The 144,179-nt window shown below is 42.2% G+C and overlaps 1 long non-coding RNA gene, 1 other non-coding gene and 3 pseudogenes across 2 annotated transcripts; 3 read left to right on the forward strand and 2 right to left on the reverse strand.

The window, feature by feature from the left end:
• The first annotated feature begins 6,243 nt into the window (after window positions 1-6,243).
• LOC134760847 (uncharacterized) lies at window positions 6,244-14,042 on the forward strand. The gene is made up of 3 exons (XR_010138850.1): window positions 6,244-6,416; window positions 13,622-13,689; window positions 13,883-14,042. It is a non-coding gene; the product is annotated as an uncharacterized LOC134760847 (long non-coding RNA).
• A 17,807-nt stretch (window positions 14,043-31,849) lies between these two features.
• Window positions 31,850-56,700, forward strand: LOC112128527 (lysine-specific demethylase PHF2-like; annotated as a pseudogene).
• Window positions 56,701-60,786: 4,086 nt separating this feature from the next.
• Window positions 60,787-60,890, forward strand: LOC134760874 (U6 spliceosomal RNA). The gene has a single exon (XR_010138911.1). It is a non-coding gene; the product is annotated as a U6 spliceosomal RNA (small nuclear RNA).
• An 11,843-nt stretch (window positions 60,891-72,733) lies between these two features.
• Window positions 72,734-87,335, reverse strand: LOC129052412 (C-terminal-binding protein 2-like; annotated as a pseudogene).
• LOC100461768 (keratin, type I cytoskeletal 18-like) lies at window positions 78,093-87,108 on the reverse strand (annotated as a pseudogene).
• Window positions 87,336-144,179: the final 56,844 nt, after the last annotated feature.

Here is a 144,179-nt window from a genome sequence, read left to right on the forward strand (position 1 = left end):
TGCCACAATAAACATACGTGTGCATGTGTCTTTATAGCAGCATGATTTATAGTCCTTTGGGTATATACCCAGTAATGGGATGGCTGGGTCAAATGGAATTTCTAGTTCTAGATCCCTGAGGAATCGCCACACTGACTTCCACAATGGTTGAACTAGTTTACAGTCCCACCAACAGCGTAAAAGTGTTCCTATTTCTCCACATCCTCCCCAGCACCTGTTGTTTCCTGACTTTTTAATGATTGCCATTCTAACTGGTGTGAGATGGTATCTCATTGTGGTTTTGATTTGCATTTCTCTGATGGCCAGTGATGATGAGCATTTTTTCATGTGTCTTTTGGCTGCATAAATGTCTTCTTTTGAGAAGTGTCTGTTCATGTCCTTTGCCCACTTTTTGATGGGGTTGTTTGTTTTTTTCTTGTAAATTTGTTGGAGTTCATTGTAGATTCTGGATATTAGCCCTTTGTCAGATGAGTAGGTTGTGAAAATTTTCTCCCATTTTGTAGGTTGCCTGTTCACTCTGATGGTAGTTTCTTTTGCTGTGCAGAAGCTCTTTAGTTTAATGAGATCCCATTTGTCAATTTTGGCTTTTGTTGCCATTGCTTTTGGTGTTTTAGACATGAAGTCCTTGACCATGCCTATGTCCTGAATAGTAATGCCTAGGTTTTCTTCCAGGGTTTTTATGGTTTTAGGTCTAACATATAAGTCTTTAATCCATCTTGAATTAATTTTTGTATAAGGTGTAAGGAAGGAATCCAGTTTCAGCTTTGTACATATGGCTAGCCAGTTTTCCAAGCACCATTTATTAAAAAGGGAATCCTTTCCCCATTGCTTGTTTTTCTCAGGTTTGTCAAAGATCAGATAGTTGTAGATATGTGGTGTTTTTTCTGAGGACTCTGTTCTGTTCCATTGATCCATATCTCTGTTTTGGTACCAGTACCATGCTGTTTTGGTTACTGTAGCCTTGTAGTATAGTTTGAAGTCAGGTAGCGTGATGCCTCCAGCTTTGTTCTTTTGGCTTAGGGTTGACTTGGCGATGTGGGCTCTTTTTTGATTCCATATGAACTTTAAAGTAGTTTTTTCCAATTCTGTGAAGAAAGTCATTGGTAGCTTGATGGGGATGGCACTGAATCTATAAATTACCTTGGGCAGTATGGCCATTTTCACGATATTGATTCTTCCTACCCATGAGCATGGAATGTTCTTCCATTTGTTTGTATCCTCTTTTATTTCATTGAGCAGTGGTTTGTAGTTCTCCTTGAAGAAGTCCTTCATGTCCCTTGTAAGTTGGATTCCTAAGTATTTTATTCTCTTTGAAGCAATTGTGAATGGGAGTTCACTCATGATTTGGCTCTCTGTTTGTCTGTTATTGGTATATAAGAATGCTTGTGATTTTTGTACATTGATTTTGTATCCTGAGACTTTGCTGAAATTGCTTATCAGCTTAAGGAGATTTTGGGCTGAGACAATGGGGTTTTCTAGATATACAATCATGTTGTCTGCAAACAGGGACAATGTGATTTCCTCTTTTCCTAATTGAATACCCTTTATTTCCTTCTCCTGCCTAATTGCCCTGGCCAGAACTTCCAACACTCTGTTGAATAGGAGTGGTGAGAGAGGGCATCCCTGTCTTGCGCCAGTTTTCAAAGGGAATGCTTCCAGTTTTTGCCCATTCAATATGATATTGGCTGTGGGTTTGTCATAGATAGCTCCTATTATTTTGAGACACGTCCCATCAATACCTAATTTCTTGAGAATTTTTAGCATGAAGGGTTGTTGAATTTTGTCAAAGGCCTTTTCTGCATCTATTGAGATAATCATGTGGTTTTTGTCTTTGGTTCTGTTTATATGCTGGATTACATTTATTGATTTGCATTTATTGAACCAGCCTTGCATCCCAGGGATGAAACCCACTTGATCATGGTGGATAAACTTTTTGATGTGCTGCTGGATTCCGTTTGCCAGTATTTTATTGAGGATTTTTGCATCAGTGTTCATCAAGGATATTGGTCTAAAATAGTCTTTTTTTGTTGTGTCTCTGCCAGGCTTTGGTATCAGGATGATGCTGGCCTCATAAAATGAGTTAGGGAGGATCCCCTCTTTTTCTATTGATTGGAATAGTTTCAGAAGGAATGGTACCAGCTCCTCCTTGTACCTCTGGTAGAATTCGGCTGTGAATCCATCTGGTCCTGGACTCTTTTTGGTTGGTAAGCTATTGATTATTGCCACAATCTCAGCTCCTGTTATTGGTCTATTCAGAGATTCAACTTCTTCCTGGTTTAGTCTTGGGAGAGTGTATGTGTCGAGGAATTTATCCATTTCTTCTAGATTTTCTAGTTTATTTGCGTAGAGGTGTTTGTAGTATTCTCTGATGGTAGTTTGTATTTCTGTGGGATTGGTGGTGATATCCCCTTTATCATTTTTTATTGTGTCTGTTTGATTCTTCTCTCTTTTTTTCTTTATTAGTCTTGCTAGCGGTCTATCAATTTTGTTGATCCTTTCAAAAAACCAGCTCCGGGATTCATTAATTTTTTGAAGGTTTTTTTTCATCTCTATTTCCTTCAGTGCTGCTCTGATTTTAGTTATTTCTTGCCTTCTGCTAGCTTTTGAATGTGTTTGCTCTTGCTTTTCTAGTTCTTTTAATTGTGATGTTAGGGTGTCAATTTTGGATCTTTCCTGCTTTCTCTTGTGGGCATTTAGTGCTATAAATTTCCCTCTACACACTGCTTTGAATGTGTCCCAGAGATTCTGGTACATTGTGTCTTTGTTCTCATTGGTTTCAAAGAGCATCTTTATTTCTGCCTTCATTTCGTTATGTACCCAATAGTCATTCAGGAGCAGGTTGTCCAGTTTCCATGTAGTTGAGCGGTTTTGAGTGAGTTTCTTAATCCTGAGTTCTAGTTTGATTGCACTGTGGTCTGAGAGACAGTTTGTTATAATTTCTGTTCTTTTACATTTGCTGAGGAGAGCTTTACTTCCAACTATGTGGTCAATTTTGGAATAGGTGTGGTGTGCCGCTGAAAAAAATGTATATTCTGTTGATTTCGGGTGGACTGCCTCCTCAAGTGGGTCCCTGACCCCTGTCCCCTGAGCAGCCTGACTGGGAGGCACCCCCCAGTAGGGGCAGACTGACACCTCACACAGCTGGGTACTCCTCTGAGACAAAACTTCCAGAGGAACGATCAGACAGCAGCATTTGCAGATCATGAAAACCTGCGGTTCTGCAGACACCGCTGCTGATATCCAGGCAAACAGGGTCTGGAGTGGACCTCTAGCAAACTCCAACAGACCTGCAGCTGAGGTTCTGTCTGTTAGAAGAAAAACTAACAAACAGAAAGGACATCCACACCAAAATCCCATCTGTACAACACCATCATCAAAGACCAAAAGTAGTTAAAACCACAAAGATGGGGAAAACACAGAGCAGAAAAACTGGAAACTCTAAAAAGCAGAGCACCTCTCCTCCTCCAAAGGAACACAGTTCCTCATCAGCAACTGAACAAAGCTGGATGGAGGATGACTTTCATGGGTTGAGAGAAGAAGGCTTCAGACGATCAAACCACTCTGAGCTACAGGAAGAAATTCAAACCAAAGGCAAAGAAGTTGAAAACTTTGAAAAAACTTTAGACAAATGTATAACTAGAATAACCAATACAGAGAAGTGCTTAAAGGAGCAGATGGAGCTGAAAGCCAAGGCTCGAGAACTATGTGAAGAATGCAGAAGCCTCAGGAGCTGATGCAACCAACTGGAAGAAAGGGTATCAGTGATGGAAGATGAAATGAATGAAATGAAGTGAGAAGGGAAGTTTAGAGAAAAAAGAATAAAAAGAAATTTAACAAAGCCTCCAAGAAATATGGGACTATGTGAAAAGACCAAATCTGTGTCTGATTGGTGTACCTGAATATGACGGGGAGAGTGGAACCAAGTTGTAAAACACTCTGCAGGATATTATCCAGGAGAACTTCCCCAATCTAGCAAGGCAGGCCAACATTCAGATTCAGGAAATACAGAGAACACCACAAAGATACTCCTCGAGAAGAGCAACTCCAAGACACATAATTCTCAGATTCACCAAAGTTGAAATGAAGGAAAAAATGTTAAGGGCAGCCAGAGAGAAAGGTCAGGTTACCCTCAAAGGGAAGCCCATCAGGCTAACAGCGGATCTCTCGGCAGAAACCCTACAAGCCAGAAGAGAGTGGGGGCCAATATTCAACATTCTTAAAGAAAAGAATTTTCAACCCAGAATTTCATATCCAGCCAAACTAAGCTTCGTAAGTGAAGGAGAAATAAAATCCTTTACAGACAAGCAAATGCTGAGAGATTTTGTCACCACCAGGCCTGCCCTAAAAGAGCTCCTGAAGGAAGCACTAAACATGGAAAGGCACAACCAGTACCAGCCACTGCAAAATCATGCTAAAATGTAAAGACCATCGAGACTAGGAAGAAACTGCATCAACTAACGAGCAAAATAACCAGCTAACATCTTAATGACAGGATCAAATTCACACATAACAATATTAACTTTAAGTGTAAATGGACTAAACGCTCCAATTAAAAGACAGACTGGCAAATTGGATAAAGACTCAAGACCCATCAGTGTGCTTTATTCATGAAACCCATCTCACGTGCAGAGACACACATAGGCTCAAAATAAAAGGATGGAGGAAGATCTACCAAGCAAAAGGAAAACAAAAAAAGGCAGGGGTTACAATCCTAGTCTCTGATAAAACAGACTTTAAACCAACCAAGATCAAAAGAGACAAAGAAGGCCATTACATAATGGTAAAGGGATCAATTCAACAAGAAGAGCTAACTATCCTAACTATATATGCACCCAATATAGGAGCACGCAGATTCAAAAAGCAAGTCCTGAGTGACCTACAAAGAGACTTAGACTCCCATACAATAATAATGGGAGACTTTAACACCCCACTGTCAACATTAGACAGATCAACGAGACAGAAAGTTAACAAGGATACCCAGGAATTGAACTCAGCTCTGCACCAAGCGGACCTAATAGACATCTACAGAACTCTCCACCCCAAATCAACAGAATATGCATTTTTTGGATATTAGTTCTTGATTGAAGATACTATTCCTAATATGTTCTGCATTCTGTGGGTCGCTCTCTTATTCTCCTAAGGGTGATATTTGTTGGACAGATATTCTCATTTGTAATATTATACATTTTATCTCCTTTTTCTTACCACAGAATAGAATTTTCTCCAGGATATTTAAATGAAGAAAGCAGCATTCTCCAGTGGATGAAGGTGTTTGAGCAGAGGGAGGTGGTAATGTCAGGACCTTGGAGGACACAGGTGTCACCTGATCCTCAGGGATGTGTAAGAATCTGGGAACGGTGGGGAGGCTGCAGGAGTTTTGGGTGGGACAATCATGGAAGCTTTCTAAAGCCGTGTTGTGGACTTCCTTCCTGAAGTCCACAGAGAGCTGAAGTTTTGAGCAAGGGCTGTCAAGACCAGAGCTGGGGTTAGGAATATTAATTCAACAGCAGATGCCTGATGGGGTGAAGTGGAGTCAGAGAGAGCCCAGCCTGGAAAGACTTGGGGCAGCCTCATAGAGAGGGCTTAGCATTCTTTCTCCCCAAAGGGATATAGCCTGGGGATGGGGTGTGGAGATGCATTCATGGATGATGCATCTTTAAGGATAATGCCACAGCCCTCTCTAGCCTGACTCAGTCTAGAGCTGTCTTTCTGCCCTTATGTAAAAGCTCATGGAACAAGCAGATGAGTCAGAGGTTCACAGGGCAATCCTTCATCCACCAGTACTCTGAGAGCATTGGAGTAGATGGGGCAAGCGTGCCAAACTCCTCTCGCTGATATCTAAACATCCCAAAACCCAGATAGGGACATGGAAATCATACATTTTATTTTGAAATATATTCTCACTCTTCTAAAAATATTTAAGGTGACTAACAAAATAATAACAAGAACATCTCTACTGTTTCCTTAGGTCAGACACCATACTGGTCATTATGGTAGGAGATACACTTGGAGCTGTGCACAGAGAGGATGCCAAAAGCAGAGGCATGTGATGGAGAATAATGCAGGAGCTCAAAGAGCCTGCGGTAGGGGTTGTACGTGTCCACTTGGCTAGGATGTACCACCCAGTTACTCAATCCAACACTAATAAGTGTTGCTCTGAAGGGATTTTGTAGATTGGGCTAACGTCTACTATCAGTTAACTTCAGATAAGGAGATTATCTTCAATAATCTGAATAGGCCCCATTTGATCAGTTAGAAGGCCTAAAGAGTGGAATTGAGGTTTCTCTGAGGAAGAAGAAATTCTTCCCCAAGACTGCAGCATCATCAGCTCCTGCCTGAGCACTTGCAGCCTGCTGACCTGCCCTGAAGATTTCAGAATTTGCCAACCCCACAATTTCATGAGCAGATTCCTTAAAGTAAGTCTTTTTTTTTTTATTTCCGTCTCTATCCCTATGTCTCTCTCTCTCTCCCTCTACCTCTGCTTCTACCTCTTTATCTCCATCTTCATCACCATTTCTATCATCTCAGTCTCCATCTGTATCTCTAAGTGTGCAGCCATATCTCTGTCTACATATCTTGTTGGTCCTGTTTCTCTGGAGACCGCAAATGAGTACTTAAAGCCAAAGTCAGTGGGAGCAGTGGACAATGAGGACCAGCTCTCTGACCTTAGTGTCTTCTGTAGTTCCTCTCTCTTATTCTGCTGTAGCTACAAAGACCCTCTTTCTAGTCTTCAAACATTCCAAGCATGTTATAGCTGCCAGACCTTGGCACTTGTTCCCTTCACCCTGAGGGCTCTTCCTCACAGCCTGAGCATCCACTTCATATAGAGGTCTGCATAGAAGCCACCTCAGGGAGAAGTTTTCCCTGATGGCTCTAACCTACAATATCCATCACCATCATCCTGTCTTTACTCAGATAGTTTTCTTCCCAGTGCTTATCACTTCTGGATAGTAGATAGCTTTTATTTATTTATTTGTTTATTTATTTATAAATAAATAACTGGAGTGCAGTGGCATTTTCTTGGCTCACCGCAACCTCCATCTCCCGGGTTCAAGTAATTTTCCTGCCTCAGAATCCTGAGTAGCTAGGATTGTAGATGAGTGCCACCATGCCCAGCTAATTTATTTATCTATCTATTTATTTATTTATTTTTATTTTACTTTAAGTTCTAGGGTACATGTGCACAACGTGAAGGTTTGTTACATATGTATACATGTGCCATGATGGTGTGCTGCACCCATTAAGTCATCATTTACATTAGGTATATCTCCTAATGCTATCCCTCCCCCCTACTCCTACCTCACCACTGGCCCCAGTGTGTGATGTTCCCCTTCCTGTGTCCATTTGTTCTCATTGTTCAGTTCCCACCTATGAGTGAGAACATGCAGTGTTGGTTTTCTGTCCTTGCGATAGTTTGCTCAGAATGATGGCTTCCAGCTTCATCCGTGTCCCTACACAGGACATGAACTCATCATTTTTTATGGCTGCATAGTATTCCACGGTGTATATGTGCCACATTTTCTTAATCCAGTCTATCATTGATGGACATTTGGGTTGGTTCCAAGTCTTTGCTATTGTGAATAGTGCCACAATAAACATATGAGTACATGTGTCTTTATAGCAGCATGATTTATAATCCTTTGGGTATATACCCAGTAATGGGATGGCTGGGTCAAATGGTATTTCTAGTTTTTCTAGTTCTAGATCCTTGAGGAATTGCCACATTGTCTTCCACAATGGTTGAACTAGTTTACAGTCCCACCAACAGCATAAAAGTGTTCCTATTTCTCCACATCCTCTCCAGCATCTGTTGTTTCCTGACTTCTAAATGATTGCCATTCTAACTGGTGTGAGATGGTATCTCACTGTGGTTTTGATTTGCATTTCTCTGATGGCCAGTGATGATGAGCATTTTTTCATGTGTCTGTTGGCTGCATGAATGTCTTCTTTAGAGAAGTGTCTGCTCATATCCTTTGTTCACTTTTGGTGGGGTTGTTTGATTTTTTTCTTGTAAATTTGTTTAAGTTATTTGTAGATTCTGGATATTAGCCCTTTGTCAGATGGGTAGATTGTAAAAATTTTCTCCCATACTGTAGGTTGCCTGTTCACTCTGATGGTAGTTTCTTTTGCTGTGCAGAAGCTCTTTAGCTTAATTAGATACCATTTGTCTATATTGGCTTTTGTTGCCATTGCTTTTGGTGTTTTAGTCATGAAGTACTTGTCCCTGCCTGTGTCCTGAATGTTATTATCTAAGTTTTCATCTAGGGTTTTTATGATTTATGTCTAACATTTAAGTCTTTAATCCATCTTGAATTAATTTTTGTATAAGGTGTAAGGAACGGATCCAGTTTCAGCTTTCTACATATGGCAAGCCAGTTTCCCCAGCACCATTTATTAAATAGGGAATCCTTTCCCCATTTCTTGTTTTTGTCAGGTTTATCAAAGATCAGATGGTTGTAGAAGTGTAGTATTATTCTGAGGGCTCTATTCTGTTCCATTGGTCTAGATCTCTGTTTTGATACCAGTACCATGCTGTTTTGGTTACTGTAGCCTTGTAGTATAGTTTGAAGTCAGGTAGTGTGATGCCTCCAGCTTTTTTCTTTTGGCCTAGGATTGTCTTGGAAATGCAGGCTCTTTTTTGGTTCTATATGAACTTTAAAGTAGTTTTTTCCAATTCTGTGAAGAAAGTCATTGGTAGCTTCATGGGGATGGCAATGAAGCTATAAATTACCTTGGGCAGTATGGCCATTTTCACGATAGTGATTCTTCCTATCCATGAGCATGGAATGTTTTTACATTTGTTTGTGTCCTCTTTTATTTCATTGAGCAGTGGTTTGTAGTTCTTCTTGAAGAGGTCCTTCACATCTTTTGTAAGTTGGATTCCTAGGTATTTTATTCTCTTTGAAGCAGTTGTGAATGGGAGTTCACTCATGATTTGGCTCTCTGTTTGTCTGTTCTTCGTGTTTAAGAATGCTTGTGATTTTTTCACATTGATTTTGTGTCCTGAGACTTTGCTGAAGTTGCTTATCAGCTTAAGGAGATTTTGGGCCAAGTCAGTGGGGTTTTCTAAATATATAGTCATGTCATCTGCAAACAGGGACAATTTGACTTACTCTTTTCCTAATTGAATATCCTTTATTTCTTTCTCTTGCCTGATTGCCCTGGCCAGAACGTCCAACACATGTTGAATAGGAGTGGTGAGAGAGGGCATCCCTGTCTTGTGCCAGTTTTCAAAGGGAATACTTCCAGGTTTTGCCCATTCAGTATGATATTGGCTGTGAGTTTGTCATAAATAGCTCTTATTATTTTGAGATACATCACATCAATACTTGTTTATTGAAAATTTTAAGCATGAAATGCTGTTGAATTTCGTTGAAGGCCTTTTCCGCATCTATTGAGATAATCATGTGGATTTTGTCTTTGGTTCTGTTTATATGATGCATTATGTATATTTATTTGTGCATGTTGAACCAGACTTGCATCCCAGGGATGAAGCAAACTTGATCGTATTGGATAAGCTTTTGATGTGCTACTGGATTCCGTTTACCAGTATTTTATTGAGGAGTTTTGCATCGATGTTCATCAGGGATATTGGTCTAAAATCCTTCTTTTTTGTTGTGTCTCTGCCGGGCTTTGATATCAGGATGATGCTGGCCTCATAAAATGAGTTAGGGAGGATTCCCTCTTTTTCTGTTGATTGGAATAGTTTCAGAAGGAATAGTATCAGCTTCTCTTTATACCTCAGGTAGAATTCGGCTGTGTATCTGTCCTGTCCTGGACTTTTTTTTGGTTGGTAGGTTATTATTTATTGCCTCAATTTTAGAGCCTGTAATTGGTCTATTCAGGGATTCAACTTCTTCCTGGTTTAGTCTTGGGAGGGTGTATGTCTCCAGGAATTTATCCATTTCTTCTAGATTTTCTAGTTTATTTGCACAGAGGTGTTTATAGTATTCTCTGATGGCAGTTTGTATTTCTGTGGGATCGCTGGTGATATCCCCTTTATCATTTTTTATTGCATCTATTTGATTCTGCTCTGTTTTCTTTTGTGTTAGTCTTGCTAGCGGTCTATCAATTTTGTTGATCTTTTCTAAAAACCAGCTCCTGGATTCATTGATTTTTTTGAAGGGGTTTTTGTGTCTCTGTCTCCTTCAGTTCTGCTCAGATCTTACTTATTTCTTGCCTTCTACTAGCTTTTGAATGTGTTTGCTCTTGCTTCTCTAGTTCTTTTAATTGTGATGTTAGGTTGTCAATTTTAGATATTTCCTGCTTTCTCTTGTGGGCATTTAGTGCTATAAATTTCCCTCTACACACTGCTTTAAATGTGTCCCAGAGATTCTGGTATGTTGTGTCTTTGTTCTCATTGGTTCAAAGATCATCTTTATTTCTGCCTTCATTTCATTATATACCCAGTAGTCCTTCAGGAGCAGGTTCAGTTTCCATGTAGTTGAGTGTTTTGAGTGAGTTTCTTAATCCTGAGTTCTAATTTGATTGCACTGTGGTCTGAGAGACAGTTTGGTATAATTTCTCTTCTTTCTCATTTGCTGAGGAGTGCATTACTTCCAACTGTGTGGTCAGTTTTTGAATAAGTGCGATGTGGTGCTGAAAAGAACGTATATTCTGTTGATTTGGGGTGGAGTGTTCTGTAGATGTCTATTACGTGTGCTTGGTGCAGAGCTGAATTCAATTCCTGGATATCCTTGTTAACTTTCTGTCTCATTGATCTGTCTAATGTTGACAGTGCAGTGTTAAAAGTCTCCTATTATTATTGTATGGGAGTCTAAGTCTCTTTGTAGGTCACTAAGGACTTGCTTTATGAATCTGGGTGCTCCTGTATTGGGTGCATATATATTTAGGATAGTTAGGTCTTCTTGTTAAATTGATACCTTTACCATTATGTAATGGCTTTCTTTGTTTCTTTTGATCTTTGTTGGTTTAAAGTCTGTTTTATCAGAGACTATGATTGCAACTCCTGCTTTTTTTTGTTTTCCATTTGCTTGGTAGATCTTCCTCCATCCCTTTATTTTGAGCCTATGTGTGTCTCTGCACATGAGATGGGTCTCCTGAATACAGCACACTGACGGGTCTTGACTCTTTATCCAGTTTGCCAGTCTGTGTCTTTTAATTGGAGCATTTAGCCCATTTACATTTAAGGTTAATTTTGTTATGTGTGAAGTTGATCCTGTCATTATGATGTTAGCTGGTTATTTTGCACATTAGTTGATGCAGTTTCTTCCTAGCATCGATGATGTTTACAATTTGGCATGTTTTTGCAGTGGCTGGTACCAGTTGTTCCTTTCCATGTTTAGTGCTTCCTTCAGGAGCTCTTGTAAGGCAGGCCTGGTGGTGACAAAATCTCTCAGCATTTTCTTGTCTGTAAAGGATTTTATTTCTCCTTCACTTATGAAGCTTAGTTTGGCTGGATATGAAATTCTGGATTGAAAATTCTTTTCTTTAAGCATGTTGAATATTGGCCCCCACTCTCTTCTGGCTTGTAAAGTTTGTGCTCAGAGATCCGCTGTTAGTCTGATGGGCTTCCCTTTGTGGGTAACCGGACCTTTCTCTCTGGCTACCCTTAACATTTTTTCCTTCATTTCAACTTCGGTGAATCTGAGAATTATGTGTCTTGGAGTTGCTCGTCTTGAGGAGTATCTTTGTGGCATTCTCTGTATTTCCTGAATTTGCATGTTGGCCTGCCTTGCTAGGTTGGGGACGTTCTCCTGGATAATATCCTGAAGAATGTTTTCCAACTTGGTTCCATTCTCCCCGTCACTTTCAGGTACACCAGTCAGATGTACATTTGGTCTTTTCACATAGTCCCATATTTCTTGGAGGCTTTGTTCATTTCTTTTTACTCTTTTTTCTCTAAATTTCTCTTCTCAATCCATTTCATTCATTTGATCTTCAATCACTGATACCCTTTCTTCCACTTGATCGAATCGGCTACTGAAGCTTGTGCATGCGTCATGTAGTTCTCGTGCCATGGTTTTCAGCTCCAACAGGTCGTTTAAGATCTTCTTTACACTGTTTATTCTAGTTAGCCTTTCATCTAGTGTTTTTCAAAGTTTTTGGCTTCTTTGCAATGGGTTTGAACATTGTCCTTTAGCTCAGAGAAGTTTGTTATTACCAGTGGTCTGAAGCCTACTTCTGTCAACTCGTCAAAGTCATTCTCTGTCCAGCTTTGTTCTGTTGCTGGTGAGGAGCTGCATTCCTTTGGAGGAGAAGAGGCACTCTGATGTTTAGAATTTTGAGCTTTTCTGCTCTGGTTTCTCCCTATCTTTGTGGTTTTATATATACCTTTGGTCTTTAATGATGGTGATGTACAGATTGTGTTTTGGTGTGGATGCCCTTTCTGTTTGTTAGTTTTCCTTCCAACAGTCAGGACCCTCAGCTGCAGGTCTGTTGGAGTTCACTGTAGGTCCATTCCAGACCTTGTTTGCCTGGGTATCAGCAGCGGAGGCTGCAGAACAGCCAATATTGCAGAATGGAAAATGTTGCTGCCTGATCCTTCCTCTGGAAGCTTTGTCTCAGAGGGGCACCCGGCTGTATGAGGTGTCAGTCGGCCCCTACTGGGAAGTGTCACCCAGTTAGGCTACTCGGGGGTCAGGGACCCACTTGAGGAGGCAGTCTGTCCGTTCTCAGATCTCAGACTCCATGCTGGGAGAACCACTACTCTCTTCAAAGCTGTCACACAGGGACGTTTAAGTCTGCAGAAGTTTCTGCTGCCTTTTGTTTGGCTATGCCCTACCCCCAGAGGTGGAGTCTACAGAGGCAGGCAGCCCTCTTTGAACTACAGTGGGCTCCACCCAGTTTGAGCTTCCTGGCTGCTTTGTTTACCTATTCAACCTCAGCAATGGTGGACCCCCCTTCTCCAGCCTCATTGACACCTTGCAGTTCAATTTCAGACTGCTGTGCTAGCAGTGAATGTGGCTCTGTGGGCATAGGACCCTCCGAGCCAGGCACAGGCTATAATGTCCTGGTGTGCCATTTGCTAAGACCATTGGAAAAGCACAGTATTAGGGTGGGAGCGTCCTGATTTTCTAGGTACCATCTGTCGCGGCTACCCTTGGCTAGAAAAGGGAATTCCCTGACCCCTTGCACTTCCTGGGTGAGGCAATGCCTTGCCCTGCTTCGGCTCACACTCTATGGGCTGAACCCACTGTCCAACAAGCCCCAGTGAGATGAACCCAGTACCTCAGTTGGAAATGCAGAAATCACCCATCTTCTGCGTTGCTCATGCTGGGAGCTGTAGACTGGAGCTGTTCCTATTCAGCCCAATTTTTGTATTTTCAGTAGAGACGGGGTTTCTCTATTTTGGCCAGGCTGGTCTTGAGCTCCTGACCTCAGGTGATCCCCCTACCTCGGCCTCCGAAAGTGCTGGTATTACAGGTGTGACCCACTGCACCACACCGTAGGTTTGTTTTAATTGTCTGTCTTGCTCACTGGAATAGGAGCTTCAGAAGAGCAGAGATATACTTTTTATCTCTTATGTCCTAGACCTTAGCACAGTGCCTAGCACAGAGTGGGCACTCAGTAGGTCCCAAATTATGGTTGATTTTGATTGGTGGGCTAAGTAATTTTAAGGAGTTGAAACCAGATTAACCAACTGATATCCTCCTGACAGTCATGGACACCTGGAGAGATGCCTTGGAGGGAACTTGCAAAGAGACACCAGCAAGAAACAACTCTGAGGTACCTGACAATTTTTCCTTATCTCTGATCCACCTTGCCTGGCTATGTTGTGCATAAAGACAGTCTTATGACACCTCTCATAAAAGCAACCCTAGCCTCTTGATCACTCAGCAATTTGGGGGAGGAAAATCAGACATTGAAAATGAAAGTTCACAGTGGTAATATATGATATCAGATCCATCATTCTTTACAGCAATGTGGACAATGGCCTTTAGGAAGAAGCAGTGCATCTGAAAGATAGGCAGTTTAGACATGTCTTGAGAGAGAAGAATTACCCATCTCACCCTCATCCCCCCACATCCCCAACCTGATCCCAAGGAGTGGCAGAATTACAAAGAAATCAAACACAGGGCAGATTCAGCAGAGATTCAGGGCTTTGGTGATAATAACAAGATGAAGTTCCAGTCTACCAGGTATCAGCATATGCTCAGTCTGGGCAAGGGCGTGGCTGCTCATTAGACAGGACTTGGTGGGATATGGGAGGACTTACTTGCCTCCAATAGCTCTCAATAATTTGTCCAGGGTGCTGAATTGGGACCATGCAGGCCTAATTAGTGTTGACAAGTAGCAGTCACAGGTGATGGCTCTTACCCTTGGCTTCTGTGCAAGAGTGAGTTTATTTTGGATTGATGAAACTGGAGTGGGAGTAGATATCTAGAAATTATAAACATAAGCTTACAAGGGCCAGTTGATAACATAAGCAAGTGAAGCAAGTTATAAAGCAATAGGGAGTAGTGGGGATTGTGGTTAACCTGAAGGTGCATCCACCACCTAAAGCGGGAAGCTATCACTGAAGTTTCAGCTGTTTGAGGCCAAGTGGGAGTGTGAGACTGGTGTTTCCAATTGGAATTTATGGGAGGAGTTAAAAACCTCTTTTATGTGGGGTCTCTAGATTTTAAATATTGGCAGCTAATTTTAAAATGTTCTAGACTAACCCCTTATCTTAAGATGGGGAGTTGAAGGCCAGTCCAGAAAGGAGACGAGACTTGCTCAAAGCAGCTCAGCAGCTTTGCCACAAGGTAGGGATTGTAATTTCATTGCCTGACTCCTAGTTTAGTGCTCTTTCCTTTTCACTTCAGCTTGCTTTCCTCTTTAACAAAAGTCTTTCCTCTCTGATCCCTGGGCCCAGAAAAGACAGGGGAAGGAAGAAATTGGCTGGGTTGGGGGATGTCTAAACAAACGAGTCCTAAATTTTACAAGAGCACAAGATAAACACAATTGTTTTAGCTCAGCAAAGTTCTGGGTTTAGGGTACAGAAGCTGGGGAATGAGGATATCAGGATTGGAGAAGCAGGGGTGCTTTGCAGAGATGTGTGCTCCTCTTGGACCATCTGCAGAGTTCTGGGACATCCCTTGTGGAGCACCTCTGAGCTCTGAGCCAAATGCGTCCCCTTTTTCTTTTATCCTAACCAAGTTTCACAAGAACAGATCCTGTGGCCCCTTACTTAAACCACTGTAGTAGCAAACTCTCCTTGTAGGAGTTCTCTGGACCAGAATAATCAGGCAGACCATGGAGAAAAATCCATCAAGATATATCTGATATAGCCACCTACCATACCTCAATCCCATCCTCCTTCTTCTCCCTGGCTTAGACTCCCTGAGCTGTCATCCTCCAAAGCTGGGTGAATCTTTCTCCTTCAGCAATACTGTTTGCGTTAGACAAATCAACAATGTCATCTCAAAAGAGACCAAATAGGGGATAAGAGGCCTCATGGGATTTATCAGTTACTGTCTAAGACCATATTTCTTTGGGAAGTGATTGTTTCACAGAATCTAACATTTCATAGTTTTAGATTACTTCCAACCAGGACAGCCTACAAGATAGCAGTACAATCAGAGGAGGATTGGGCAATGTAATTATAGTATGGAAATGATGTTGATCACTCAAGCACAGTGTAGACTTTGAATCTAAAATCTTGCTCTGTCTTCCCACCCCCTGTTTTCCATGGCTCCCACTTGAAGCTGTAGCCACCACACCAAGGAAACCTGGATGTAAGCTCACTCTTACTTGGAAGCTGGAGGGTGGTCAAATCCCTGTGTAGGGTGTAATGAGGAGTGGGCCAAGTGATCAGGACCAAGTGGGGACTGAGCAGTTGGGGCTAACAGGAAGACCTGAGTTCTCAGGGGTAACCCATTGCCCTAGTTTATGACGGTGACAATTTCCCAAATACTTAATTTCCCAAGCATATATATATATCCTAATTCTTGTTACATATTAACAAAACTATGTATATGTATATATGTGTATGTAGTGTATGTATATATATACCTTCCTTCCTCCCATCTCCCTTCATTTCTCTCACTCATCCTTTCTTTCTTTCATCCATTCATCTATCCATCATCCATCCATTATTAAATACTCTTACCATTTTCCTTCCTTTTCTCCTTCCTTCATTTGTTCCTTCCTTCCTTCCTTTCTTCTTTCCTCCCTTGCATCCTTGATTCATTTCACCCATCCATTCATCTAGACATCATTCACTCATCTGTTATTAAATCTTTTCTTCCTCCCTTTCTCCCACACGTCCTTGATTTCTTTCATCCATCCATTCATCCATTCATCGATACATTATCTACCCTTTGTTATTAAATCTTTCCTTCCTTCCTTCCTTCTTTCCTTCCTTCCTTCCTTCTTTCCTTCTTTCCTCCCTTCCTTCCTCCCTCCCTCCCTCTCTCCCTCCTTTTCATCCATTTATTTATTGAGCACCATCTCCACATCAGGCAATATGTAAGGCTTTTCAGAATACAGAGGTGAATTATTTCAACTACACATTGAGCATATGCTACGTGCATACATACCTATACCTAGCATCCAGGTATAGAAAAACTCATTATTCATATTATTCATCAAATATTTGTGGATGATTGACAAATTTTTTGGACTTAGTACTGCTCATCAAACCCATTTCCACTTTTACTTGAGCACACAGTTAAGCTACATTTTCCAGCCTTCCCTGCAGTGAGGTTTGACCAAGTGACTGAGTTCTAGCCAAAAGAATGTGAGCAGAAGTGATGTGGGGTAGTTCCTGGCCTGGCCATAAAATATTCCTGCTTTTTCCACAACTTTCCAGCTAGGTTTCAACACCAAGGATGACCCTGGAAGGCCACTTGTTGAAACTGGCAGAGCCATCAGGAGCCTGGGTTCTTGAATGAACCAGTGGAGCAGAGCCCCTCCTTCCCTCCCCCATCTTCTGCTGCCCTGAACCTGCATTGCATCATCAGGTAAGTAAGGTAAACCTGCACTAATTGAGTTGAATAAACATGGGGGTTGTCAATTGCAATAGTTAGATAAACTCTATACCAGGTGCAGGGGGAATGGACACTAATGCAAACCCTTTTTTGTCACCTACTATGGTCCAGGCAGCATAGTGAGTGGCCAGAATATGAGGCACAGTTCACTCATTCAAACAATTAACTCTACTAGGCTGTGGGGCTGTAGAGATAGATTCATAACAATTAATTGGTCATTTCCACAAACACTGATTAGGTAATTAGTATGCCCCAGTCTTGGAGTTAAACTTTGAGGACACAAAGAATAATCCATTCAAACATGGGTTAAGTTTACTACTACATGCTTGACACTGGGTTAAGTATTAGGGAATCAAAGATAAACATAACTCCTCTACTCAACGGGTTCACCATTTGGTGGAAGAGCCACATCATGTCCTGGTGTTGCAAGTATAGAAAGTGTTCAAATAGAACTTTTCATGAGATTCCATGGCGACCCAAGAAATTATCTCTGCTTGAGGCTGAGGGAGAAGAGGAGGGAGCAGAGAAGACTGCAATAAATGGTGGTTTTAGATCCAAGCTTTGAAGGATGATGTAAGTTTTCTAGGCAGAGAATAGGTGGAAGGGAAATCCAGGTAGAGGACACAGCATGAGCAAAGGGGGTGTGTCCCAGGATCAATGAAGAGTTCTGTGTGTTTGGAGCTCAGGGACAGGTGCCAAGGACAGAAGCAGGTGAACAGGGTGGCAGCCTGACTCTATGGCAGATGCTCTCCTCTTTCTCCCTGCAGGGTTTGTGTGATTGGACTCAGCAGGGATAAGAGGCTGAGATTAATTCCACCCTGGACTGAGGCGGGAGTAGACATTCTGTCTGATGCCTCTCCCACTGAGCAGGGACTGTTGTTCATTTTAAAAATGATACCTTAATGAGGAACCTCATGATGTCATCCTGCTAATATTATCCTCATTTTATGAATGAGCAAACTGATGAGCAGAGAGGTAAATTACTCATTCAGATGACACAGCTGTTTGACCCCAGGTTGGCACTTAAGCCTCCAAGTGAGATTGCATTTATAATGTGCTTGTGGCCCTTGCAAAATAGAAAAGGGTTTTCCAGATCAAACAATGATGCAAAGGCTCTGAAAATTTCGGGGTGAATGACTATATTTGGCAGAGGCCAAGGAGCTTCCCTTTCCAAACACTAATCAGAACTAGTTCCACCTGGCACTCGTGTGTACGTGTGTGTTCATGCACACATACATGCGCCTGTATGTGTGCATGCATGTGTGTGTGTGTATGTGTAGTGTAGTGAGGGGTGTAAAGGTGGGAGAGTCCTAGCTGAGCCAGGTAGAGCCTGCGCTGTGCTAGGAAGGAATAAATCTCTCCCTGAGCCAACATTAATACAAGCTTGGCAGGTTCTGGGCAGGCCTCCAGTTGATTATGCTAATGGATGCTGGGGAGGAAAAGATTAAGCTGCCAGAGTGGGGTGTGAATGCACATTACACAGGGTGACCACACACAGACCCACACAGCCACACACCAACCCACACAGCAACACACAGACCCACATACCTACACAGCCCCCCACACCCACACAGCATACACTGACCCACATGGCCTTACCAAGGTGATGAGAGTCTGGAACACTCTCCCTATAGACTGACCGCAAATTGGATTTCCTATCAACTCTTGTACTTGGAGCCACAGCTGAGGGTATTTGAAGAACACACTTGATGGGGGCTCACAGAGCCATTTCCCTAATTTGGGGCAGCCCAATCTGTAGAGTTATAAATTGTTGCTTTTTACAAGGTTACTTCGCTGGATGGGTTTTGTGCAGCTTTGAAAATCAGATTTATTCCTAACAGAGCTTTCCTCTGGGGCTGTTGTTCCGTTACTGTTTTTATTATGTATTTATATGGGTGTGACATGGTGGGGGGAGGAGAAATGTCATGTGTGTGTGTGCGTGTGTGTGTGTGTGTGTGAGAGAGAGAGAGAGAGAGAGAGAGACCATGGAAGCTGGTTGGCCCCCTCTAAAGCATTTGTATGAAGTCCCTTCCAGAAATGTGTTTACGTGTTTACGTGACACACTGTCTCAGATCCAGCAAGGCAAAGGCTGCTTTTCGGCATACGTTATCAATTCCAAAATGTATAATAAATACACATTTCACAAAAGCAATGTGTGTTTTAAAATATAATATGTGCAAGCAATCTTATAAATCACTAGGCTTGATGCTAGCGAGCTGGAGAGGCTTCTGGGGCAATGGTGATGTGCATGTGTGTGTGTTTTTAATAATGTCAACATATTCATAATCTGTTTGAAAAACAACAGCCAAAAACCCCTTCTACCTGCCAACTTTACAGTACATATTTACCCAGAACCTGCTGTATCCTAGACTCCCAGGCAAATAACAAGGGGCTTCATCTCAAAAAAAAAAAAAAAGAAAGAAAATGAAAGAAAGGAAGAAAGTATAAATATGAATAAGATGTGAAAGCTCCACCCATCTCAGGATATGTTTCCCAGATGGACTTGACCAGCTGATGTCGAGACCAGCTCGGTCGGGGAGACCCTAACCCAGCGGCGTTAGAGGAATTAAAGACACACACACAGAAACATAGAGGTGTGAAGTGGGAAATCAGGGGTCTCACAGCCCTCAGAGCTGAGAACCTTGAACAGAGATTTACCTACATATTTATTAACAACAAGCCAGTCGTTAGCATTGTTTCTATAGATTTTAGTTTAACTAAAAGTATCCCTTATGGGAAACAAAGGGATTGGGGGGGGAAATAAATGGATGGGTTGGGCTGGTTATCTGCAGCAGGAGCATGTGCTTAAGGCACAGATGGCTCATGCTGTTGTTTGTGGTTTAAGAACACCTTTAAGCGGTTTTCCACCTTGGGTGGGCCAGGTGTTCCTTGCCCTCATTCCAGTAAACCCACAACCTTCCAGTGTGGGCGTCATGGCCATCACGAACATGTCACAGAGCTGCAGAGATTTTGTTTATGGCCAGTTTTGGGGCCAGTTTATGGCCAGATTTTGGGGGGCCTGTTCCCAACAAGCTGAGGCTTCAGATGTCAAAAAGTATGCATTTTGTGGTCTTCATGCAGAGGTTTCTGTAATAATATTGCACGAGGCAGAGCCATGGACTGTAAGAGAGGGAGGGCTTCATCAGATCCCCATGCTGACACACCCCGTGGAGCCTCATGCTGTCATGGTGTGTTAAGGCCTCAATGTCAACCTAGAGTATAATTTTTTTGCACTTTGTCAGCTGGTGATACCCTTTGGATTTTTTTCATGCCCACTTTTAGTATTGAATGGTTTAATGTCACTCTTCTGGTATAGGTAGTAACGGTCACAGTGGGATTTCTGACTCACAGTTACCCTTTACTGGATCCCTTAATCTCTTCAAGTAGTTACGTGGGCCTCATCACCTTGTAGGTATGGCCTCACAGAGCATCAGTATTCTAACCCTAACCCAGGGTTGTCTATCTCTCCCGTCACCTCACCAAAACTAGCAAAGACAACCAGCATTTCTCAAGTGTTGCCACCAAGTTTTCAACATAAAAATGAGACCAGTGCCCAGATGATGTAAAGTATATTTATAAAGAAGAATTCTCTTACAAAGTACCTAGTGCAGCCTGGGCAACAAAGTGAGACCCCCATCTCTACAAGAAGAAAAATTAAAAAAAAAATTAGCCAGGTGCGGTGGTGCATGCCTGTAGTCTCAGCTCCTTGGGAGGTGGAGACAGGAGGATCCCTTGAGCACAGGGGTTTGAGGTTACAGTGAGCTGATCACACCAGTACACTCCAGCCTGAGCAACAGAGAGAGACCCTGTCTTCAAAACAAAAACAAAAATAACAAATACTGGATAAAAAGAATATATGCCTATATTTAGGTGAAAGGATACTCATATAAGCGTTGGTCATAATATTGAAAAAATAGAAGCAAATTAAATTCCCAAAAAGGAGAGATTATTTAAATGAGTTATGGTACATCTGTGCAGTGGAATACTATGCAACCATTGAAAAAAAAAAAAGAAAACATTTAGAGACTTAGAAAATGTTTCATGATACATTAGTAAGTACAAAAAGCTGTTATAAATCAGGCCAATTTGAGAGTACTTTGTAGTCTGTTATGTTTGTTATTGCTATCGTGAATTACTTATGGAAGACTGCAAAGTGCAACATATTCAATATGAGTTTAATGTTTTAGCATATAATACACTTCATATATAGGTTTATATTTGGAAGAATATGTCTAGAAATGTTAACGTTTGTCATCTTGGGAGAGGGGATTCAGGATCATATTTATTTTCTTTGCCTATTTGCATTTGTTTCTGCAGTGAATAAAAACTGTTTTGTTTTCTTTTAAATTAGAGGGGTTTTCTTTGAGAAAGGGTCTCATTCTGTTGTCCAGGCTGGAGTGCAGTGGCACAATCATAGCTCACTATAAACTCAAATTCCTGGGCTCAAATGATTCTCCTGCCTCTGGCCTTTAAGTAGCTAGGACTACAGGCATGCAGCACCATGCCTGGCTAGTTTTTGTTTGTTTGTTTATTTGTTTTTTTTTACTTTTAGTAGAGACAAGGTCTCACTATGATGCCAAGGCTGGTAATAAGAATTTTAAAATGTGTTTTTAAAGGATTTTAGTGTCCTAGGAAAGTAAGATAACATTTAAATGTTTAGGTCTACCATGTGCATAAAAGAAATCAGACAGTAGAAGAAAATACTAAGTCAGCAGGTGTCATTACAACTTGCTTGTGACCTCTTACTCCTTTAGGGAACTTTCACTGGTGGACGTCCATGTTTTCTCATTCTCTGGGTGCCCCATTAGTTGGTAGTCACCCCAGTAGCAGACCTGGAGAGTTGCAGGATGAAGCTGGTATCAGATTCCAACCTTTTTGTTCTTTTATACAGACAACCAGAAATGGGTAACAGCCAGAACAGAACAAAATGACCCTTTCCCCTTGGTCTTGAAGTAATTGTAAGTGAAGGAAAGGGCTCAATGCATGTTCTTGGGAATGGTCATCATCCTCTTTTTTCTCTACTGGCCCACCCAGGACCTTATACCTGATTGTCATAATATCAGTAAGTGGAATGACCTCAGAAAATAATACCAGAAAGAGGGTGAGAATAACATTGATAAATGCAAATAGTTGCCTGAAAGCAGGTGTCAGGAAAGTTTTATTGGAACACAGTAACACATATTAGTTTACCTATTGTCTGTGGCTGCTTTTGGATGATAGTGGCAATTGAGGAATTGAGAGTTTAGTCAGGAGCTCACAAACCCCCAGTATAGACTATCTTGATGTTTTATTATAGATCTGTTTATTTGTTGTCTGACTTCTGTGTCTGAAATGTAATATCCATGAGGGCAGAAACATGGTGTCCCTAACAGGCCTTTCCTTAGTATTAAGAATAGTGCCTGACACATAGTAGGCACTCAATAAATCAATATTGAATGAATAAAACTGAACACAAAAATGACAAGTGAAGAACTTAATCATAACTTAAGCAAACAGAAGCCAGGGAAAGGAAGACAATTTAATGCAACTGCACCATGTTGCTAAGGAATGAAATAACATATATATTTTTAAAGGAAATCAAAGATTATAAAATAGTGAAATGAGAATTAGAGATTTCAAAGTGAAAGAGAGAAACTGTGGGCTAAAACAAAACCACCATGGAACTGACAGATAAATTAGAACAGCAGTGATTGAAATACGATTAGCTAAACTAAAATTCTGACATAAAGGCTTAATTTAATCATGGTGAGTGCAGAGAATAAAAGACAAAGCAATAAGAGACAATGTAATCAGTAATGGAGGACAGTCAAAAAGTGATCAATGTAAAGACAATTGATGTTCCTGAAGTTAGAGAACCCACCAATGAAGAAACCTGTTAAAGATAGAATAGCCAAAAGATATGAGATAACAACATTACAGGTAATTAGTGATAGATTCACAGAGAAACACTGACCTTACGCTATATTCTGGTTAAATTTTTTAACCTTGATAACAAAGAAAAATTGTTTAGATTTCTAGACAGAAAGTGCAAATCACCAGCAAAGGATCACCGTCCTTTTAGGATGAAGATTAGATAACCTCTTGGCTTTGTCAAACCAATGTTTACTGGTTGACAAGGAAGTAAAGGCTACTTAGGACTTGGTAAAAGAAATGCAACTGTGGAATGATGGGAAAATACGAAAGGAAAAGTTTGTTAATTTTGCAAGAAAATATCTGGAAAAATAAAAGACGCACACAAATGGACACGCACACACAATCTGCGGACTTCAGAAGTTTTCTTTAGAATTGCAATTCATTTTTTTTTTCTTTTTCATGTAATGTGTCATTTTGGCATATCTGCCAGATTGCTTTGAGGTAGCTTTGTGCTGTGAGTCTTAATGAATTCTCATTTGGTTTTTCCTAAAGTTGGCTTCCCCATGTCTGGCCCCAAATCAGGCCGAGTAATCAGGTATGCTGCCTCTGCAACTCCCTGATGATGTGTATATTCTCTGATTAGTGTATTCCACAAGCCTTTTGTTGTTGTTGTTGTTTTTCTTAAACCACTTAATTAAGGTATGATTGACATATAAAAAGTTGTACATATTTAATGTATACATCTTGATCAGTTTGGGGATAAACATCCATGAAGCCGTCACCACCATCAAGGTTATAAACATACCTGTCACATCTCAAAGTTTCCTCCCACCCCCTTTATTGTGATTGTTGTTGTTTTTCTTAAACCACTTAATTAAGGTATGATTGACATATAAAAAGTTGTACATATTTAATGTATACATCTTGATCAGTTTGGGGATAAACATCCATGAAACCGTCACCACCATCAAGGTTATAAACATACTTGTCACATCTCAAAGTTTCCTCCCACCCCCTTTATTGTGATTGTTTTTGTTTTGATAAGAGAACTTAACAGAAGATCTACCCTCTTAGCAATTTTAATTACACAGTACAGTATGGTTAGCTATAGGCACTATGATGAAACTTTGTACCTGTAACCATCACTTTCAAATCTCCCCCTTCCCCCAGACCCTGGCAACCACCATGCTACTCTCTGCTTCACTATTTTAGATTTCACATATAAGTAAAATCATACAGTGTTTGTCTACCTGTATCTGGCTTATTTCACTTAACATAATGTCCTTTGGGTTCATCCATGTTGTCACAAATGGCAGGGTTTCCCTTTTTTGGGGGCTGAATAATATTCCATTGTGTGTATACCCCACAATTTCTTCATTCGTTCATTTATCAATCAACATGTAGGTTGTTTCCATATGTTGGCTGTTGAGAATGCTGCACTAAACATGAGAGTACAAATATCTCTTCAGCATACTGATTTCAGTTCCTTTTGATATATACCCAATAGTGGGATTGCTGGACCACATGGCGGTTTTATGTTTAATTTTTTGAGGAACCTGTATACTATTTTCTATAATGGCTGTAACAATTTATATTCCCACCAGTAATATACAAAGTTTTCCTTTTTTCCACATCATCACCAACAGTTATCTTTTTTAAAAAATATGAGCCACCCTCATTGTGGATTTGGTTTGCATTTCCCTGATGATTAGTGATGGTAAGCACATTTTCCTATGTCTGTCAGTCATTTGTATGTCTCCTTTGGAGAAATGTCTCTTTAGGTCCTTTGCCCATTTTTTCATTCAGGTTATTTGTGGGTTTTTCTGCTGTTCAGTTGTATGAGTCTTTTAGGAATTTTGGATATTAAACTCTTACCAGATAATATGGTTTGCAAATATTTTCTCCCATTCTATAGGTTATCTTTTTATTTTATTGATTGTTTACTATACAGAATTCTGCATTTTAGTTTGATATAGTCCCACTTGTTTATTTTTGCTTGGTGTTGTATCCAGTATCAAGGATATTTTTCCCTATGTTCCCTTCTAAGAGTTTTATGGTTTCAAGTCTTACATTTAAGTTTTTAATCCATTTTGAGTTGATTTTTGGATATGGTGTACAACAGCTGTCCAATTTCATTCTTTTGTGTGTGGATATCCTGTTTACCCAACATCATTTATTGAAGAGACTGTCATTTTCCCACTGTGTATTCTTTGTACCCTTATTGAAATTTTGTTGACCATATATGATGGGTTAATTTCTGGGCTCTCTATTCTGTTCCATTGTTCCATGTAGCTGTTTTTCACTAGCCTTTCTACCATGCATAGTTGTTATCACAGACTACAAAAACATCTTAGGTATTTTTAAATTTATTGCAGTGTCTTATTTGTGGAGCTAGTGATTGCTTCATTGGCTCTGTTGCAGGACTCTGTTCTGAGAGAAGCAGGATTAATATTTCATGCAACCTCCCTGAAGCTGCAGCTGCTATATGTCCTGATGTCTTCAGCCTGTTTTACTTGAGAGATGGGTTCTAGTGCTTGCCAAGCTTCTAAGTACAAAGAATAATACCATTATTGAAAATGTCCAAAACCACATGAATGAAAAGATCTGATTGCCTTTACAATGCCGTATAAGACATGAGACACGTACAGACAAAACAATCATTCAGGGCTGGGTGCATTGGCTCATGCCTGTAATCCCAGCACTTTGGGAGGCCCAGGTGGGCAGATCACTTGGGGTCAGGAATTCAACACCAGCCTGGTCAACATGGTGAAACCCCATCTCTGTTTTAAATAAATACAAAAATTGGGCTGTGCGTGGTGGCTCAGGCCTGTAATCCCAGCACTCTGGGAGGCTGAGAGGGCCAGATCACTTGAGGTCAGGAGTTCATGAGCAGCTTGGCCAACATGGTGAAATCATCTCTACTAAAAATACAAAAACTGGCTGGGCGCAGTGATTCATGCCTGTAATTCCAGCTACTCTGAAGGCTGAGGCAGGAGAATCCCTTGAACCTGGGAGGCAGAGGTTGCAATGAGCCGAGATAGCAGCATTGCACTCCAGCCCAGGTGACAGAGGGAGACTCTGTCTCAAATAAAATAAAAATAAATACATACATAAGTAAATAAATGATTAGCTTGGCATGGTGGTGCATGCCTTTAATCCCAGCTTTTCAGGGGGCTGAGGCACGAGAATTTCTTGAACCTAGGAGGCAGAGCTTGCAGTGAGTTAAGGCTGTGCCACTGCACTCCAGCCTGGGCGACAGAGTGAGACTGTCTCAAAAAAAGAAAAGAAAAATAAAAGAGTCACTCAGTACCGACACCTTTGAGAGTCCACTAGCAGTTTACACTGGATTCCTCATTACCTTTGTCTTCAAATTATTTTCTCAATATAAAAGACACAATCTTTCATTGAATATGAGCTCATTCTTTTTTTCTTTATAACCATAACAGAGTATATCACTTTCAGATCCCTAATATGTGATAAAATGTAAAAACATTGTATACTTCTGACTCCTAGTAAAATAAAATACCCAATAAGCTTATTTAAGACACATATATTCATCTTTTGGATACTTGGTAACAAAAACCTGATCACTATCTAGGAGTCAGTTTTCTGAAAACTTCTTGGAGGGAAAACCCAATACCTTGATGAGTTCATTGGGGTCAAAACTTCTGTCCTTAAAATTTGTGCAAGAGGAATTATAATAACTCTAAGGTGAGTGAAAAAATCTGTAAGATGATTAGCATCATAATTTGTAAAGATTATGAAAGGAATGTGTAGACAGGAAGTTGAAGATGGTAAAGGAAGTTGTATTACACTCAACTGAGAAGTATGGGATGCCCCCCGCTTAGTGGTAGAAAAAAACAGAAGACAGGTGAAAATTATTTGAAACTGTCCTCTAAGAAATCAATCACAACTTTCTTACTCCACTGTTATGATCACTTTACCAAAAACATGCATGCTGGGATGGACTAACTATTTTTTACTGAGACTATAATGCTAAAGTTGCTTAATAAGAGATTTGCTACAACAATAACAAAAACCTTATTTTAACCTAGTAGAGTATCAAGATCCATATTTTTATAATTATTTATTTCAAGAAGCTTCTTCCTTGGGTTTAAATGAGCATTTACCAAATTAATGGAATAGAATACAGTACCCAAGAATGTTCCCTTTTGGACACAGAAATTTAAAGAGTCTGATATGGTTCAGATCTGTGTCCCCACCAAATCTCATGTCAAATTTTAATCCCCAGTTTTCGAGGTGAGGCCTGGTGAGAGGTGATTGGATCATGGGGGCAGATAGTCCCCTTGGTAATGTCATTGCAATAGTAAGTGAATTCTTGAGAAATCTGATTGTTTAAAAGTGTGCTGAACCTCCCCTCACTCTCTCTTTCTTCTGCTCCTGACATGTAAGAGGCCTTGCTTCCCACTTTGCCTTCCACCATGATTGGAAGCTTCCTGAGGCCTTCACAGAAGCCAAAGCCTCTCTACTTCCTGTACAGCCTGCAGAGTCATGAGCCAATTAAACCTCTTTTCTTTACAAATTGCTCAGTCTCAGGTATTTCTTTATAGCAATGCGAGAATGGACTAATATAGAGACATTTTCCTTTCCACTCTAAGCAAGGCAGATGAATTCAAAGATGAGTGAATCAGAAAATCATCAGTGAAGGCTTTTTGGGCTTTATTAGGCACGTTGGTGACCTACAGACAGAAATGCTTACATTGGGTGACAACTACAAAGCTAACAAAGTCATGAGAATTCAATTTATCTACAATTTAGGGCATTATTCTCCTCTGTAAATGGTAGCTTCTAAGAATAAACGGTATTATACTTTTGGATTTTAATAAAGATTTCATTTACCTGCTAAGAAAGACAAATGGGAGGACACCTAGAGCTAAAATCCAGAGAGCCTGGTCCTGCTCTGGGGTTCTCGAGACACAGTGCTGCTCTTGAGAATGATTTGTGGGTTGGTATTCAGTAAATCCGGGGTGACTTTCAATTCATTCCAAAAATTAAATATTTTCATTCAATAGAAAACAAGAACATCAACATGCAGTTTGTCAGTCCTGAGATTTGTTGTGAGTGTTTTGTGAGTTAACGTAGCAAGTGTTTGTCAAGCCCTTAGCAAGTTCTTTTGAGAACATTTTTAAAAGTGTGACACGTAATTCCTCATCGTAGGTATCTTACCAGTATGTTTAATGAAAATAATTCAGAATTCCCCAAAAATGCATGATGTAAATCAACCAGTTTCTCAGTTTCTATAGAATCTCTCCTTTAGAAAACTTGGCACTTTGTAAATCTCTGACCTGTTCTGATGGGCAGAAATTCCTCCTAAACCTTGGAAGGTAGAAAGGAACATGGCAGAAAATAGTTTTAAGGATGTCACAGTTTCTGAAATGGCCTTGACTTAGCCCGTATGATGTTTGTCCCATCCCAAAAGCATCCTTTCCCCTCATGTAATTGAAGATTTCTCACATTCATGGAAAATTTGACATTTATCTTAAGTGGTTCCCCTGTGAGAATATGAAAGTATTTTCTACCTTTGAAAAAAATAAAAAAAACCACACAGAAATATGAAAAGATTACTTCACATTTAAGACCCCAAACACCATTTCACTGTGTATATTAAAAATTGTCTTCTACACTTTAAATACATACACTAAAAAAGAAAATATTTTTAAAAGAACCAAAGAAATGGGGGAGTATATTTATTTTTACATTCTATTGTTTTCAATATTATGAAAACCTGTATAATGTAACAATAATGTAAGAAATACAGCCACTAAGGCTGGGTGCGTTCGCTCACGCCAGTAATCCCAGCACTTTGGGAAGCCAAGATATGCTTAAACCAATAAAGGGTGTCTATCAGAAACATATAGATCACTTGAAGCCAGGAGTTCGAGACCACCCTGGACAAAATGGCGAAACCATGTCTCAAAAAAAAAAACCCCACCAAATTAGCCAGCCATGGTGGAACATGCCCATAATCCCAGCTACTTGGAAGGCTGAAGCATGAGAATCGCTTGAGACCAGGAGGTGGGGGTTTCAGAAAGCCAGGATCGCAGCACTACATTCCAGCCTGGGTGACAGAGCTAGACTCTGTCAAAAAAAACAAAACACAAAAAAACTGCCATTGGTAGACAGTTACCCCTCCAATGCCCAATTTTCTAAATCAAACAGCACAACCAACTAGATCAGAGAATTCATATTATACAATCTTCTGTCTAGGAAAAATGATAAGAGTTTTTAAAATTGAGCATGGACACTTCATCATCTAGTAAGTTCCCAATGTCATCCTTTCCTATCCCCACTCATCACTCTTTGCCCCTAACTTCAGAGTTAGGTGTGAAGCAAAGGATATTGCCTATAGACTGAAGCCCAAAAGTCTCACTGTATTGCTAAGCAAAAACATATACCAGGATACCTTCTTTTATTGTGCTTCACTTTACAGCACTTTACAGATACTGCATTTTTTACAAATTGAAGACTTGTGGCAACCCTGCATCAAGCAAGTGTATTGGCACTGTTTTTTCCAACAGTATGTGCTCATTTCATGTCTCTGTGTCAGCATTTGTTAGCAATAAAGTATTTTAAATTATGTTTTTAAACATAATGATATTGCATACTCAGTAGACTGAAGTATAGTGTAAACACAACTTTTATATGCAGTGGAAAACCAAAAAATTTGTGTGACTCACTTTATTGTGCTACTCACTTTATTGAGGCAGCCTGGAATCGAACTCAGAATATCTCTGAAGGAATATAGTGGAAGTCTTGGTTATGCAAGGGGATTTTAACATATTGGAGTTTCCAGATATAAAAACAAACCTCCGAAAAGTCTCCTAGTGAAAGATGACCATATGGTATTGTCCCCAAGCCCCACTGATCATGACCACCCAAAGCTTCATTAAATGATAATTATACTTTTAGATTCTGATAATCTCCTTTTAAAAACCTAAGAGGGAAATACACACACACGGACTGTCAAGAGGGCATGGTAAATTGGACTCAAAAGCATCACAGGTTTCCCCATGGACCAGAAATGGAACAGAAATACAAAGTCACACGTGACACAAGCCGCAGACCTGCCGGAATCTCCGTCCAGAAACGGGGAGTGGCAACTTGGAATTGGGCTACTGTGCAATGATACAGACTAAATGTGCTCTGTAAAAGGTGGGAGATTAGTAGGCTCTGTACATCTCTGCTTGAATTCAGAGGCTAAAGCAAATTTTAGAAGAGGAAATAAAAAGTCCTGCTTGCTTACTGCCTGGAGATTCAGCTTTATAGGGAACTACAGTTTCTGAAACCAATAAGGGGTATCTATTAAAAATATAGAGCATACATCATACAGAATACTTACAGCATTCCATCGGAGTCATTTCCTTTTGATAGAGAAAATTAAGAAAATAATACTGGTAATTATTCTAACATAAATATAAAATATGTAGGAAATTACAAGGAGGATATAGGGAAGAGTAATGGAATACGTTGTGCCTATCAGATTATCAAAATAGATTAAGAAGCAACAATAATTAAAGCAATTTGGTATTTCAAGAACTAGAGAGATGGGGAGAATCCAGAAAGAATCCAGAAATAGATGTAAACATAAAGATAGTGTATCGAGTCAGGAAAGAATAGATGACTGCCTTCATAAATAGTGTAGAACACCTGGCTAAACAGTTGAGAAAAAAATAAAGTGACATCAATAAACCTAAATAAATTCCAAATGGATCAAAGACTGCAAAGTAACAAAAGCATAGAAGTTATAGAAGAGAACATTAGTGAACTTAGTATACCAAAGTGGGCAAACTTTCTAAAACAAAGATGAAGACCAGAAGCCACAAAGGAAAAGATTAGTAAGGTTGACTACGTACAAACCAATAAAGAAAACCTGAACAAATAGGAAAATAAGCAATGTAAAACATCAATGTCCTATTAAAAGTCAACTATTAATTTGGCAAAAATGCAAGTTTGAGAACACTAATCCCTGGCAAAGAATTATACCACCGTTCTTCATGGAATACAAATTTGTGGAACTTTTTGGAAGGCAATTTGGTAATAAGTATTAAACATTTAAATACATATATTCTTTTACACAGCATTTCACCTGTAGGAATTCGCAGATATGCCTCAAAAATACCACAAAATATCTACAGGGAGACACTTATTAAAGCATTTCTAAACAAAGGACATTAAATATTTGGCAAATGGATTGGTTTAAAAAAAAGTATGGAATATCCTGTGATGGAATACTCTATAGCCTTTAAGAAGACAGAGATAGGTCTTAACAAACTGGTAGAGAAAAATCTCTGGAATGTATTTTCAAGTAAAAAACAGTGGAGAAGAGTATGGTATGTTTCAGTATGAGTTCTTTGAGTAAGAAAAAGAAAAAATGGATGGATGATGTATATTATGTGTGTTTTACATATACATTTTAATGCTGACATTATGGATGTGAGCCACCATGCCTGGCCTAGTTTGATGTTTTTGATGAAATGTAGTGCATTTTATCCAGGATGGTGACATTTCATTGAATGGAAGGCTGCCTTTGCATTTCCCTGTCTTCCCTGGATATGAGTTGGCTGGATTTGACAGTGACCTGACATGGCCAGGTGTCGCGGGTGCCCTGTTGTCAGCTCTGAAAGCAGTGGCTGTTGTTCAGGTGACACCAGAGGCACCTGGGCTGAGTGTGGGAAATGATTTCTGTGCTCTAGCCCTGCACGTTACAGCCACATGCACTGGCCAATCCAGAAAGACTCGCTTTCCAGTTCCCAGGAAAGGAGGTTTTCTCTCAGGGGTGGATGGTTTTGGGGCCTTTTCATCATCTTCTGGGGGTGGAGGCCAGCATCAGACCCAGTCTCCTGCCAGGGCCACAGCCAGCACCTGGGCTCGTTCCGCCCTCTCTGATCCTGTTTCCTCCTCTGTGAAATGGGAGCTGTGACCTGTGGCCCGCAGGTGGTGAGAGAGTGTGGGATGTGCCTCACAGAGCATGTTTCCTGCTCCAAGGGACATAAAAAAGGGGGTCCCAAGTTCCCTCACCACTTTCCTCTCCCACTCCCAGAATGTCCAGCTTCGTGGAGCCACCTGACACTATGAAGAAACTGTCCTGGGTAGGAAACTCCTGGCCAGATGATGCATTGCTGGCCAAGCCCAAAGTGACTAAGTCCTGCCTGATCTGCGTGAAGGGCAGCTACACCGACTTCCACATTGACTCTGGGGCGCCTCTGTCTGGTACCACGTGCTCAAGGTGAGCCACACCCCTTGGGGCACCTTGGCTTTACCGTGGCCATGACCCATCTGCAAGGTGGTCTGCAGTCCCCAGGAGCCCTGACTCTGGCCAAGATGCCACTCCCCAGCGGGCCCCGGACCATCCATCCCTGCGACAGGAGGCCATGGAGACATCGCTGGGTGGAGGGGCAGGGGTGCATGTGGGATCAGAGAACCGCACGAGTGTCTCATTTTTCTAATGGGATTCAGGCTCAATAACAATTGGGTGAGGCTGCTGGGTGACCGTGCACTTAGAGGAGAAAGCGGGGGAAGGGGGGTGTTGCGAAGACATCCTGGAAGAGGGGCCAGCAATAGCCAGGGCCCCGCACAGGAGCCAGCAGGCAGGATAGGGGCATCCGAGTGGGCAAGGAAGGCGAGGAGTCTCATCATCAAGGCCGAGAATGGGAAGCCAGAAGAAAAATGAGACATAAATAGCAACAGAAAAAAAGGAAACCCTAAGCTGTGGGCTCCCCCAGCTGCTCATTGAGCTTCTCCAGACCCGCTGGAACTGGGGACAGGTGCGCGTGCTGATCCCACCTCTGGGAGGCCTTGAGCAAGTCATTGGGGCATTCTCGGAACCTGGCTTGGCTTCGCTGCAGTAGGACAGGGGTCTTGCTGCTGCCAGTGCAGAACCCCTCCTGGGGACTGGCATAAGACCGCCTGGGACACAGTGGCATCATTTGACCCAGCCTGGGATCCAAGCGGCTCTCAAGAGTGGAGCTACCTGTCAGTTGCAGCTTTATTTGCAACCTGAGCACCCACACCATTTGTAGTGCCTCAAAACTATGTAATGTGGGATTATGGGCTTTAGCTCTTGACTGTGCTGGGGGCCCAGATACCCAGAGCCTTCCTAACATGCACACCTCTGAATTGCAAAGCACCTATGCTCTCAGTGTTGCAGGCAGGATTTGTGGAACTGGACGGGATACTTCTCATGTTAAGACCTAACACTTGCACCCCCACCCCTGTGTTCCAGCATGGGCAGCTCTGCCAACAGGCTCTCTTGGCAGGGGGAGCAAACCTTCTATCTCATCAGGGTGACCTCGGCCAACATCTCCCTGGATGAGCTATGGCAGGCTGCCTTTAACCACAGCGAGATGTTCTTTGCCGACCAGGTCCACAAATGCTACGAGTGCATTGTCAAACAGGGCCAGACCCTCTTCATTCCCTCAGGTGAGTGCAGGCAGCTTTGGGGATCATGTCCTAGGGCTTGCCGGCCCTCATCAAGGTTATGCCCCTCTCCCTTGGGCTGTATGCCCACCATAGGGTTTGTCTGCATCCCTGGCATGCCTGCTCCCTTGTCCGGAGCTTAATGCCACCCCAGCCCAGTCCCTGCAGAGGGACCCCCAGTAGGGCTTGTGCTGTCTGGTCAGCATGGGCACTCCTCACCACCGAGGCCACCTTGGAGCTGCACAGCCAGTCAGCCCCTTTCACAGCCTGGCTGGGTTCACTGTGACTGAGCCCCCGGCTGGAGACCCAGCTCAGAGAGTCTTGTGTGGGGACAGCAGCCACGGCATCAGAGCCAGTGAGGGAGGAGGGCGCTAGCTGCTAATTAAGGCAATATTAGGGAATATTTTGTGTCTGTGCTGAAGGAGAAGGCCCGTGGTGAGCCGCTGTGTGCCCCTAGATGATGTAAGAACAAATCCCAGACATCCCACTGTTTCATTAAATATTCCACTATTTCTGAAGGACTTCCTTTCCTTCTAAAGTAGCACAGCTACAGTACTGTTTTGACACCTCAAAAAATTAACAATTAACAGCAATTCCCTAGCATCCTCAAATAGCTAAGTTGTGTTCAGATTTTTGAATCATTTTATGGAGGTTTTTTTTTTTTCATTTTAAAAAATTATCAACTGAGGCCTTCACATTTTAATGATTATAAGCCTCGGAATCTTCTGTAATCTCTGGGTCCCTCCTCCCTCTGTCGGCTTCCTCACAGTCACGGCTATTTAGGAAAGAGCTGTGGATTTCCCAGGATCTGGCCCAGGCTCCATCTCCGAGGATAACCTGGGGTCCAGTCCCAGCTCTGGGGGCGATGCAGATGCCCCGGCCTTGTCTCCTGCCCCTGAGTGTGGTTGGGAGGACGGGTAGCTGGACACAGGCTGGGGCTTCCTCTCTGAGTACTGCACTCATGTGGCCTGAGCGAGTCTCCTCAGCTCTGGGCCTCGGTTTCCCTGTCTGTGTGGTGCAGGGCTGGACTGACTAGTCTGTGCCGCCTCAGACACAGCCTCTCCCCCAACCCACTTCCATGGAGGCTGGGGTGGTGCCAGGGCTAGAGAGCTGCTCCCAGGGAGGCCTCAGGCTGCTGGTGAAGCTGCAGAGGTGGACAGGGCACCAAGGCACAGGCGGGCAGGAGCTGCAGCCTGGGCTGGGGCGGAGAAGGCCCGTGCTGGTCTCTGCCACTCCCTGATCTGGAGCCATGAGAAGCCCGTTCATGGGAGCGAGGTGGGGCGCCAGACACTCCTGTCTCTCTCTCAGGCTGGATCTATGCCACACTCACCCCTGTGGACTGCCTGGCCCTCACGGGACATTTCCTCCACAGCCTGAGTGGAGATGCAGAGGAGGTAGTGCCTGCCGCACTGTCTGCCCTCAGGCTCCGCAGAGCAGTGTCCTCCCTCTAGCGGGGTCGGTGCCAGACGCCTTGGGCTGAGCACTGGCTCAGCCTGCCTGTGGGTGACCTGACATGACCGTCAGCCTCGGTGGGCCTCTTCTTGATGTGGAGGGAAGGAGGAGGTGGGTTCTGGTACCGTGCAGGCTGGCCCCTCTAGGCACCTGGCTGCTGGACGGTCATAGTCGCCCTTGGTAAGGTTGGGGTTGCTTAAAAGGCTGTTCCCGTCTCTTCTCAGGCACAAACAGAGCTTTCACAGGCACCAAGGCCTGCAGCCACCCAGGGCGATTGTCCTCTGGTTCACCTCAGCTATGCAGGGCCCAGTGGGGAAGCCTGAACTGGTGTGTCTGGGGCCTGGATCCACCCCCATCGTCATCTGCTTGATGGTCAGTGCATTGAGAGTGGCTCTTTGGTGGCTTCCAGAGCATATGAAGTGGAAAGAAGGTTGAAACTGTGTAGCCTGACTCAGTTTCCCAACTTCTAAACTGCTTTCTGGTACCTGGGGAAGCACCTGCTGGAGGCGTTCAGATGTACTGGTTACTCCAGGGTGGGCGTCCAAGCCTGAGGCTCTTGGTTGTGGGGGTGGCCAGACCTGGGTCAGGGCTGACTGTCAGGGTGTGAGTGCTGCCTTCCTGTGACCTGAGCAAGTCCCCTTGGGACTCAGCGTCCTAGGCCTCAGTTTCCTCATGTGTATAACGCAGGACCAGATTGAACAGGCTGGGCCTCTCCTTCTGATTGGACTGTGCCTTGTTTTAGAACGAACACTGGGCTGCTGGTTGAGAGGGGCGAGTGTGCGTGGCCTCGGTGCAGGTATCAATCACACCTGCTCCACCCTCCACACTTGCCTCCATTGGGAAGGTGGGGCCCTGGCTCTGTCATGAGCTGAGGAGTGGGTGTGAGTGGGCTCTGGGCCCCCTTAGGATCCCTCAGGGCCATGGCAGCTGGACCATGAGGCAGGCTTGTGGCTTGGTCCTGGCCCTCTATGGACGCACTGTGGCATCCCTGGGCCGCCCTTTCTGTCCCAGGTCCTGCCTGGTTACACCCTCAGAAATGAGAGCAGGTGGCTCCTGGCAGCCACCACCCTGTTCAGGTTTCCAGAGTCTGCCCAGCAGCATGAGGGAGCCTCCAGGAGGGTTTGCATTTATGTGTGATTTGCTTTCTCAGTGTGCCCTTCACCAGAAGTTGCTCTTAGTTGCTCTTTTTTGGTTCTGATAGCAGGCAAGATCTCTTTTACCCAGAACCGTTTGCACTCTAGCCCTAGTTTGAGAAGGAAAAATGGTCCATAGTCATGGCTGGCCAAGTTTCAGTAAGATTTTCCCATTGCTCCCTAAATATGAAGCCCTGAGCTTGACTCTGGCAGAGCGAAGTGCCCAGGATGGAAGTTTAGCCCTGACCTCAGGGGACTCGTTCCAGCAGGGAGGGGATCAGGGTAGCACCCGGGAAGCCCTCCTGTGGGAGGCCTGATTACTGGCCAGCTAGGCCACCGTGGCCATGTCCTCTCTGCCTGGGCCCTCTTCTCTGAGGGGATGACAGTTCAATTTGCCCCCAGGACTGAGAAAACCCAGGGAGCTGTCGTGGCCCTGGTGAGTCAGAGCCCTGGAGCCCTGCAGCCCTCTCCAATGGAGGCCCACAGCAGGAGCGCATCTACCAGCTGAGCTGTGGTTTGTCCCTCCGCTGTGCCAAGGGGCTCCATGAGGTGGGAAGAGGTGCCTGGGGATGTCTGGTGTATGCCCAGGGACAGGCTGTGGCCCGGCTCCTGGCATGACTGTGGTCCCTTGCTCAGGCAGGTCTGGGGTATTGGGCAGAGAGAGCAGAGCCAGGCAGCCTGTGTTAGGGGCCTGTAGGATGAGACAGTGGGAGCACAGTAGGAGGGCCAATCTTTTCTCTCACAGGGCAGGCCACCAGGAGGATGGGCGCCCCCAGGTTCCAAGAGGAACCGTTGGCATTTGGGCTGGTGGCCATGGGTGAAGGGAGATCTCTGGAAGGCTGGACCTGGCGTCCCCCAATCTGGCTGTGTGGCTGGGCTTGAAGGCACCTGTGGGCAGCGGGCACCCACCCACATCACCCAGTGTCTCTTTCCCGGGCTCTCACAAATCTGGCAAGCAGCTGCCCCCTCATCTAGTCAAGGAGCTAAAATTCTCAATGATGCTTTCAAACCATGGATGAAGAAGCAGGTAGGAATCATGTCACAAATGCCCTAGGGCAGGAAAGCGGTGACAGGTGGGAGAACCTCCCTGGAGACCCAGCAGCAATGTCCTGCTTAATGAAGCTTGTCCTGCTTCAGTAAGATCTGGCCTGGCAGGGACAGTGGTACTTTCCTGCCTGGCTTGGCCCAGGGTGTGACTTTGCCCCAGACACCCCATGGGTCCGTCCCCTGCTCTCCACTGACTGGGCCACTTGAGAGCTGGGGGAGGACAGATGTAGGTGCAGAGCACCTTCCACCAGGGGCTCACAACTTGGTCGCAAGTCGGTGGGAGGAGGGTGGGTAGGTGCCCATGTGTCCTGGGAGGAAAGTGGGTCTGCAGGTGGAGGACAGATGGCTCATGGTGGGATGACACTGTGTGAGCACAGAAAGGCCTGGAACCTGGTGGGAGCAGGGAAGGACTGGGGGAGTGGCTGGCTGCAGGACAGGCAGTGCTGGAGATGCCCTGTTGGCTCCTCCTGGCTGGCCTTGGCATCAGTTCAGAAGCTAAGCTGCCTGATGTGGGTGCAGCACCCCAGCCACCTTGCTCTGTGACCCGGGCATCCCCTCCCTGTGACCCTCCCCAATGACCCTTCTGTGCACGCCCCCACAGAAGCTGCTTCCTGTGTTCCTTAGCATCTTCCCTTGGTTTTGGCTACAGAAGGGAGGGGAAGGTCTGGCTCAGCCTCGAGCACCCTCTGGGAGAGTGTTTCCTGCTGGAGCTCTCATTGTGCAGAGGCTCCATGCCCGCTCCTGAGGGAGGAGGATCCTCTCCCAGGCCAGAGAGGGCCAGTGGAGGTTTGCAGGAAGCCTTCAGGAGGGGGAGGCCAGGCTGCAGGGAACACCATGTGCAGCCTTCCTCTCTCATGGGTGGGCCATGTAGGAGAGGCGGCCAGTACACTCCCAGGGCCATCCTGCAGCCACCACCTCCCTCAGGCCTCAAGGCCCAGGGCAGTCCAGGGTGCCCCTCCCACCTCACCTCAGCTGTGTGGCCCAGTGGAGTGGCCTCTGACCAGGAAGAAGGGATAGGACCCATGTTTACTCCATAGCCTGCTGGTGGTGACCTCAGGCATGCTTGTCCCCTCTGGTTCACAGTTTGTCCACCTATTGATGGGGGTCACAGCAGAGACCTCTTGCTGGGGCAGAATTTGGCTGGGAAGCCCCTCTTCTCATGCTTGTCTGGGTGTCTCAGCAATCGGGGGACAGCCTGGAAGGATGCAGGAATAGATCAAGGCCATGGGATGTGTCTGGCGGTGACCCTGGGCCCCATTGTCCTGTATGCTTTGGCAGAGCATGAGGACAAGCTCCCAGAGCACTTCAAACCTTCACAGCTCATCAAAGACCTGGCCAAAGTGATCCAGCTCAGTGAGGTGGGGTCATGCCCAGGTACTGGGCTGGACCCCTGGGGATGGGGGAGGGCCTGCCTTTCTTTCTCTGGGCCTGGGGCCCAGCCTGACACAGAGCTGCCAGCTCCAGGAAGGGCAGTGTCCCAGACAGTCCTCCCTGCACTCTCCTGGGTAAGCTTGACTTTGTGAGGGCTCAGGGTCTCAGTTCTCTGGCTGGGTCTGTGTCCTGGTGTGAGTGTGTAGGGACTGAGAGATGGCACTGGCACCTCTGAAGCTCCCATGGGGAGGGCATTCTGTGGGAGGAGCCCCTGCCTCAGCCCCTGGAGTCCCATCATGTGTGATCCTGGATGAGCCCCCAGACGCTGTGCTTGGGGTAGGACAGAAGAGCCTCGGGTAGAGCAAGTGACTGACGTCATATGGTAGGTGTGAGTGTGTCACACAACAGTGTGGGGTGGGTTTGAGCATGTCACATGATTGTGTGGGGTAGCTGAGCCTTTCTGGGCTAACAGCTCCCCACCAGGCTAGCAGTGAGGGTCTCCAGCATCCCGCTGTGTGGACCCTCCTGGGCCACAATTTGGCAGAAGCAGCAAGTGACCCTCTCCTTTCTGTACCCCAGAATGCCTCCAAAGCTGTCTGACTGGAAGTGAATACTGTCGCCTCGTCAGGTGAGGTCTGTGATGGGGACTGGGAGAAGGACGAGCTCCTGCTTCCAACTGAGGCCACCCTGCCTCCAATTGAGGCCACCCCACCTCAATCCCTCCTGGAGAAAGTGCCCCCTCAAAAAAAAAGACTCCCAAAACTGTGAAGATGCCCAAGCCATCCAAAATCCCCAAGCTCCCGAAACACCCTAAGCCCCCAAGGCGAAGATGGAGGCAAGAAGAAAGGGAAGAAGTCCTGAGAGTCAGCCTTGCCTAATATCCCCAACCTGGACCTGCTCGAAGCCTGCACTAAGGAGGCATTGACCAAGATGGAGCCACCCAAGAAGGGTAAGGTAGGGCCCCCTCACCCTGATTCCCCACCTCATCACCAGAGGCCCTGCAGCACCTCTTTTGGGCCAGACCCATAGATATAGCTGGGGCCCATTGTCCTTGTTCTCCAGGGGCCCCTGGGAGGATGTGGGGGTCTGGGCTCTTCTGTGAGCTCAGTCTGCCCAGAACATGCACTTCCCTGCCTGGTCCTGACCCAATCCTGCAGCATCCGGGCCCAGCCCCTTCAGGGTGAACAGGCTCTGCCCCAGCAAGCCACAGAGCAGTGGGCCTGGAGAGAAGCCCTCATTGAGGAAGGCAGCACAGTGTGTGTGTGCTGTGGCAGTGGTGGCACTCAGGAGGGCCACCTGGTGGGGGAGGCACCGTGGTTTTCCAGAATGGGATGTCTAGGTTTCCTAGCCAGATGAGCAGTTGCCAGGGGACAAAGAAGCCCTGGGTCCTCCTTGGGGCCAAGGCATTGAGGCTGAAGCCTGAAGGTAGATGAGGTGTCTGTGCAGAAACAACAAGGAGAATGCCATTGGAGGGGAGAGTGTTCAGGGGTGAGGACAGGAGCAGATTTGCCCTGATAGTCTGAGCCCCCGTGGACAGTGAGAGAGACGGGCCCATCCCTGAAGACCCACTCTAACTAGAGGATCTTAGGTCTGGGCTTCAGGGACCATGAACCCCTGAGATCAAGCACCATTGAGTGTGAGCTTCTGCCAGGAGGTGGAGGTTATCCATTTCCTGGGGGCCAGGACATTTCAGGGCCAGCATCACAGGGATTTAGTGGGACACTTTTGTGTTCCCTTTCTCAGGGCAAGCATGAATGAATGCATGAACAAATGAATGGATGGCTAAATGACTGGAAGGATGAATGTGTGAATGAATGAATAGATGGACGAATGGATAGATGAATGGATGAACAGATAGATGGATGGATGAATGAGTGAATTGATGAATGACTGGATGGATGGTTGAATGGATGAATAGATGAATGACTGGATGGATAGATGAATGAATTGATGAATAGGTGGATGGATGGATGGATGAATAAATGAATGGGTAGATGGGTGAATGGGTAGATGGATGGATGATGGAAGAATGAATAAATGAATGGATGGGTGGATGAATGGATGGTGAATGAATGGGTAGATGGATGAATGGATTAATGAAGGGATGGATGGATGAGTGGCTGGATGGATAGATGAGTGGATGGATGAGTGGATAGATGATACATGGGTAGATGGATGGATGAATGGATGGATGGGTGGATGAATGAAAGAATGGATGGATGGTTGGGTGGGTGGGTGGGTGGATGGATGGATTGATGAATATATGGATGGATGGATGAATGAACAAATGAATGGATGGATGGGGGGATGGAATGGATAGTTAGATGGAATAGATGGATGGATGGATGGATGAATAAATGGATGGTTAGATGAATGAATGGATAGAAAGGTGGATGAATGAACAAATGGATGGGTGGATAAATGAATGGATGGATGAGTGGATGAATGAATGAACAAATGGTGAGTGGATGGATGGGTGGGTGGTTGGATGGATGGGTGGATGAATGGATGGATGCATAAATGGATGGATGGATAGATGGATGAACAAATGGGCGGATGGATGAATGAATGGGTGAACAAATGGATGGATCAATGGATGTGTGGATGGAGGAATGAATAGATGGATAGACGGATGTCTGAATCAATGGGTGAGCAAATGGATGGATGGATGAACAAATGGATGGATGGATAGGTGGGTGAATGGACCGATGGATGGATAAATGAATGGATGAATGAATGGATGGGTAGATGGGTAGATGGATAAATAAATGGATGAGTCAATGGATGGATGGCGGGGTGGATGAATGAATGGGATGAATGAACGGATGCCTGGATGGATGGATGGATGGGTGGGCAGATGGATGGATGGATAGATGGATGGATGAATGAATGAATGAATGAATGAATGGGTGAGTGGATGGATGGGTGGATGAATGAATGGGATGAATGAATGAACGGATGGATGGGTGGGTGGATGAATGGACAGATGGATGAATGGATGGATGAGTGGATGGATGAACAAAAGCATGGAGGATGGATGGATGGATGGGTGGATGAATGAATGGATGAATAAATGGATGGATGGATGGATGGGTGGGAGAATGGATGCATGGATGGGTAGATGGATGGGTGGGTGAATGGATGCATGGATGAGTAGATGGATGGAGGCATGAGCTGCAAGCACACGGGCTAGAAGGAGACAAGGAATCTGTGTGGCACAAGGGAGTCCCACTGGCCCTCTGTGTCCACCTCTGGGTCACAGCAGCACTTTTTTCTAGGCCACAAAGACCATCCTGAGTGTGCCCAACAAGGACGTGGTCCACATAGAGAATGATGTGGAGAGGCTGGAAATTCGAGAGAAAACCAAGAGCAACTTGGAGGCCAAGTGGAAGTACAAGGTGAGACGTGCATGTGTGCATGGGTGCATATGCGTGCAGTCAGGTCAGTGAGTGTGAGCAGAGATGTGAATCCATGAAGCCCTGTGTGTGTGAAGGAATGTGCAGACATGTGTCTGCTTGTCCTGAGCAGTTGGTGCCATGGGGTGAGGCTATGTGAGTCTGAAGTGTGTGTGGCCACCCATGGACTACCTTCCTCTGAGTTGGTTGGGATGCAAGAGGTTGGCTGTGTCACCCTGTGTGTTGACAGTGTTTCCCTTCATTGTCCACACTCTGGTTTTCATTCCCACTCCCTGAGGGCCAGGCACCATGGAGGCACTGAGCACCCCACAGCGGCCCAGGTGGCCATGAGAACTATGGGTGACTTTCCTTAGGCCTGTTCCCAGCAGCTGCCTCTGCCCCCTGACACTAGTCGGGGTCCTGACCCCCTACTTATGTGTGGGGCTCACGGACAGCCGTGGTCTTGCTTTTCAGAACAGCAAACCGGACTCCTTACTGAAGATGGAAGAGGAGCAGAAGCTAGAGAAGTCGCCTCTAGCTGGAAACAAAGACAAGTTCTCTTTTTCTTTCTCCAACAGGAAACTCCTCAGGTATGTGAGTGCCTGGATGGGAGGGGTGACCTCGCATGTAACCCACATCACACACACCATACATACTGCATCACACATGCTGCCTGATACCACACACACATTACACACACACCATGCATGCACACTGCATCAAACACACACCACACACTGCATTACACACAACCACACACACCGCCACATCACACACCCCATACACACACAAACTTTGGCTGACACACCTCTGGGGACTCCTCTCCCTCTGAGCTGCTGACCTCACTGACTGCAGCCCTGTTCCCGGCACCTCTTCTTCAAGGCCTAAACACCAGCAGAGCCGCGTCCCTGCCTCCCACCATGCTCCACCTGAGGGTGGGTGTGAGGAAGCAGACATGCCTGTTTGGGGATGGGCTGGAAGATGCAGCCAGCCTGCAGAGAGGGATGGGCCCCCAGGCAGGGAGGGAGGCTGTGGGACTCCACGAATATTAGATGTGTGGCTCTTGTGAGCTGGCGCTGAGGACATGCGTGGTGGACAGGATCCTGGCCCTCGGAGCCCAGTGGCCAGTGGGGAGGGCCTGGTATGAACCCAGCATGGGACCCTGAGTGCTGAGAATGTGACCCATCTGGGAGTCAGGAGGGCCTCCTGGAGGAGGTGTGGCTGAGCAGAGATTAGGGGGTGTGTCTGGGCGGTGTGTGCATGCTGGATGAGCCTCGGGGCGAGGCAAGGGGTGCTGAGGGCTGTGAGCCCCATGGCAGCCTTGAGAGCCTCATGGTACCAGCGACAACACTTGGGCCTGTGTGTGCTCCCAGTGCGTGGGGCATGTCACCTGCTGAGGCCCCACATCTGCCTGGAGTCAGAGAGGTCCCAGTGGGAGGGGCAGCCACTTTTTTGCAGCAACCACTGATTAACTTGGCTGGGTCATAGTTTCCTCGTTGAAGAGATGGGAGAAGACCTCTTTCCGGGTGGTGGAGAAAGGGAGCAGTGCCCAGGCAGAGCCTTGTGAGGGGCAGGGAACTCAGGGCAACAGGAGAGGCCACTCAGCCAAGGGGTGGGTCTTCAGGGTCCTGTGGCTGCCCAGCTTCATGACCCTGGGCATGCCGCTTGCTCTATCTGAAGCTCTGCTTCTAGGTTCCGTTCACTCTGTGGCGGTGCCAGGGAGTTGAGGATGGAGATGAGAAAGGCTGGCATGACTCTAGCCTGTGGACACTTGCGTGTTCTGTGGCTCAGCCCGTAAGGCAGCGGGGTGCGCTGCCCTTTCACTTAGAGCACTGGAAGCAGCCTCGCCCTGGAGCTCTATCCAGGTGTCTGCGCTTCCATTTCCTCAGGATTGGAGCTGTGTCTGTTTGAAGTTCCAGACTTTTCTGCCTCAGCCTGTTGTCCCTGAAACTATAGAGGGAGAAACCCATCCTCAAACCCCTGGGAAGACAAGGGCAGCAGCTGCTTGCAAGCCAAGCTCTGAAGTAGTCCTCCTTCGCCCCAGCAGGGAGACAAGTTACAAGCCCTTTCTTAGACTGTTAATCTATCCTGTAGCCCTGGGCCTGAGTTTAGTTTTCCAATATAGCTATGGAGAAAAAAACAGGAAAGTTGAATCCTATTCCAGTTAAAGACAGATTCAGCATGTGCCAGGATTCCCAGGCAGGCCAGAGGCAGGGCTTAAGCTTGTCCAGTGGCCCTGGGACAGTTGGGGGTCACTGTCTCGAGCATCTGAACTGCCTGGGGAAGGGCTCTCTCTGGCTGAATGTGGGGAGGGAAGCACAGCATTGTATAGGAGGCCATGGGTTTGGGGAATGTTTCTCCTGTGGGCAGGTAGCTTCCCACAACGGGGACTGAGGGCCCAGCCTGGCCTGGCTGCAGAGGCTTGGGCCCTCCCCCCTCTTCCCACCTTGACTGGTACTGAGGCTTCTTCGGATTGAAATTCAAATGGTGGGGATGTCACCTGCCTCCTGGAGGCTATCCTGCCATGGCCCTGGCAGGGGACGCCTTGGGAGGTCCCACCTGTCCGCTGCCATGGGGCTGTGTGGATGCTGCTGACCCACTCGTTTCTGCCCTAGCTCCAAGGCTCTCAGGCCCCTGACAAGCCCTGGTGTGTTCAGGGCCTTGCAGAACTTGAAGGAAGACAAGCCCAAGCCCGTGCAGGATGAGTATGAGTATGTTTCGGACAATGGCAAGCTCAAGATCAACGAGTTTCCCATCAGGAGGAAGAAAAAGGCCCCAAAAAGGGACTTGTCCTGTGAGTTGGAAGGGGCATTGGGGGAGGGGTTGGGAGAGGCCCATCATGCCCTGAGAGGTCTTCCTGGAGTGGCTGGCTCCCCCCAAGGCTGCCCACTGGACTCCCATCTGCTGTGCTTTCAGTCTTGTTGCATAAGAAGGTGGTGCTGTCCACACCTGTCATGAAGCCAAAGCTTGACTTGGCAGCGTACAAGGTGAGCTGCCTTCCGGGCCCCCTCGGTCTCAGAGGCCATCTCTGGGCAGTCCCCAAGGCTGTGGTTTGAGTGACTCCAGGGCGGACTCTGAGGGTGTTTCTGCACAAGATGGTGGAAGGGCCCCTTACCCTCACTCAACCCTTGAGTGAGTGTTCTAAGGTCACATCTAACTCTAAGACACAGTGGTCATCTCTGCCTAGGCGTGAGAGGGGCGTGTCCCCGCTGAGCACCCTGCCAGAGGGGTTTATCCGGATTTGAGCCTGTTAACTGCTTTCCTACAACTTGAGGTCCCTCTGAGGCTGCAGGCCCTGCCCCTGCCTCTCCACCCAGTCATCGCGGCATCTCTTTATATGTTACACACTGGGACTCTCTTATGTTAAGGGTTCCATTGAACCAGTTTCTCTGTGAATATGGTGCACAGTGTGAAGACAGTTTGGTCCTTTGTGGTCCTGAGACATCTCTAGCACCCGCGTCTGCCCCGTGTGCCCGTGTGTGGGCCATCCAGCCCCGTTGGCTCCAGGGGCCTCTGTCTGACTCCAGCAGTGTTCATTAGAAAGGCAGTGCCTTTAAAAATGTTAAAAAACCTAGTTTAGTCCCTGAAGGGAAAAAGTATCCCCCTCCCAACTCCCAGGCCACTTCGGTGGCTGGACCCTCCCCTGACCGGCGCCCTGTCTCTCATGCAGCAGAGTGACAACTCCTTGGACGAGGGTTTGCTGCACATCAACACAGACACCAAGCCCGGCCACAATGCCAGAGTCAAGAAGGCAAATGGGAGCTTGGCAGCCGACATCTTGCACCTGCTACAGGCCAGCAAGGAGATTGGTGCCCTGGAATACAACCCCAGCAGGTGGGCCCCACCACCCAGCAGCACCCAAGAGTGGGGACCAGGCAGGCCCAGGGCTGGCCCTTGGCCATGGTGCTGGGAGCCTGTGAGGTGGACACACAGCTGGAGCCAGTGCTGAGCCGCCCAGGGCCTGGGCAGGAGGGCACACCACAGGGTACAGATGCTGCTCTAATGCCAGGAGGGCACACCGCAGGATACACATGCTGGAATGGTTGGTCTCACTGGGGCTTTGCTTTCAACCAAGGGCTTACTTTTCTAGTGATGGTCCCTGGTAAATTCTCTCAGAACTCACAGGTTTTCAATTTTAAGTGCGGAGACTGTTGTTTTTTTCAGGTGGAAATGTTATGGGTAGTTCCACATGTACTACAGACAGGTAGCCCAGTGGGCAGAGCTGCAGCCCCCTCCCTGGTGCCCCTGAAGCTCTGCTTCTAGGTTCCTGGGAAGCTATTAGATGGCATTCACTCTGAGACGGTGCTAGGGAGTTGAGGATGGAGGTGAGAAAGGCTGGCATGACTCTAGCCTAGCCCCATGCAGGGTGCCACAGCAGCCATGGGGAGCACAGCCCTCCCGGTCCTCATGACAGCTGCAGATTCGCATTGCACGGATGGGGAAACTGAGACTGAGGGCTTACACTTGCACATGGCCACACTGCTAGGAAGCAGCAGAGGCATGCCCAGAATCTCTGTCTGCCTGATTCTGGAACTTGAGGTTGTAGGTCCTGGAGGGTTGACTAGTGCTGGGCAGTGATGTCTGGGTGTGCATGGCAGGTCCCGTGTCCAGCAGTGACTTGGATTGAGGCAGACAGAGCCCATGCTTGGGTCCTGCTCAGTTCCCAAGATCTGCTCTGAAACTCTGTGGTTTCCAGAATCTGTGGGCAACCCAGGGCTGTCCTGCCTCCTGCTCCACAGCCCCGAGCTTCCTCAGTGGGCAGGTGGAGGCCACAGAGCAGGCCTGCTTTTAGACAGATGAGGGGCTTGAGCAAGGTGGATTAAGGGCTTGATTGAAAAGGGCTTTTGCTAAATCAATTGGCTGTATTTTATTTCATATATTACCGTTTTACATGCAATATTATGTTCACGTAATATTGATCAGAAAGCAAGCTGTAAGGTGCTTTTTTTATTATTGGGAGTGAAGCATGATGGGAGGCTTCCATAGCACCTTAGGGGACAGATTTCCTGCTTGGCACTAGGTGGTTTCTGTCCATGTTAAGCTCCTTGCTGCAGAGATGTGCTTGTGGCTGGGGGTGAAGCCTGGCTGTGAGCTCTTCCTCCCTATCAGAGGCTGTGGTGCTCCACACAGCTCTTTGAGGGATGCCTGTCTCTGGGAAGAAGTGTGCACTAGCTGACACCTCAGTGACTGGCCTCAGGGATGGGAGAGGCTTCTAAACACCCAAGGCCCCTCCCAAGGTCCCTGGAGAGGCCCGGGAGCCCTGGAGGTGGGGGGTGTCCAAGGCCACCCAAGATGAGGGCAGACAGGGCCAAGAGCCCAGGGGCCATGAGGTGCTTTGTTGTGGGCACCTGTGGACTTGCAGGGGACATGGTGATGGGGACAGAGGTGGGGAGGGTTTTGTGCTTGAGTCTGTGAGGAGGCACTGTGTCCTGGGCTCCCGGCTGTGAATCTGAGCCCAGGAGTGGGGCAACCAATCCGTGGACACACTGATAACCAGAAACCCAGAGCTTCCCCGCTGAACCCGTGCCTCAGGGGAGTGTGCACGTGCACATGTGCCTGCCAGGGGCCACTGAGGCTGCCGGTCCCCCTCAGCCCGCTGCAGGCAGTTCCTCTCTCAAAGTCTCTCATTTGGAGCATAGGTCAGTTTTTGATGGTTCAGTTGCTCTGTTTAAGCATGGACTGCTTGGAAAAAACAGCTGAAGAAAATGGAGGAAAATATGTTAATTTATCCTGGATAGTTTGTTCAGTGTTTACTGCTGGGGGAAAAAGAGAAGATTTGGGTATGATAATTGGGGGATTAATGTATTATTTTTCATGCCAACTAGTTAGACATTGCTCATTGATTCACCAGCAACCCTGCAGGGCCCGGGCATGCAGCCCTCATCCTTTTAGTTTTCCCAGATGGCACGGCATGAACCCTCGCAGTGGGTGTCCCTGGCCACCCCTGTACCCCCGTGGCTGGGTGCAGACCCCGCCCTCCAGTCTTTCTGGGCCTTGCAGGCCAGTTGAGGGGTAGGGTAGGACCTGCCAGAGGCTGCCGGGTGAACTGCGTGCTCTGGCTGGCTCCTGAGCTGGGGCTGGAAGAGCTTGTTCCTGTGGAGATGTCAGTGAGGGCAGGAGTGACCACCCTTGCTCAGGCAGGCCCTCAGCGCTGCGGCTTGTGTGGCAGGGGAAGTGTGGCCCTGACACTGCGGGGGTGGCTCCCAGCAGTGCCTTCTGAGGAGCGCTCGAGGCTGACCGTGCTTGATTTTCTCATTGGTGTGGCTTTCAAACCTCAGTCCTGTTCAGTTCCTGTGAAACCTGAAACGCGGCGCAGTCCGGTGCGTCTGAGACAGGGCCTGGGAGGTGGCATTGGTGAGGGCTGCAGCGAGGATGTCTCCCCCGTCACTGGGCACCCCCTGAGTCCGCTGGACCCTCAGAGAGCAGTGGGTTTGGGCCTCAGCGCTTTCCAGCATGGGCAGCTTTTGTCCAGGTTGCCTCATCAGCCCTAGGGCTCCCTCTGTGTCTAGGCTTCCTGCGGCAGCTTCCTCTCCCTGTCCCACTCCAGCAGACCCTCAGTCTTAGGAGCCCTCTTGCTTCTGAGCAGGGACTTGTCCTCACGGGCCACTGCCCCAGGTGCCTCAGTCTTTGTGTCTGGGGACACAGGTGGGTACAGGCACGCAGAGCTGGGTGGCCCGCCTGCCACTGTATTGTCCTCTTCTTTCTTGTCTCACATGTGTGCTGTCTCTGGTGAGGGGTTCTTGGTACACAAGACCCCATAAAGTGCCTGGGTGTGCTCACAGCCACAGGTTTTCCAGCCTTTCTCATTTGAATGGTTTTACTGAAAGTGCCTCTAGTGCTTCTGGGAAGTGGTGGAGAGGGGATGGGCAGCTCAAGAGACAGTGCTGCTGATGCAGAAGTACTGGATGGGTGGGTCCAGGGAGAAGAGGGAGAGGACAGCAGGCACCCTGTGTGCCCCAAGTATGGGCCCAGGAGTGCCCAGATGCAGTGACAGATGTGGCTGGGCCTCTCCTGTAAGGTGGGGTGGGCTGCCTTGTCCTGGGGTCAGGTTTGGGCCACAGGGAAGTGGGCAGGGGTGAGGACTAGAAAGGGATGTTGCAGGGGGTACCTGTTGGGCTGGACCACGTGAGTGATGGGGAAGCCTGGTGCACCTGTCCTGGCTACACACAGCATCTGGAGCCCAGGGCAGACTCCTGACTCATAGTTTTGGGTGGGGCCTGGGCCTTCACTTTGTAAAGCTGCCCAGGTAGTTCTGGTGCACAGACAGGTTAGGGACCTGGCTGCAGGGGGGCTTGGGCTGGGGTGGGACAGGGACCCATGAAGAGGCCAGGGCTGGATCCCGTGGGAGGGCCCAGCAAGGAGGTCCCCAAAGAGCCCAGGACTTGGCTTTGGGGGTCCTTGCCATCCAGCAGCACCAAGGCCCTGGTTCTGTGGGATGACAATGGTCACCCCATCTCACCACTTTGTGTGCTAGACAGGCTGATCACATATCGGGTATTTCGGAAGCTTCTTCTAGAAGGAGGGGAGGCAGTGTAGACAAGAGGTGTGTGCACAGGCATGGGGCATAGGACAAGGATGCAGATGACAGGCTGGGCACTATGGGAGTGGCCACCTGAAGCTGAGGGCAGCGGGGATGGGTGTGGGGCAAAGAGAAAGCCTGAGAGTCTATGTGGAGCCTGCCAGAAGGGAGTGAGCTTGGGCTGAGCTGAGGTGCAGCTGTGCCTGTTCAGGTGCACATGTAGCTGCAGGTCCATGTGCAGATGGGTGCAGGTGTGGGGTTAGGTGCACGTGTAGATGCAGCTGGGGGTGCAGGTGTGGGGTTAGGTGCACGTGTAGATGCAGCTAGGGGTGCAGGTGTGGGGTTAGGTGCACGTGTAGATGCAGCTGGGGGTGCAGGTGTGGGGTTAGGTGCACGTGTAGATGCAGCTGGGGGTGCAGGTGTGGGGTTAGGTGCACGTGTAGATGCAGCTGGGGGTGCAGATTTGGGGGTAGGCACAGGTGTAGATGCAAGTGCAGGTGCAGGTGTGGGGTTAGGTGCACGTGTAGATGCAGCTGGGGGTGCAGGTGTGGGGTTAGATGCACGTGTAGATGCAGCTGGGGGTGCAGATGTGGGGGTAGGCACAGGTGTAGATGCAGGTGCGGGTGCAGGTGTGGGGTTAGGTGCACGTGTAGATGCAGCTGGGGGTGCAGGTGTGGGGGTAGGCACAGGTGTAGATGCAGGTGCGGGTGCAGGTGTGGGTGTGGAGAAAGTTGCAGGTCACTGGGGAGAGCATGCGCCATGGGAGGGAGTGGGCTGTGCTGCCCCTTCTCAGGGTGACACGTGGGAAGGTTCCCTGCGAAGTGGGGTGAGGAATGCCCAGGGCTAGTTCTGCAGTTGGGAGAGAGGGTCAGGATGGACTGAGGGAGTACCCAGAGTGGCTGGGTGCAGGAGGGAGGTCGCTGAGTCAGCTTGCTAGCTTTAAGGTGGGAGAGACCAGACCGTGACCATGTGAGGGTCTGGACCCTCCTTCCCATCTGCTGTCTTCCCAGTTCTCCTCTCCATGCCCATCTCTCTCCCCAGGCCTCCAGCCCTCCCTGTGGAGTATGGGTGGGTGAACAGAGCTGGATGGGGGGAGTGGCTGGCCTTTTCCAAGGGAGAAGTCATCAGCTCACTGCCACCCTCTCTGCTGCACGCCCTCTGCCTACTACCAAGGCCAGGAGTTTGTGCAGGAGTTTGTGCAGGCCATGGGCTGTTGTCTAAGTGCCTGGGCTGCCAGCTAAGAGCACTGGGCTGAGTGCCCGTCTCTCTGTGCCCCTAGCCAGCCCCCAGCCTGCCCCAGCATGCAGGAAGCCATTCAGGGAATGCTGTCCATGGCCAACCTGCAGGCCTCCGACTGGCAGCTGGTTAGGTGGTGCCCACTCAGATTGAGGGTGCATCTGCCTTCCCCAGTCTACTGACTAAAATGTTAATCTCCTTTGGCAACACCCTCACAGGCACACCCAGGAGCAATACTTCACATCCTTCAATCTAATCAAATTGACACTCAATGTTAATCATCATAGGTGGTAATGGAGAATAGAAGTGATCTGGCTGGTATCTGTGGCTGCTACAGTAAGATCTAATTGCATGGGATACTGCATTTCAAGGCAGCCTACTTTTATGAATAGCATTGTTCATGTTAAGTATTTGGAAAGATTCATTGACATTCCTGGGACTGTTGCTATTACGTTCATTCCCCACAGCTTCCTCCCAGGCTTTCAAATCTCAGGTTCTCGCTCTTTCTCTCTCCCCACCTACTTAATTCTTCCTCTCCTTCTAGGAGCTGGCCTTCCTCTGCTCCACCGCCGTATCACTGGGTACCAAATTGGGATACTCTTTCTATACAAGTGTAGTTTTTAACCTATATCAGTGTCCCTTTCGTTACTAATTGGTGAGCTTTGCTTAAATAGAAAGAGATTTATTAGAGTCTTAGAGAGCTGGAAGAATCTCCAAGAAGGACAGCAACAACAGAAGTTAAGAAAAAGCTCAATCATATTTAATTATCTTCAAATGAAAACCCCAACACTATTTTTTATGGTACTAGACACTAAGGGTTTTAAGAATTATATACTAGGACTTCCACTAGACCTGAATACAAGGCATCAACCCACTGAACCTGTGCTGCCTGCTTTCTAAAGAAGCCATGATCCCTCGATATAGTTGCTTCCTCTGATTGCTCACTTCCTTCCTCTGATTCGATGTAGTTATAACTACTTAGAGGAACCACAGCTGTGTGGGAGTCCATCTGCAAAGGAATCTGAAAATGGTAATTATCTATGTATGTATGTATGTATGTACGTATGTGTTCATCTATGTATCTATTAATAACTTGTTCATTTGTTTTTAGTTTACCACATTTTTATTAAAGAAAATTGTATTAGAAGGTGATTGAAATGAATATTGACTCAATTCATAGTACTCTCAAAACATCTCATACTAATTTGTTTGAAGTAATTATTTAATCCTGAAAAATCTTTGAAAAAATTTTATGAATACATATTTAAAGTGTTTCCAACAGCAAAAATAACCAAATAATTTGATGAATCATATCTACAAAAGAACATTAAACATCTCATTTAGTAGCCCTAGATAATATTTAACACATTTTATACATACATTAGCTGCCTTTAGAGAGTTCTACAAACATAATATAGTTTGTTAAAATCTAGCATTATATGGAATAATGAAATGCATTTTATTTGTTCTGCTAACAGTTGCCTAAATAGAGGTTTAACATTTGGTGCAAGGGATGAATTTATTAAATCACCCTTCTGGGAGAGGTGGCCCAGAAGATGCATAAAGTTTGTTTGCCTTCATGCAAAGTTATGTTATTTCTGGAGTTTCAGGGTGTAGAAGTAGCAAAAGTTAAAAATAGCATTCACAAAGAGTGGAGAAAAAAGACCACAAATGTAAAAAATATCAGTGTAATTTTCTTTAATGCAGAAAAGTTAACTAAAGAGACTTGGCCTGAAACTTCTTCAGATAAAACAAAATTCCAAAAGAGTATTACATGGGCCCTAAAGTAATTTATTTATTTCTTAATGGTGTGTAAAATGTCTTACAATTGTTTTTCATCAGTACTTTTCTTTTACTATCCCCAGAACATATGGGATTAAAAATAGGTAATTTAGAATTTCAATGAACATATTTACCATAGTATTCACTTTGTTTTTTTCCATCCAAACTAAAATGAAAACATTCCAGGTCATTTTATTTTCAGAATAAACCCTCAAAACTGCAGAGTTCTAACAAAAGATTGAAATAGTTGCTCAATTATCAAACAGATGATAGTTGCAAGTTTTTACTAAAAAATGAATATTCATAATAACCTCCAAAAATAAAGAATGAGGATGCTATAGTTAATCATTTCAATCAAGAGTGCAGGTGTCAGATTTCCAGGTGATGGGGGTTAGGCACTGTGGTATAAACCTGGCTATGCCAAATGGAGATAATAGGTACCAGGTTTTGTCTTTTTTATTTATTTTTTGTCTTTTATATAATTGAAGAAAATATTATGTATCCAAGAAAATATATGTTTTCAATTTCTTTCTGCCAAAGGTTTCTTCAGCCCAGTCTTTGATTCATTATAATATTTTCTCTCCTGATATCTCAAAAATAATTTAACATTATTTTATTTTGCAGTGTGGAAATCCAAAATCCAATTATAATTTTGTGTTCTTGGAAATGTGCTGTGTTTCAATACCAAATATTTTAGGCTTGTTTAAAAGAATAATAAAAGGAGGAGTAAAACAAGAGAAGAAAAAGACCATAAAGGTACAGAAGGAGGATAGTAGTCGTTGTATCAGTGGTAAATCAGAAGGGAGGTCTTCACTTCTCTCTTTCTCCCAGTCTCAATCTGTACATCTCTCTGGATTTGTATTGATCTTTGTGTTCTACCCTCTTTCATTTCCAGGGATGTGTCACATTTTTCCCAAATCTAATGTTCAGTCTTTCACAGGAAAAAATGGGGAGGCATCTTTTCCCATCTCTTCCATTATCATGGATTTTGCTTCATAGGTCATCCACTACCCTATCTGGGACTCCAGATTTCCCACTCCATTTCTTTCCTGTCCAAAGTAAACATCTCTACATTTCCATGATGTCAGAAAACAAATGAACACACATAACAATTTTTATTTAATCTTTACATACCTGCAACATACTACAGCTACACCATTGTTCTCCTTCACACCAATGTTCCAAATTGTATTTTCCTCTTCCCATTTCACATTTCTATTCCCACTGTCTTAAAACTCATGGTAGTATGGCTTCCAATTCAACTATTCAAGTGAAAAGTGCTCTTAGGAAATTTCCAGTGTCCTCTAGTTTGCTAAATCTCAGGAACAAATTCAAGTGGGAGTCTTCTCTTTATGGTATATACTGCTGTTAGATTGCTTCACATTTTCACTCTTAAAATGCAGTCATCCATAGCTCCCATGACACTAGTGTCTCAAGATTTTTCTTCTACATTTCTGAGCATTCTTTCTCAATTACTTTTGTAGACTGTTCTTCTTTATGTCATTCTTCCATACATCATTTACAGTTAGTGTCACATAGCATTCTCTTCTGGGCTCAATTTTCTTCTTACTCTCCAAACTCTCCTTAAGTGATCTTATGCATATTCATGGGCTAATAGACAGTAAATGTATATCTACAGATCACACATCTCCTTTTTGAGTTTAAGAACAGTATATGTATACACATATATGCATTGTGTAGCTCTAATTGAATTTCTTAAAGACAGCTCGCCATCAGGATATCCAAAACTGAACTTATCACTGCTTTTATTGTAACATTCATTACCAGTCACCAATCTCTATTCTCTGTATTAATGAGTTGCCAAACAATTCATTCAGTATTTCAATCACTATAAACCATGCTACCTATACATGCAGTCAGTCTTATATGCGCTCTGTTTCCAAAAGCTCTCTATCATGCCTACCACCATTTCCTTAGCTCAGGCTGTCCACATTTCATGCCCAAATTACCATAGCAGCCATCAATTAGATATTCCTGCCTCCAGGCCTACATTGTCTTCTCATTTCTTAAATGATACTCTTCTTAAAATGTGATATTGACTTTTAATCACTAAGTCTTTATTTTTAACTACTAATTACTCTCTGGAAATCAGGAGAAAATATTAAATTGAGCAAGAAGAACAGGAACAAGAAAAATAGTTGAGAAGAATGGTTCAGGTCAGGGCCAAAGTAAACAGCCCATGTTAATAAGTGCTTAATATATTATGTGCCACATGTTTTAAGCCTATTTTCACATTTTAATCCTTATAATGTCCCTATGAGCAAGGCAGTATGATTTCCTAAATGTGGTGGTTAATATTGAGTGTGAACTTGATTGTATTGAAGTATGCAAATTATTGTTCCTGGGTGTGTCTGAGAAGGTGTTGCCAAGGGAGATTAACATTTGAATCGGTGGACTAGGAGAGGCAGATCAACCCTTAATCTGGGTGGGCATAACCTAATCAGCTTCCAGTGCAGCTAGGATAAAAATAGGCAGAAGAACATGGAAAGATTAGACTGCCTGCGACTTATGGCCTCCACCTTTCTTTCGTGCTGAATACCTCCTGCCCTTGGACATCAGACTCCAAGTTCTTCAGCTTTTGGACTCTTGGACTTACACCAGTGGTTTGTCAGGGGCCTTTGGCCACAGACTGAAGATTGCACTGTTGGCTTTTCTACTGTGGAGGTTTTGGGACTTGGTCTGGCTTCCGTGCTCCTCAGCTTACAGACAGCCTTTTGTGGGACTTCACCTTGTGATCATATGAGTCAGTATTCCTTAATAAACTGCCTTTCATATCTACATCTATCCTATTAGTCCTGTCCCCCAGAGAACCCTGACTAATACACCAGATTTTTGCATATAAGAAAACTGAGGTGTGGAGACATCGAGTACCTGGAGAGAGATTCAGTTCCAGGAAGTCTGAGTACAGGACTCAGGCTCCTGTGACTAAAGGCAATTATTGAAACCACCACTTTTTGTTTTCTTGGTGGAATATAAGACATCAAAAACATGACCTTGCCTTGAAAGACAACTGTGTACAAGTAGAGAGAGAGAAGCAGTCAAAGAGGTAGAAAAATTAGAATAAAACATTCAATAAATCAAAAAGGAAAAATTTTCTGTAGAAAAGGAGGTCATCCACAGTGTTAAGAATCCTAGGATGGTGAATAGGGAAAAGCCATTTTTAAAAGCCTTTTCGATTTCTCTTAAATAATAATTGGTGGCATTTTAAAGTGTACATTTATTAGAGTGGGAGTTATTTTTAATAAACTCTGGGTTATAACTTTTTAAAATTTTATCACAGCTGATGACTTGCAAAAACAAGATACAAGACTAAAATTTCCCAAATTTTCAATATGGCTTTTTATACTAACAATAAAACACTCTATTTGCTACTAAAATAGTACAAGTAAATAAGGAAAATAGAGAAACTGATGTTATTTCAATAATTATTTCAATATGAATAGAATAAAACATAATGAGGAACATGTGTTCGCTTGGTGCTAATGATACAACATTTTGCAGTTTTATAGATAAAGCAAAATGTGTAATTTGAACAAGATGTTGAAATGTTTTAGGATTAGTATCTAAGGGCAAATATTTCAGAAAATATGTGGAAAGGTAAACCACATATTTGCTGCTGGGAGTCCTCTATGTATGTGTCTTTAGATTGCACTTTACTTGGTTTCTCAAAATGAAATTGTGATCTTTTCTCAGTACTCTCTATCTTTAAAAAATCCCACAGAAGCAGTTCAGCAAAGTGGTTAAGAACTCAGGTTCTGTGTCACATTTTTGGCTAAGTCATTTCCCAGCTACAGGACCTTGGGAAACTTAACTTTTCTGAGCTTCAGATTCCTCATTTGTAAAATGAGAATGATAACATTAAAACAGCCTCATAGGACCAATGTGTTGTTTAGGTTAAGATAATGCCTGTAAAGTACTTTCACTGGAACATAATAAGCACTCAATATAAAGTAGCTAGCATTGTTGTCATTGTTATTATCACTACTATTTTTCATTATTGCTACCAATAAAACCAACATTTCCTAAAATTACTTACTATTAATCTGAGCATCCTTTCAGTCTCACTATCAGTGTCAATTGTTTGCATTCTGAGAAGTGTATCATATACACTTAAAAGAAACTTAAAAGTTTCTTTTAAGTTGCATAGCAGAGAATCACATTCAATTTTCTCAGGTAATGGGCACCTAGTTTAACAATATATGGGTAAATAAGAAAACATAAGAGCTGGCCTTAGAAGCCACTTGGGGCCTGAAATGTTGTTTTCTTACAGGACCTCATACAACCCCAGCTCTATTGGTCTGGATGTGCTGAATCAGAAGTATTTCTGCTGGTCATTTCTGCTAAAACAGGTATTGCCTGGGCTCTATGGAAATACTTCTACCTATTTGATGTCCAGCTGCTACTGCAGAACCTGCTGCACCTGCACTGATTCTAATGTCAAGGTGAACGATTTCAGCTCAAACTCCCCTGGAAAAGAATGCATTGATGGATTGACCATCACAATCCAGCATAGTGTATAGTGTGTCTCTGGTATGTGGGGTTCTTCCCTTGATCCTCTTAGACTGCTGGACAGTAATCCCTTGTAAATCAACTGCATAGCCAATGCAAAGGGAACAGAATTTGGCAAGATCAAGATAGATCTGGCTGTTACGTTCAGGATCCTCAAAGAGATTAATGTAACTGGTAGATGCCTTGCATAACATTCCAATATGGAAAGTGCATTAGGTGGCAAAGCAAGACTTTTTAATTCATTGGTCTCCCTATTAATTCATTTTGGAATTTCAAAATACAGAATTTGCATTCATTATATATTTCTCATGAGAAGTCATTCTGACTAGTCTTCATACCACCCTTATTTGGTGGCTACAACATGACCCTGTCCTCTCACCAGGCCTGACAGGGAAGGGCCATCAGAGCCCATTCCCCAAAGACAGTGACTTAGCCTAAGCTATCCACGGTTCAATCCCTAGGAATTTGAAGTTGAGACTGAAAAAAAGAAGTCGGCTTCAGGGAGCAACATGTCAACTCGGGTTTCATCAGCGGCCATGTTTTGTTGTTGTTGTTTCTCCATGTGGTCAGGAAAATTGGAATCCGCTGATCCTTGAGAAGGAGAAAATTGAAACAGACACAAAGAGAGGCATAAAACCTCCTAGCTCCTGTCTCCAGGCAGTTCCAGAGAACTAAATTTATGCTTACCCTTCAATTCTATGAGATATTCTAGCCTTAAGCTAGTGCCTGTGAGTATCTGTAATTTGAAACTGAGTGTAAATAATCAATACAAAGTTAAACTAATTTTTTTCCTCCCAAGAATGTAAATTAGGCACTAAAATGGCATAAATTATATACTAAAATTCCAAAATAAATTTTGTAACCATTCTGCAGTATTGAAAGAGGGACAAAAAAAAAAAAAAAAAAAAAAACGCAGATCATTAAATTCTGGGAATAGTACAGTTTTGATGACCTCAGCTATTAAATTATTTTAAAGGTTTTTGTTTGTTTGTCTCATCCTTATTACTGAAATTTTAAATTCCTAACATACTTGATGACATGTAGTAGAGAAAATAAATATTCAATTATCTCGGGATCTTCAATTCAAATAAATAGTAATTTCATAGTTAGAAATATAGATATAAATGTAGACAGTAGAAGAGGTGGTGAAGGTTTGCTCCAAATCCAGGAGATATGTATGTGTGTGTGTGTATATGTGTGTGTGTGTGTGTGTGTGTGTGTGTGTATCTAAAGAATATCTGAAGATGAGTTTATATTATGACTAAACTCAAATTCTAATATAAATTTATTTTCTTGTCATTTGTCTTTTTCTCTAAGGAAGTACACACAGACACACACACACACACACACAACTATTTTTACATTTTCTGTAATTAGGGATGCATACGTATATATTCCCATCATTCCAGGATGCAGACATAGAGCTGACCAGGTGGGTGATACTTGTGTTTCTAGTGATTACTATTTGGCCTCGGTGATTCTAAAATCACATTCCTAAAGCCATTTCAGACTTGCATTAATAGTTGGCTTTGAATATTAGGGGCTTAATAGGAAACAACTGATTCTGGCCAGTTAGATTCTGATGAGGCTTGAAGAACTGAAAGAGTTTGACATTTCTGAGAGTTCTCTTTCTCAAGAATTGTCCTTTTCCTTTGTATGATTCATCTGTTGCATGGATGTATGGTTTTCCCTCATCCACACTCTTTTCTCGAATGTACCAGTCATTATCGCTATATAACAAATGCACCCTAATTTGGTGGCCTAAAAAAAACCCCACCATTTGATTGTGTTCATTGCTCCTGTGGATCAGTAATTCAGACAGTGTCCAACAAAAATGGCTGGTCTCTGGTGTATGATTTTGGAGCCTCTTTCACTTCCTTGTCTGGTGCCTGACTTAATCTGCCTCAGCTGGGACTGTAAGCCAGATACCCTCACAGGGCCTCCCTAAGGTGGTTTAGGTTTCTCTTAGCATGGCAGCTGGATTCTGAGATACCAAAGAGGAAGCATCTGGAAAGTGATTGTTCTGGGACAGCAAGGTAAAAGCTGCATGGAAATTTTATGTCCCAGCCTTGGAAGTTATATAGCATCACTTCCTCATTGAATTTATAGGGCAGGGGATATAGACCCCACTCTCAATGGAAGAAATGTCAAAGAATTTGCAGCCGTCTTAAATCCAATCAACTAAGAGCAGACAGAAGAAGCCAAATCAAAATCTGAGTATACATTATTGGTAAAACTAGATTGAAATATACAGCAGGGATATTTTGCTTATCCCACTCTTATTTGAGTTTGCCTACCTAGAGGCAGATAAAATTTCAAAACTGCGGCTTCTTCCTCATCTTTCCACCCCATTGTAAGAGAGGATAGATCCCAAAATGTTAATTACACTAGAAGAGGAAAGAGAGAAGAATTTACTCTGCTTGAAGGCAGTCAAGGGCGAAAAGAGAGCTTTTGGGACACTAACTGATTATGTGGACAAATTAGATACTCCTTCCTCCTCCTGCAGAGTAGTGAGTCAGGGGGCAGACAGCAGAATAATGAGAAGCGTCCTGAACAAGATATCCAAGAAAGTATAAATGGTGATGCAATTTTTTTTTCTCTGCAAATGTAACACACTTAGGACAATTTTTTTTCTGTAATAATTCCCTACCTCACTCCCTCATAATCTCTAAGCAATATGTGTGTTTCTCAAACCTAAAGATGTAAAACCACACAGTATGTAATCCTGAATGTGTAAAAGTTTTGTGCAAAATCATCGGAGATAGAAGGAAATAGCCTGGCTTGCTTAGCTCTCAAAATTAAAGAGAGAAATAATCAGATTTTTACATAACCAGGATATTATTAGTTTTGTTTCTTAATGTCAATTTTAAGCATTTAACAAAATACAGACTAGACATCATGTGCATTATTAAATACCTCTTACTATGGAAACATGATAGTCAATATTATAATTATCCAGGATTGCAATCTTGAAATAGAGATGCTTAACAATATATTTGTTTTTTGTATTGTTTTCCATGTAGGGCTTACCATGCAGTATTTTTTCTTCATAATACTTAATACAATTTTAAATAATGAATTATGCTGTAATTACTTATTTACTGTGTGACATCCTCCTAGGAGTCACAGATTGTGTTAATGGCTCGAATACTTTACAATTCCTCTGACTAAAGCTATTGCCTTGAGATTTTGCATTTTCTTCCACAAAAGGGGACATTTCTCTGCCCCATGATTTGAGGTTTGGTCATCTAACTAACTTGCTTTGACCAATGGAATAAAGCAGAACTTATGGAGAGCTAGTTCCAAGTCAAGAATCCAAGAGACTTTGTGTAAAATGCTGTTCTACATGAGCTGATGCCATCATCATGAGAAAGACACACCTGGTCTAGCCTATTAGCTTGTGGAAGAGAGTGAAAAACACATGAAACAGAACTTTTCCATCTAAACAAAACCTTCCAAATCCAACCAAGAGCAGAACTCACATGTCTGGCATTACTCTTATGTTTGCAGTTTAGCTGCTTGTGCATTTGCAAATACCAACAGGGGCTCACTATAGGCTGCATTTGGCTGGGGCAGCTTACCTGGTGTTATGGTCTGAATGTATCCCCAAACTTCATCTGTTAGAAACATAATCCCCAATGCAAGTGTTGGGAGGATGGGTTTTTGGGGAGGTATTCAGGTCATGAGGGTTCTGCCCTCATGGATGGATTAATGTCATTATGAAAGGACTCAGTGGAGGGAGTTTGCCTCTCTCTCATCCTTCCATCCCTTCCACCTTTTCTACTTGGTGGGGACACAGCCTTCCTCTTCTTCAGAGGATGCAGCAACAAAGCACCAACTTGGAAGCAGAGATTAGGCTTAATAGATCTGAACCTGCTGGTGCATTGATCTTGGGTTCCAGTCTCCATGAAAAATTCATTTCTGTGCTCTATAAATTACCTAGTCTAAAATATTTTGTTATAATGACACAACCAAAGTAAGACACCTGGTATATCTCTGTTCTACGCCCAACCATCCTCCTTTTGGGTGGCTAACACAGACATGTTCTACTCATAGTGATTGCAGAAATGCTAAAAAGCAAATAGAAATGCATTATGGTGCTTACTTCAGCAGCACATACACAAAAATTGAAACGATATGGGGATTAGCATAACCGCTGCACAAGGATGACACACAAATTTGTGAAGCATTGCAGATTTTTGTAACACAAAGGATAAATACTTAAGGAGATGGACACCCCATTTCGCATGATGTGATTATTATACATTGCCTGCCTCTATCAACATATCTCATGGACCTAAAGAGTTATTTAAACATCTATTATGTACCCACAAAAATTTTAAATGAAATATTTTTTAAAAAAGTATGAGAGCCTTTGAAGCCTAGGCTTTGAAAGACATACCTTCACTTCTGCCTCATTCTACTAACCAAAGCAAGTCATATAGGGAGATATATTCCGCCTTTATCAGAGAAACTCTAAAGTCATTTGACAAAGGGCTCAGTTAGAGAGAGGAGTGAAATATAGGGATTATTAATAAAAATTCATTTCTAGCTTTTCCCATATCCACCTAGATTAAGAAATAGAATATTACTAGGACATTGGAAGTTGCTCTGATGTCCTCGCTCAGTTATTATCTCTAACCTTCATCCTCCATATTAACAATTATCTTGACCCCTATCCACATAGATCAGTTTTGCTAACTTTTATAAAATGAAATCATAAAATCTATATCTGTGTTAGGACTCTTTATTTTAATAAAGTTTTGTGAGATTCATTCTTATTATAGGTAGCCCTAGTGAGTTAATTTTCATTGCCATTTAGTGTTATATTTTAGGAATATGCCACAATTTGTTTATTATCAGTCATCTACTATTGACGGATATTTAGGCTATTTTCAATTTGGAGATATTACAAATTATGCTGCTGCAAACACTTGGCAAACAACTCTAAGCTTGTCTTTTGCCTGTATACTAACAGTGGGTTTGCACTGTTGGTTGCAGGGCTACTTACTGGACTACAATCCCAGCATGCACCGGGATGGGGGCAGTGTGTAACGCTGCAGGGAAGGATAGAGAGGCACCTCCCCTGGCCAGGGATGCTGGGAGTTATGGTCTCTTAACGGTTTCCAGCGATTGGCTCTCAGACAGCCGATTACAATTCCAGCAGGTACCGGGCTTCGGGGCGGTGTGCAGCACTGAAGGGAAAGATAGGGAGGTGCGTCCTTAGCCAGGCATGCTGGGAGTTATGGCCTCTTAACGGTTTCCAGTCCATTGGTCGCACGGCTACCTGACTACAATCCCAGCATGATTTGGGCTTGGGAGCGGTGCGCAGCCATAGAGGAAGGATCGGACGGTGGGTACCTCGCAAGGCATCCTGGGAGTCATAGTCCTTTAACTATTTCCAGCCCATTGGTCGCGGGGCTAACAGACTACAATCCCCGCATGCGCCGGGTTTGGGGGTGGTATGTAGTATGGAAGCGAAGGATAGGGAGGCGCATCCCTAGCTAGGCCTGCTGGGAGTTATGATTTCTTAACAGTTTCCAGCCCATTGGCCGCCGACCTGCGGACTACAATCCCAGCATTGTAGTCCCCCCTCGTGGTGCGCAGCCCTGGAGGGAGGGACAGGGCGGTGTGGACTTCGCCCCTTCCTAAGCGATGTCACACGCTAATTGTGTGCCACACCCTCGCCAAGTGAGTCGGGAGAAGGACTTGAGCGGCAGGTCTGGGCTGGGCGGTGAGGACGGTGTGACGCTGCGAAGTGCACCTTCCTTGCTCAAATCGGAGGGGTCTGGTCCTCACTGCACAGCCCGCTGCACATCTCGGTGTCCTCTCCCATCCACACCCGGGGGGTTTTTCCAGAGCATCGCGCCTCTTCCAGCCCAGGGAGCCGCCTAATGTGCTAAACTCTATGGGAACTGAGACATCCATCTGCTGCGTGGCCGCCCGCGCACAACTTCAGAGCTTTCAAGGGGTGATGCGGGCGTGGCTCCTTCGTGAAAATGTCACCCACTACAGCGCCTTTCTTGTGATATAGAAGTTGACGTGTGAGAGAGATTTATTGGGTTACCCAGGATCTGCTAACAGCAGAGGAGAAAACCACAATTCCCAGGCATAAGAATCTACCTAAAGATGATGGTTTAGATATTTTACACTTGAAATCACCAGCCTCGTCTCAACTGAGTCCTGACTGTCGAGTGTCTCAAAAACACAGTTGGTGACCTGATCCCTCAGGAACAGGTGGTGCTCCAGCTTTGTGGGAATGGCTTTCAAGGTACGGAGCACTTGGGCAGCATTTGAAGTCTATCATGTTTTACATCTCTGCTTTGGATGGAAAGTTAATCACCCATAGCCGTTAGGGATGTATCTCAATATGCTGGGGCTTATCCGTTGAATTTTCCTGTCTGGACAATGGAAACCCAGAAGAACTTCTACTTGCAGGTAACCTCTTAATAATCGATGGCCCTAAGTTCCTTATGTCCTCAGGATGGTTCCTTGGATTCCCAGATGGTACCAGCTTTCATGATGCATCTAATCTGTACAAACCTGGGTATTACTCTATGTGAAAAGAATACTTTGTTCATATTACATGTTCTTATAATTTTCATTTGTGATTCGTGAGTATGGGACACTATAAAAAAACCTGAAAAACCTCATCATAGCAATTGAATCATGTTACTGTACTTTATGAAGAATTAGCCCCTTCAGGATTAATTACACATGGGTTCATCAGCACATTTGTAAAGAAAGGAAGAAAAGCTGTATGGCATTTATGAAATTGGAAAAATAAAGAACTATATATAGGGAGACCACAGCACAATACTAGGGCAGTTCTCTTATTTTAAATAGACTGTGCGGTCGAGTGCCCGCATTCCTACCCTATCCTGCAGCATTCTCATCCTACTATTTACTGTGTATTTAGGTGGGGGTTTCTGAATTCACTTGTCCACAGCATTAGTGGGGATGTTGTAACATGAGGGTATCCATCATCTGTCATCTTAATAAATAATGAAGAGAAGAGCCTTGGGATCTGTGTTCAGATACACTGCTGCTGAGTGTGCCTGCAAAGACACTGCCCACAGCGGTGGTCTCAGAATGTTGAACGTGATGCCACCACAGCTGCTGTTCACAGATCTAGGTGCTCCTTGGGATGTGAGTCTCCTGCTTAGATTTGTGGTTGTGAACCTGCTATGCTCACCGCAATTGTGGTGGTATCTTCTGTATTGCCTTTTCTATTCCATTAGTTTCCTGGGAACTCACTGTGTAACTGCAATTCAGAGACTATGCAGGGATTCCACCCCCACTACCTAAGTCACTGTACACTGGTCACATTTGTGTCATGTTGTCAGACTCCACGCTCTTCCTTTCCGATGGAATTTGTTGAAGAAGTATAGTTACCTGTAGATCTCCTCAGTCTAATGCTGCTGGGATTGATTATGAAGCTGGGCGGCCTCAATGACATTATTGAAAATACCTTTCCCATATTTTGAAGTTTGATACTACTTTCTTAGTGTGAACATTTGCCATAGCAGACAGTTTTAAATATCTTTGTGAATTTAACTGTCAAAACAACTAATGAAGTAGGCACGTGATCCCCATTTTACAGGTGAGGAAACTAATGTTCCAAGATTTTGAGTAATTTTCTTAACTTTACACAACTTTCTGGTGCATTTTGAATGTTAAGTTGGATCTCTGCCTCCACAGTGTGTGGGTTTACCTCCTTTTCTATTTTGTACCTCTCTGCTAGCATCTGCAAGGGCACATGTTTTATTCTCAGTCCATCTTCTCCTTGATGATAGGAAACTTGCCAAATACATCCTTAGTGGGAAAGAAAACCCGCTGGCAATTGTTCCTGTCTCTGCTCCTTCTCACCCTGGCAGGTGTGAGAGTTACCGAGTGAGATGGAGCAGTGGTGGATCCTGACCAGTCCTCACCTGGAATATTGGTTATGATAAAAAGATAATCCTCTCACTTTTTACAAGCATAATTTATTTGCCTTAACGTTTTGTCTGGGCTTTCTCTTACAGGTTCCTGCTAATGAAGTGCAAATATTGATGAAGATAATACTACTGCCTTGCTGCCAAACAATAACAATCGCCTTTTTTTGTATCTCCAATTATAAATGCAATACATATTGTAAAAAGAAAGGAACACACCATAAATATCTTTATAAAGTAAAAGTCTTGGCTGGTGGCCAGGAGCGGTGGCTCATGCCTGTAATTCCAGCACTTTGTGAGGCCGAGGTGGGTGGATCATAAGGTCAGGAATTTGAGACCATCCTGGCCAACATGGTTAAACCCCATCTCTACTAAAAAATACAAAAATTAGCTGGGCGTGGTGGCGGGTGCCTGTTATCCCAGCTACCCAGGAGGCTGAGCCAGGAGAATCGCTTGAACCCAGGAGGTAGAGGTTGCAGTGAGCCGAGACCATGCCACTGCACTCTAGCCTGGGCAACAGAGTGAGACTCCATCTCAAAAACAAAACAAAACAAAAAGCCTCGGCTGGCCCATTGGCTCAATCCAAGCACTTTGAGAGCCCAAGGCAGGTAGATTTTTTGAGCCCAGAAGCTCAAGACCAGTCTGGGCAACACGGTAAAACCCTTTCTCTACAAAAAATACAAAAATCATCCAGCTGTGGTGAGGTACACCTGTATTCCCAGCTACTAGGGAGGCTGAGGTGGGAGGATTGTTTGAGCCTGCAAGGCCAAGTTTGCAGTGAGCTGTAATCATGCCACTGTGCTTCCATCTGGGCAACAAAGTGAGACCCTGTCTCAAAACATAAAAACATAATAAACTGAAAATCTCCCCTTTATTCCCTTCCCTTCAAACTCACTTTTTTTTCCTCTGAAAAAACTGTTAAGAGGTTGTTTTTTATTTTTCTGGCTATGTTCTATAAATTACTTTTTTTTTTTTTCTTTGAGAGGGATTCTCGCTCTGCTGCTCAGGCTGGAGTGCAGTGGCGTGATCTCGGCTCACTGCAACCTCCGCCTCCCGGGTTCAGGCAATTCTCCTGCCTCAGCCTTCTGAGTAGCTGGGACTACAGGCACCCGCACCACGCCTGGCCATTTTTTTGTACTTTTAGTAGAGACAGGGTTTCGCCGTGTTATCCAGGATGATCTCAATCTCCTGACTTCGTGATCTGCCCACCTCAGCCTCCCAGAGTGCTAGGATTACAGGAGTGAGACACCGAGCCCGGCCTGTTCTATAACTTTCTAAATGATACACAAAAACTTTATTTTAAAAATTACATCATACTACATTGGTTTTATAATTTACTCTTTCTCTAGCTATATTTTATCTATCTACCTATCATCTATGTATGTATGTATGTATGTATGTATGTATGTATGTATGTATGTATCTATCTATCTATCTATCCATCTATCTATGACAAGGCCTTAATCTGTCACCCAGACAGTAGCTCAATTATGGCTCACTGCAGACTCAAACTCTCAGGCTCAAATGATTCTCTAACTTCAGCTTCTGAAGTAGCTGGGAGTACAGGTGCATGCCACTACACCAGGCTAATTGTTAGTTTAGTTTTGTTTTTTTAAACAGGGTCTCACTGTGTCACCCAGGCTGGAATGCAGTGGCACAATCACAGCTCACCCTAGCCTTGACTACTCAGGCTCAGGCAATTCTCCTGTCTCAGCCTCCTGAATAGCTGGGACCACAAATGTGTATTAGCACGCTTGGGTATTTATTATTATTATTTATAGAGACAGGAACTCTGTATGCTGCTCAGGCTTGTCATGAACTCTTGGGCTTAAGCAATCTGCTACCTCGGCCTCCCAAAGTGCTGGGATTACAGGTATGAGCAACAACAACTTACCCAGCCTTTTTATTCTGTGTAAGAATAGCTGATGCTATTCTATATTAAAAATATAATGGAAATTATTTATGGTGTCTTTTCAATTCTTATGCATTAAAATTCTCTTATTAGAGCCTTTTATTAATGGTCATAGTGTATTTTCCATAAAATATTACTGTCATACACTACACGCCAGTGATTCAAGATACCTGAACTTCACGAATGCACAGTCACATTAGAATACTGTAGTTATCTAAAAAAATATTTTTATAAATGATACATCAAGTTTGCATACAAGGTAGCTGGGTGTGGTGGCAGGCGCCTGTAATCTCAGTGAAGGCTGAGGCAGGCGAATGGCTTGAACCCGGGAGGCGGAGGTTGAAATGAGCCAACATCACGCCATTGCACTTCAGCCTGGCTGACTGAGCGAGACTCTGTATAAAAAAAAAATAAAGTTCGCACACAAGATTTTATGAGGAAATATTTTTCTTATTTTTCTTTACAATTCCGTATTAGTGTCTCAGTTATTTAGAATAGGTTCCAGGGCAGCAGTTGATTTGTTTTGGGTTTTACCTACGTATTATAATTTTGGATGTTATAATTTCCAACTCTGCCTGTACACTTGAAGTCAATGTGGATTAAAAAAAATTAATAGTACAAACTCTTCATAGATTCAACTTCATAAAGTTAAAAGCAGGGGCAGCTCCTGCTTTAAAAAGGGAATAGTGGAAGGCAGCATGCCATTTTATTTAAACTCGCAAGTTAGGTTTTTCAGATGGATGATAGTTAAGATCATTCAATCCCATTCCTGCTTCTAAGTGTTCCACAAAATAGCACATTAAATCCTCAGTCCTAAGAAATCATGGCAGAGATTCCAAATTTCCTCTCAATGTCAAGGTGAACAGCGCAGTTTTTTCTCTTGCAATAAAGGTACATCATTTGATACACAAGGGAGCGTAGCAGTCAGATACTTACAAGATTGTGTTGTAGAAATAACTTCTGTGTTTCATGCGCAATATGTATCCTCACCTCTATCTCCCAGTCAGTAACACTATCAGTTTCCTCATCTGTCCTTTCTACTTTCTTTAAAAGAGGATGATGATTGCAGACAACACATGACAGAGGCATTTCAAATCAGGAAGAGTTTCTTGAGATATACGTGATATTAGTTTTAAGCAGAATTTCCTGAAGAGTTTTAGTTACAATACCACATTTAACAGGATGATGGTGAAACTCATAGTAAACATTTGGCAAAACTTAGATTATGGGGCAGCCATCTCCTAGAAACACTTCATCGGGGTTTGTATATGAAATGTGAAATATCGTAGGTTTAATCCTGGCACAGAAACAAAACTGAGTGCATTGCACTTGAACAGCTGACCAATCCCCAGCACAGGTCCATATCAAGAAACAGAGAAGAAAGAATCCATTTAACCCATGAAAGGTCTTCATTTGCCCAAATTGAAAACCAAATTTCTCTCAGGAAACTAATGTTGGGTTTAATTAAAATATAAATCGGTCATATGTTTTCAAAATTAAATTATATATGTGTTTGTTTGTCTCTATAAATATGTCCCCAACTTTGCTTATGGCTTATCTTCTATGTTTTTTGGCTGATTTTCAATGGTTGTCTTATCTTGTGTAGATGAGTAGTCATTGAAATAGTCTTAATTTCACCAAGTGTTTAATTATAAATCTATACTTCCTTTGTGTTAGAGAAAATATTTTGTGAACAAAATTTAATTTTTGGAAAGATTTATATTTTTTCTTTTAAAAATTGTAATTGTGGTAAAAACACATAATGCAAAATTTACCATCTTAATTCTTTTTAAGTGCATATTTCATTAGTGTTAAGTGCATTCACATAGTTATGCAAAAGATCTGTAGAACTTCTATGTCTTGCAAAACTAAAATTAAATGCCTTTTAAGACAGTTGCCCATTTTGCTGTCTCTTCAGCCCTTTGACAAACACCATTCTAATTTTTGTTCCTGTGAGTTTGTCTACTTAAGATATCTGATTATGAATGGAATCATACACTGTCACTTTGTTCCTGGCTTATTTCAATTAACATGATATTCTCATGAATTATCATAGAATGTGACTTTTTAAAGACTGAATAATATTCCACTTTGTGTATATGCCACTTGTTATTAATCTGTTCATTGGTCAAGGGACATCTGGGTTGTTTCTGCCTTTTGTCTTGTGTTAATAATGCTGTAATAAATTTGGGTGTGCAAATATCTCTTCCAGATCATGTGTTGCATATTTTAAATACATACGTAGAAGGGGGTTGCTAGATTATATAATAATCTCATTTTAAATTTTTTGAAGAGGTTTCTTACTGTTTTAAAAATAGGTTTGAGGTGATAGATTATTGTGACTTTGCTTTGCATTTTTCTAGTAGAGTAATGTCGAGTATCCTTTTAAATGCCTAGCCATTTGCATGTCTTCTTTGGAGAAATGTCATTTCAAACATTTGCCATTCTAAATCAAATTATTAACTTTTTGTTGTTGTTGAGTTTTAGGAGTTTATATATTTTGAAAATTAACACCTACCAAATATGTGATTAGAAAATATTTTTACTCTTTTTTATTACATGTATGTACGTATGTATGTATGCACGTATATAACCCTATACAAAATAGGGTCTTGCTATGTTTTCATGACTAGTCTCAAATTTTGGGCTCAAGTGATCGTTCCGCCTTGACCTCCTAGAGATCTAGAATTATAGACACGAGCCACCATGCCCCGCTTTCATCCACTTATTAAGTGACATTTGTATGCCACTAAATGTTTTCTTTGATATGTAGAATAGTTGAAGCTTAATATTGTCCCCCTTTTTTTGTTGTTCTTTTCCTTGTTGCTTATGCATTTGATGTCATACTTAGGCAAAGAGTTTTAAGATTTATGTCATAAAGTTTTCCCCTATGTTTACTTCTAAGAATTTTATTAGTTTTTATGTTTAAATATTGAATCCATTAAAAAAACTTTTCTTTTTATATATGGTACAAAGGAAGCATTCAACTTAATTTTTTTCTCTGTAAATATTCAACTTTGAAAATTCTTTGTTAAAGAGATTCTTATTTTTCTATTGTATGGTCATGGAAAGCTTATGGAAGATTATTTTATCATGTTTGTAAGGGTTTATTTCTGGGATGTCTGTTATTCTGTTTCATCATCTATGTATCTGTTTTTGTGGCAATACCATATTGTTTTTATTTTTGTAGCTTTGTATCATGACTTTAAATCAGAAAGTGTAATGTCTCTTTGTTCTTTTTAAAGGGTGTTTGGCTAGTCATAGTTCCTAAACAACTTTTAGAATTATAAACAAAAATTCTGCATAATAACATACCATTGGGATTTTGATAAAAATTACATTATATTTTTATATCATCATGACTAGTACTGACAACTTTTTTTTTCTTTTCGGAGTGGGAGTTTTAATCAGTCACTCAGGCTGAAGGGCAGTGATGTGAGCTGTGCTCACTACAAGCTCCGCTTCCCAGGTTCAAGCAGTTCTCCAGTCTCAGCCACCCGAGTAGCTGGGATTACAGTCATGAACCATCACGTCTAGCTAACTTTTGTATTTTTAGTAAAGATGGGGTTTTGCCATGTTGGCCAGGCTAGTCTCAAACTTCTGACCTCAAGTGATCCACCCACTTTGGCCTCTCAAAGTCCTAGGACTACGGGCGTGAGCCACTGCGCTGGCATTGACATTTTAACAATATTAAATCACCTGACACTGGAGCAAGGCTATATGTAAGATTTTGCTTAATTTCCTCTTATTTACATATTTGCCTCTTTTTCTTGCTTTTGATTTCTAGTTTCATTTACATTGTATGACTTCAGTTTTCTTAAATTTAACAAGACAGGTACCCTAACAGAATGTACCATGTGTGATTGATTGAGAATACTTCATATGTTGCTGCTTTCGATTGCAAAGTTCTGTAAATGCTGGTTAGGTCTATAATGTTCAGGTTTTGCTTTCTTACTGGTATTATATCTGACTATTCTAGTCATGATTGAAAGTGGAGTCTTGAAGTCCACAATTGTTGTGTTGCTATATATTTCTTGCTTCACTTCTGTCAATATTTGTTTTACATATTTGAAACACAAGAATCAGTTGAACCTGGGAGGAGGAGGTTGCAGTGAGCTGATCACGAGATTGTGCCACTGCCATCCAGCCTGGGAGACAGAAACTCTGTCTCAGAAAAAAAAAAAAGAAAGAAACATGTCAGTGCTATTTATAGATTTATAGTAATATAAAAATTTAATGTAATTTTTATCAAAATCCCAGTGGTATATTTTTGCAGATTTTTCAAATTATATATATATGATTTATAAATTATTGTTATAAATTCCTTGCAAGTTAATCCATCTCACCATTACATAATGCCAATCTGTCTCTTGTTAACATTTTTGACTTAAAATGTATTTTGTTTAATACAATTATGACCATGCATCTCCAATTGTAGCTCCTCTTTCCATAAAATATATTTTCTTTAAACTGTTACTTTCAACTTATTTGAGTCCTTAGAGCTAAAGTGACTCTTGTAGACAGCACATTGCTGGATCTTCTTTGTTCTTAATCCATTAAATCATTTTATTCATTTTCTTTAAGGTATTTAACTTTTTATATTTGAAGTAATTATTGCAGTTAATGAAGTTACTACTATTATTTGTAATTGTCTTCTGTGTTTCTTGTAGATGTGTTCTTTATCATTTTTTCTCTTACTGCTTTATTTTTGTTGATTTTGTAGTGACATGATTCAATTTCTCATTTGCTTTTGCATACCTTCTACAGGTTTTTTGTAATCATCTTGAGAAATGAAGACTTAATAAAACATCTTAAAGTTATGACAATATATAACAACTATATTTCAATGGAATGCAAAGCTGTACCTCTTTATACCCCCACTTTGTTATTAATATCACATATGATATTTTCTTATTGAGTATCTATGAACACTCATTTATGCAAATTTATGCTTCATTTTTTAAACTCCATAGCAATATTTTGAAAGTATTGTGCACCATCATTATGACAGTAGAGATTTCTATGTCTGTTTTTATATGTACATTTAATAGAGAGGTTTCTATTTTCATATGCTTTTATGATGTGCAGCAACATTTCATTTTTGGACATGATAGACTTTCATTTACATTTCCTTTAGGACTGTTCTAGCGGTTAATAACACACTCAACTTTTATTTATTTTGGAAAGGCTTAGTTTTTTTTTTATTATTTCTGAAGTGAAATTATTCCAGTTGAAGGTTTTTGTTTGGCAGTATTTCTTCTTGTTTAATTACCTTGTCATCTGGGGAGTTCTCAGCTACATTTTACAATAACCTCTTTATTACTTTTTTCCTATATTGTTTTTCTAAGACTCCTTTTATAAATACAATGGTCCAGTTGATGGTGCTCAGTAAGTCTCATATTTCATCTTTTTTTCTCTATTCTGTTTAAAAAATGTTTTCATGCCTCAGTATTTATAAGTACAATGTCATCAATTGCATTTTTTTCTGCTTTATTAAGTCTGCTTTTGTGACTGTTGATTAAATTTTTAATATAGTTATTGTGTTCTTTAGATTCACAATTTTTGTTGGTTTTTAAAAATCTTTTTATTAATAATCTCATTTTCTTCATGTGTCACTTCTTCTAATATTCTTTTGTTGTCTAAGTTCTGTTTTTGTTCATTAAGCAGTTTTTTCTAATTACATTTTATTGAAAACTGCACTGAATGCTAAATGTCTACCTTTACAATTAACAAATACAGTAATGGTAACTCACACTAAAACAAAACATACTTCTGATAGCCATTATTTTTCTTCTTGGGACAATTTTAAAGTTTTTCTTTTGTCACAAAAACAGGAATGTACCTATACAAAGGCTCAAAATCGGCCATCATTTTAAACAAAAATGCAATGATTCACAAAAGACTATGACTAGAACATGTAACTAATTGATACAAATCTAATAGGATTTGTTAAAATCAGCCACATCCAATACATCTGAAGTGTTCTTGTATAAAATACCACGTGAAGAAAAGAAGACTATCAGTGTCTAAAAAAGTGGGTTTGGTCATAGACAATCTGACAAGTTACAACTAAAAGTGTTTCCTGTGACATAAGGAAATGCAATATTATTTTTCTTGAACCCTTTTAGCTCAAGACTTTCCACTCAATAAAATAGCAGAGGATCTGAAACTGAGAAAATATGCTTGATTACAAACAGCTTGTGAAACTTAATACTTTTTTTTTTGCATTATCGGAGGCATTTACTGAACTTAACGACCAACTTGCCCGCTCAGTATGCAGTTCAGATGTGAGAGACGCTTCTCTGTACAGGAGCCTGTACTGTCCTCAGTCGTATGCATGCAGGTGTCTACACAGGCAAACAGTTTACTCCACATTTTCTAGGAATGTGATCTTCCTATTAGCACAAAGAGGTAACCAGTCCCTGTAGACTGAAGGGATTCAAGTCACAGGATGGGGATTTCCTCTTCATGGTTTTTATTTTGATGTTTGAACTCTTAATGCAACATTCTAAGCAGGGTGTTCAGGACCTGCTGTGCCCAAGAGACTGATAAAAGAAAAAGTTCTATTTATTCTTTGTGATTTGATCACAGATGAAAAACTTAACATGCAATAACAGAAGCTGGTCATTAATAAATCACACCCTAGTCTTTCAGAGCTTTCGTAAGCAGACGACATCTTCAGTTTTCTAGCTCTTGTAGTTTTAACACTGCAACATTAATGATGCGTATGTCCAGAATCAGCTAAAAAGACCGTCAGATTCTTTTTCTCTTAGTTCATCTATTTTTCACTGTCCTTGTTCCCAAGTATATCTGAATGATTACCTTCCGGCATTCTCTGCTATTGCTCGTTGGGGTGCTCTCGATTGTCCCCGTGTTTTGTGGGCTGGTTGGGAGAGGGCGCTTGGGAAGGATGTGCCACTGTCGGGAGGTTGTGAGTCACCGGTATGCCTCCAGGGATGATCCCTTCCATGGGTTCAGGAAGTCCTCCTGAAGCCACGCCCAGGATGCCTGGATGAATTGCTTGCTGGTCTATTACTGACCAAAGCGCTGATGTGATAAAGAATTCCTTGTTCACACAGTTTCTTAAGCTTCCTGGGATGTGACATGTGATGGCTCGGCAGATCTCTGTGACAGCTGCCTCCCTCATCTGCTGTGACACCTGCTTGCTGTAGCAGGCAGTGTGAGGAGTGCAAATGAGATTCGGGGCATCTTTCAAGGGACCCTGAGCAAAGCTAAAGGGCTCCGACTCATTCACGTGGAGAGCTGCCCCTAGTATCCTGCCCTCCTTGAGGGCCTATGCTAAGGCTTTCTCATCCACCAGGCCACCACCGGCTGCGTTCACAAGGAATGCTCCCTGCCTCATCTGCTTTATGGTAATTCATTGATGAGGTGGTGTTTATGTTCGTTGAGATTGCAGTTCAAGGAGACGCAGTCGCTCTGATACAGCAAATCCTGCAGGGTGTAGACCCTCTGCACGCCCAGGGACTGCTCGATCCCATCCTGCAAGTAGGGGTCATAAAATACGACGCTGAATTCAAAGGCCGTGTCTGGAACTGCAAACGCCTGCTGCGTGCAATGAGGCCCAGTGTCTCCCAATGAATGCGGGCGGCTCCCGAGGCCACCTCACGGATCTGCTCCACGCTCTGAACCCGCGTGCCTTCCCGCTGTGCTGGTGCACCCAAGTGTTCCTCCGGTACATATTGAGGATGTGGCAGAAGGTAGAGTCAGCTGTCTCTTCCACGGCTGCGGACGGGATGTTTCACACAGCAATTTCGAGCTCACCAGCAGCCTTGATGTCCACGTTGTCATAGCCACTGCCCACCCGCACGATCACTCTCAGGGCCTTGAAATTTGCCAGGTCCTCCCTGGTGAGGTGATGGTGTGGTACATCATGGCACCCACAGCTCCATTTAGAACTTTCTCGTGGATCTCCTGCGTGGACTGCATCACAGAAGGCCACGGTGGCCAGGTCCTTCAGGATGGGCATGTCCACAGTGCAGTCGTGGCCGACTACCAGCGCCGCCAGGGAGCAGGGATGCAGGGGGCCTTTCATGATCTGGGGGCGAATTCCTTCACAAATTCTGTCCAGTCGCTATCTCTTAAGTTTGCGTTTATCCACAAGGGCCATTCTTTACAGAACGTTGCAACTCTCAGATCAAAAGGCAAAGCAGTTCTCTAAGAACTTAGGGGAATTCTCAACAGTCTGTGTGCATGACGCCACTATGAACCCAATATAAATTTGTTCACAAACTCTATAGTTCACACGATGGGCTGTCCATCTTTTCAAGGGAATATAGCTTCATTGGTTCAAAACCATTTAAGGTGATGAAACCCGTTTGCTTGCAACTCAGCCACCATCGTGCAGTCAGTCAACGAATCTCACCATGACCCCAGGTCTGGAGCTCTTGAAGTCCGCGACTGCTGGGGGTGGAGGCGGCTTCAGCCCATTGCAGCCAGGTCCCTGCTCCTGCTCTGAGCCTCGGGCATGGGTTGGGGGTCCACCTGGGTGTCCCGCATGGTCTTGAGGCTCCTCCCTTGCCGGGGCGCCGCGGACCAGAGGAGTGCTGGTGTCATTAAGGAGCTTTGATAATTATTTTGATTTTTAAAATTATATAATGCAAAAACAACAACAACAACAAAGAATAAACCTACAAATTTTGACCCTTAAAAGTCAACAAAGATTTGTAAAGGTCAATATTTGTAGGTTTATTTTATTTCTTCAATTGGGACATGTTTTCTGCCATGTCTGTGTGCCCTGCAATATTTTGATGAGATTCAGAAATTTATAAAACAACTGTGTAATGTAGTATGTACAAACTTTCTTACTACAAGATAATACAGCAATCAGTGAGGCTGTACATTCTGGTGCTTCATTAACAGGGTCTTCAATGTGTCTTCTCTGGGCTTCTGTGTGTATTTTTAAGGTAAAGATATTTTTCCCATTGCTTTCCAGACACAGTAGTCCTTTGCTTCCACAGTTGATTGCAGTGTTTGTTCTCCGAGGCTGTGATAAGCATGCAACTTCTTTTCTCAGCACTCATAAATTGTCATTCTCATTACTCTGCCTTTTCCTTTAGCACTCCCTGTTGCGGGAGACAGAATCTAGTCATCAGTGGTAGCCCAAAAAGCCAAACCTTTGAACATATGTTCCACTGTTCTCATTCTATACAGAGGGAGATACTAAAAGTTGGGCGTTTTCTCTTGAGCCCAATTGCTGTACTGGGAAAGAAGAACGGATGTGGTGAATATAAGCCAGACCTGGTTGCCTTTGTACAGCAAGCTTTTCCAACCAGTCTTATTTTGCTGTTGTTATGGCTCTGTTTTATTTTAGACTTTTAGCAGCCTGCAGCCATAGTTTTTGGACTGTCTCTAGTGATAAGTGGGAAAGGGGGATGAGGAAAGGGCCTTACTGGCTCATCCGGAGACAGAAACTAAGAACTCATGGCTGTAGTCTCCCTTAGATGCCCTGTTCTACAGTAAAGGAAATATCTTTGGAATGTAAAAAGAGAGAATAATAGGCATCACCCCGATAGGAAAGAATGAACAAATAACAAAGATGAGAGGTGCAAAGGCCAAGGAGAAAACCTTAAAAATGTGGTGTTAGAAGTTCTGCTTCAATGAAATTAGTTCTGGAAACTCCTAGATTTACTCCTTTGGCTGCCACAGATGGAAATTTCCTGCCCTATGCTTATTATGCTCTTAAATCTTCTAAGCCTTCTCCTGTGCCTCCGCTAACATTCCAGGGCATTAACAGTGAGAGCCAATGTTCTCCTCTTCTTTCTGCTATTCCTGTGAAGGCCTTGTACTCTCAGTACTTTTCCGTTGTTTTTGGGGATCTGGGAAAATCTGCACATTTTGTGAGACTTCTATATTAAGCTATTTTGCAAAAATCTGTGCCTCGTGTCAGAAGTTTGTGAGAGAAAAAGTGCAGACATTGGGGTTTGGTTCACATATTTCAGAAACACCAAGCACAAATATTTCCCCTTCATAATTTTCAGTCCTATGATTTCAAATCTGATCCTGCAAAATAATGGGAAAAAAATTGTATCAGAGCCCAAAGTACCTCAGCACGTATGATAAAGTTGAATCTTCTATTTCACTTTATTCTTTTTTTCATCTCTGGTAATGTAGGTCAAAAAGTTTTCTTTTACTTAGTAGGAACTAACTTAGAAATGTGAACTCTATATGCCAAGCGCCTCACCTGTGGAATAGTTTATTGTATCTACTCATCTCAAAGAATCTTAAAAGACCTTAATGCCATAGCAAAACTTAGAAACTTGCCAAGAATAGAATAAATTCTTAATTGTTACATTATTTCCTAATGAGTTATTTTATTAATTAATCTTACATAAAGCTTAGTGGGACTGCGATCTGTACGTTTTACCTGTCCTATTTTTATGTATGCCAAATTAGCCTATAATTTTAGCTTCAGGGGTTTCAGAATAGCATATTTGAACTTATGTGTTATATAAAAAGTGAATTAGATACTTAGTATGCATATCACATTAAGAAAAGTTTTAGTTTGTCTAAGTTTACTGCATAGAAAAACTTATTAATGTTTCCATTTACTTTCCTTAACAATTATCTGAATGATAGTATAATTTATTTCTAATTGCTTATTATATAGTAGTGTCCCATAGCATATTTTAGAATATTCATGTTGTTCCCATATTTTAAAATATAAGGCTTTGCTTTGCTTTTAAAAAAATAAATTATAGGCCGGTGTGGTGGCTCATACCTGTAATCCCAGCACTTTTAGGAGGCCAAGGTGAGGTCAGGAGTTCAACACCAGCTTGGCCACCATGGTGAAACCCCGTCTCTACTAAAAATACAAAAAAAAAAAAAAAAAAAAAAAAATAGCCGGGAGTGGCAGCGGGTGCCTGTAATCCCAGCTACTTGGGAGTCTGGGGCAGAGAACTGCTTGAACCTCAGAGGCAGAAGTTGCAGTGAGCCGAGGTCTCGCCACTACACTCCAGCCTGGGTGACAGAGTGAGACTCCATCTCAAAAAATAAAATAAAATAAAATAAAATAAAAATAAATTATAGCCTTTCCACTTGTATAAAAAGAGGAGTAATATATTAAGAACATAATAAAACATGTCTCTAATATCATTGAAATCTTTATTAAAATTTTCTTCTAAATGCTCTTTATGGGAGGTTATAATGCATTTGTTGTGAAATTTTGTTACTCTAATCATAGGCTAATAATTCAAAATCTGCTCTTTATGGGTGCCCAGTTATGGTTGAACATTGTAGTTATCTAGAAAGAGTCTTCTTCGGTTGTATGCTTTTTTAATTTGGTATTTCACAGGTTAATGTTTATTTAATTTTTTGTAATATTTATATTCCTGTATTTCCTTGTTAGGATAGGTGGACTTTCATCACTGAATTGTGATTTTAGATTCTGCCTATATAATTTTATATGACTATATTCAACTCTGTACACTTTAAGAGAGTGTAGAAAAAAAGTCAAATATAAATCAACCATATGTCTATTTCCAACATAATTCTCTGTTCATTTGCCTGTATAAACAATACTAATACTTTATTTATGACTTGTGTGTTTGTTTTATTAGTTGCTGATCAATTATTTTTTTAATCCTCTCTGAGTGAGTAGTTGTGGAAATTGTTCTAATTTCCACATCTGTTAATGAATCTATATTACTTTTGTGTGAGGGAAACACTTCTGTGATTTGAAGATAATTTTTTTTGACCTCTGAACTTTTATTGGCCTCCTGCTCCCCAAAGGGACCTTGCTTCTACTGGCTCAGCACCTCAAAACGTCAGTGTTGGTCTCAGACACCACTTTGCCATCCACTGTCCTGCGGGGGGTGGTCTTTTGGATGGTTTGCAGGTATTTGCTGCTGTCCAGAGCATCGTCAAGATTGAAGTCCTCCCTGTCTTCTAGCAGGCAGCAGTAGGTGGCAATCTCAGCCTCCAGCTTGACCTTGATGTTCTGCGGGGCCTCATGCTCCTGGGCCTGGTGCCCCTCTTCCCATGTCTGTGTCAGCTCTGACTCCAAATGCAGCAGAATCCTATTGAGCTGCTCCATCTGCATCTACTTCCCTCAGGCTCTTCTTCAAGCTGGCCTTCAGATTTCTCATCGAGTCCAGGTCGATATCCAAGGGCTGGACTGTACATCTCAGCTCCCTAAGAGTCATCTCAGCAGCTCCGATCTCAGTGGACTGCATGGTGACTACTGTGGTGCTGTCCTCAGTCTGCTGGGATCAGTACTTGTTCAATTCCTCTCAGTTTTTCTGAGCCATCTCGTGATATTGGGCCCAGATGCCTGCCATGATCTTGCCAAAGTCCTGTGACTTGGGGATATCTATCTCCATGGTCAACCAAGAGCTGGCAAGCAGGGCTTGTAGACCTTTAACTTCCTCCTCATGGTTCTTCATGAAGAGCAGCTATTCCTTGAGGGCCTCAATCTCTGTCTCCAGCAGCAGCTGAGTGACACTGGTGTTATCAGTGATGTCGCTCTCCATAGACTGGCACATGGCCAACTCTGTCTCACACTTTAAAGTCATCAGCAGTAAAGTGGTCATTGTCAGTCTGCAGGACGATGCAGGCACTGTCCACAGAATTGGCAAAGATCTGAGTTCTCAGGTCCTCGATGGTCTTGAAGTAATGCCTTCAGTCTCTGACCTGGGGACCCTTCTTCTCCAGGTGCTCCCGGATTTTGCTCTCCAGCTTCTGATTCTCAGTTTCCAGGCTCCTCACTCTGTCCAGCTAGGAGGCCAGGCGGTTGTTCAGGCCTTGCATGGTCTCCTTCTCATTCTGGATGCCACCCTTACCCGCCAGACCCCTGGCAATCCCCATGGCTAGGACCCCAGACCCCAAGCTGTCGTGGAAGCTGGTGGAATGGGACACAGAGATCCAAGAGCCCCAGCTCCCAGCACCTGCATAGAAGCTGGCTGCGCTGCTGACCTGCTGGATGCTTTAGCTAGGCAACTGGACAGATCCCAGAGACCGGTAGTTGCTGGAGAAGGTGCGGAGGGAGTGGGGAAGCTCGCTCTGTCTGGGGAGGAAAGTGAGAGGACAGGACTCAGGTTTTGCCGAGGACCTGAAGGTAATTACTGAAATGCATTATAATTCTATTTCACTTACAAATTATTGTTGTTTACATTGTTATAAGCAACACAAAAAATTGACAATTATTTACAATTTTACAATAATTTACAATGACTATATAGTTTAGACTTGTTAAGCATATTGACATTATGCGAGATATCTCTAGAACATTTTTATCTTACAAAACTAAAACTCAATACACCTGAAACCACTGCCCATCTTCTCCTTTGTTCAGCCCTTTACAAATGCCATCTTATTCTCTGTTTCTCAGGCCGTTACTACTTTAGATATTTTATACATGTGGATTCACACAGTATCTGTCTTGTAGCTGGCTTATTTTATTTAGCATGATGTCATCAAAATTTTATATTTATTGTAGATTGAAGGTTTTCTGCTTTTCAAAAGCTGAGTAATATTCTATTGTTTTTAAATTCCAAATTGTATTCATTCATTCATTTGTTGAGGGAAGTATGGATTGCTTTAACCTACTGATTTTTGTAAATAAAGCTACAATAAATATGTGAGAGTTTACATCTTTTTTGCATTCTGTTTTATTAGTCATCTGTCTTTATGCCAGTAACAAACTACTTTGATTGTAATGCTTCCAACATTTTTTCTCTTTTCGAAAATTGTAGAATTCTTTGTGGTCCCCTGAAATTCCATATACTTTTGGGAGTCACATTTTCTGTTTCTGTCAAAAATCAAATTAAGAATTTCATAGGGATTGTATTAAATCTGTAGCTCACTTCGGGCATTATAGACATGTTCAGAATATTAAGTATTCTAACTCTTGAACAAAAGCATGTTCAAGAGTAAATTGTTTAATTTTCATGTATTTGTGAATTTTATTAATTTTCTTCAGTTAGTGATTTCTAGTTTTAATCCTTTTTGGTCAGAAATTACAGTCTGTAACATTCAATTTTTTTATTACACTTTAAATTCTAGGGTACAAGTGCAGAATATGCTAGTTTGTTACATAGGTATACATGTGCCATGTTGGTTTGCTGCACCCCTCAACTCATCATTTACATTAGGTATTTCTCTTAATGCTATTCCTTCCATAGCCCTCGCCCCTAAACAGGCCCCGGTATGAGATTTTTCCTGCTGTGTGTCCGTGTGTTCTCATTGTTCAACTCCCACCTATCAGTGAGAACATACAGTTTGGTTTTCTGTTCTTGTGATAATTTGCTGAGAATGATGGTTTCCAGCTTCATCCATGTCCCTGCAAAGGACATGAACTCATCCTTTTTTTTATGGCTGCATAGTGTTCCATGGTGCATATGCGCCACAATTTCTTAATCCAGTCTATCATTGATGGACATTTGGGTTGGTTCGAAGACTTTGCTATTTTAAACAGTGCCGCAATAAACATACATGTGCATGTGTCTTTATAGTAGCATCATTAATAATCCTTTGGGTATATACCCAGTAATGGGATTGCTGGGTCAAATGGTATTACTGGTTCTAGATCCTTGAGGAATCACCACACTGCCTTCCACCATGGTTGAACTAATTTAAACTCCCACTCACAGTGTAAAAGTGTTCCTATTTTTCCACATCCTCTCCAGCATCTGTTGTTTCCTGACATTTTAATGATCGCCATTCTAACTGGCGTGAAATGGTATCTCATTGTGGTTTTGATTTGCATTTCTCTGATGACCAGTAATGATGAGCAATTTTTCATAAGTCTATTGGCTGCATAAATGTCTTCTTTTGAGAAGTGTCTGTTCATATCCTTTCCCCACTTTTTGATGGTTTTTTTTCTTGTAAATTTGTTTAAGTTATTTGTAGATTCTGGATATTAGCCCTTTGTCAGATGGGTAGATTGTAAAAATTTTCTATGATTCTGTAGGTTGCCTTTTCACTCTGATAGTTTTGTTTGCTGTGCAGAAGCTTTTTAGTTTAATTAGATCCTATTTGTCAATTTTGGCATTTGTTGCCATTGCTTTTGGTGTTTTAGTCATGAAATCTTTGCCCATGCCTATGTCCTGAATGGTATTGCCTTTGTTTTCTTCTAAGTTTTTATGGTTTTAGGTCTTACATTTAAGTCTTTAATCCATCTTGAGTTAATTTTTGTATACAGTGTAAGGAAGGGATCCAGTTTCAGTTTTCTGCACACGGCCAGCCAGTTTTTGCAGCACCATTTATTAAACAAGGAATCCTTTTCCCATTTCTTGTTTCTGTCAGGTTTGTCAAAGATCAGATGGTTGTAGATGTGTGGTGTTATTTCTGAGGCCTCTGTTCTGTTCCATTGGCATATATATGTTTTGGTACCAGTAGCATGCTGTTTTGGTTATTGTACCTTGTAGTGTAGATTGAAGTCAGGTAGCGTGATGCCTCCAACTTTGTTCTTTTTGCTTAGGATTGTCTTGGCTATGCGGGCTCTTTTTGGTTCCATATGAATTTCAAAGTAGTTTTTTCCAGTTCTGTGAAGAAAGTCAATGATAGCTTGATGGGAATGGCATTGAATCTGTAAGTTACCTTGGGCTTTATGGCCATTTTCACGATATTGGTTCTTTCTATCCATGAGCATGGAATGTTCTTCCATTTGTTTGTGTCCTCTTTTATTTCATTGAGCAGTGGTTTGCAGTTCTCCTTGAAGAGGTCCTTCATATCCCTTGTAAGTTGGATTCCTAGGTATTTTATTCTCTTTGTAGTAATTGTGAATGGGAGTACACTCATGATTTGTCTCTCTGTCTGTCTGTTATTGGCGTATAGAAATGCTTGTGATTTTTGTACACATTGATTTTGTATCGTGAGACTTTGCTGAAGTTGCCTATCAGCTTAAGGAGATTTTGAGCTGAGACGATGGGGTTTTCTAAAGTAAAATCATGTCATCTGAAAACAGGTACAATTTGGCTTTCTCTTTTACTAATTAAATACACTTTATTTCTTTCTCTTGCCTGATTGCCCTGGTCAGAACTTCCAACACTATGTTGAATAAGAGTGGTGAGACAGGGCATTCTTGTCTCATGCCAGTTTTCCATGGGAATGCTTCCTATTTTTACACATTCTGTATGATATTGGTGGTGGGTTTGTCATAAATAGCTCTTATTAATTTGAGATGCATTCCATCAATACATAGTTTATTGAGAGTTTTTAGCATGAAACGCTGTTGAATTTTGTCGAAGGCCTTTTCTGCACCTATTGAGATAATCATGTGTTTTTTTTGTCTTTGGTTCTGTTTATGTGATGAATTATGTTTACTGATTTGCGTATGTTGAACCAGCCTTGCATCCCAGGGATTAAGCCGACTTGATCATGAGGGATAAGTTTTTTGATGTGCTGCTGGATTTGGTTTGCCAGTATTTTATTGAGGATGTTTGCATTGATATTCATCAGGGATATTGGCTTAAAATTCTCTTTTTGTGTGTGTGTCTCTGCCAGGCTTTGGTATCAGGATGATTCTGGTCTCATAAAATGAGTTAGGGAGGATTCCCTCTTTTTCTATTGATTGGAGTAGTTTCAGAAGGGATGGTATCAGCTTCTCTTTGTAGCTCTGGTAGAATTCGTCTGTGAATCCGTCTGGTCCTGGACTTTTTTTGGTTGGTAGGCTATTAATTGTTGCCTCAATTTCAGAACCTGTTATTGTTCTATTCAGAGATTCAACGTCTTCCGGTTTAGTCTGGGGTGGGGGTGTATGTGTCCAGGAATTTACCCATTTCTTCTACATTTTCTAGTTTATTTGCGTAGAGGTATTTATAGTATTCTCTGATGGTAGTTTGTATTTTTGTGGGATTGGTGGTGATATCCCCTCTATCATTTTTTATTGCATCTATTTGATCCTTTTGTCTTTTCTTCTTTATTAGTCTTGTTAGTGGTCTAGCTATGTCCCTGATCTTTTCAAAAAACCAGCTCCTGGATTCATTGATTTTTTCAAGAGATTTTGTAACATTCAAATTTTCAAAAATTCTGTTAGAAATTGTTTTTTGGCTTAATAGTTATTTTTTGGAGAATGTTTTATGAGCTTTTGAGAAGATTGTGAGTCTTGTTGTTGTGTAGAGTGTTCTCTATGTTACATCAAATTGCTTTACAGTATTTTCATGTCCTTTGTTTTCTTTTTAATATTCTATCTGGCTTTATTATTAATTACAGAACAGGTATATTAAAATATTGTACTTTTAGTGTATCGCTGTTTTTTGCTTTTGTTCTGTCAAGATAGTATTGATGTATTTTAAAATTCTCATGTGAGGTGTACATATATGTGTGTGTACACATAATTAGATATATACACACAATTAAATAAATGTATATAATTTTCATAGGTTTCCAGTGAATAAACCCTTTTATTATTTTTTCCTTTGTTTTCTTTGACAAGTTTAATTTATAATACATTTTATAAACTGAGACAGTTATTTAAAAAGTGTTTTTGCATAATATAATTGTGACCTAGTCTGTCCCCATTTGGTTAAGATTTGCATAAAACTTTTTTGATGCATCTTGCCACTTTTAGTCTGTTTTTGTTACTATATAGTACAATGGCTCATATCTTCCATCCTTGCATTTTAGGAGATTGAGGTGGGAGGATCACTTGAGCCCAGGAGTTTGAGACCAGCCTGGGAAACAAAGCAATACAGTGTCTCTAAAATAAATAAATAAATAAATAAATAAATTTGAGTCCCCTGTAGACAGATGTGATTAGATTTTCTTTTTTTTAAATCTCTGTACTCAATTTATGACTTTTGGTTCAGAAGTTTAGTTTGTGAGTAGTTACATAATTTCCTGTATTTGAAGGAATTACTTTTGACACTTTGTGGAGTAAAAGTTAAATATTAAATTTGAACTCAATTGAGCATGGGCTCAAACAATGGTCACCAAGTCCCGGAACAGGTTGTGTGAGCCCATTGAGGCATCATCCAGCGCTATTTCGGCTAAACCTCTATTTCAATTTATTCCTATATGTTAGTTTTTGAAAAACAATAGAAGATCACAAAAAAGAAGTTGAACTTTTAGTGTTCCTTGAGCCCAGCCATGAGGGGCCCTCCTGACTGGACTTCACGCCAAATAACTAATTAGAAAAAGAGCTAGGGCTCCAGACTGCGCCAAAGCTTCATGAGATCTCTGCTCATCCGTGCACGGACAAGTGGTCAACTCTGGAGCCCAGGATGTTGCTTCCCAGTCTGGTGGTGAATCCTCCATAGTCTGGTGAGTATATATATACATATATATATATTCCGTTCTCCCCTTCCCATTGCAACTTGCTTACTATGTCACATGCTTATTATATCTGCATTGCCATTTATGTGCTATAAAGTCTGTTTACCCTTAAAGGTATTGTGTGTGTGTCTTTTCTTCACCCTTTGCGCGTTTCCCACACAGAACATTTTTGGTGTCACGAACAGGATCCGAAAGGGAAATCATGCCATTTTTTGACTGCAGGGACCAGACTGAGAGCTCGGGGACTTTCCATATCCTCGGATGGGAACTCCCCCAGTTCTCCCCCTTGGCCATTCAGTGGTCCAAGGGAACTGGCCTTTCCGAAAATTGGGAATCTAAATTAGTGTGTTTTAAATCATTGGCTGTGCATGCGGTGATGCAGGGAATCCCAGTTGGTAAATGGGATGCTGAGGGAAATTTCCCGGTATGGATGGTGCTTGGTTACTGCTTATAAGTTAATATGCCAATATAGGGACTGGTTGCTACAAGAGAAATGTATGCCGGAAAAAGGAAAATGCTAATCTGACTTCCAGACTGGCCCTGGCCCAATGCCAGGACTATGTCTTGACTGATCAGGCTCAAAGTTATCAACCTATTGCTGAAAAAACAGCAGTCTGAGTGGCCCAGTCAGGGTAAAACTGAAGAACTAGTCAGCCGGGGCTTGGAGCGGGTCAAAACCCAAATCCTATCTCAAGGATGGGAAGTTAACCCTAGTAAAATTCAAGGACCTCCACAAACTGTAAAGTTCCTTGGCAGCCTATGGACTTCAGGGAAACAGCCCATTTTACCAAAGGCTAAGGCTAAAATACTGGAATTTGCAACCCTACCACTGAAAAGGAGGTCCAAAATTTTATTGACTTGTTTGGATTCTGGAGACATCATTTTCCCCACTTGGGTAACATTTTACAACCTCTGCATGCAGTCACTAGAAAACACTATGACTTTCACTGGAGAGAGAAAGAGAGCCTGGCTTTTCAACAAGCCAAACAAGCAGAGCAACTGGCCCTGGATCTATGGCCCTTACAGGATGGGCCAGTAGAACTGCAAGTAACTGTCCGAGATCAACATGTTAATTGGAGCCTTAGGTAGAAACAAGATGGGAAGAGGATACCTTTGGGGTTTTAGACCTAGAAGCTGCCAGAGACTGGCAAAGCTTATACTCTCTTTGAGAAGCAGCTGTTGGCCTGCTACTGGGCTCTACAGGAAACAGAACACCTTTGTTTTAATCATGACGTTTTTATAAGGCCCAAAATTCCTATTATGACTTGGGTCATTAGCTCCCTCAAAACTCATTGAATAGGGTACACTCAAAAAAGTAGCATCATAAAATGGAAATGGTACATACAAGACCAGGCTAAGCCGGAACCAAAAGGGGTATCATTTTTACATGAGGATGTGCAAAACTTGCCTTCTCAGGAAACCACCGAGCAAGTCCTGCAGATAGCACAGAGGATTAGAAACACGCTTGGTTTACTGATGGTTCTGCCAAAAACATTGGTGGGACCCGATGCTGGGAGGCTGTGGCTTATAATCCTGCTAAAAACATAAGCATTTCTGATGAAGGGAGGGATGTCAGCAGTCAGCTGGCTGAGCTAGTAACTGTCCTCCGAGCTATTCAGGAGGAGGCCAGAGGGATTTGTTACTTGTATACTTACTCTTGGTCGGTAGCAAGTGGTCTTACTACCTAGATGCCCAAATGGCAATGAAACAAATGGTCAATTGAAAATAAAGAGGTTTGGCGAAAACACTACTGGGAAGATATATGAATCCTGGCGCACACTACCATTGTCGCTGTTTTCCATATTGATGTTCATGAATCTCTGCTTTCTCCTTTGACAGACTAATCAGCAGGCAGATCAAAATTTCCACCATAAATGCAAACTTGGATGTGGATGAATGGACAACAACATGTTTAAGACTGGCAATGAGACACATTATAATGTATAGTGGTATAATTGATAGTAATTACCGGGGATAATTAAAGTTCACTTTATACAATACCACTCCAGATTCTTTTGCTACAAGACCGCAGAGGCGGGTTGCTCAATTTTCGGTGGTACCTTGTTAACAATTAACCCCTGAGGAAATCTCTGCCCCAACAGAGACTACGTACAGAACTGGGAGATTCAGACCCACTGGTACAGGTAGCTTAATTCCTGGCGCCAAAATATGGATACAGCATCCATCAGATCCCGCCCCTAAGGCTGGTGACCTTGTAGCTATGGGAACAGAAAATAAAGGGGTAGCACAATTTCCTAAAGATGAAAAACAATATTATGTTCCCCTCCATTTTTCTTATTACGGAGAATAACCTATCTGCTAGTAATCAGTACCTGGGTCATCACGTCTGAGGCAGAGAATGAGTTCATCATCTGGGCAGCCACCGCTGCAACAGAAGCAAACCACAGTCAATGCTGGCTGTGCACCAAATTGCCAGAGGCCACTGGAAATGAACTACCTTGGGGAATTGCCCCTGCCAACATTTCTGAATGGCTATGTCGGTACCAATGGGGCCACAACAACAACACTTGCAATCCAACCTGGACTTCCTTTGCTAATTTAATAATACCTCGATACACTATAATTATAGTATAACCATTGCTGTCCACTGGGGGGCCCTCTGGGTATGCAGATCCTATGGGTGGTGATACCTGGCCCCATATTGGATGGGGAGATGCACTTGGGGGTGCCATTAATTCCATTCATCATCTGGGATAGTATTTTCCTCCCCAGTAATCTAGATGCTTACAAACATTGCTGGTTATGAACGTGCCAGACTCCCTGGTGGTGGTACCCTATCACAGTATTCTTCCCTGCCCCGGTACCATCCTGCTTCAGCAACAAATTAAAATATGAAGCTTACATGTAGAAAAAGCTCTTAATGATAGTAGCACTGGACTTATGTTGTTACCAGATGAATTTGCTCAGCTGTGTACTGTTGTGTTGCAAAATTGAATGGCATTAGGTATGCTTACCGCAGCCCAAAGAGGGTTTGAGCCTTGCTGCATACTGAATATTGTGTGTATATCACTGAAAATTCTCACAATATTACTCTCCTTGCCCAATGCAAGGACAAGTAAAACAGTTAGAATCTAACCATCGGGACCCCATCATGGACTGGCTGTCACGCTGGCATTGGCGTTGGCCATGGTGGGTGCGGTTTTTATTAATTGTGCTTTTAATTCTCCTCTGCTTACCCTGTATCTGTAATCTATACCAATTGTGCCTTCCCTGTATATGTGTAAAAATATTTTCCTACAATTGAGCATCAAATTAAGGCTGAATGTGGAGGAAAAGTTAAATAATATATTTGATCTCAATGAACACGGACAGAAACAATGGTCACTAAGTCCCGGAACAGCTTGTGTGAGCCCCTTGAGGTGTTCACCCAGCGCTGTTTCTGAGAAATAGTTATTGAAAAACAACAGACAATCGCAAAAACAAGTTGGCCTTTTCGTGTTCCTTGAGCCCAGTTTTGAAGGGCCCTTGTGACGGGGCATCATGCTAAACAACTCATTATAAAAAGAGCTAGGGCCCTAGGCCACGCCAAAAGTTCATAAAACCTCTCCTTGTCTGTGCACAGATGGGCAGGCTACTCTGGAGCCCAGACTGTTGCTTCCCGGTCTGGTGATGAATCCTCCGTAGTCTGGTGAGTGTGGTGTTTGACTCTGGAGCTTAGGCTGTTGCTTTCCTATGGGCAAATCCCAGGGAACAGAGGAGGGTCACATCAAATAGTAGATGAGTCAAGAGATATGTCACAATGACTCCTGTATGCAGGGTCCAGACAGGAAACTCAACATCGTTTTGGTGCTGAGCCCAGCAATATGTTACAATGCCTTCTGAGGGAAGAACCAAGGCAAAAAAGTGGTGTCACTTTGGTGTTAACTCCATTGATATTTCACAATCCCCACTTGAGCAGGAATCAGTCAGCAGAAGAAAGTTACATAACTTGAGTGATGGGTGCAGAGATATGTCACAATGCCCTCTGTAGGCAGGGCACAGGCCAGAGTGTTACATCGCCTGGGTGTTGAACCCACCAGTATGTGACAACTCCTCATATGTGGGCAGAGCACAGGCAGAAGTGTCACATAACCTGGGTGCAGGGCCCAGTATATTTCACGATGCCTCCTGTGGGCAGTGCCAAAGTAGAAGAAGAGACAACCATCACCTGTGAGCAGGCCCAGCAATACATCATTATGCACACAGTGGACAGCACTAAGACGTGAGAATAGAGTCACATTACACAGGTGTTCTGCCCAGTGATATGGCACAATACCCAAAATATGCAAGGCCCAGGCAAAAGAGGAAAGTCATATCTCCTAAGTGCTGGTTTGAGTGATGTGTCACTATCTCCCTGTTGGGCAGGTTCCAGGCAGAAGAGGAGAATCATGTCACCTAGGTGATGAATAAAAAGATATTTCATAATACCATGTGGGCAGTGCCCCTGCAAGAGAGTTGCATCATCTATATTTTGGACCAAAAAGTCATAATACACGATGTATGCAGAGCCCAGGGGAAAAAAAAGGGGGCGCGACACCTGAGTGCTGGGTTCAGCAATATGTCACGATACCCCCTTAGGGGAAGGCCCAGGAAAGACAGTCACATCACCTAGGTGGGAGGCCCAGAGATATTTAATATGTCACCTGTAGATAGGGCTCAGGAAGAAAAGGAGGGTCACTTAACCTAGAGGCTTGGCCCAGCTATGTGTCAAAATCACTCCAGCGGGCAGAAACCAGGCATGAGATGAGGGTCACATCACATATTTCCTGGGCCACAATCTGCACTCTGGACAGGTCCCAGGAAGAAGAAGAAAGTCACATCATCTAAATTCTGGGAATAGAGATATGTCACAAGAACCTTTGTGAGGTGAAACCGGGTAGAAGTTTCACATCACCGTGTGCTGCTGTCAACGAGGTTACTCTTTTTTCTGTGGACATGACTCAGGCCCAAGAGGAAAATCACATCACCTAAGTGGTGTGCCCAGAGATATGTTACAATCAAAGCCCAGGTAAAAGAAAAGAATCACATCAAATGGTGGATGTGCTCAGAGATATCTCACAATACTGCTTGTGGGCAAGATCCAGGCAGAAGACTCCCATCAGCTTGCTGAGCAATATGTTATGATGCCCGACTATATGTTACGATGCCCAACTATATGTTACAATGACTTTTGAGTGCAGTGCTAAGACAAAAGGGTAATGTCGCTTTAGTGTTGGGCCCAGCGATAAGTCACAATCTTTACTGTGGGAAGAACGTAAACAGAAGAGAAGAGCCACATCATCTAGGTCCTGGGTTCAGCGATATGTTACAAATTCCTCTGTAAGTATGGAACAGGTGAAATAAGAGAGTCACATTTTCTGAGTTATGGGTGCAGAGATATGTCACAATATCCCCTGTAGGCAGAGCCCAGGCAGGAGAGCTGCATCACCTGGGTATTGGACCCAGAAATATAGCTTATTGGGCAGGGCCCTGGCAGAAAATCACTACAAAACATGGGTCCAGAACCAAGTGATATGTTATAATGTCCCCTGAAAGCAGCACCAAGGCGTGAGAGGAGACTCACATCACTTGGTTGCTAGGACAAGTGATCTGTTACAATCTTCTTAGTAGGCAGGATGCAGGCACTTTTTCTAGGTGATGAATGCAGAGAGATGTCACAAGACCCCCGGTGAACAGGGCTCGGGCAGGAGCCATCAATTCCCTAGGTATTGTGCCCAGCAGTATGTCACAATATCCAAAACATGCAGGGCCCTGGCAAAAGAGGAGAGTCATATCATGCGGGTGCTTGTTCCAGTGATTTGTCACAATTCCTCTTTTTGACAGGACCCAGGCAGTAGAGGAGGGTCACATAACCCAGGTGATGAATAAAAAGGTGTCTCATAATACTCCTAAGGGCAAAGCCCATTCAGTAGAGTTCTAAGTGTTGGATCCAGCACTTAGAACAATACACAATGTATGCAGGTCCCAGGTAGGAGAGGAGGGTCACATCTAGTTGCTGGCCCCATTGATACATAGCAATCCACCCTCAAACAGAGACATAGCAGTAGAGGAGACACACATCAATTTTTGAAAGGAGGGCCCAGGTAGGAGAGTCAAATCACCTATGCGAGGGACCCAGTGATATGTCACAATCTTCTCTGATGGAAGAATCTAGAAAGAAGAAAGGAGTCACATCAGGTAAGAGTTGAGCCCAGCAACATATCACAATTCTTCCCGTAAGCAGGGACCAGGCAGGAGAAGAGAGTCACAACACCTGGGTGATGAGCACAGAGATATATTACAATGTTTTTCATTGCCAGGGCCCACACCGGAGACTTTCATGACCTAATTGTTGGACCCAGCAATATGTCCCAATGCCCCATGTTACAGGATGCAGGCAGGAGAATCACATAATCTGAGTGTGGGGCCCAGGAATATGTCACGATGTCGCTTGTAGGCAGTGCCAAGGCAAAAGAGGAGACTCACATTAACTGTGTGTAAGACCAAGAGATATGTCACAATGAGCCCTGTGGGTATTGCCAAAGCAAGAGAACAGAGGCATCTCACATAGGTGCTGGGTTCAATAATGCCACAATTTTATCTGTGGGCTGGGCTAGGCAGAAGAGTCAAATCACTCAGGTGCTGGGTCGAGGTGTATTTCACAGTAACACCTCCAGGAAATTCCAGGGTTGAGACTAAAGATCTTGCACATGTCCCAGATCTAGGTGTGAGAGCAAACACATTCTGCATGTTGGGTCTAAGTATCCAAGTCACAATCTCAATGGTGGACTGGATCTGTGCATGATAGCCTCAGTCTTTCCTGAGGACTGTGGCGCCTTAATGGAGTTTACATCACATGTTACTGAATGTTGGTTTTAAAGTCACTAATTCAAACATGGATCACATCCACTTCTGAGTCAATTGTTCAACTTTCAACTGCCTCCAGGTGTGAGATTCGGGACCTCAACTGTGGGCTGTATTCATATGAAAAGATAACAATTTTTACTCTTGGCTGTGTGTGCATATGAGTGTCACAATCTCACCTTCTTTCTGGGCCCTGTCAGGACACTCTCTTCACCACATGAAGCCTTTATATAGTATGCATGAGTGTAACAATCCTCTCTGAGACCTTAAGCTGGCACAGACCCCTGCATGTACCTTTAGCTTTAAGCCCAGGTATGACAGTCAACATCTTTCTAATTGGCTGGGTCCAAATAAGAGTTCTTAATTACCTATGAGCTGTGTTTAAAAATGAGTGACCATCCCCCCTGTGGCTGGATATTCACATATGAAAGTCACAATCCCAATTGTGGACTGTGCCTGCCTGTGTAATTCAGGAACTCAAAGGTGAACTCTCTCCATATGTGATAGAGACCATCCTGAATATTGGTGGGGTGTGCATCTGAGAAGCATAATCTCACCTGTGTGCTGAGCCCTGTGGGGACAATTTCTCTACCATACTTTACACAATATGCAAGACAGTGGTACTCCTCCGTGTGACATATCACTGCATCTTGCACACAGGTAATGTGAGTCTCCTCTCCTGCCTTGGCAATGCTCACAGGAGGCATTAGGACATACCACTGAACCTGATATTCAGGTTACGTGACTGTCTTTCCTGTGCTGTGTCCATGGGCTTTTGTGACATATTTCTGGGTCCAAAACACAGGTGACATAGCTCTCCTGTCTGGACCCAGCTTAAAGAGGGCATGGTGGCATATTTCTGCACAAGCCACTAGATGATGTGACTTTATCTTCTGTCTAGTCCCTGTTTACAGGGTGAATTGTGACTTATTGCTAGGCGCAGAATTTAGCCAATGTGACTCTTCCCTTTTTTCAGATTCTGCCCGTATTGTGGGCAGATTGTGACATATTGATGGGTAAAACACACAAAAAATTTTACTCTTTTGTCTTGGCTCTGCCCTCAGACAGCATTGGGACATATTGCTGAACTAGCACCAATGTAATGTGAGTGTCCTACCTGAACCCTGCCCACAGGGAGCATTGTGACATATCTCTGAGCCCATAAACTATTTGATATGTCTCTATTCTCGTACCTGGGCTTTGCCCGTGAGAAAGATTGTGACATATTTCTTGGTCCAGTGCTTAGGTGTTGTGATTCTCCTTTCCAGCCTGAGACATGCCCACAGAAGTAAGAGTGACATCTCTGTGCCTAGCCCACAGGTGATGTGACTCTTACTCCTGGTTTCTGCCCAGGGGAGTCATGGTGACATATCTCTGAGATCATTATTAGAATGATGTGACTCTCCTGTTCTTACTGAGACCTGTCCACAGTAGGGATGATGACATATCACTTAGGCCAGCACATATGTGATGTGACTCTCTTCTCATGCCTGTGCCTTGGCCCGTGGGCTAATTGTGACATATAGCTGGGCCCCTCCTCTAGGTTATGCAACATATCCCTGTGATAACACTCTTTGTACCATTCAAGGGCTTTATATAAGAGAGAGTGGTATTCCTCTAAGACCTTCATACAAAGAGAAGACTTAGGACCTACCCGTTTTCCAAAGCCTCGCTATGAAAAACAGCATTTCTCTTATTGGCAGGTTTGAGGTATGAGAGTCATTATTACACCTGTGAGCTGGCCAAGATATATGTTTCTATCTCTCCTCTGGGTAGGGGCTGAGCAGGAGAGTCACATCACCTGGATGCTTGGCAAGAGATCTGTCAATATCTTCCCTGATGGCAGGGACCAGGTAGGAGAGTCATATACCTAAGGCTAGGCCAGGGATATGTAACAATGTTTTCTGAGGTCAGAGGCTAGGAGGGGAGTCCCATCACTTGTGTGCTCACCAGGGATATGTTACAATCCCCTCCTGAATCAGAGTACATGCAGCAGAGTCAAATCACCTGAATATTGGGCTCAGTGATATATCACCACACTCCCTGTGGGCAAGGCCATGGCAGGAGAGACACATCACCTGATTACTGATTACTGGGCCAAATGATATGTCACAATCTTTCCTGTGGGCAAGGTGCAGGCAGAAAGAAGGGTCATATCATCTGGTGGTGTATGCAGAAATATGCTACAAGGCCCCCTGTGGGCAGAGTTCAGGCAGGAGCCTCCAATCTCCTAGGTGTTAAGTTCGGTGATAGGTTACAATGCTCACTGCGGGCAGCACCAAGGCAAGAGAATAGAATCACATCACCTACGTTCTAGGTCCAATGGTGTGTCCCAATTTGATTTGTGAGCTGGGCTTAAACAAAAGAGTTAATCACTCAGGTGCTGGACAAATGTGTATGTTTTTCACAATGACACCTGCATGAAGGTCCAGAGAAGAGATTAATCCCGCACATATTCTGGTTTTAGGCATGAGAGTGAACAACTTCTGTATGTTTGATCTAAGTACACAAGTCACTATCTCAATAGTGGACTAAATTTGTGCATGGCAGCCCCATTTTCTCTTGCAGACTTTGTCCCCTTATTGAAATCGCAGCTTCACAGGTGTGTTGACGCATGATCTGAGAGTCATCAATACATCTGTGACTCTCACATATAAGAGTCAATTTTTCAACTTTTGAAACTGCCTTCGGGTGTGAGATTCAGAGCCTCAAAAGTGAAATATGATCATGTTAAAGAATGACAATCTTTAAAGTTGGCTGGGGGTGCATCCCAATGTCATTATATTACTGTGTGCTGAGCCCTCTTAGGACTTTCTGTGTTGCACCTGAGGGCTTTATATGGTATGCATGACAGTCTCAACTTGTTCTGAGATTTTCATGCTTGTATGGACCCATGATCATACCTGTGGCCCTAAGCCAATATATGAGTCAACATCTTTACAATTGGCGGGGTCCAGATAAGAGAATCATCACCTTTCTATGAGCTGGGTTTATAACAAAGTTCCCATTCCAAGTATGGCCAGATGTTTACATATGAGAGTCACAGTTCCAACTATAAACTGCATTCATGTGTGAAATTCAGGACCTCACCAGTGGGTTCTGTTTATGTCTGAGGGTGAAAATCATAATGGTCAGGAGGGTGCAGGGTGTGCATACGAGAAACAGATTTCACCAGTGTGCATACAAGAAACAAAACCTCAACTGTGTGCTGGGCCCTGTGATGAGACTATGTACCACCTGAGGGCTTTATGTAATATGTGAGAGAGTGGATGACCTTAGTGAGGAAACCCAGGGTTTTTTTGTTTTTTTTTTTCATTTCCCTAAGTGTAGCTAGGAGAAGCAGTATCTCTCCTATTGGCTGGTTTGACATATGAAAGTCATCATTGCACCTGTGAGTTGTTCTCCAAGATATATATCACAATTACACCTGCATATAGGAAGACAGCAGGAGTGCAAAATCAGCTGGACACTGGGCCAGGGATATGTTGCTTCCCTGAGAACAGGGACCAGGCAAGAGAGTCACATTACCTGAATGCTCAGGTATGGGTATGTTGCATTCCACTCCTCAAATTAGGACCCAGGCAGCAGAGTCACATCACCTGGGTGCTGGATCTAGCAATATGACACAATTCTGTCTGTGGTCAGGGTGCAGGCAGAAAAGGACAGTCACATTTTCTTGGTGATGAATGCAGAAATATGTCACAAGTTTCTATGTGGGTAAGGTAGAGGAATAAACCTTTTATCCCCTAAGTTGGGCCCAGGGATATGTCACAATACCCAAAATATGCAAACACAGGAAAAGAGAAGAGTCATATAACCTTGTTGGTAAGGTCAGTGATATGTCACAATCCCCTGTTTTGGAAGGACCCAGATAAGAGTGGAGAGTCACATCACCTAGGTAATGAATAGAAAAGTATGTTATAATATCCCTGTTCGCAAAACCTGTGCAGAAGAGTCACATCACCTATGTGTTCAACCGAGATGTATGTTACCATACACCATGTACGTAGGGCCCAGGCAAGAGAAAAGGCCACATCACCTTGGTTCTGGGCCCAGCAATATATCACAATACCCCCTAAGAGGAGATGACAGACAGGAGAGACACATCACCTAGGTCAGAGGAGCAGAGTGGTATGGTAATGACCTGTGTGTGTGGGCCCAAAAATAGAGGAGAGTTACATCACCTGAAGACTGTACCCAGCTATAAGTCACAATGACCCCTGTAGGCAGCACCCAGGCATGAGAGGAGAGTACCATCATGTAGGTGCTGTGCCAGGCTGTATTTCACCATCTCCACTATGGATAGGTTTCAGGGAGAAAAGGAGCATCACATCATCTAGTTGATGGGTCTAGAGATATGTCAAAATGACCCCTCTGAAGAGACAAGGATGCAGAATCACATGATCTTTGTGCTGGGCCTTGGAATAACTCACTGTCCCTTCTGCAAACATGGCCAAGGCAGAAGATGAGGGTCACATCTTTAAGGTGATGAACGTGGAAATATTTCACAAGGATCCCTGTAGGCAAGAACCAGGCAGGAGATTCCCTTCCCTCAGGTTTTTGGACCAGGAATATGTCACAATGTGGGGCTCAAGCAAAAAACAAAAGAAACATCACCTATTTTCTGGGCACAGAATTATGTCACAATCTCTCCTATGGGCAAAGTCTTGGTTAAAAAAGAAGAGTCTTGTCAAATATTTGATGGGCTCAGAGATATGTCACAATGCCATATGTTACAAATTGCTGTAGGCAGGGTTCAGACAGTAGACTCACTTTGGTGTTGGGCCCAATAATGTGTCACAGTGCTTTCCACTTGCAGGGCAAAGTCAAAAGAGTAATGTCACCTAGGAGGTGGACTAACCAATGTATCACAATCTCCTTCCAAACAAATCCTAAAAAGCAAAAGTGTAACATTAGCTAGGTGCTGGGCACAGTGATATGTCACAACCCCTTCTTTAAGCAGGGACTAGAAAGGAGAAGAGAATCACACCACATGGGTGATGGGCACATAGATATTTCACAATGTCCCCTTGGGCAAAGCTCAGGAAGGAGAGGTAGATTATCTAGGTTTTGGACGCAGCAATATGTCACAATGGCCATTGTGGACAGGGCACCAGCAGAAGAGTCACATAACCTGGATGTGGGGCCCAGCAATACATCACAACGCCCCTGTGGGTAGCACTAATGCAAGAGAGAAAACGTACATTACCTAGGTGCAAGGCCAAGTGATATGTCCCAATGTCCCCTGTGGGCAGCACCAAGGCAGGAGATAAGAGTCAAATCACCTAGGTGCTGGCTTCAGTGATATATCAGAATCCCATCTGTGAAATGGACACAGGAAACAGAGCTAAAACACTCGGGAGCTGGGCAGAGATGTATGTCACAATCCCACCTGCAGGAAGTGACAAGAATGAGATGAACAACTCCACATGTCCAGATGCCAGGTATGAGAATTTGTATGTTGGGCCTAAGTACACCAGTCCCAATCTCAGCAGTGAACTAGATTCATAAATGAGTCTTCTCTGGCTGACTGTGTCCCTTTAGGAGAGTTACAGTCTCACAGATGTAATGAATTTTGGTTTGAGAGTCACCAACCCACCTGTGGACAAGATCCATATATGAGAGTCATTTTTCATTCTTTCATTCTTTCTTTTCTTTTTCTCCCTTGAAATGGAGTCTCACTCTATCGCCAGGCTGGAATGCAGTGGGGCGATCTCTGCTCACTGCAACCCCTGCCTCCTGGGTTCAAGCCACTCTCCTGCCTCAGCTTCCTGAGTAGCTGGGATTACAGGTACATGCCACCACGCCCAGCTAATTTTTGTATTTTTAGTAGAGATGGGGTGGCCAGGTGCAGTGTCTCATGCCTATAATCCCAGTACTTTGGGAGGCCGAGGTGGGTGGATCACCTGAGGTCAGGAGTTTGAGACCAACCTAATCAATATAGTGAAACCCCATCTCTACCAAAAACACAAAAATTAGCTGGGCATGGTGGCATGAGCCTGAAGTCCCAGCTACTTGGGAAGCTGAGACAGGAGAATTGTTTGAACCTGGGAGGAGGAGGTTGCAGTAAGCCTAGATGTTGCCACAGCACTCTAGCCTGGGTGACAGAGCAAGACTCTGTCTCAAAATAATAATAATAATAAATAAATAGTAGAGAGACGAGGTTTCACCATGTTGGCCGGGATGGTCTCCATCTCCTGACCTTGCGATCCGCACACGTCGGCCTCCCAAAGTGCTGCAATTATAGGCGTGAGCCACCGAGCCCAGCTGGTTGTGTTCATTTTTGAGGATGATAACATTTCTTGTCACCAGAGTGTGCATGAGTATTACAATCTCACCTGTTTGGTGGGCCCTGTTAGAACACTATGTACCCCCTAAGGGCCTTTTACAGTATGCATTAAACATAATCCACTCTGAGGTCTTCATGCTGATATGAACCTATGATCATACCTGTGGCCATAAACCCAGGTATGAGAGTCAACATCTCTCCAGCTGGCTGGATCCAGAAAGAGGATCTTTACTTGGCTATAAACTGGGTTCAGAAATAAGTCACTATCCCAACTGTGACTGGATGTTCATATATGATAGTTACAATTCCAACTGTGGACTGTGTTCAGGTATGAGATTTAGGACCTCCCCAATCACCTCTGTTCCTGTGTAAGAATGACAGTCCTGATGATTGGTGGGTGTGTCTACATAGAACACAATCTCTATGTGTTCTGGGCCCTGTGATGACACTGTACCATCTGAGTGCTTTACATGATATGCAAGAGTGCTTATTTTCTCTGACCTTCATAGTAAGAGAAGACCCATAATTTTGCATGTCTTTTTTAAGCCTGGCTATGAGAGAAAGTATCTCTCCTATTGGTTCGTTTAAGGTATGAAAGTCATTATCACACCTGTGTGCTAGGCCAAAATATATGTGACAATCTCACATTTGGGTAGTCAGCAAGCAGGAGAGTCTCATCACCTGGGTCTGTGTCAGCGATATGTCACAGTCTCCCCTGAGGACAGGGACAAGGCAAGAGAGTCACATCCCTAGGTGTTCTGCCAGGGATATGTTATTGCTCCCTCCTGAAAGTGCAACACATGCAGCAGAGTCACCTCACCTGGGTTCTGGCCCAGCGATATGTCACAATTTTCCCTGTGAATGAGGCACAGGCAGGAGAAACACATCACCTGTTTGCTGGGCCTAGCAATATGCTACAATTTTTCTTGTGAGCAGGGCTCAGGCGGAAATGGGGTTGGATCACATTTTCTAGGTGATAAATGCAGAGCTATGTCACAAGGCCCCCAGTAGTCAGGGTCTTGGCATAAGCTTCCTACTGTCTAGGCGACTGACTTAGTGATATATCACAATATCTAAATTATGCAGGGCCCAAGGCAAAGGGGAAAGTCACATCACCTAAGTGATGAACAAAAAGATATGTCATAATACCCATGTGGAAATGGCCCACGCAGATGAGTCACATTACTTAGGTGTTGGACCCAGTAATATGTCACAATACACAATATATGCAAGGCCCAAGCAAGAGGGGAGAGTCAAATCACCCAGGTGCTGGGCCTGGTGATACATTGTAATCTCTCTTTGATCAGAGCCCTAGCAGTAGAAGAAACTCACATCACCTAGGTGCTGAGGTCAGCCATATGTCACAATACCCCTGAAAAATGAGCCCAGGCAAAGAGTAACATCATTTAGGTGAGAGCCTCCTGTGGGTAGCACTCAGTAAAATGACAGTCACATTTCCTGGAGTCTGCCCCCAACGATTTGTAACAATCCCTGCTGTGAACAGGCAGCAGGCAGGAGAAGAGAGTCCCATCACCTGGGTGATCAGTGCAGAGATATGTCACAATGCCCCCTGTAGGCAAAGCCTAGACAAGAGTTACATCACCTGGGTGTTGGACCCAGCAATATGTGACAATGGCTCATGTGGGCAAAGCACAGGACAGAGCCACATAACAAAGTGCCAGGACCAATGATAGGTCAGGATACCCATTATGGGCAGTGCCAAGACAGGAGAATAGAAGCACATTAATTAGGTGCTGGATTCAGGGATGTATCACAATCTCATCTGTGGGCTACACCCAGGCAAAAAAGTGAAATCACTCAGGTACTGGCTAGAGATGTACGTCAGAATCACACCGCAAGAAGGTCCATGGATGAGATTAACAATCCCACATAAGTGCCGGTTCTGGGTATGAGAGTCAATGCCTCCCGTATGTTGCATCTATCTACATAAGTCACTATCTCAATGGTGGAATGGAGTTTTCCATGAGAGCCTTAATCCCTTTTGAAAACTGTGTTATCTTAGTGTAGTCACAGCCTCACAAGTGTTTGGATCTTGGTCAGGGAGTCACAAACCCATTTGTGGACAATATCCACTTATGAGAGCCAATTTTCCAACGTTTGACGGCCTCTGGGTGTGAGATTCAGAACCTCCATTATGGGCGGTGTTCATGTGGGAGAATGACAATTTTTACTGACGGCTGGGCTCAGGCAGGAGCCTTTCATCCTGCAGGTGTTGAGACAAATGATACATCACAGTACCCAAAATATGCTGGGTGCAGGCAAAAGAGGAGACTCATATTAGCTGGCTGCTAAGTCCAGTTATATGTCACCACCTCCCTTTTTGGCAGGGCTAAGGCAAAAGTGGAGAGTCAGAGCCAAAGAAATGTCATAATATCCCTGTGGGTAGGGCCTATGCATAAGAGTTGCATCACCTAGCCATTGAACCCAGCCATATATTACAATACACAATGTATAGAGGGCCCAGGCAAGAAAGGAGAATAATATCACATAGGTACTGGGTCCAGCAATATCTCACAATACCCCCTGAGGGGAGGCTCCAGGCAACATGGTAACATTACCTAAGTGAAGTGCCCAGAGAGATGTTTCAATGCCCCTGGTGAGTAGGATTTTGAAAAAGGAGAAGTTACATAACCTAGGGGCTAGGCCTAGCTTTGTGTCATATTCATCTCCAAGACGGAGCCCAGACATGAGAGAAAATTCACACCATGTAGGTACTGGGCAAAGTAATATATCACAATCCTTACTGTGAGCAGGCCCTAGGAAGAAGTAAAGAGTCACATAGTCTAGATGATGGGCTCAGAGGTATTTGACAATGACTCTTGTAGGTAGGGACCAGGCAGAAGAATCACATCACCCGTGTGCTGTGTCCAGTTATAAGTCACACTTCCTTCTGTGGGCATGACCCAGGCAGGGAGAAGAGTCACATCATCCCCGTGCTAGACCCAGAGATATGTCACAATCTCTCTTATGGGCAATGCTCAGGTAAGAGAGGAGAGTCACATCAAATAGGTAATGGACCCAGAGGTGTGTTACAATGCCTTCTGTGAACTTGATCCAGGCAGAAGATTCACATCAAGTTGGTGCTAAGCCCAGCAACATGTCACAATCCCTTCTATGTAAAGGGACCAGGAAGGAGAAGAGAATCACGTTACCTGGCTGATGAGCACAGAGATCTGTCACAATGCCTCTTGTAGGCAGGGCCCAGGCAGATGAGTTACATCACCTGGGTGTTGGACCCAGCAATATACCACAGTGACCCATATGGGCAGTGCACAAGTAGGAAAGTCACATAACCTGGGTGCCAGGCCAATCTATATGTAACAACGCTTCCTGTGGGCAGCGCCAAGGCAGAAGAGGAGACGCACATCACCTGGGTGCAAGGTCTAGCAATATGTCAAAATGCTCACTGTGGGCAGTGCCAAGGAAGGAGAATAGTTACATCCTCAAGGTGCTGTATCTAGCAATATGTTAATATCCCATCTGTGGGCTTGTCCATGCAAGAGCGTCAAGTCCCTCAGGTGCTAGGCACTGGCAAATTTCATAATGAAACCTGCAGAATGGTCCAGGAATGAGATTAACAATCCCACAACTGTCTCAGTTGTAGAAATGACATTCAACACCTTCTGTATGTTGGGTCTAAGCCCATGAGTAACCATCTCAACACCAGACTGGGTTTGGCATGAGACCCTCAATTCCTCTGCAGACTGAACTGTGTTCATGTGAGAGGATGACAATAGTTACTGTTGGCTGGGTGTGCATATGAGTGTCACAATCTCACCTGTGTGTTCGGCCCAGTTAGCATGCTCTGTGTACTACCCAATGGCGCTATACAGTATGAATGAGAGTTGCAATCAACTTTGAGACCTTCCTGCTGGTAGGGACCCATGATCGTACCTGTAGCATCAAGCCTGGGTATGAAAGTCAACATCATTACAATTAACTAGGTTAAGATAGAAGAGTCCTCCCTTGCCTATGAGCTGAGTTTAGAGATGAGCCACCATTTCAACTCTGGTTGAATGTCTATGTATGAACACGGGCCTAGCACCAAGGTGATGTGAGTCTTTGGCTTAGACACTTCAAGCAGGAGGCAATGTGACATGTCTCTCGGCCTATCAAATATTTGATGTGACCTTCCTCTTTTACGCGAGCTTTTCCCATAAAAGAGATGTGACATATGTCTAGACCAAGCACCTAGGTGATATGACTCTACCTGGGTTATGTGGCTTTCCTTTTTTGACTGAGCCTTGTGCATTTTGGGTATTCTGACGTATCCTGGGACCTAACATCTGGAAGATAAGAAGATCCAGTATGGGCCCTGCCTGAAAAGTTTCTTGTGACATATTTCTACATGAATCACCTTGGAGATATGACTCTTCTCTCTTACCTGAGCTTTGCCCATAGAGAGATTGTTACACATGTCTGCAGCAAGCACCTAAATGCTGTGACTCTTCTTTCTTGTCTGGGTCATGCCCACAGATGAAAGGGTGGCTTATCGTTGTGTCCAGCACACTGGTTATGTGATTCATCTGCCTGATCTCTGCTCACAGGAGCCATTGTGACATATCCCTGGGCCCAGAAACTAGTTAATATGACTCTTCTCTATGACCTTAACTTTGTGCATAGGATAAATTGTGACGTAGCTCTGGGTTCAGCACCTAGGTGATGCGACTCTATGCCTACAAGAAGGAGGCTGACTTATTGCTGTGTGGACAGCTCTGTTCTTGTGATACCTCTGTTCTTGTCTTCTTAGTTTATAAGAATTTAAACAACAGACACACAGAAAAAAAGTACAGCATAATTTATTGGAGAAGAAAAATAAATTGAAAGTTAAGTGCAGAATAAAGTACACCCTGAGAGAGATATTCCAGGGCGGGCTGCTCATAAGAGTGAGACAGCTTGGATCATCACTGGAGAAACCCCCTTATGGGAGTTTTACATTATTATTAAGGAGGGGGGAAAAGGAGTTGCTAGTGAGCATGTTCTGAGTGGTCTTCTGGGTGCACATGTGCAGTAGCTTTACATGATTGTTCATATGTTACATGTCTAATTAGCATCTTAGCTCTCCACCCAGGAGTGTATTTCTGTTTGTTCATTTGTTGGTTTGTTTGAGACAGAGTCTCACTCTTTTGCCCAGGGTGGAGTGCAGTGGTGTGATCTCCGCTCAATGCAACCTCTGCCTCCCGAGTTCAAGCCATGCTCATGCCTCGGCCTCCTGAGTAGCTGGGATTACAGGCATGCACCACCATACCCAGCTAGTTTTTGTATTTTTAGTTGAGATGGGGTTTCACTATGTTGGCCAGTCTAGTCTCCAGCTTCTGGTTTCAAGTGATCCATCCTCCTCAGCCTCCCAAAGTGCTGGGAGTACAGGTGTGAGCCACTGTGCCCAGCTGGGGGGTGTATTTTTGCTATTAAAATAAGCACAAGTTAATTTTGAGGACAGGTAAAATCAAAATGCACATGCTTTCTAGAACAGAAAGTCCTTAATGAAGATGGCTTTGCTTGAATGAGCCCAATTACAATGCGAATGCTAAGGCTTATTGTGTTGGCTGTACAGTCACCACGGTTTCTGTATCCTGAGATCATGGTCATTTTCTTGACTATCTATTCTGCCTCAATTTCCCCCTAAGAGATTTTAGGGCCATAATCATATTGGAGGTTGAGGGGCTAGGCCATTTTTTTCTGGAGCTGTTTCCTGCTGAGTGGGTGTTACTTCTGCCTAGCCTGGGCCCTAAAGTTTCTTCCTGTGTGATCTAACCGGGTGTAAACCATACTGTTCATGGAACCAGTGGGCAAGATGTTGGCAGCCAAAGGTTGAAAGCCTTGCAAAACCATCGTGCAAACATGGAGTTGCCATAAGCAAGACAGCAAGAAATCAGTTAACATTTTAAACAAAATTGGAACAAAACTAAAAACTGAAAATCCAGTAATGACTGGTACTGTTAAAGAGAGCAAGGCAGGCAATAGACATTGCTTTCAGGTTCCCATGGAAGTTCCTAGAGATTCAATTTTTTTCTGCCGGGGTGATGATATTATTAATTTTTCTTGGACTAAACCAGACAGATTGATCTCAAAAACAGCATTCTTCTTTTAGATATAAACATGTTCCTCTTTGCCTGGTTGGGAGAAGATCCCAGGCTCTTTGGTTTTGTCGGACTACAGTGCCCATGGAGTCCAAACATTGTTGAAGTCTATTGAGGCCCTTTGCTGCTTGTTGGGGACCCATTGAGGTTTTCTGAGATAGTTTATACTGGATTCCCAAGGCTCCACCTTATGGTGACATTTGTGCTGCAAAAGTATTCTGCATTAAAATGGTGAAAGCAACAAAAGTTTTAAGTCTTTTCTATATTTTGCCAATAAGCAAAAGTTTTGTGCAGCTAAGTTGGCAGCAGTCATTGAGTCCATTTATGGACGGTGAAGTTGAATGGTGGTCAAAGTTAGAGCCTGGAAGCCTTCAGTAAATGCCCTGAAGTTCTCTGATAGCCATCAGAGTTGTTGCTTACATTGGATTAGATCATTTATTGAGAAGAGAACCAGCACTCTGATGGTCCTCTTTCCATTTGGGACTTTCTGTAAGGGAAGCAATTTCTCTGGCTCTGGATGGTGTGAAGCTCCACTGTGAGTAACTACAGCTGGGCTTGTCTCTATTGTACCTGGCAAAGGCTGACAGAGAGGAGCATGAGGAGGTGGAAAAAGCTTAGATTCTACAGAAGACTCTGGTAGTGTGGGGGACACTGGGGATTCTAAAGGAGGTGTGGGCCCCTATCTGGAGGTCGTGTTGGGCTGTGGGGTCTGCTGTCCCCTGCCCTTAATAAGAGATGATCTTCTAATGGTTCTGAGGGGCTTTGTGGCTTACTAGGCTTTAGCCCACAGGTGCTGCATAGAGTTGGGTTTTGTTGTCAGGCCATAAAGGCTTGCACGTAGGATACTTCAGACCATTTCCCCTGATTTCTACAGAAACGATCTAGCTATAGGATGGTGTTAAAGTTCACAGTCTCATTCTCCAGCCACGTTTTGTCAGCTAATCTGTATGCAGGCTAAATAGCGTTACAAAAGAAGATAAGTTTTTGTTTTGTTTTGTTTTGTTTTTTTAGGTTCATCTAGCCAAAAGCTGTTCCAATTTTTAAATATACATCCCAGGGGTGTTTCAGTGACAGTAGAGGAAGCGGCTCCCACAGTGCCGAGAGAATCCTGCAAAGACAGAACATGTACTGAAGTCCAGGAGGCCATGGGCATCCGCATGAGCCAAGTGGAAACACCACGGTGTCCAGTGCGTCCCCTCGAAACCCCATTAACTGAAGCTCTAGGAGGTCGTAGGCATTTGCCATACACCGTCCTAGCTCTCACCAGGGCTGAACATCTCCAGCCCTACCTAGATGACCCCCACTGCTGGCTGGGGGGCAGATGTCTGGCCGACAAGCCTTTCCCTAATTCACTGGTTTGCCATTTATGAAGCCCAATTATAACACCTGCAATGCTGAGATGCAATCCCTATGACTGGGCGTCTACATGACTGTGAATCTTTTGTTCAGCAAAGAAAATCTGTTGAAGAACAATTACAAGGAGCTGGGAAATGCATAAAGCCTGAAGGGACAGGATTCTGTTAATGTGCTGCTCAAAACAAAACAAAAATTCTGTAAACAGAAAACCTGACCAGAAAATAAATTATAATAGCCACTAGGTGGCGATCGAGTATTGCTGAACGGACAGCAAACGATAAGCTGTGTCTGAAGTGTGGCCAGCAAGATGTGAAACTAAGCAGGGAAGTAGCCCGAATATGAAATGTTGAGAGCAACCCATGTGGTTAGTTATTTATGGATAGTACAGAAGCAGCAGCCAAAAGGAGAGAGGACATATATTCTCTCTCTAAAGAATATAGGTGACTTAAACACATTTCCCCAGAACTTTAGTGAAACAGCGCTGGAACAACCAGCGATAGTTAAGCAGGTAGTCTGGAAGTGTCATAGTATTCACTGCAAGTAAGGGGAAACTGAAATTAATGAATCGGACAAACCTCTCTCCGGGCCATGGCACCAGAAATGTTGACGGCTGATGTAATACCTTGGTTCCTATCTTCTTGGTTTAAAACAATTTAAACAAGAAACACACAGCAAAAGAAGTACAGCATAGAGTAATTTATTTCACAAAAAAAGAAAAGAATATTTTGAAAATTAAGTGCAGAATAGACGGTACAGTTTGAGAAAGAGATTCCAGGGCAGCCTGCTCATAAGAGTGAGACAGCATTAATTGTTGCTGGAGAAACCCTCCTTGTGGGAGTTTTACATGATCATTCATAAGAAGGTGGAAAGAAGTGTTACAGTAAGCATGTTTTGAGTGGTCTTCTGGGTGCACATGTGCAGTAGCTGTACATATTTGTGCATACATTGTCTGTCTCATTAGCATCTTAAATCTCCACCCAGGAATGTATTTTTTACTATTAAAATGAGCATAGGGTCAGCTTGAGGACAGATAAAATCAAAATGCACACGCTCTCTAGAAGTTAAAATCTCTACTGAAGATAGCGGGTTTCAAATGACCCCAAGTGCTCCACATCTTAAAAGTCGCTCCCACAAAGCTGGAACACTATCTGTTCCTGAGGGATCAGGTCCCATCTGTGTCTCTGAGACACTGGCAAGTCAGGCGTAACCTGAGATGAGACCGATGATTTCAAGCGTAAAATGCCTAAATAGTCGGCAGCTTCAGGTTGCATTTTGGAGGTTGTCCACTTAAATGGATTGACGAAAATGACTTAGAAGACTCACGCCTCAGAAATGGGGTTTTCTCCTTTGCTCTTAGCAGATTTTGTGCAACCCAATAATTAACCTTCCTGATGCCGCGACTTTCACATTCGTGAAAAAGGCGCCATTGAGAGTGACACTCCCAGGAAGCCACAGCTTTTATCACTCCCTGCAGAGCTCTGATGTTTATAAGCAGGCCAGGTGGAAGATTTCTCTAAAAAGCTGTTGAGCACTTGCTCTGGCTAGAGCAAAAAGAGGGCTGCGGCACAACAGATAGTGTCTCGGACATCAGGACAGTTTCCACAGCAGTTTAGGAGAGAAGGCAGCGCCCTGGGCTGCAGAAGACGCAATGCTCTGGAAAGAACCCTGGGTGCAGCTGAAAGAGGAACCTGAGAAGGATAGGGCCAATCGGGTGAGGACAACCCGCCCGATTTGGGCAAAGGTAAGGTATCTTCGTAGGGTAATACCCTCCTCAATGCTCAGCCCAGATCTCCCCTCCGGGTCCACCTCTGTACTCACTCTCCTTGGCAAAGAGCATAGCATCAGAACTCAGCCACGCTTTGGACACTAGGAAGTTCACACCGCTCTGCCCCTCCCTCCAGGGCTATGCACCCCCGCATCCCGGTACATGCTGGGATTATAGTTCTGAAGCCTGCCCACAAACAGACTCAGAGCAGTTAACGGACTACAGCTCCCAGCATATTAGGTGGTGCGTGTACCACTCTGCCGCTTCTTCCACGTCTGCGCATCGCCCCGGAGACTGGTGCATGCTGGGATTGTAGTCCTGTAGCCCTTTGACCAAAGGCTGGAAGTGTTTATGAGAATACATCTCCCAGCAAGCCTAGGGAGACGCACACCGCTCCCCCTCCACTCTTTTTCCAGTGAGACGCACTGTCCCTGACCCCAGTGCATACTGGGATGGTAGTCCTGCAGCCCTGTGACGAAAGTTCTGGGAGTCTTTAAGAAACTACATCTCCCAGCAAGCAGAAGGAGGCGCCCACAGCCTAGCCTTTTCCTCCAGTAATGCGCACTGTCCCTGAGCTGGGTGCATGCTGGTATCCTAGTCCTGCAGCCAGGCGATGAAAGGTCTGGGAGTGTTTATGAGACTACATCTCCCACCAAGCCCAGGGAGGCGCGCACAGCCCTGCCTCTTCCTCCAGTGACGCGCACTTTCCTTGAGCCCGGTGCATGCTAGGATTGTAGCGTTGCAGCCCTGTGACCAACGGGCTGTTAGTGTTTAGGAGACTGCATCTCCCAAAAAGCATAGCGAGGAGAGCACAGCTCCACGTCTTCCTCCAGTGACGCACGGTGCATGCTGGGATTGTAGTCCTGAAGCCATGTGACCAAAGGGCAGGGAGTGTTTATGAGACTACATCTCCCAGAAAACCTAGGGAGACGCACGCAGCCCCCGCATCTTTTGCCAGTGATGCATATTGTTTTTAATCCCAGTGCCGCATACTGTTTTTTATCCCAGTGCATCATGGGATTGTAGTCCTGCAGCCCTGTGACAAAAGGGCTGAGAGTCTTTATGAAACTGCATCTCCCAGCAAGCGCAATGAGGTGCGCACAGCCTTCCGCTCGTTCTCCAGTGAGGCGGACTGCCCATGAGCCCCGTGAATGCTGGGATTGTAGTCCCGAAGCACTGTGACCAAAGGGCTGGGAGAGGCCATGAGACTACTCTCCCAGGAAGCCTCGCAAGGCGCACACTGCTCTGCCTCTTTCTCCTTAGACTAGCGCACTGTCACTGAGCCGGATGCATGATAGGATTGTAGTCCTGCAGCCCTGTGACCAAAGGGCTGGGACTGTTTATGAGAATACATAACCCAGTAAGCCCAGGAGGTGCACACACCCCTGCATCTTCCTGCAGTGACTAGCGCACTGTCCCTGAGTTGGGTGCACGCTGGGATTGCAGTCCTGGAGCTCTGTGACCAAAGGGCTGGGAGTGTTAATGAGACTACATCTCCCAAAAAGCATATTGAGAAGCGCAGAGCCCTCCCTCTTCCTCCAGTGACGCGTCGTTGTCCATGAGCCCAGTGCATGCTGGGGCTGGCATTGTAGTCCTTCAGCCTGTGTCAAAAGGGCTGGGAGTGTTTATGAGAATACATCTCCCACCAAGCCCAGAGAGTTGCACACAACCCCGCCTCTTTTTCCAGTGTCGCACAATTTCCCTGAGCCCGGTGCTGGCTGGGATTGTAGTCTTGCAGCCCTGTGACCAAAGGGTTGTGAGTGTTTATGAGACTACATCTCCCAACAAACATAGCAAGGAGCGCACAGTTCCGCCTCTTCCTCCAGAGACATACACTGTCCCTGAGCCAGGTGCATGCTGGGATTGTAGTCCTGCAGCCCTGGGACCAAAGAGTTGGGAGTGCTTATGAGAATACATATCCCATCAAGCCCATCGTGGCGTGCACCCCCACCCCCCATCTTCCAGTGATACGCACTAGCCTTGATCTTGGTGCATACTGGGATTGTAGTCCTGCAGCCCTGTAATGAAAGGGCTGTGTGTGTCTTTACGAAACTACATCTCCCAGGAAGTCAAAGGGGGAGCGCACAGCTTTGTCTCTTCCTCCAGGCACGCGCACTATCCCTGATCCCAGTGCATGATGGGATTGTAGTCCTGCAGCCCTGTGACCAAAGGGCTGGGAGTGTATATGAGACTGCATCTCTCAGCAAGCAAAGCAGGGCCACCACAGCCCCGCACTTTCCTCCAGTGACACGCACTGTCCATGAAGGACTGTTCATGAGATTACATTTTCCAGCAAGCCCAGCAAGTCGCGCACAGCCCTACCTCTTCCTTCAGCCATGCACACTGTCCCTGATTCCGGTGTTTGCTGGGATTGTGGTGCTGCATCCCTGTGACCAAAGGGCCGGGAGTCTTTATAAGGCTACATTTCCCAGCAAGCCCAAGAGATGCTCACAGCTGCGCACGCCCCCCACCACCCTCTGCCCCACTTTTCCTTCAGTGACGCGCACTGTCCTGTGAACCTGGTGCATGCTGGAATTGTCCTGCTGCATGCTGGAATTGTCCTGTTGCAGGATTCAGGAGGACCAGAGAGACCTCAGGTTGAAACATGAGAATCTTTATTGAGTGAACTCAGGTCCAGCTGACTCACGTCCAAAAGACTGGGCCTGGAACAAAGACAGTACCTGACTTTTATAAACACTTCACAAAAGGGGGTGGGCTAGCTTGAAGCAAGCTTACAGTGGCGTGAAAGCAAGGATACAGAGGCAGGACAAAGACAGGATTGCACATGACCATTGCCAAGCAACCCAGATGTCAGTTATCTAGGTTTGCCTGGGCATGGGCTTATCCTATAATCCTCGGTAAGGTGACCAGGCAGCTGTAGTTCAGTCTTACTCAGGCTTCTCATGACCTTCATTGTACTTCTTAGATAAAACAGAATAATTGAAGTCACTAGTTACAGAGAACAAGAATCTATCAACTCATTCCAAAAAACAAAGGAAAATTTGTTTTTCTTTTCCCTATGTTGGGGGAGTGTTGGGAGGGTCTCCAGAGCACATTAGATAATATTATCAATAATTTTCCTGGGTCTGGGCTGTGCCTTTTGCTGCCTGTGGGACAAGTCAGCCTAAATCAGAAAAACCTCTTTCTTTTCAATTTTATTTTTCTTTAATTTCCCTCCTCAGTACTGCAGCCCTGTGACAAACGTGCTAGGAGTGATAATGAGGCTACATCTCCCAACAAGCCTGCACACAGCCCCGCCTGTTCCTCCAGTGATGTGCATTGTTCCTGAGCCTGTTCCATGCTGGGATTGTAGTCCCACAGCTCTGTGACCAAAGGACTGGGAGTGTAGAGTTACACATCTGTTCACTTGTCGTGAGACTGTTTTCCTTTACCCCCATGAGCATAGTTACAATAGCTTGTTTCAAATCTTATTTACTGATTACAGCATCTTGCACATCTTGAGAATGGGTTCTATTGTCTGCTCGTGAATTGATTACATTTTCATGCTTCACACATCTCATGAATTTTTAAATTATGTAATAGGAGCTACAGGGACTCTGGATTCTGTTGTATTTCTTTGAAAATTATTATTTTAAGAGGGAGTTAATTTGAATAGATTCAAACCCCAATCCTTATCTCTTCTACAGTGGCATAGCTAAAATCTTCATTCTGTTCCTCGAAACATACATATTATATATGTATTATATATAGATGTGCATTTCTATATAGTAAAATATAGTATTTTATTAAGCTTTATTATAGTTATCTGTGAAATAGTTATTCAACAAACTACTTCATTATTACTGGAAGCCAAACCTCAGTTGTGTTCACTTTTTGGATTTTATATAAGTGAAATTATATTATATATATACATTTACATCCACTTTCTTCTATGCAACTTTATATTTATGATATTAATTCATGCTATTGCAGATAGCTATAGTTTTTTAATTTAAAAAATATTTGTTACATTGTGGTAGAGTATACATAAAATTAACCATTTTAGCTATTTTAAGGGTGCAGCTCAGAAAAATTAACTACATTCACATTGTTTTGCCACTATTATTCCCATTCATAGAGACCTTCTTTCAACTTGCAAAACCCTAATTCTGTACCCATTAAATAACAGCTCCCTGTTACTCCCCCTCCAGCTCCTAGGAACCACTCTTCTACTTGGGTTTCTAGGATTTAACCACTGTAAGTAACTCATAAGTGGAATGATACAGTATTTGTCCTTTTATGACTGGCTCATGTCACTTTGCACAATGTCCTAAAGTTCATGCATGATGTACCATATGTCAGAATTTCCTTATTTTACATAACTGAATAATATTCCACTGTATGTATAAATCACATTTTATCTATTCATTGATGGTAATTCAAACAACACTTGGGTAATTCAAACACCTTTTAGGTGATGTGAATAATGCTGCTAGGAACCTAGGTGCACATGTATTATTTTGTGTCTTTGCTTTCACATCTTTTGCTACATAGCCAGATGTGAAATTGCTGGATCATATGGGTGATTTTATGTATAAATATTTTAGTTACTATGCTGTTATTTTACAGCAGTGACAGCATTTTACATTTCCACCAACAGTATACAAGGGTTCTAATTGCTCCAAATCCTCACCAACACTTGTAATTTTCTGGTTTTTTTTTTTCCTTTTTGTAGTAGCTATGCTGATGGGTATTAAGTGATATACCATTTGGGGTTAGATTTGCATTTTACTGCTGATTAGTTTTGTTGAACATCTTTTCATGGCCTTATTAGCCACTTTACATAATTTTTAGAGAAATATCTGTTTAAGATTTTTGCCCACATTTTAAACAAGTAGTTTGTTTTATTACTGCTGAATTGTTCTTTGTATATTTGGGATAGAGTCCTATTCATCTATTTTTCTTTTGTTTCTTGTGTTTTGGGTGTCCTGTTAAAAAAAAATCACTGCCAAATTCAGTGTTATGACATGTTTTACTTATATTTTATACTAAGAATTTTGTAGTTTTAGCTCTTACATTTAGGTCTTTGAACCAGTTAGTTAATTTTTTCTTATGGTATAAGTTAAGGACCCAGCTTCTTTTTTACATGTGGGTACCAAATTTCCCCAGCACTAATTGTTGTAAAGACAGTTCTTTTCTCATAAAAATCATTTGACCATATATATGAGGGTTTATTTATATTGGCTTTCTATATTATTCCATTAGTCTATTTGTAGCATGCTATTTTGGAATTCTGTAGTAAGTTTTGAAATCATTAAGTGTGACTTCTCTAACTTTGGTATTTTTTTTCAAAATTATTTTTGCAATTTAGGGTCCCTTGAGATTCCCCATAAACTTAAAAATTGATTTTTTTTAATCTACACAAAAGTAATTGGAATTTTACTTCTTGGTTACTTCCTAAGTACTTTATTCTTTTGAAGTTACTGTAAATTGAATTGTTTTCAAGTTTTCTTCTCAGATTATTTATATTACTACATAAAATAGAGTTTCTTTTTCTTTTTCTTATTTATTTATTTATTTATTTATTTATTTTTGAGACGAAGTCTTGCTCTGTCGCCCAGGCTGCAGTGCAGTGGTGCGATCTCGGCTCACTGCAAGCTCCACCTCCTGAGTTGACACCATTCTCCTGCCTCAGCCTCCCAAGTGGCTGGGACTACAGGTGCCCACCACCATGCCTGGCTAATTTTCCATATTTTTAGTAGAGATGGGGTTTCACCATGTTAGCCAGGATGGTCTTGATCTCCTGACCTTGTGAACCACACGCCTCGGCCTCCCAAAGTGCTGGGATTACAGGCATGAGCCACCGCGCCTGGCCACAAAATACAGTTTATTTTTCTATGTGGATTTTGTATGGTACTACTCTGCTGAATTTATTACTGATAATATTTTTTGTGTGGAATCTTTAAGATTTTCTACATATAAGAATATATTTTCTGTACACACTTTGATGCAGTTTATTTCATTCTTTTTTAATTTCTCTGACTGAAACTTCTAATACTGTGTTGAATAAAAGTGGCAAGAGCAGACATTCTGTCTGTCTTCTGAGCTTAGAGGACTTTTGGCCTTTTCCTCTAGAACATATTGTTTGCTGTGGGTTTTTATATATGAATTTTACAAAGGTGGTTTCCTTTTATTCCTAATTTATTGTTTTTATTATAAAACATTTTGAATTTTGTAAAATACTTTTTCTGTATTAATGAGATAATGTTTTAAAAAATTTTGTTAATGTGGCGTATGCGTTGATTAATTTTCATATGCTAAAACTTTTCTTAAGAAAGGATAGCTAACTGAACCAGTGGGAGTGGAAAAGGAATAAAGAGATCTATACTGGTTGTGATCAATTAGTTGTAAACACCACTGTGCTGAAACCAGCCATAAGCTAAAACTTCCTTGCATTCCAATAATAAATTCCCGTTGGTCATGGGTGTAATCTTGCTAGTATGCTGCTGAATGTAGTTAGCTAGCATTTTGCTGAGTAGTGTTGCATCCATGTTCATAAGGGATATTAGTCTGTGGGTTTTTGTAGTCTCTTTGTCTGGCTTTGGTATGAGATAATGCTGGCAGCATGGAATAAGTTTGGAGCTGATCTCTTCAGTTATTTGGTAGAGTTTGGAAAGGATTTTTGTTCTATAAATGCTTGATATAAACCACTAGTGAAGCCAAAAAAAAAAGGGCTTTTCTTCATCAAGAGGTTTTTAATTACTGATTCCATTTCCTTAGTAGTTGTGTATCTATTCAGATTTTGTATTTCTTTGTAATCAAGTCTTGTATACCCAGGAATTTGCCCATTTTATCTGGGTTTTACAATTTATTATCCTATCATAGTTCATAGTACACTTTCTTAAACATTCTATTTATTTAGAATTAGTAGTAATGTTCCATTTTCATTTCTCATTTTAGTATGTGAATATGCTATTTTTTTTTAGTGTAGCTGAAGATTTGCCAATTGTTAATTTTTATGACGATCTGAGAATCAACTTTTGGTTTTTTGGAATTCTGTTGTTTGTATAATCTCTATTTCATTTATCTCTGCTAAAATCTTTATCATTTTCTTCTTTCTATTTGCTTTGCATCTAATTTGGTCTTATTTTTCTAATTTACTAGGTGATAAAGTTATTATTGATGTGAGATCTTTGTTCTTTGTAAATGTTTTTTAGCTGCAAACTTTTCATCTTAGCACTGTTTTTGCTGTTTCCCATAACTTTTGACATGTTTTGTTTTCATTTTTCTTCCTCTGTAGGTATTTTCCTACTTCCTCTGTGATTTCTTCTTTTCCTTATTGGTTGTTTAAGAGTATGCTGTTTAATTTATACAAGTTTGTAAATTTTCTAGTGTTTCTTCTGTTATTGATTTAATTTGAGATCTAATATAAAGCCCATCCTGGAGAATTCCCCATGTACTTTTGAGAAGAGTGTGTACTCTCTTTTGTTGGATGGAGTATATTGCATATATCCGTTAGATCAATTTGGTTCATTGTGTTAGTCAAGTCCTCTATTTCCTAATTTATCATCTATCTCATTATTCTATTCATTAGTCAGAGTGGAGTATTAACATCTTCAACTATTATTTTAGTACTGCCTATTCGTCCCTTTAATTCTGTCAACTTATGCTTTCTATATCTAAATGTTTTATTATTAGGTATGCAAGTGTTTAAAATATTTCTATCTTCTTGCCAAATCGACACTTTATGACTATATAATGTGTTATTGTTCCTTGTAACTTTTTAAAGTCTATTTTGTCTGCTACTGATATAGTCATCCCCAGTATTATTTCATACTATTTGTATAAAATAATTATTTTCTTCCTTTTTTTATAACCCCCAAGTCCTGTGGAAAACTAACAGCAGAATTACTTAATTTAAAAAGCACAGAAATCTTAAATCAATAGCTTAATTTTTGTAAAAGCATTTAAATGGAAATGTACTCCTCAGTCCACGAGGAACAAAGGATATCAGTTGGGTCTAAAAATAATCATGCTGAAAAGCTGTAGGAGGAAAAGCTGGTGAGAATTAGGACTGTGATAATAGTCTTGGGGATCAAGAAGGAAATGGGGATGCTCAGGGTCAGGCACATACTTAGCAAAAGACTCGGAAAACTCTAAGCTCTCACCTCTGTATTTTAAACTCTGCACAAGTAGAAAGTAGAGGCACAAGGACAGTTGTAACTTCATGTTGATTGGTAAAGGCATGCTCCAACACATATACATAGATCTCAGGTGAAAAAATCAGAGATGTGTGTGTGTGTGTGTGTGTGTGTGTTGAAAAATCTAGAGTCTTACTTTTCAATTAAGGTTTAGTGAAAATATTTGGGGAGATTTGCATTGATCAATTTATCCTGAGGTCAAGAAAATCTTGATTTTGATATTTGGAGCCTCCAGTAATGAATTAGCTTCCACCTAGAGGTATTCTTTGGGCTTTTGGACTCAGAGCCATCTTAACACTACTGCTGGTTACGCTGATTTGAAAGTCAGCTAAGAGCTTGCTACAGAACTCCTGCCAAGCTAAGTTTGACCCACAGAGGGCTAGGGCATCCCCAGCTGGTAGAAACTTTGTGCCTCCTTCTATCCTCTGAAGCAAAGCTGCTGTCTCTGTGGGGCCCCCAGTTTACTTAGTATTCCCTATATGACTGGTCCTGGTTTACAGATGAGTCAGGGAAGCTGACACCTCATGACGTCCACTGGGCTGCTGTGGCTATTTAACGTGTGCCAGCCATACAGAGCCTGAAACGAGTGGTTGCTCCTCTCAATGGTCAGAACTCAGGGTTTGGGATAATTGCCCATATTCTATCTGTTTGGTTATCTACAATGGAAACTATAGACTGTCTAATTGTCTTTTGGGCTGCAAACTGGAAATAATCTCAGATGTTGATGCCTAAATCTGTGTCTAATGCAAAGTCTAATACTGCAAGCCAGACTTGGAGTTGCTGGTGAAAGTTGGTCTATTTGTCTCATGGTTGAACAACTCCCAGACTATACCTAGCAGAATAACCAGAAGTGGACTTTTGGTCCACTTCTTGAGATATCAGTCACGACTGTTGACATCTTCAGCATAATAGTCAGCTGACTCCAGCCATACCATATGTCCCTTGAAGCTAATCTGTGCCACCTTTTAGGCTTTTGAGACCACCTGAGCTCTGACTTCGTGGCATTTATCACCACATCTACTAAAACGGGCCAACTCTATGATGTTACCTCCTTTCCCACACATGTTGGTTAGATAATTTGTTGATTAGGTATGGTTTTCTCTAAAAGGGGATTATCTCTTCCTGATTGCCTCCAAGATAAGGATGAAATGGTTGAGGGCTCTAGAAATCTATTTCACAAATTTGAGAGTTCATGCTAATCATTCCTGGGTGAAATGTGCGTTTCTTTCCCATAACTGCAATTCTAGGCAAGCCTGGGTTTTGTACCCCCTGAGTTGCATCCCAGTAAGCAGTTATGGGACTCCAACTTAGTTCTGGTTAAGTTTTATGTAAATACTCTTGTCTCTATTTTACCTGGCTCTACTGGTTAAAATGTCTAGAAAAAAGTTGAGGGTGACTAGAATAAAGGTGAGATTATAGGTACCGGAATGAGACACACTAATTCTGTGGAGGTAGAGGGAGAACAACAACCTGGAACCTGGGGAATGAACAACTTAGACCTCAGAAGCCATGGGGGATGATGGGGCATTAACAACTTTTTTTCTTTCTGAATAACCCCTGGTGCAGCCCTGAAAAGTGTCTGGGAATAGTATTAGACCAGACAGTAAGGCAGAGGCTGTGGATTCATCTCCTTTTGGTTCCCCACATCACCCTTAAGAATCCTGTGAAACTGTTCCATCTCTCTGTGATGTAGGCATGGAACTGTAGTGGGCAGTGTGCACTCTCAGTGCCCATGGTTCAAGGCCACAGTTTTTCAGATGATGGACAACAATTGCTTTTTCCTGAAGAGACTTAGTACCCTGTGGCTGAACTTAAGAGGGACTCTAGGCAGCATTGATTGCATTTTCTTCTTCCTATATGAACTGGGATTTCTCCTTCTGTTTTTCTACTCCCTAGAGATGAATCTGTATTTGTCAATATTCAGGTAAATCAGAGACATAAATCAGGTAAGGAACCCTAGACACAACTTCTAGAATAGCTGGGCTTTTGCCTATTTCTCTTCTCACTTTATGAGATCAATTATATTGGCACAGAGAGATACCCTTAGATGGGATCTCTCAGGAGCAATTAGAGAAGCATACTTCTAGAGAAACTGGTAGGACAGGGCAGGAGAGCCAGTGAGGATCAAAGCTTCTGTCCAAATTTTGAGTCTAGCTGTATGTGGCCGACGAATCCAGGAAAGATCTCAGATCTCTGGAAGGAATTATTAAGAGAGGCTCCATTAGATTAGAACGCTAGGGTGGGTGTTCATCCATCACCTTCTGAGTCAGATTTTCAGGGTTACGTCTATGGTAGGGCTGCATAGAAATGCTCACCTGGGAAAGCCTCTGATCATGTACAACATATGTGGGTCTGGCACAGGGACAAGTCTTCTATTTGAGGAAAATCATATGTGTGTGGATGTGAGTGTCTGTGCTCTTCCTCAGCAGAGCACCACTGACTGAATCATTGTTTGAGAGTTACGCATAAATAGCCCTTTATTATTTTGAATTTAGTAAATACTGGAACAGAAACAAACATTTTTATCTACTTTCAAGTTGAATAAGAGCATGAGCAACTTCCAGGAAAATGTCACAAGAGGAAACTCCGGGACCTTGCTCATCCCTGGAAACCTCGAAAATCCTGAGGCAACCTGAAGAATTAACCTTATCAACAGTTAGGTTTTTGCCGTATAGATTTATCTTTATGAAAAAATATTTTCATTGGACCTTTATTTTGTTATATACCATGAAGAATAAATCATTTATTTCATTTGTGATAAGAACATCACATTTTTACACCTCAAGTATTAGTGATGCCATACTCCATGTAGTTTTTATTGCTTACTAAATTATTGCTATGGCCGGAGTATTTATGTCCCCCTTCAAATTCATATGTGGATAATTTTAGGCATGCAGCCTTTGGGGAAGTGATGAAGCCAAGGGTTCTTCATCTTCATGAATGGAATCAGTGCCCTTTCAAAGGAGGTTGAAGGGAATGCTTTCACCCATTGTGCGAGATGGTACCATCTATGTGGAACAGGGCTCTCACCAAATACTAAATTTGCTGCTGCCTTGATCTTGCACTTTCCAGCCTCCATAACTGTGAAAAACACATTTCTGTTGTTTATCCTTTACCTAGTCTATGGTATTTTGTTATAGCAGCCTGAATGCACTATCCTTCTTAGGCACTTTGGTCTATTTCTGAATTTTTAGTTTCAGTGACCTATGAGTTTTTTAATCAATCAAGATTTTTCACAGGGCTTGCCAGTCTTGTTTTTTTTTTCAGAGTTTTCTTGTCTATTCTTATTGTATTTTCATCTATATAATATTTTATAGTAACATGTGTCCTTTCAATATTTAATGGTATCTGTACAGGAACAAAATTGAATTTATAAATTACTTTAAGGACAATTGATGTTGACAATATTGAGTTTTTCTGCCTAAGAATATGATACAAATTGTCTATTTGCTTATGTCTGGATTCATATATTTCATAAACTTTCTATGTTTTTTCTCATATTCTGTACACATTTTTGTAATATTTATTCCTAGTTTATTTTATTCTGCTAAAAAGTAATTTGAGACACAATGAAATTGTAAAGTGTTTATTTGAGGAACAGCAATTGATAAATTATAAAATATCAGGCTGAAAGATATTTAGTGCTTCACTGACAGTGTAAGAAGCAAGTATTTATTGGAAAAATGTAGAAACAAAGAAATCATTTGATTGGTGGTCGCACAAAATTTTTTTATTGTTTTTTGTTTGTTTGTTTACCTTGTTGGACTGTTTCTATTTATATAAGGTTGTTGGCTACTCCTGATTGCTTGACCTTCATTTCTGTTTTTTAAATAGGCAACTACAAGAAATAATTTATGTTTTGTTTGTATTTGAAAATCAAGCAAGTTTGAGATCACTTACGAGATCTAACTAATTTTGTCTGCTCAGAGATTATTGAGACATGATATCCATTTTAATTAACTTAAACAAATTTTCTGTACTTTTATTTTCCATCCAAACTGTAACTATAAATTATTATTATTGTACATAGGCAGGCCCATGTTGTGCATGCTTTGAAGACATGTCCTGCTTTCAAACTCATTTGCAGCATGTTATTACTGAATTTGCCCCATTTATTGGAATGATAAACTGTAATCCCCCAACCGCAAGGGCTATGAGTTCTGAGGAGATCACAGTAAAGATGAAGCAGAAGTGAAAACAGTTCTCCAAACCATACATGCAGTAAAAACAAACTTCACATGGATACAATGAGTAATTATCTAAAATTTTAAATACCCTGAAAACATTAATGTTTATCTCATTGCTATGTAATATGGAAATTACAAGACAAAAAAAACCCAAAGACTTTTATTTTTCAAATAGAAATGAAGACATTTATATAATGAAATTGTCCATAATTTAAATGTAAAATTCCAATAGGAAATATATGAAATAAAAGAAAATTATATGTAAAAGTGACAATGCCTGTATTAGATTTAATATCTTACAATAAAATAGGTTGAAACCTACAAAATGGAAGAAAGTTTAAAATTAGGCAGATACTATGAGCCTGGTGAAGAATAAATACATATGTCAATAAGCACTTAATGTGGCCGGGCGCGGTGGCTCATGCCTGTAATCCTAGCACTTTGGGAGGCCGAGGTGGGCGGATCACAAGGTCAGGAGATTGAGACGATCCTGGCTAACAGGGTGAAACCCCATCTCTACTAAAAATACAAAAAATTAGCTAGGCGTGGCGGTGGGCACCTGTAGTCCCAGCAACTTGGGAGGCTGAGGCAGGAGAATGGCGTGAACCTGGGAGGTGGAGATTGCAGTGAGCTGAGATCGCACCACTGCACTCCAGCCTGGGTGACAGAGCAAGACTCCATCTCAAAAAAAAAAAGTTTAATGTATTTTGTCTTGGATTGTATATTAAATGAAAAGTAAACAAACGAATAGCATGGAAATTTCACCCTGATTGCATGAAACTGAAAAAGTATAAACATTTCTCCATTAGAAGGTGGATTTATGAATTGGCCTTATGCTGCATTCAAACACTTTGGCCAGGACCCAACACTCATTGCCAAGAGTCAACAGGCTAGAAGTTTGCTTTTAAGATGTTCCCCAGCCTGCGGCCAAGACATTTTGTCCTGACTACTTCTTCAACTCTGACATAGGTTTTGCTGATATAAATGCAAACCCAGCTCTATGCCTACCAAGCATCTATGTGGCTAGAGCTGCAAATTGAGCATTTAGGCACGAGGCGAGAGGTCTTCCCAGGTTTCCAATCAGACTTTCTAGAATTTCCCCCAAAATACTGACTTTGTCTTTTTCAGACCCCATCTCCCAAAGAGAATCAGAGAGGCAGTCTGGAAGCCGTTTAGAATCTCCAGCCTCTTCCCTAGTAATGATGGACTTGGATACAAGGAGGAAACCTACTGACCTCAAAGACACCAGCCCAGATTCTGAGCATTGAATTCCTGCCTCCCCCTGAAAGGCCTCATCTGAGTCACATCGAAGCCCACACTCTTCTTCAACGTTCACCTTCCAGACACGTTCCAAAACAGCCCCTCAGAATTGTCTTGAGATGAAACAAAAGGTGATGAAGCTCCAGGTTTGGAATGCCGACCTCATTCCCCCCTTCCTGAAAAGTCTACACCTGCTGGTTAGAGCTCTCACACCTGAGGGAGCTTGGCCTGTCAGAGTGCATCCTCTGAGGCCTTTTCCTCCTTAGAGGAGAGCGCCCAGGAATAATAGGGAATACATGGCCTCCACTCTCACATGAATTGGTTGACTGATGAACTGATGTCTGAGAAGGAAAAATATGCAGGAAACAGCCTGTGTCTTGTGAATCCCTATTTCCCCAGCTATGATGCCTATGCAAATGGAGGGAGAATCTCCAAATAATATTGGGGGACAGACACTGCCTAATACAATTAAGTAAATTTAAGGTAACTTGAAGGGGAATTTATCATATGTCATATACAAAATTTTAGTTAGAGAACTTTATTTAAAAATAGTCACAATTTGTAAGGGCATTAAAATATAATTTTAATAGGAAGCTATGAAAATTATCTGCACTTGCTATGTAAATGATTGAGTTTGGGGTAACTATCTGAAGGCCATGAGCTTGAAATGATATCTGCTACTTAATTTCATAAGACATTTACTTGCAAATGGTTGCCATTTTTGCCCTCGTTATATGAAAATATTTTCTTGTGAAGAGCGTTTTTATGAACAAAAATAGTAGACATTTTGCCAATTTTGATTATTAAAACAATAAAATTGTCTGGTTAGTTTGTTATTCTTAACCAAAAGCTCCTACAGATAGCACAGAGTACTCATGCTTTGTTTTTTTTTTCACCTTAGGTCAATTGCCTTTAATTTTATTCATCAAAATGTATTTACTGTAGATAGACACTGCAGTTGTCATGTGACCTATGGATTTGTACTTTGTTAGAAATATGGATTCTCAGGCTGAGTATGGTGGCTCACACCTGTAATCCCAGCACTTTGGGAGTCTGAAGCAGGTGGATCACCTGAGGTCAGAAGTTCAAGACCAGCCTGGCCAACACGGTGAAACCCCACCTCTCTATTATTTACAGTTCAGATTGTACCTTGCAATGAATATACATGCTATCCAAAAAGCCTAAGAAATAATGAAATTGGGGGAGAATGGCTGGAAGCACAGATGAAACAAAAATGACACATGACTAGTAGCTGTTAAAGCTGGGTGACTGGTCTGTTATACTTTTTTTGTATTTTGTATATGTTTTTAATGTTCTGTAATAAAACAGTTGTACAAAATGACAAAGTTTTTCTACACTTAGCTCTTAAGATCTTGGTTACGTTTGGGAAAAAGAAAGTGTCAGGGACATGAACAAGTCTGATTCTTAGATACACAGGCATATTTATTTTGTAATAATTCATCAAGCATTCCATAAATGTTTTGTGCCTATATTGCTGTATGCATGTTATACATCAATAAAAATTTAAATAGTACATATTTGCATAATAATCCCAAATTAACATTTTAGAATAATAGCAATGGTTTGTTTTGTTTTAAAGTGGGGCGTGTTCGCTCAGGACATCATCAGGTGTATATTAATGTTACAAGTTATTTATTTGTGTTTTAACTTTTGGGTGAGCCCCCCCTAGGTCTTTTAATTTTTACCTCAACACAGTAAGTAACATGGTTTTAACTTTTTGGAATAGAGCTTTGTTTTCAGCAAGGTGCACCCCCAAGAATGATGCTCACTCAGGCCAGGGCACACCATGCAGTGATCCATGCACAGGATGCCCTGAGCACACACGGAACTGGGTGAATTAGGAATGGAGTGAGCAGCAGAGCCTGGGTCTGCAAAGTATGGTTAGTAGGAAAAACAGATAAGATTGAAAAGTCACAATTTAGCAGCAAACGTTTTTACATTCATTTGAGAAATCATTTCTAACAAAAGCTGCTGGTTAAAGCCATGGTTTTGTGGTTTGCCTACACACTGGAATCACCTGGAGAACTTTAAACCATATTGTTTTGCAGATCCAACTCCAAGGATGCTGATTTAATTGATCAATTACAACTTGTGTTTAAGGGATTTTGAAAGTTTTCCTCCCTGCAGGTGATTCTCTTGCACCAGGGTGAAGAAGCACTGGATACGGGTGAGGGATGATTTAGCTGCGAGGGATTTCCATGTATGCTTCAGGATTTGCCCCATTGCAAATCTGGAGATTGGAGTCTTAGAAAACATACTTGCCCTGTTAAAAATTAAAGGGATGGCTTCAAGACATACTTAGTTGTTTGGCTACATTATAGGAAAAGAAACCGCCTTTCCAAAGATCAGTTTTTTGAGATAGGATTTTGCTCTGTCAGCCAGGCTGGAGTCCAGTGATGTGATCATGGCTCACTGCAGCCGTGATCTCTCAGGCTCAAGTGATCCTCCACCTTCAGCCTTCTGAGTAGCTGGGACTGAAGGCATGCACTACCAGGCCTGACTAATTTTTTAATTTTTTTTTTTTGTAGAGATGGGGTCTTGCTTTGTTGCCAAGGTTGGTTTCAAACTCCTGGCCTCAAGTGATCCTCCCACCTCAGTCTCCCTAATAGCTCAAACTACAGGCACAGGCAAGCATGCCTGGTGTCTTTATTAAAATATAGCTACTGGAAAATTTAAAATTCACGTGTGCCTCACATATTGTTTCTTAGAGAATTGGCTCCTTTTGAAATCTCAGGCTGCCTGCTCTAAAGCCTGGATGCCAGGAAAGTAAAAAATCTGAAATTTAGAAATAATTGTCATTATATTTCTTCCATATATGAATAACACATATATGTTATTCATAAATAAAAATAACCTTACATACAAATGTAAATGCAAAACTTTTACAGGCAGGACCAGTTTCCAGTGCATGGAGGAAGCCCTGCCAGAAAACAATCCAGGAAAAACCTATAATTCTTGCTTTATTCAACCCAGTGTCAAATCACTTATGTCACTCATGGCGTGAGAGGATGGTGTGGGTAACTGAACTATATCCAATCATGGGTGCTGGAGTGGAAACTATCTAATCAGGTGCACAGCTGAAGAAGAGGGGGTAGCTTTTTGGATCTAGGGGGGCCTTTGTTCATCGCTCCAGCCAGAGCTCAGGGCACTAGAGCCACCTCAACCTAATTGCCTGTTTTTTAGTTATTTTAACACTCCAAAAGTGAACTCGTTTTCTCATGCATTTTCCAAATGTGTCAAAAGAAGAGCCTCAAATCTACTACCCTGTTGCCCCAGCCTAACTCTGGCTTGCAGTCAGATTTTAGATGTCCAGTTCTTTCCTGACACTCACCAACACTAACTAACCTTGTATAACTCACAATATTATCAACGGTTCTTTATTGTACATTTCAGACACAGTATTTTAATTCTTCATTTTTTCAAAAAGGAGTGGATGGCACTTTTTACAAAAAGATTTTTCATTTGTAAACATTTTACAGGAGATGAGAGCAGAGAATGATCCCCTGACACTCTGTTGTAAAAAAAAAAAAAAAAAGCAGCAAACTTTTGTGCCCCTTCCTTTAATCTCCCCTTGGCACATACCCTCATCACTTCCAAAGGTTTCACTTTGGAAACTTCACGGAGCAATACATCCTCAGCCATCATGTGGTATTTTCTAGGTTCTGAGTTTCAAAACTCTCTGAGGATTACCCAAGATGCCAACAGTGGCCATGACTCCTGAAGTGTCTAGTAAATAGCATCCCTTGTGTCATCTCCTCTCAAGAAATAGCCCAAGGTATGGGAATGCAGCCTCTTTGTGGAGTGGTTGGATGCGCTGTGCCTGGAAGGAATATCCAGGTATAACCTTCCTCTAAAAGCAAACCCCTTAGTACATTAAGATTTTCTTACCCCAACGTTTAGTTTCCATTCCTTAGAGACACACTGCAGTTTGGAAACACTGTTTTTGTAGAATCTGCAAAGGGATATTTGGAGCGCTTTGATGTCTGTGGTGAAAAAGGAAACATCTTCAGATAACAATTAGAAAGAAGCCTTCTGAGAAACTGCTTTGTGATATGTGCATTCATTTCACTGAGTTAAACATTTCTTTGGATTCAGCAGTTTGGAAACACTCTTTTTGTCCATTCTGAGAATGGACATTTGGAGCTCATTGAGGCCAAAGGCAAAAGAGTGAATATCCCAAGATAAAAACTAGGAGGAAGATATCTGACAAGCTGCTTTGTGATGTGTGCATTCATCTCATGGAGTTAAACCTTTCTTTTCATTCAGCAGTTTGGAAACACTGTTTTTGTACAATCTGGGAAGGGATATGTGGGAGCGCATTGAGGTTATGGTGAAAAAGGAAACATCTTCAGATAAAAAGTAGAAAGAAGCTTTCTGAAAAACTGCTTTGTGGTATGTGCATTCATCACAAAGAGGTAAAACTTTCTCTGGATTCAGCAGTTTAAAAACACTGTTTTTGTCAATTTTGCAAATGGACATTTGGGAACTCATTGAAGCCAATGGAGAAAAAGCAAACATCCCAGGATAAAAACTACAAGGAAACTATCTGAGAAACCACTTTGTGAGGTGTGCATTCACCTCACAGCAATTGGAAACATTCAGCAATTTGGAAACAATGTTTTTGTAGAATCTGCAGTTTGATGTTTGGGAGCACATTGAGGTCTAAGGTGAAAAAGGAAACATATTCAGATAAAAACTAGAAAGAAGCTTTCTGAGAAACTGCTTTGTGTTGTGTGCGTTCATCCCACAGAGTTAAGTCTGCCTTTCTTTGGATTCAGCAGTTTGGACAAACTGTTTTTGTCCATTCTTCAAATGGATATTTGGGAGTTCTTTGAGGCCAATGGTGAAAAAGTCAATATTCCAGGATGAAAACTAGAAGCAAGCTATCTGAGAAACCACTTTGTGATGTGCACATTCACCTCACAGAGCTAAAACTTTCTTTTCATCCAGCAGTTTGGAAACACTGCTTTTTAAGAATCTTCAAAGGGATGTTTGGGAGCGAATTGAAGTCTATGGTGAAAAAGGAAACATCTTCATCAGATAAAAACAAAAAAAAACCGCATTCTGAGAAACTGCTTTGTGATGTGTGCATTCAGCTCAATGAGTTAAACCTTTTTTTGCATTAAGCAGTTTGGAAACACTGTCTTTGTCCATTCTGCAAATGGATGTTTGGGAGCTCCTTGAGGACAATGGTGAAACAGCAAATATCCCAGGACAAAAACTAGAAGGAAGCTATCTGATAAACTGCTTTGTGATGTGTGCATTCATCTTGCAGAGTTAAACCTTTGTTTTCATTCAGCAGTTTTGAAACACTGTTTTTGTAGAATCTGCAAAGGGATATTTGGCAGCACATTGAGGCCTATGGTGAAAAAGGAAACATCTTCAGATAAAAAGTAGAAGGAATCTTTCTGATAAACTGCTTTGCAATGCCTGCATTCATGTAACACATGAAAACATTTCTTCTTATTCAGCAGTTTGGTTACACTGTTTTTGTCTATTCTGTGAATAAACATTTTGGAGCTCATTGAGGCCAATGGTGAATCATTCTGAGGAACCACTTTGTGATGGGTGCCTTCATCACACAGACTTAAAACTTTATTTTCATTGAGCAGTTTGGAAACACTGTTTGTGTAGAATCTGTGAAGAGATATTTAGGAGTGCATTGAAGCCTATGGTGAAAAAGGAAATGTCTTTGGATAAAAACTAAAAAGAAGCATTCTGAGAAACTGCTTTGTGATGTGTGCATTAATCTCACAAAGTTAAAACTTTCTTTGGATTCTGCTGTTTAGAAACACTGTTTTTGTCCTTTCTGTGAAAGGACATATAGGAGATCATTGAGGCCAATGGTGAAAATGTGAATATCCCAGGATAAAAATTAGAAGGAAGCTATCTGAGAAACGGCTTTGTGATGTGAGCATTCAGCTCACAGACTTAAAACTTTCTTTTCATTCAGCAGTTTGGAAACAATGTTTTTGTAGAATCTGCGAAGGGATATTTGGGAGCGCATTGAGGCCTATGGTGAAAAAAGGAAACATCTTCAGAAAATAACAAGTAAAAAGCTTTCTAATAAACTGCTTTTTGATGTGTGCATTCATCTCACAGTTAAACCTTTCTTTGGATTCTGTTGTTTGGAAACACCGTCTTTGTCCTTTCTATGAAAGGACATGTAGGAGAACATTGAGGCCAATGGTGAAAAAGCAAATATCCCATTATAAAAGGTAGAATGAAACTATCTGAGAAACGACTTTGTGAAGTGTGCATTCAGCTCACAGAGTTAAAACTTTCTTTTCATTCAGGAGTTTGGAAACACTGTTTTTGTAGAATCTGTGAAGGGATATTTGACAGGGCATTGAAGCCTATGGTGAAAAATGAAACATTTTCAGATAAAAACTAGAAAGAACCTTTCTGAGAAACTGCTTTGTGATGCATGCATTCATCTCACAGAGTTAAAATTTCTTTGGATTTATCAGTTTGGAAACACTGTTTTTGTAAATTCTGTGAATGGACATTTGGCAGCTCATTGAGGCCAATGGTGAAAAACTGAATATATCTGGATAAAAACTAGAAGGAAGCTATTTGAGGAACAGCTTTGTGATGTGTGCATTCATCTCACAGAGTTAAATCTTTCTTTTCATTCAGCAGTTTGGAAACACTGTTTTTGTAGAAGCTGTGAATGGATATTTGGGAGCAAATTGAGGCTTATGGTGAGAAAGGAAACATCTTCAGATAAAAACAAGTAAGAAGCATTCTAAGAAACTGCTATGTGATGTGTGCATTTATCTTACACAGTAACACCTTTCTTTGGATTCAGCAGTTTGGAAACACTGTTTTTGTCCATTCTGCAAATGGACATTTAGGAGCACATAGTGGCCAATGGCAACAAAGTGAATTTCCCAGGACAAATACTGGAAGGAATCTATCTGAGAAACCTGTTTTTGATGGGTGAATTCATATCACAGTCTTAAAACTTTCTTTTCATTGAGCTGTTTGGAAACACTGTTTTTGTATAATCTGCAAAGGGATATTTAGGAGTGCACTGAGGTCTATGGTGGAAAAGGAAACATCTTCAGAAAATAACAGGTAAAAATCTTTCTAATAAACTTCTTTGTGCTGTGTGCATTCATCTCACAGAGTAACAACTTTCTTTGGATTCAGCAGTTTGGGAAACACTGTTTTTGTCCATTCTATGTATGGCCATTTGGGAGCTTATTGAGTCCAATGGTGAAAAGTGAATATCCCAGGATAAACCCTAGAAGGAAGTTGTCTGAGAAACCGCTTTGTGATGTGTGCATTCACCTCACAGAGTTAAATGTTTATTTTCATTCAACAGTTTGGAAACACTGTTTTTGTAGAATCTGTGAAGGGATATTTGGAGCTCATTGAGGCTTATGGTGAAAAGGGAAACATCTTCAGATAAAAAATAGAAAGAAGCTTTCTGAGAAACTGCTTTGTGTTGTGTGCATTCACCTCACAGAGTTAAAACTCTCTTTTCGTTCAGCAGTTTGGAAGCACTGTTTTTGTCCAGTCTGTGAGTAGATATTTGGGAGCTCATAGAGGCCAATGGCCAGAAGGGGAACATCCCAAGATAAAAACTAAAGGAAGAGATCTGAGAAACTGCTTTGTGAAGCGAGCATTCATCTTGCAGAGTTAAACCTTGCTTTTCATTAAACAATTTGGAAGCACTGTTTTTGTAGAATCTGCAAAGCCATATTTGGAGTGCCTTGAGCCCTATGGTGAAAAAGGAATCATATTCAGATAAAAACAGGAAAGAAGCTTTCTGAGAAACTCCTTTGTGATGTTTGCATTCATCTCACTGACTTAAACCTTTCTTTTGCTTCAGCAGTTTGGAAACACTGTTTCTGTCCATTCTGTGAATGGACATTTGGGGGTTCATTGAGGCCAATGGTGAAAACTCAAATATCCCATGATTAAAAACTAGAAGGAAGATTTCTGAGAAACCACTTTGTGATATATGAATTCATCTCACAGAGTTAAACATTTCTTTTCATTCAGCAGTTTGGAAGCACTGTTTTTGTAGAATATGCAAAGGGATATTTACGAGCATATTGAGACCTATGGTGAAAAAGGAAATATCCTCAGATAAAAATTAGAGAGATGCTTTCTGAGAAACTTCTTTGTGATGTGTGCATTCATCTCACAGTTAAAACTTTCTGTGGATTCTGCAATTTGGAAATACTGTTTTTTTCCTTTCTGTGAATCGACATTTGAGAGCTCATTGAGGCCAATGGCGAAAAATCAAATATCCCAGGATAAAAACTAGAAGGAAGCTATCTGAGAAACAGCTTTGTGATGTGTGCATTCAGCTCACAGAGTTAAAACTTTCTTTTCATTCAGCAGTTTGAAAACACTGTTTGTGCAGAATCTGCAAAGGAATATTTGGGAGCACATTGTGGCATATGGTGAAAAAGGAAACATCTTCAGATAAAAACAAGAAAGAATCTTTCTGAGAAACTGCTTTGGGATGTGCACATTCATCTCACAGAGTAAAATCTTCCTTTAGATTCAGCAGTTTGGAACCACTGTTTTTCTCTATTCTACGAGTGGACATTTGGGAGCTCATTGAGGCCAATGACAAAAAAGGGAATGTCCCAGGATATAAACGAGGAAGAAGCTTTCTTATTTACTGCCTTGTGATGTGTGAATTCATCTCCCAGAGACAAAACTTTCTTTGGATTCAGCAGTTTGAGAACACTGTTTTTGTCCATTCTGCAAATGGACATTCTGGAGCTCATTGACACCAAAGGCAAAGATGCGAATATACCAGGATAAAAACTAGAAGGATGCTATTGGAGCAACTGCATTGGGATGTGTGCATTCATTTTGCAGAGTTAAACCTTTCTTTCATTCAGCAGTTTGGAAACACTGTTTTTGTAAATCTGCAAAGGGATATTTACATTGAGGCCTATGGTGGAAAAGGAAACAACTTCAGATAAAACAATAAAGAAGTTTTCTGAGAAACTGCTTTGTGATGTGTGCATTCATCTCACAGAGGTAAACCTCTCTTTTGAGTCAGCAGCTTGGAAACACTGTTTTTGTCCATTCTGCAAGTGGACATTTGGGAACTCATTGAGGGCAATGGCAAAAAAGCCAAAATCCCGGGATGAAATCTAGAAGGAAGGTGTCTGAGAAACTGCTTTGGGACGTGCATTTGTCTCACAGAGATAGCCCTTTCTTTTGATTCAGCAGTTTGGAAACACTGTTTTTGCAGAATCTACGAAGGGATATTTCAGAGCACATTGAGGCCTGTGGTGAAAAAGGAAACATCTTCAGATAAAAACTCTAAAGATGCTTTCTGACAAACTGCTTTGCAAAGTGTGCATTCATCTCACAGAGTTAAACCTTCCTTTGGATTCAGCAGTTTGGAAACACTGTTTTCGTCCATTCTGGATATGGACATTTGGGAGCTCATTGAGGCCAGTGGCAAAAAGTGAATATCCCAGGATAAAAACTAGACGAAACCTATGTGAGAAACTGCCTTGAGAGATGTGCATTCATGTCACAGAGTTAAATCTTTCTTTTCATTCAGCAGTTTCGGAACACTGTTGTTGCAGAATCTGTGATGGGAGTGCATTGAGGCCTATGATGAAAAAGGAAACATCTTCTGATAGAAACTCTAAAGAAGCTTTCTGAGAAACTGCTTTGTGATGTGTGCATTCATCTAACAGAGTTAAACATGTCTGTGGATTCAGCAGATAGAAGCATTGTTTTTGGCCAGTCTCCAAATGGACATTTCAGTGCTCATTGAGGCCATTGGTGGAAAAGTGAATATCCCAGGATGAAAACTACAAGGAAGCAACCTGAGAAACCACATTGTGATGTGTGCATTGATCTTGTGGAATTAAACCTTCCTTTTCATTAAACAGTTTGGAAACACTGTTTTTTTAGAACCTGCTAAGAGAATTTGGGAGCACATTGTGGCCCATGGTGAAAAAGGAGACATCTTCTGATAAAAAGTAGAAAGAAGTTTTCTGAGAAACTGCTTTGTGATGTGTGCATTCATCTCACAAAGGTAAATCTTCCTTTGGATTCAGTAGTTGGGAAATATTGTTATTGTCTATTAATGGACATTTCGGGTCTCATTGAAACCAATGGCAAAAAAGAGAATATCTCAAAAAAAATACTAGAAGGAAGCTATCTGAGAAACTGCACTGGGATATTTTCATTCACCTCACAGAGTTAAACCTTTCTTTTCATTCAGCACTTTGGAAAAACTGTTTTTGTCCATTCTGTGAATGTTCATTGGGGAGCTCATGAGGCCAATGGCAAAAAAGCCAATGGCAAAAAAGCCAATAGCCCAGAATGAAAACTAGAAGGAAGCTATCTGAGAAACTGCTTTGAGGTGTGTGCTTTCATCTCGCAGTGTCAAAACTTTCTTTTCATTCAGCAGTTTGGAAACACTGTTTTTGGGGAATCTACAAAGGGATATTTGGGGGCCCATTGAGGCCTGTGGTAAAAAAGGAAACACCTTCAGATAAAAACTAGAAAGAAGCTTTCTGAGAAACTGCTTTGTGATGTTTGCATTCATCTCACAGTTAAAACTTTATTTAGATTCAGCACTTTGGAAACACTGTTTTTGTCCATTAATGAACATTTGGGTGCTGACTGAAGCCAATGGTGAAAAAGTGAATATCCCAGGATAAAAACTAGAAGGAAGCTCTCTGAGAATCTGTCCCATGATGTGTGCATTCATCTTGCAGATTTAAAACTTTCTTTTCATTCAGCAGTTTGGAAACACTGTTTTTGTGGAATCTATGAAGGGATGTTTAGGAGCTCATTGAGGCCTTCATTGAAAAAGGAAATATCTTCAAAACAACTAGAAAGAAGCGCTCTGAGAAACTGCTTTGTGATGTGTGCATTCATCTCACAGAATTAAACCTTTCTTTGGAAGCAGCAGTTTGGAAATACTGGTTTTGTCCCTTCTGCAAATGGACACTTGGGAGCTCATTGAAGCCAATGGCCAAAAAGGGAATATCACGTGATAAAAAATAGAAGGAAGCTATCTGAGAAGCTGCATTGTGATGTGTGCATTCATCATGCAGATATAAAACTTTCTTTTCATTCAGCAGTTTGGAAACATGATTTTCTTTTCTATAAAAGGACATTTGGGAGCTCATTGAGGCCAATGTGAAAAAGTGAATATCCCAGGATAAAAACTGGAAGGAAGCTTTCTGAGAAACTGCTTTGTGATGTGTGCATTCATCTCACAGAGATAAAGCTTTCTTTTCATTCAGCAGTTTGGAAACACTGTTTTAATAGAATCCATGAAGGGATATTTGGGGGTGCATTGAGGTCTATGGTGAAAAAGGAAATATCTTCAGATGAAAACTGGAAACAAGCTTTCTGAGAAACTGCTTTGCATTGTGTGCATTCATCTCACAGAATTAAACATTTCTTTGGATTCAGCAGTTTTTATACACTGTTTTTGTCCATTCTGTGAATGGATATTTTGGAGCTGATTGAGGCCAATGGTGAAAAAGTGCATCTCCCAGGATATAAACTAGAAGAAAGCTATTTGAGAAATTGCTTCTTGATGTATGCATTCATCTCACAGAGTTAAACATTTCTTTTCATTCAGCAGTTTATAAACATTGCTTTTGTAGAATTTGCAAAGGGATATTTGGGAGCACATTGAGGCCAATGGTGAAAAAGCCAATATCCCAGGATAAAAACTAAAAGGAAGCTAAATGGCAAACTGCTTTGTGATGTGTGCATTCATCTCACAGAATTAAACCTTTCCTTTCAGCAGTTTGGAAACACTGTTTATGTAGTATCTGTGAAGGGATATTTAGGAGTGCATTGAGGCCTATTGTGGAAAATAAAATATGTTCAGATAAATATTAGAAAGAAGCCTTCTGAGAAACTGCTTTGTGATGAGTGCATTCATCTCACAGAGCTAAACATTTCTTTGAACTCAGAAGTTTGGAAACACTGCTTTGTCCATTCTGTGAATGGACATTTGGGAGCTCATCAAGGCTAATGGTGAAAAAGCGAATATCCCATGATTAAAAACTAGAAGGAAGCTATCTGAGAAACCACTTTGTGATGTGTGTATTCATCTCACAAAGTTAAAACTTTCTTTTCATTCAGTAGTTTGGAAATGCTGTTTTTGTAGAATCTGTGGAGGGATATTTGGGAGTGCATTGAGGCCTAGGTGAAAAAGGAAACTTCTTCAGCTAAAAACTAGAAAGAAGCTTTCTGAGAAATGGCTTTGTGATGTGTGCATTCATATCACAGAGTTAAACCTATCTTTGTGTTCAGCAGTATGGAAACACTGTTTTTGTCCATTCTGCAAATGGACATTTTGGAGCTCTTTGAGACCAATGGTGAAAAAGCTCATATCCCACGACAAAAACTGGAAGGAAGCAATCTGAGAAACCACTTTTTGATGTATATATTCATCTCACTGAGCTAAACCTTTTTTTTACATTCAGCAGTTTGTAAACACTGTTTTGTAAAATCTGCAAAGGGTTATTTGGGAGTTTATTGAGATCTCCAGTAAAAAAGGAAACATCTTAAGATAAAAACCAGAAAGAAGCTTTCTGAGAAACTACTTTGTGATGGGTGCCTTCATCTCACAGAGTTAGAACTTTCTTTGGAATCAAAAGTTTGGAAACACTTTTTGTGTCTATTCTGTGAAAGGACATTTGGGAGCTCATTGAGGCCAATGACATAAAAGCTAATATCCTAGGATAAAAGCAAGAAGGAAGCTCTCTGAGAAACCTCTTTGTGATGTGTGCATTCATTTAAGAGAGTTAAACCTTTCTTTGGATTCAGCAGTTTGGAAACACTGTTTTTGTACAGTTGGCAAATGGACATGTGGTAGCGTATTGAGGCCAATGTTGAAAAAGTGAATATCCCAGGATTAAAACTAGAAGGAAGCTACCTGATAAACTGCTTTGTGAAGTGTGCATTCATCTTTCAGAGTTAAACCTTTCTTTTCACTCAGCAGTTTGGAAACATTGTTCTTGTAGTATCTGCAAAGGGATATTTGGGAACACATTGAGGCCTACTGTGGAAAATAAAATATGTTCAGATAAAAATTAGAAAGAAGTTTTCAGATAAATTGCTTGTGATGTGTGCATTCATCTCACAGAGGTAAACCTTTATTTGGATTCAGCAGTTTGGAAACACTGTTTTTGTCCATTATGCAAATGGACATTTGGGAGCTCATTGAAGCCAATGGCCAAAAAGGGAATATCGCATGATAAAATATAGAAGGAAACTATCTGAGAAACTGCTTTGTGATGTGTGCATTCATCTTGCAGAGATAAAACTTTATTTTCATTCAGCAGTTTGGAAACACTGTTTTTTTCTTTTCTATGATAGGATATTTGGGAGCTCATTGAGGCCAATGAGAAAAAGTGAATATCCCTGGATAAAAACTAGAAGGAAACTTTCTGAGAAACCGCTTTGTGATGTGTGCATTCATCTCACAGAGACAAAGCTTTCTTTTCATTCAACAGTTTGGAAATGCTGTTTTAATAGAATCTGTGAAGGGGTATTTTGGGGCACATTGAGGCCTAGTGTGAAAAAGGAAACATCTTCAGATGAAAACTGGAAAGAAGCTTTCTGAGAAACTGCTTTGGGATGTATGCATTCATCTCAAAGAGTTAAACATTTCTTTGGATTCAGCAGTTTTTATACACTGTTTTTGTCCATTCTGTGAATGGATGTTTTGGAGCTGATTGAGGCCAATGGCAAAAAAGCTCATCCTCTGGGATAAAAACTAGAAGAAAGTTATTTGAGAAATAGCATTGTGATGCATGTATTCATCTCACAGACTTAAACGTTTCTTTTCATTTGGCAGTTTGTAAACACAACTTTTGTAGAATTTGCAAAGGGATATTTGGGAGTGCACTGAGGTCTCTGGTAAAAAAGGAAACATCTTAAGATAAAAACTAGAAAGAAGCTTTCTGAGAAACTACTTTTCGATGTATGCCTTCATCTCACAGAGTTAAAACTTTCTTTGGATTCAGCAGTTTGGAAACACTCTTTTTGTCTATTCTGTGAAAGGACATTTGGGAGCTCATTGAGGCCAATGCCATAAAAGCAAATATCCTAGGATAAAAACAAGAACGCAGCTCTCTAAGAAACCTCTTTGTGATGTGTGCTTTCATCTAACAGAGTTAAACTGATCTTTGGATACAGCAGTTTGGAAACACTGTTTCCAAATGTGGAAACATATTGAGGCCAATGTCAAAAAATTGAATATCCCAGGATAAAAACTAGAAGGAAGTTACCTGAGAAACTGCTTTCTGATGTGTGCATTCATCTTGCAGAGTTAAACTTTCTTTTCATTCAGCAGTTTGGAAACACTGTTTATGTAGTATCTGCAAAAGGATATTTGGGAGTGCATTGAGGCCTACTGTGGAAAATAAAATATGTTCAGATAAAAATTAGAAAGAAGTCTTCTGAGAAACTGCTTTGTGATGTGTGCATTAATCTCACAGAGGTAAACCTTTGTTTGGATTCAGCAGTTTGGAAACATTGTTTTTGTCCATTCTGCGAATGGACATTTGGGAGCTCACTGAAGTGGATGACCGAAAAGGGAATATCACATGATAAAAAAATAGAAGGAAGCTATCTGAGAAGCTGATTTGTGATGTGTGCATTCATCTTGGAGAGATAAAACTTTCTTTTCATTCAGCAGTTTGGAAACACGGTTTTTTTCTTTTCTATGAAAGGACATTTGGGAGCTCATTGAGACCAGTGCAAAAAAGTGAATATCCCAAGATAAAAACTAGAAGGAAGCTTTCTGAGAAACCACTTTGTGATGTGTGCATTCATCTCACAGACATAAATCTTTCTTTTCATTCAGCAGTTTGGAAACACTGTTTTTGTCCATTCTGTGAATGGACATTTGGGAGCTCATTGAAACGAATGGCCAAAAAGGGAATATCACACAATAAAAAATAGAAGGAAGCTATCTGAGAAGCCACTTTGTGATGTGTGCATTCATCTTGGAGAGATAAAACTTTCTTTTCATTCAGCAGTTTGGAAACACGGTTTTTTTTCTTTTCTATGAAAGGACATTTATTTAGGAGCTCATTGAGACCAATGTGAAAAAGTGAATATCCCAAGATAAAAACTAGAATGAAGCTTTCTGAGAAACCACTTTGTGATGTGTGCAATCATCTCACAGAGATAAAGCTTTCTTTTCATTCAGCAGTTTGGAAACACTGTTTTAATAGAATCTGCAAAGGGATATTTGGGAGCACATTGAGGCCTATGGTGAAAAAGGAAACATCTTCAGATGAAAACTGGAAAGAAGCTTTCTGAGAAACTGCTTTAGGATGTCTGTATTCACCTCACAGAGTTAAACATTTCTTTGGATTCAGCAGTTTTTATATACTGTTTCTGTCCATTCTGTGAATGGACATTTTGTAGCTGATTGAGGCCAATGGTTAAAAAGTGAATATCCCAGGATAAAAACTAGAAGGAAGCTATCTAAGAAACCTCTTTGTGATGTGTGCATTCAACTTGCTCAGTTAAACCTTTCTCTTCATTCAGCTTTTTGGAAACACTGTTTTTGTAGAATGTGCATAGGAATATTTGGGAGCGCATTGAGGCCTATGGTGAAAAAGGAAATATCTTCAGATAAAAACTAGAAAGAAGCTGTCTGATAAAGTGCTTTGTGATTATTGCATTCATTTCATGGAATCAAACCTTTCTTTGGATTCAGCAGTTTGGAAAAACTGTTTTTGTTCATTCTAAGGACAGACAATTGAGAGCTCAATGAGGCCAATGGCAAAAAAGTGAACATCCCAGGACAAAAACTACAAGGTAGCTATCTGAGAAACCGGTTTGTGATGTGTGAATTCATCTCAGAGAGTTAAACTTTTCTTTTCATTCAGCAGTTTGGAAACACTGTTTTTGTAGGATCTGCGAAGGGATATTTGGAAGCCCAATTCAGGCCTATGGTGAAAAAGGAAGTATCTTCAGATAAAAACTAGAAAGAAGCTTTGTGAGAAACTGCTTTGTGATGTGTGCATTAATCTTACAGAGTTAAACCGTTTTTTCCATTCAGCAGTTTGGAAACACAGTTTTTGTCCATTCTTCGCATGGACATTTGGGAGCTCGTTGAGGTCAATGGCAAAATAGCAAATATCTCAGGATAAGAACTGGAAGGAAGCTACCTTAGAAACAGCTTCATGATGTGTGCATTCATCTCACAGATTTAATCCTTTCTTTTCATTCAGCGGTTTGTATACCATGTTTTTGTAGAATCTGCACAAGGATATTTTGGGGTGCATTGAGGCATATTATTAGAAAAGGAAACATCTTCAGATAAAAACAAGAAATAAGCTTTCAGAGAAACTGCTTTGTGATGTGTGCCTTCATGTCACCAAGGTAAACCTTTCTTTGGATTCAGCAGTTTGGAAACACCGTTTTTTTCCATTCTGTGAATAGACATTTGGGAGCTCATTGAGACCAATGGTGAAAGAGTGAATATCTCAGGATAAACACGAGAAGAAAGTTATCTGAGAAACTGTTTTGTGATATGTGCATTCATCTTGCATAGGTAAACCTTACTTTTCATTCAGCAGATTGGAAAAAATGTTTTTGTAGAATCTATGAAGGGATATTTGCCAGCACATTGAGGCCTATGGTGAAAAAGGAAACATCTTCAGATAAAAACTAGAAGTCAGCATTCTGAGAAACTGCTTTGTGATGCATGCATTAATCTCACAGATTTCAACATTTCTTTGGATTCAGCTGTTTGGTAACACTCTTTTTGTCCATTCTGCTAATTGACATTTTGGAGCTCTTTGAAGCCAATGTTGAAAAAGCTAATATCCCAGGATAAAAAAAAAGAAGGAAACTATCTGAGAAACAACTTTGTGATGCATGCGTTTATCTCGCAGAGTTGTACCTTTATTTTCATTTTGCAGTTTGGAAACCCTGTTCTTGTAGAATCTGTGAAGGGATATTTGGGAGTGCATTGAGGCCTATGGTGAAAAAGGAAATATTTTCAGATAAAAACTGGAAGGAAGCTTTCTGACAGACTGCATTGTGATATGTGCACTCATCTAACAGAGTTAAACCTTTCTTTGGATTCAGTATTTTGGAAACACTCTTTTTGTCCATTCTGCAAATGGACATTTGGGAGCTCATTGAGTCCAATGGGGACAAAGTGTATATATCAGGATATAGCTAGAAGGATGCTAGCTGAGGAACCACTTTGTGATGTGTAAATTCATCTCACAGAATTAAATCTTTCTTTCCATACAGGAGTTTGGAAACAATGTTTTTGTATAGAATCAGCAAACAGATATTTGGGAGAGCATTAAGGCCTAATGTGAAAAAGGAAATATATTCAGATGAAAACTAGAAAGAATCTTTCTCAGAAACTGTTTTGTGATGTGTGCATTCATCTCACAGTGTTAAACCTTTGTTTGGATTCAGCAGTTTGGAAAAACTGTTTTTGTCCATTTGTCCATGCTGCGAATTGCTTATTGTGGCCAATGGTGAAAAAGCGAATATCCCAGGACAAAAACTAGAAGGAATCCATCTAGAAATTGCTTTGTGATGTGTGCATTCATCTCACAGAGGTAAAACTTTTTTTCATTCAGCATTTTGGAAATACTGTTTTTTGTAGAAACTGCAAAGAGATATTTGGGAGCACATTAAGGTCTATGGTGAAAAAGGAAATATCATTAGAGAAAATTTATAGAAGTTTTCTGAGAAACTGATTTGTGATTTGTCCATTTAAAGCACAGAGTTAAAGCTTTCTTTGGATTCAGCAGTTTTTAAACACTGTTTTTGTCCACTCTGTGAATAGACATTTTGGAGCTCACCGGGGCCAATGGCAAAAAGGAGAATACCCCAGAATCAACACTAGAAGGAAGTTATCTGGGAAACTACTTTGTGATGTGTGCACACATCTCACGTAGCTCAAACTTTCTTTTGATTCATCAGTTTGGAAGCACTGTTTTTGTAGAATCTGCGAAGGGAAATTTAGGAGCACTTTTAGGTCTATGTCAAAAAAGGAACTATTCTCAGATAAAAACTAAAAAGAATCTTTCTGAGAAACTGCCTTGTGATATGTGCATTCATCTCATAGTTAAAACTTTCTTCAGATTCTGTAGTTTGGAAACACTGCTTTTGTCTATTCTGTGAATGGACATTTGGGAGCTCAAAGAAGCCAATGGCGAAAAAGTGAACATCCCAGGATAAAAACTAGAAGGAAACTATCTGAGAAACTGCTTTGTGATGTGTTCATTCATCTCTCAGAGTTAAACCTTTCTCTTCTTTCAGCAGTTTTGAAGCACCGCTTTTGTAGAACATGTGAAGGGATATTTGGGAGCACATTGAGGCCTATGGTGAAAAAGGAAACATCTTCCAATAAAAACTAGAATCTTTCTGAGAAACTGCTTTGTCATGTGTGCATTCATCTCACAGAGTTAAATATTTCTTTGGATTCAGCAGGTTGGAAACAGTTTTGGTCCATTCTGTGAATGGACATTTTGGAGCTCATTGAGGCCAATGGTGAAAAATTGCATATCCCAGGATAAAAACTAGATGGAATGAGCTGAGAAATCACTCTGTGATGTGTGCATTCATCTCACTGAGTTAAATATTTCTTTTCATTCAGCACTCGGAAACAATGCTTTTGTAGAATCTGGAAGGGGTATTTGGGAGCACCTTGAGGCCTATGGTGAAAAAGGAAATATCCACAGATAAAAATTATAAGGAAACTATCTGAGAAACCGCTTTCTTATGTGTGCATTTATCTCACAGAGGTAAACACTTCTTTTCATTCAGCAGTTTGAAAACACTGTATTTGTAGAATCTGTGGAGGGAAATTTGGGTGCTTATTGAGGCATATGTTGAAAAGTGAAACAACTTCAGCTAAAAATAAGAAGGAAGCTTTCTGAGAAACTGCTGTGTGAAATAAGCATTCATCTAACAGAGTTAAAATTTCCTTTGGATTCAGCAGCTTGGAAACACTCTTTTTGTCCATTCTGTGAATGGACATATGGGAGCTCATTGAGGCCAGTGGTGAAAAATGAGTATCCCAGGATAAAAAGTAGAAGGAAACCATCTGAGGAACTGCTTTGTGAAGTATGCAATGATCTCACAGATTTAAATGTGCTTTTCATTCAGCAGTTTGGAGACACTGTTTTATGTAAAATCTGTGAAGGGATATTTAGGGCACATTGTGGCTTATGGTGAAAAAGGAAATATTTTCAGATACAAATTAGAAAGATGATTTCTGAGAAACTGCTTTGTGATGTGTGCATTCAGCTCCAGAGTTAAACATTTCTTTTCATTCTGAAGTTTGGAAACACTCTTTTTGTAGAATTTGCAAAGGGATATCTGGGAGCACATTGAGGACTATGGTGAAGAAGGAATCATCTTCAGATAGAAACAGGAAAGGAGCTTTCTAAGAAACTGCTTTGTGATATGTGCATTCATCTCACTGATTTAAAGCTTTTATTTGGGTTCAGCAGTTTGGAAACACTCCTTTTGTCCATTCAGCGAATGGACATTTGGGTGCTCATTGAGGCCAATAGCAAAAAACATAATATCCCAAGATAAAAACTAGAAGGAAGCTAAATGAGAAACCTGTTTGTGATGTGTGCATTCATCTCACAGTGTTAAACCTTTCCTCTCTTATTCATCAGTTTGGAAGCACTGTTTTTGTAGAATCTGTGAAGGGATATTTTGGAGTGCATTGAGGCCTATGGTGAAAAAGGATAACATCTTCAGATGAAAACTAGAAAGGAGCTTTCTGAGAAACTGCTTTGTTAGGTGTGCATTTATCTCACACAGGTAAACATTTCTTTGAATTCAGCAGTTTGGAAACACTGTTTTTGTCCTTTCTACAAATGGACAATTGAGAACTCTTTGAGGCCAGTGGTGAAAAAGTGAATATCCCAGGATAAAAACTAGAAGGAAGCTATCTGAGAAACCACTTTGTGATGTATGCATTCATTTATCAGAGGTAAACCTTTCTTTTTGTTGAGCAGTTTGGAAAAACTGTTTTGGTAGAATCTGCAAAGGGATATTTGGGAACGCATGGAGGCCTACAGTTAAAAAGGAAACATCTTCAGATAAAAACTAGAAGGAAGCTTTCTGAGAAACTGCTTTGTGATGTGTGCATCTATCTCACAAAGTTAAAACTTCCATTGATTCAGCAGGTTTGGAAATACTCTTTTTGTCCATTCTGTGAATGGACATTAGGGAGCTAAGTGAGGCCATTGGAGGTAAAGCAGACATCCCAGGATAAAAACTATAAGGAAGATATCTGAGAAACTGCTTTGTGGTGTGTATGTTCATCTCCCAGAATTAAACTTCTCTATTCAATCAGCAGACGGGAAACACTTTTATTGTAGAATTTGAGAAGGGATACTTGGGAGCACATTCAGGCCTATGGTCAAAAAGGAAATATCATTAGATAAAAAAAGTAGAAAGAAGCTTTCTGAGAAATTGATTTGTGATATGTGTATTCATCTCACAGAGTTAAACCTTTCTTTTGATGAAGCTGATTGAAAGCAGTGTTTTTTTAGAATCTGCAAAGGGATATTTGGAGTGCATTGAGGCCTATGGAGAAAAATGAAATATTTTCAGATACAAATTAGAAAGAAGCATTCTGAGAAACAGACTTATGATGTGTGCATTCATCTCACAGAGTTAAACCTTTCTTTTCGTGGAGCAGGTGGGCTATACTGTTTTTGTAGTATCTGCAAAGTGATATTTAGGAATGCATTGAGGCCTAAGGTGAACAAGGACATATCTTCAGAGAAAAACTAGAAATAAGCTTTCTGAGAAACTGCTTTGTGATGTGTGCATTCACCTCACAGAGAAAAACCTTTCTTTTGATGGAGCAGTTTGGAAATAGTGTTTTTGTAGAATCTGCGATGGGATATTTGGGAGTGCATAGAGGCCTACGTTAAAAAAGGAAATATCTTCAGAGAACAACTAGGAAGAAGCTTTTTGAGAAACTGCTTTGTGATGTGTTCATTCATCTCAGGAAGTTAAACCTTTATTTGATGGAGCAGTTTGGAAACACTCTTCTTGTAGAATCTGTGATGGGATATTTGGGAATGCATTTAGGTCTATGGTCAAAAAGGAAATATCTTTAGATTAAAAGTAGAAAGAAGCTTTTTTAGAAACTGCTATGTGATGTGCACATTAATCTAACAGAGATAAACATATCTTTGATGTAGCAGTTTGGAAACACTGTTTTTGTAGAATCTGCAAGGGGATATTTGGGAGTGCATTCAGGCCTATGGGGAAAAAGGAAATATCATCAAGAAAAACAAGAAAGAAGCTTTCTGAGAAACAGCTTTGTGATGTGTGCATTCATCTCACAGACTCAAAACTTTCTTTTGTTTGAGCAGTTTGGAAACACAGTTTTTGTCTAATCTATGAAGGGATATTTGGGAGCTCAGTGAGGCCTACTGTGAACAAATAGAAAGAAGTTTTCTATGAAACCAGTCTGTGATGTCTGCATTCATCTCACAGAGTTAAAAATTAATTTTCATGCTGCTGTTTGGAAACACTGTTTTTGTAGAATCTACAAAGGGATATTGGGGAGCATATTGAGGCCTATGGTGAAAAAGGAAACATCTTCAGAAAAAACTAGAAAGAAGCTTTCTGAGAAACTGCTTTGTGATGTGTGCATTCACTTCACAAATTTTAACATTTCTTTTGATGTAGCAGTTTGGAAACACTTTTTGTAGAATCTGTGAAGAAATATTTGGGAGCTCATTGCGGCCAATGGTGAAAAAGAAAATATCTCAGTTAAAAACTTCAAAGCAGCTTTTTGAGAAACTGCTTTGTGATGTGTGCATTCATCTCACACAGTTAAACCTTTCTATTGGTGGGGTAGTTTTTTTGTAAAATATGCGAAAGGATATTTGGGAGCGCATTGAGACCTATGGTGAAAAAGGGAATACCTTCAGAAAAAAACTAGAAAGAAGCATTCTGAGAAACTCTTTTGTGATGTGTGCACTCATCTAGCAGTGTTAAAGCTTTCTTTGATGGAGCAGTTTGGAAACATTGTGTTTGTAGAATCCGCAAAGGCATATTTAGGAGTGCATTGAGGCCTATGGTGAAATAGGAAATATCTTCAGAGAAAACCAAAAAAGAAGCTTTCTGAGAAACTTCTTTGTGATGTGTGCATTCATCTCATAGAGTCAAAACAGTTTTTAGTTGAGCAGCTTGGAAACTTTTTTTGTAGATTCTGCAAAGGAATATTTGGGAGTGCTTTGAGACCTATGGTGAAAAAGGAAATATCTTCGGAGAAAAACTAGAAAGAAGCTTTCTGAGAAACTGCTTTGCAATGTGTGTATTCATCTAACAGAGTTAAAACTTTGTTTTAATTGAGCAGTTTGGAAACACTGTTTTTGTAGAAACTGTGAAGGGATATTTGGGAGCACATTGTGGCCTATGGTGAAAAAGCAAATATCTTAAGATAAAAACCAGAAATAGCCTTTCTGAGATACTGCTTTGTGATGTGTGCATTCACCTCACAGTGTTAAACCTTTCTTTTGATGGAGAAGTTTGTAAACACTTTTTTCTGTAGAATCTGCACAGGGATATTTGGGAGCACATTGAGGCCTGTGATGGAAACAGAAATGTCTTCGGAGAAAAACTAGAAAGAGGCTTTATGAGAAACTGCTTGGTGATGTGTGCATCCATCTCACAGAGTTAAACCATTCCCTTGATTGAGCAGTTTGGAAACACTGTTTTTGTAGAAGCTGCGAAGGGATATTTGAGATTGCATTGAGGAGTATGGTCAAAAAGGAATAATCTTTAGGTAAAAAGTAGAAAGAAACTTTGTCAGAAACCTATTTGTGATGTGTCCATTCATTGCACAGAGGTAAACATTTCTTTTGTTGGAACTGTTTGAAAACACTGTTTTTGTAGAATCTGGGAAGGGCTATTTTGGAGCACACTGAGGCATATGGTATAAAGGGAAATATCTTCAGAGAAAAACAAGAAGAAAGCTTCCTGAGAAACTGCTTTTTGATGTGTGCTTTCAGCTAACAGAGTTAAACGTTTATTTTAATTGAGCAGTTTGGAGACACTATTGTTGTAGAGTCTGTGAAGGTATATTTTGGAGCACATTAAGGCCTGTGGTAAAAAAGTAAATATCTTCAGAGAAAAACTAGAAAGAAGCTTTCTGAGAAACTGCTTTGTGTTGTGTGCATTCATCTCACAAAGTTAAGCCTTTCTTTTGATTGAGCATTTTGGAAACACTGTTTTTGAAGAATCTGCGAAGGGATAATTTGGAATGCATTGAGGCCTAGGGTGAAAAAGGAAATATCTGCAGGGAAAAGTAGAAAGCAGCTTTCTGAGAATCTGCCTTGTGTTGTGTGCATTTATCTCACAGAGTTAAACTTTTCTTTTCTTTGAGCAGTTTGGAAACACTTTTTTTGTGGAAACTGCTAAGAGATATTTGGGAGTGCATTGAGGCA

This window comes from Pongo abelii, chromosome 22, assembly GCF_028885655.2.
Source record: "Pongo abelii isolate AG06213 chromosome 22, NHGRI_mPonAbe1-v2.0_pri, whole genome shotgun sequence".
NCBI classification, from domain to species: domain Eukaryota; kingdom Metazoa; phylum Chordata; class Mammalia; order Primates; family Hominidae; genus Pongo; species Pongo abelii.